Source organism: Bufo gargarizans, chromosome 3, assembly GCF_014858855.1.
Source record: "Bufo gargarizans isolate SCDJY-AF-19 chromosome 3, ASM1485885v1, whole genome shotgun sequence".
In the NCBI taxonomy this organism is placed as follows: Eukaryota; Metazoa; Chordata; class Amphibia; order Anura; family Bufonidae; genus Bufo; species Bufo gargarizans.
The window spans coordinates 552,822,774-552,945,658 of NC_058082.1; the positions used below are offsets into that span (position 1 = coordinate 552,822,774).

Consider the following 122,885-nt stretch of genomic DNA (forward strand, 5'->3'; position numbering starts at 1 on the left):
GTCCTCACACCCAGTATAAACATCATGTAACACACCAGAGCTGACGCCCAGTGTTAACACAGTGCACAAGACTTGGGATGATAGGACTCTGTGCTGCCTAAAGAGGGCGTGCCACCATGAAATGTTATGCAGTATAATTCAGCATGAACAACTGGCCACGTTTGTAATTTACTTCCTGTTGTTCCAGTTGTGAGATATATTCTTTATTATAATGGCGCCCCCTGGTGTTTGATCTGTTTAGTATTGTGCACATCGACCTTCTGAGGTGGTCACACATGCTCAGCTCCATTTTTCAACTGCCACCAGCCGAATCTACTGTTAGAAGCTGTGACAGTTACAGCGAGAGAGCTGTAGCAGAAAGGACATGCCTCCTGAGCTATTATAGGGAGAGAACTGCAATAAAAAGGACACTCCCCCTGAGCTGTGATAGGGAGACAGCTGCAGTAAAAAAGACACTCCCCTTAAGCTGTGATAGGGAGACAGCTGCAGTAAAAAAGACACTCCCCCTGAGCTGTGATAGGGAGACAGCTGCAGTATAAAAAGACACTCCCCCTGAGCTGTGATAGGGAGACAGCTGCAGTAAAATAGACACTCCCCCTGAGCTGTGATAGGGAGACAGCTGCAGTAAAAAAGACACTCCCCCTGAGCTGTGATAGGGAGACAGCTGCAGTAAAAAAGACACTCCCCCTGAGCTGTGATAGGGAGACAGCTGCAGTATAAAAAGACACTCCCCCTGAGCTGTAATAGGGAGACAGCTGCAGTAAACTAGACACTCCCCCTGAGCTGTGATAGGGAGACAGCTGCAGTAAAAAAGACACTCTCCCTGAGCTGTGATAGGGAGACAGCTGCAGTAAAAAAGACATTCCCCCTGAGCTGTTATAGGTAAACAGCTGCAGTAAAAAAGACACTCCCCTTAAGCTGTGATAGGGAGACAGCTGCAGTAAAAAAGACACTCTCCCTGAGCTGTGATAGGGAGACAGCTGCAGTAAAAAATACACTCCCCTTAAGCTGTGATAGGGAGACAGCTGCAGTATAAAAAGACACTCCCCTTAAGCTGTGATAGGGAGACAGCTGCAGTAAAAAAAAGACACTCCCCCTGAGCTGTGATAGGGAGACAGCTGCAGTAAAAAAGACTCTCCCCCTGAGCTGTGATAGGGAGACAGCTGCAGTAAAAAAGACACTCCCCCTGAGCTGTGATAGGGAGACAGCTGCAGTAAAAAATACACTCCCCTTAAGCTGTGATAGGGAGACAGCTGCAGTAAAAAAGACAATCCCCCTGAGCTGTGATAGGGAGACAGCTGCAGTAAAAAAAGACACTTCCCCTGAGCTGTGATAGGGAGACAGCTGCAGTAAAAAAGACACTCCCCTTAAGCTGTGATAGGGAGACAGCTGCAGTAAAATACACACTCCCCCTGAGCTGTGATAGGGAGACAGCTGCAGTAAAAAAGACACTCCCCCTAAGCTGTGATAGGGAGACAGCTGCAGTAAAATACACACTCCCCCTGAGCTGTGATAGGGAGACAGCTGCAGTAAAAAAGACAGCACCCCTGAGCTGTGATAGGGAGACAGCTGCAATAAAAAGACACTCCCCCTGAGCTGTGATAGGGAGACAGCTGCAGTTAAAAAGACACTCCCCTTAAGCTGTGATAGGGAGACAGCTGCAGTAAAAAAGTCACTCCCCCTGAGCTGTGATAGGGAGACAGCTGCATTAAAAAAAGACACTCCGCCTGAGCTGTGATAGGGAGACAGCTGCAGTAAAAACGACACTCCCCCTAAGCTGTAATAGGGAGACAGCTGCAGTAAAAAATACACTCCCCTTAAGCTGTGATAGGGAGACAGCTGCAGTATAAAAAGACACTCTCCTTATGCTGTGATAGGGAGACAGCTGCATTAAAAAAAGACACTCCCCCTGAGCTGTGATAGGGAGACAGCTGCAGTAAAAAAGACACTACCCCTGAGCTGTGATAGGGAGACAGCTGCAGTAAAAAAGACACTCCCCCTGAGCTGTGATAAGGAGACAGCTGCAGTAAAAAATACACTTCCCCTTAAGCTGTGATAGGGAGACAGCTGCAGTAAAAAAGACACTTCCCCTGAGCTGTGATAGGGAGACAGCTGCAGTAAAAAAAAACACTCCCCCTGAGCTGTGATAGGGAGACAGCTGCAGTAAAAAAAGACACTCCCCCTGAGCTGTGATAGGGAGACAGCTGCAGTAAAAAAAGACACTCCCCCTAAGCTGTGATAGGGAGACAGCTGCAGTAAAATAGACACTCCCCCTGAGCTGTCATAGGGAGACAGCTGCAGTAAAAAAAAAGACACTCCCCCCGAGCTGTGATAGGGAGACAGCTGCAGTAAAAAAGACACTCCCCCTAAGCTGTGATAGGGAGACAGCTGCAGTAAAAAAGACACTCCCCCTAAGCTGTTATAGGGAGACAGCTGCAGTAAAATAGACACTCCCCCTGAGCTGTGATAGGGAGACAGCTGCAGTAAAAAAAGACACCACCCCTGAGCTGTGATAGGGAGACAGCTGCAATAAAAAGACACTCCCCCTGAGCTGTGATAGGGAGACAGCTGCAGTAAAAAAGACACTCCCCCTGAGCTGTGATAGGGAGACAGCTGCAGTAAAAAAGACACTTCCCCTGAGCTGTGATAGGGAGACAGCTGCAGTAAAAAAGACACTCCCCTTAAGCTGTGATAGGGAGACAGCTGCAGTAAAAAAAACACTCCCCCTGAGCTGTGATAGGGAGACAGCTGCAGTAAAAAAAGACACTCCCCCTGAGCTGTGATAGGGAGAAAGCTGCAGTAAAAACGACACTCCCCCTAAGCTGTGATAGGGAGACAGCTGCAGTAAAAAATACACTCCCCTTAAGCTGTGATAGGGAGACAGCTGCAGTATAAAAAGACACTCCCCTTATGCTGTGATAGGGAGACAGCTGCAGTAAAAAAAGACACTCCCCCTGAGCTGTGATAGGGAGACAGCTGCAGTAAAAAAAGACACTCCCCCTGAGCTGTGATAGGGAGACAGCTGCAGTAAAAAAGACACTCCCCCTGAGCTTTGATAAGGAGACAGCTGCAGTAAAAAATACACTTCCCCTTAAGCTGTGATAGGGAGACAGCTGCAGTAAAAAAGACACTCCCCCTGAGCTGTGATAGGGAGACAGCTGCAGTAAAAACGACACTCCCCCTAATCTGTGATAGGGAGACAGCTGCAGTAAAAAATAAACTCCCCCTGAGCTGTGATAGGGAGACAGCTGCAGTAAAAAAAAGACACTCCCCCTGAGCTGTGATAGGGAGACAGCTGCAGTAAAAAATAAACTCCCCCTGAGCTGTGATAGGGAGACAGCTGCAGTAAAAAAAAAGACACTCCCCCTAAGCTGTGATAGGGAGACAGCTGCAGTAAAATAGACACTCCCCCTGAGCTGTGATAGGGAGACAGCTGCAGTAAAAAAAAAAGACACTCCCCCTGAGCTGTGATAGGGAGACAGCTGCAGTAAAAAAGACACTCCCCCTAAGCTGTGACAGGGAGACAGCTGTAGTAAAATAGACACTCCCCCTGAGCTGTCATAGGGAGACAGCTGCAGTAAAAAAAGACACTCCCCCTGAGCTGTGATAGGGAGACAGCTGCAGTAAAAAAGACACTCCCCCTAAGCTGTGATAGGGAGACAGCTGCAGTAAAATAGACACTCCCCCTGAGCTGTGATAGGGAGACAGCTGCAGTAAAAAAAGACACCACCCCTGAGCTGTGATAGGGAGACAGCTGCAATAAAAAGACACTCCCCCTGAGCTGTGATAGGGAGACAGCTGCAGTAAAATAGACACTCCCCCTGAGCTGTGATAGGGAGACAGCTGCAGTAAAAAAAGACACCACCCCTGAGCTGTGATAGGGAGACAGCTGCAATAAAAAGACACTCCCCCTGAGCTGTGATAGGGAGACAGCTGCAGTAAAAAAGACACTCCCCCTGAGCTGTGATAGGGAGACAGCTGCAGTAAAAAAGACACTTCCCCTGAGCTGTGATAGGGAGACAGCTGCAGTAAAAAAAAACACTCCCCCTGAGCTGTGATAGGGAGACAGCTGCAGTAAAAAAAGACACTCCCCCTGAGCTGTGATAGGGAGACAGCTGCAGTAAAAAAGACACTCCCCCTAAGCTGTGATAGGGAGACAGCTGCAGTAAAAAATACACTCCCCCTGAGCTGTGATAGGGAGACAGCTGCAGTAAAAAATACACTCCCCCTGAGCTGTGATAGGGAGACAGCTGCAGTAAAATAGACACTCCCCCTGAGCTGTGATAGGGAGACAGCTGCAGTAAAAAAAAGACACTCCCCCTGAGCTGTGATAGGGAGACAGCTGCAGTAAAAAAGACACTCCCCCTAAGCTGTGATAGGGAGACAGCTGCAGTAAAATAGACACTCCCCCTGAGCTGTGATAGGGAGACAGCTGCAATAAAAAAAGACACTCCCCCTGAGCTGTGATAGGGAGACAGCTGCAGCAGAAAACATATATCTCCTGAGCGGTGATAGGAGAGAGCTGCAGCAGAAGGGACACACACCCTGAGCTGTGATAAGGAAAGCAGCAGAAAGAACCCATCCCCCAGGCTTCCAGCCTTAAGAAAACTAAGCAGAGGAATTGGAGCAATGAACAGGGGTATCTCGGGCCTCATGTGAGGTACAGGGCTGTACTACTGTATATGATGTCTGCAAGGAGTGGACTCGAGGCCAGAGGAGGGTTAGGTCATTACTCTCTCCTCCTCTCTGGATAATTTTGGCGGACCTCTTTGTCCTGGGCCTTCTTGGTGGCAGAGGAAGGTTCTGTGGCCCTCATCCTCTGGTAGACATTTCGGTGCTGCTCTGTGTTCGGGGGCCACGCTCAGGCTTATTGGCTTCTGATATTGCTTTGAGGCTCATTTGATGCACAGCGAGGTCACAGATGGCGGTTGTTGTGGCTTGGCATTGATGGCACTATCGGACTTCCCTTGCCGCCAGGTCACCAGTTGTGGGCGTACGACTCCGTTGGTAAGTTACTGGTTTATTTGAATGTGTTCAATAAAATGCCCACCCATTAAAAGCTGTGGCCTGTCATTATTTAAAGGGGAAGGCATTGTGCCATGGTCTTTAATAAGCTACGGTCGTGGCCGGTGCCGTACGTCACAAGGGATGGCAGTGGAGCCCGTGAGTCGTGTCGGGTGATTGTAAATTCCTTCGATGTGTCTTTAAATCTTCTCAGGTCAGACAATAGAAGCATATACCCGCTCCCCGGTGTGTGCCCTCGCCCGGGTATATCCTTGTCCATTGTGTGCTGGACGCTGTCAGCCCCGCCGCCAACGTCCGGCCGCTGCCTGCACTCATATTTTCCAGACTGATTCTTCTGGTATTTGACCTTTTCAAGAATCCTTAAAACTGTCTCTTCTTTTACAGCCGGTGCTGCATCAGCAGACGCGTTTTATAACCTGAAATGGTCTCCAGTAATGAGATCGAACCTCCATGTACGAGAACAGAGGCTACAAGAAATGACGACACCGGCGAGGCATGAGGTGCTTGGTGGCTCATCACGCCAAGATATAGCTAAGACATGGTCCACACAGCTGCCGTGCCGAGCAGTCATTTACATACCGCCATTGCTGTTACTGCCGCCCATATGGCAACCAGGTGACAACCATATAGGAGAGTGGTCTGGTGGGGGCATCATGTAGCGGAAGGGACAGGTAAAATATGTAACCGTAGAGGCGTCTCTATAGGCGCCGCTTAGAATTAAAGAAGTTCTGCAGCAGCCGTGAAAACCCAGCTGGTCACATGATTGGTAGCACAGCTCATATATGGAGACTCACATGTAGAAACAGGCGGACAGGAACCCGAGGAGTGACAGACACAATGGCGCGGTAATGGGTTCCAGATGGTGCTGGCTGGGAGTAGTAGGCCGCCTCCTCATCAGTCTGCACGCCAACTCCCCAATATATCACTACTTGGCTGCAGCCATACCAGATGAGTGTGAAGTACAAGTCCAGACACAGGCAGCTGCCAGTAACGAGGGGCAATAAAACTGCAGTTAGCAGACAGAACATGTGTGAACGCCGCCTGCGTAGCCTGCAAGATGGCGGCCGGGGGCTAGCAATATCGTGCATGCAGGAGGTCTCCTAATATATTACATGGGCCTCAGAGACATGAAGAGCATTTACCCCAAGAATTACCCGGCAAACAGAATCTCTGAGCTGGGTGACAACCATAATGGTCACCATTACAACTTCCACCAGGTTGACTCCAGGTGTAGGCCCCCGTCAGTACTTTGGTCCCGTCTGTAAGAACATGCAGGTACAGAAATGCTGAGATGGTCCGAAGACCAGACGTTATTTGCCCCTCCAGTGGGCCGACAGAGGTGCCGCACTCCAGGTGCCGATGTGTTCCTAGTTATTCTGTTAAAGCAACTTATGTGCTGCCCCCTAATGTTTGTAAGGTGAGCAACTGGATGTGGGTGGAGTTACAGGGTGATTGACAGCTCTGCCCTCAGGTCTTGTTATGCCACAGTCCTGTACATGGAAATCACCACACACAGCAATACCCTGAGAGTAGTAGTACATGGGTCAATCAGCACCGCCGCCGGGATCGCAATATCCAACTCTAAGGTCTGGTCTTGGGTCTTCATTTGTTTGGAGGGTCTGGTCTGGGGTCTGTGTTTATTTAGTGAGTCTGGTCTGGGGTCTGTATTTTATTTAGAGGGTTTAGTCTGGGGTCTAAATTAGTTTAGAGGGTCTGGTCTGGGGTCTCTATTAGTTTAGAGGGTCTGGTCTGGGGTCTCTATTAGTTTAGAGGGTCTGGTCTGCGGTCTGTATTGATTTAGAGGGTCCAATCTGTGGTCTTTATTTATTTAGGGGTCTGGTCTGGGGTCTGTGTTTATTCAGTGAGTCTGGCCTGGGGTCTTTATTTGTTTAGGGGTCTGGTCTTGGTTCTGTATATATTTAGGGGGTCTGGTCTGGGGTCTGTATTAGTTTAGGGGTCTGGTCTAGGGTCTGTATTAGTTTAGGGGGTCGGGTCTGGGGGTCTATATTTATTTAGGCGTCTGGTCTGGGATCTGTATTTATTTAGATGGTCCGGTCTGGGGTCTGTATTTATTTAGTTGTCTCGTCTGGGGTCTGTATTTATTTAGAGGGTCCGGTCTGGGGTCTGTATTTATTTGGGGATTCAGTCTGGAATCTGTATTTATTTAGAGGGTCCGGACTGGGATCTGTATTTATTTAGGGGTCTGAGGTCTGTATTTATTAACTGGGTCTAGTTTGGGATCTGTGTTTATTTAGAGGGCGTAGTCTGGAGTCTATTTATTTAGGGGGTCTGGTCTGGGATCTGTATCTATTCAGTCAGTCCGGTCTGGAGTCTGTATTTATTTAAGGGTCTCATCTGGAGTCTGTATTTATTTAAGGGTCTCATCTGGAGTCTGTATTTATTTAGAGGGTCCGGTCTGGGATCTGTGTTTATTCAGTGAGTCTGGTCTGGGGTCTTTATTTATTTAGGGGTCTGGTCTGGGGTCTTTATTTATTTAGGGGTCTGGTCTGGGGTCTGTATTTATTTAGAGGGCGTAGTCTTGAGTGTATTTATTTAGGGGGTCTGGGGTCTGTGTTTATTCAGTGAGTCTGGTCTGGGGTCTTTATTTATTTAGGGGGTCTGGTCTGGGGTCTGTATTTACTTAGAGGGTCTGGTCTGCATATATTTAGGGTTCTGTTTTCTGATCTGGGGTCAGTATTTTTAAGAGGGCTTTGTCTGGGGTCTGAATTTATTATGTGGTGTTATGAGGGGGGTCATATGCACTAATGATTCAGACCCTATTGGTTGGGGGCATTCCCTATATCATTGGATTTATGGTTTAAAAATATGTTTTTCCGCTTTATCCACCACTTCTCGGAATCTACCTGATGTGTCTTTTAAAAAAACGTATGGAGCATGGTTTTGATGGATTCCGAGTTTGGGCTAGTGGAATTTTGACTGCTGCTTTGGATGTGACTGGAGTATATGTGTAGATGTCACCTGTACAGAGTGGGGCTCTGGGCAAACACTCAGACGATTAGAATCCGCGTTGCTTTTGCATCTCAGGAATTTGTGCAGTAAAACTCATTGCTTGGTTTATGCTCTAAATGGAGGCAGAAACGGATAAATCCAGGGGCACAACATGTTTATTTTCTCGCCCACCAAGCATTGCCCCTTCAAGCGGACAACACGTGTGCTCAGGCCAGTGACGGAGCCTGCACCATGCACTGCCACATAGAGGGGCTGCTGTGTGAGGTGCGGACAGGCTCTGCTGTGTACCCGAGGCCAAGTTACTCCTAATTATTACAGGCCGGGCGGCCGCTTCCCAGAATCCTCCTATTGGCAAGAAGAGAAGGAAAACACAGAATAAATTCAGTCATAAAATGAACATAAAATAAAAAAAATTCTGCAGCTGGGACTGAGGAGAGAAGATATAAAGGTGGGGGAGGGGAGGAAAGGGGGAGCAAGTAACGTCCAGGCCAGCGCAGGTAATAGGTGCTGTCGAGATTTGGATGAAGTCGTTATTGATGGACGCTGCGAAGTTACAGCTGATGTAGGGATGGTTACCCAAGATGTTCTATATAATGGTATTAATGCAGTGACCCGGCGGTCTCTGCTAACAGAGGGGTTAATGTGCTGTCAGTGTCCCACGGGCTGAGTATGGTAGAGAGGAAACCAGCCAGCCCCATGGCTCGGTTGCTATATGGTTACTGGGCATGGGCTGGTCCCACCCCTCCATTTCAGGAAGTCTGGAGTGAGCATTGTGTGGAGCTGGACAGTCTGCTAGAGAGAGAGAGCAGCAGACACAGCAAGCCGAAAATCAGCAGCCTGTGAGCTATGAACATCCTCTGAGAGAGAAACGAAACGTAAGGGAAGTTAGGGCGGCCATTACAAAGGGAGAGTGCTGGAAAAAACAAGCCAGTGAAAAGGTAGCACATCTATGCCTGATTTTGGACTTTACTGCATTGTGGTTTGGGTGATAAACTTCAGGTCCCCTGTCACATTTATAAGGGTTGTGCACTAATTTCCAGGCCTCTCAGACTGGCGGGACCCCCATTGGTGATGATACTTACCTGATCCCCAGAGATGGGTCCTGACTCATTTGCTCGCCGGCTTTCACTGCTTGTCTCGGGTCCCTCCATATAAACTTCCAGTTTGACACTGTTGCAGCCTGTCACTCGCCGCTGCGGTGATCTGCTCCTCTTGCATGAATCAACTCCCTATACACAACCTTGGGAAAACGATCTAAGCCACACGTGTGCGAGGAAAACAGTGCCTACTGATGGTGCATTAAAACAGATCATCTGTTACCTGTCCATGTGTGCCCCAACACTTGCATTGTGACCATATTGCATTGTCCACCTCTCCACATGGGGACTCTGCCTGCACCCCACAATACACCACCCGACCCAAAACCAGGCAGGAGCCCCAATATCAAGGTGTGTCCCAAGGGAAAGAGGGTGCGTCCTCCAATCACTGCACGGCCCAGGGAGCGCCAGTTTACGGGTCACCACCATCAATAACTACTACCTCCATCATTGCTACCACCACTTCTATATTTTACAGTACCCCAATCCCAGACCCGCTGCATTAGCTTTGCACTTTATGGCAGTTTTTTTTGTGTTATCTATCATGGCGGTTAATATCTCCCTGTACTTGGTATTATTCAGTTACTGTAAGGAGGCATTGTTACAGCACAGTATGGCAACATCATTTCTGCATTATTCTCTCTCAGTGACCACTTTCTTCTCTCCAGAGCTGAGGAACAGTGACCACCTTCTGCTCCCCAGAGCTGAGGAACAGTGACCATCTTCTGCTCCCCAGAGCTGAGGAACAGTGACCACCTTCTGCTCCCCAGAGCTGAGGAACAGTGACCACCTTCTCTCCAGAGCTGAGGAACGGTGACCACCTTCTGCTCCCCAGAGCTGAGGAACAGTAACCACCTTCTCTCCAGAGCTGAGGAACGGTGACCACCTTCTGCTCCCCAGAGCCGAGGAACAGTGACCACCTTCTCTCCAGAGCTGAGGAACGGTGACCATCTTCTTCTCTCCAGAGCTGTGGAACAGTGACTACCTCTCCCCAGAGCTGAGGAACGGTGACCACCTTCTCTCCAGAACTGAGGAACAGTGACCACATTCTTCTCTCCAGAGCTGGGGAACAGTGACCGCCTTCTTCTCTCCAGAGCTGGGGAACTGTGACCACCTTCTCTCTAAAGCTGAGGAACTGTGACCACCGTCTTCTCTCTAGAGCTGAGGAACAGTGACCACCTACTTCTCTCCAGAGTTGAAGAATAATGACTAACATCTTCTCTCCAGAGCTGATGAACAGTGACCACCTTTTGGTCTCCAGAGTTGAAGAACATTGACCATGCTCTTCTCTTCAGGGCTAGGTAGAAACAACCACCTTGTCTCCAAAACTGAGGAACAGAACAACTTCATCATTGTACTCTGTAGGGTGTGACCCTCATCTGTACGACTCATATGCTGCAATAAAGTCTGCTCTTCTGTAAATTGAGCACAGTTCAGGCCGGGTTCACCTCACGTTTTTTGTCTTATATGTAACATATATATATTGTAGGGTTTCGCTCTAGTAGACAGGATTCGGGGACGCAGTATAGAGGCAACAACAAGTTCTTTGGATCAAACAGTTCAGTGTTTTATTCACACTTTAGGCAAGCGACAAAGCAAGCAGTCACAATCAAACAAAAAGTCACCTTGCGGTGTTGGTGGTAATTCACACCATGCAGCAATTCTGCCTCAAAGAGTCCTTAACCATAGCAGCACCAAACTGTTTTCATGCCAAACAGGTAGCCAGCCTTCACCCAGACACAAGGCTCCCAGATCCCAACACAGAGACCTGGCTTCTGAGCCCAGCTGCCTATTTAAGGACAGCCAGGTGCTGCCAAAACCCGGGCGGCACTTAAAATCCGGTCCGGTATTTGACCTCACCTGGCTGTAAATCAGCCCAGCAGCACATGCTGGGAGGAAAATACCAGTTTTCACCGACAAAACCTCTCACTGTGTCACAAGATATATTGGAAAAAAAGGATGCAAAAGTGCAGTACACTACGCCTCTCCGTCCTGCAGAGTCCAGCAGGGTACACCATGTGGATATGTTAAACGCAGGACAGAACCGCAATGTGAAGCCGGACATAATCTGTTTGTGACTTGACCAATACCACGAGGCCAAGAACCCTGAGACGTTAGGGTCCGGCAGCGCTTGAACAGTGTTACCTTACATGATGGGGCCGCCTGCCTCCCAGGTCCTGGCTCCGTGCTCAGGGAGTTCCCAAAATCCACTGAATGATTCATGGAAGGAGCCTTTCCCCCAAGGACGATAAACAGGGAACCGATCCAAACAAGTCACGAACAGATCCTAAAACATGTATGCAAATCAGAAAGTGTGCAACCGCCAAACCATAGCAGTCCGTACATCATCCTCCTATATACAGTGATGTGGACCATGCCGGTATAACCTGGGCATCTCCTGTATATAATTATATATGTACAGCTGGTGTAAGTTATACATCTTCTTGTATATAGTGATATGGACCATGCTGGTATAACCTGGGCATCTCCTGTATATAATTATATATGTACAGCTGATATAAGTTATACATCTTCTTGTATATAGTGATATGGACCATGCTGGTATAACCTGGGCATCTCCTGTATATAATTATATATGTACAGCTGGTATAAGTTATACATCTTCTTGTATATAGTGATATGGACCATGCTGGTATAACCTGGGCATCTCCTGTATATAATTATATATGTACAGCTGGTATAAGTTATACATCTTCTTGTATACAGTGATATGGACCATGCTGGTATAACCTGGGCATCTCCTGTATATAATTATATATGTACAGCTGGTATAACCTGGGTATCTCCTGTATATAATTATATATGTACAGCTGGTATAACCTGGGTATCTCCTGTATATAATTATATATGTACAGCTGGTAGAAGTTATACATCGTCTTGTATATAGTGATATGGAGCATGCTGGTATAACCTGGGCATCTCCTGTATATAATTATATATGTACAGCTGGTATAAGTTATACATCTTCTTGTATATAGTGATATGGACCATGCTGGTATAACCTGGGCATCTCCTGTATATAATTATATATGTACAGCTGGTATAAGTTTTACATCTTCTTGTATATAGTGATATGGACTATGCTGGTATAACCTGGGTATCTCCTGTATATAATTATATATGTACAGCTGGTATAAGTTTTACATCTTCTTGTATATAGTGATATGGAGCATGCGGGTATAACCTGGGCATCTCCTGTATATAATTATATATGTACAGCTGGTATAAGTTATACATCTTCTTGTATATAGTGATATGGAGCATGCTGGTATAACCTGGGTATCTCCTGTATATAACTATATATGTACAGCTGGTATAACCTGGGTATCTCCTGTATATAATTATACATGTACGGCTGGTATAAGTTATACATCTTCTTGTATATAGTGATATGGACCATGCTGGTATAACCTGGGCATCTCCTGTATACAATTATATATGTACAGCTGGTATAAGTTATACATCTTCTTGTATATAGTGATATGGACCATGCTGGTATAACCTGGGCATCTCCTGTATATAATTATATATGTACAGCTGGTATAAGTTATACATCTTCTTGTATATAGTGATATGGAGCATGCTGGTATAACCTGGGTATCTCCTGTATATAACTATATATGTACAGCTGGTATATGTTATACATCTTCTTGTATACAGTGATATGGACCGTGCTGGTATAACCTGGGCATCTCCTGTATATAATTATATATGTGCAGCTGGTATAAGTTATACATCTTCTTGTATACAGTGATATGGACCGTGCTGGTATAACCTGGGTATCTCCTGTATATAATTCTATAAGTACAGCTGGTATAACCTGGGTATCTCCTGTATATAATTATACATGTACGGCTGGTATAAGTTATACATCTTCTTGTATATAGTGATATGGACCGTGCTGGTATAACCTGGGTATCTCCTGTATATAATTATACATGTACAGCTGGTATAAGTTATACATCTTCTTGTATATAGTGATATGGAGCATGCTGGTATAACCTGGGCATCTCCTGTATATAATTATACATGTACGGCTGGTATAAGTTATACATCTTCCTGTATACAGTGATATGGACCATGCTGCTATAACCTGGGAATTTCCATGCTGGTATAACCTGGGTATCTCCTGTATATAATTATATATGTAGAGCTGGTATAAGTTATACATCTTCTTGTATATAGTGATATGGAGCATGCTGGTATAACCTGGGCATCTCCTGTATATAATTATATATGTACAGCGGGTATAACCTGGGCATCTCCTGTATATAATTATATATGTACAGCTGGTATAAGTTATACATCTTCTTGTATACAGTGATATGGACCATGCTGGTATAACCTGGGCATCTCCTGTATATAATTATATATGTGCAGCTGGTATAAGTTATACATCTTCTTGTATATAGTGATATGGACCATGCTGGTATAACCTGGGCATCTCCTGTATATAATTATATAGGTACAGCTGGTATAAGTTAGGCTGGTTTCACACGGGCGTTGCGGAAAAATGTGCGGGTGCGTTGCGGAAACACCCGCGATTTTTCCGCGCGAGTGCAAAACATTGTCATGCGTTTTGCACTCGCGTGAGAAAAATCGCGCATGTTTGGTACCCAAACCCGAACTTCTTCACAGCAGTTCGGGCTTGGGATTGATGTTCTGAAGATTCTATTATTTTCCCTTATAACATGGTTATAAGGGAAAATAATAGCATTCTGAATACAGAATGCATAGTATAATAGGGCTGGAAGGGTTAAAAAAAAATAAAAACGTTAACTCACCTTATCCCCAAGATCGTGTAGTTCCCGGTCGGTCTCTTCTCTAGCTGTGGGCTTGGGCTGAATGACCTTTGGTGATGTCAGATCACATGCTCCAATCACATGGTCCATCACCATGGTGATGGAGCATGTGATCTGACATCACCAAAGGTCCTTTAGCCACAGCTAAAGAAGAGACCGACCGGGAACTAGGCGATCATGGGGATAAGGTGAGTTAACTTTTTTATTTTTTTTAACCCTCCCAGCACCATTATACTAAGCATTCTGTAGTCGGAATGCTATTATTTTCCCTTATAACCATGTTATAAGGGAAAATAATACAGTGAATAGACTGTCACCTAGAACCCATGCGTGAAAATCGCACCGCATCCGCACTTGCTTGCGGATGCTTGCGATTTTCACGCAACCCCATTCATTTCTATGGGGCCTGCGTTACGTGAAAAACGCAGAATATAGAACATGCTGCGATTTTCACGCAACGCATAAGTGATGCGTGAAAATCACCGCTCATGTGAACAGCCCCATAGAAATGAATGGGTCAGGATTCAGTGCGGGTGTAGTGCGTTCAACTCACGCATCGCACCCGCACGGAAATCTCGCCCGTGTGAAAGGGGCCTTATACATCTTCTTGTATATAGTGATGTGGACCATGCTGGTATAACCTGGGCATCTCCTGTATATAATTATATATGTACAGCTGGTATAAGTTATACATCTTCTTGTATATAGTGATATGGACCATGCTGGTATAACCTGGGCATCTCCTGTATATAATTATATATGTACAGCTGGTATAAGTTACACATCTTCTTGTATATAGTGATATGGAGCATGCTGGTATAACCTGGGCATCTCCTGTATATAATTATATATGTACAGCTGGTATAAGTTATACATCTTCTTGTATATAGTGATATGGACCATGCTGGTATAACCTGGGCATCTCCTGTATATAATTATATATGTACGGCTGGTATAGGTGATACATCTTGTATATAGTGATATGGACCATGCTGGTATAACCTGGGCATCTCCTGTATATAATTATATAGGTACAGCTGGTATAAGTTATACATCTTCTTGTATATAGTGATATGGACCATGCTGGTATAACCTGGGCATCTCCTGTATATAATTATATATGTACAGCTGGTATAAGTTATACATCTTCTTGTATATAGTGATATGGACCATGCTGGTATAACCTGGGCATCTCCTGTATATAATTATATATGTACAGCTGGTATAAGTTATACATCTTCTTGTATATAGTGATATGGACCATGCGGGTATAACCTGGGCATCCCTGTATATAATTATATATGTACAGCTGGTATAAGTTATACATCTTCTTGTATACAGTGATATGGACCGTGCTGGTATAACCTGGGCATCTCCTGTATATAATTATATATGTACAGCTGGTATAAGTTATACATCTTCTTGTATATAGTGATATGGACCATGCTGGTATAACCTGGGCATCTCCTGTATATAATTATATATGTACAGCTGGTATAAGTTACACATCTTCTTGTATATAGTAATATGGACCATGCGGGTATAACCTGGGTATCTCCTGTATATAATTATATATGTACAGCTGGTATAAGTTATACATCTTCTTGTATATAGTGATATGGACCATGCTGGTATAACCTGGGCATCTCCTGTATATAATTATATATGTACAGCTGGTATAAGTTACACATCTTCTTGTATATAGTAATATGGACCATGCTGGTATAACCTGGGCATCTCCTGTATATAAATTATACATGTACAGCTGGTATAGGTGATACATCTTCTTGTATATAGTGATATGGACCGTGCTGGTATAACCTGGGTATCTTTCATATAGAGGTATGTCGCCTGCCCGTTGTGTTCACTTTCGCTCGGTGATGATGGATCCGGTGACACTTCGCACCTCTATTACACAAACACGTGTTTCCCCGGAGTGCGTCCTGGCGTGTGAGTCGGACAGCTGCGGGGTATATTCACACAAACAACACTTAGTTGTGTCTTTGGAGGGGGGGGGGGGCACTGTTGTTCTTCACATCACAGGCAGAGCCAGAACTAAATAAACGGAGCCTTTGGCCGCCCCGGCCCGGCCCCCGCCATGTGTTTCCAATAAGAGCTCTTGGTATTTTTAGGTTGACTCACTGGGCTCGGACCCAGCGCGGGGAAGTGCGGGAGACGGGGCGCGGGGGGCCTGTAAACACACAGGTGTGAAGGATTCTCGTAAACCGCCGTTAACCCTTCACCAGCCTTCTCCTCCGGATTCCTGCCGCGATCCACATTATCAGGACCACATTAGGTAAATACCAGCCGACCATCTAATGTGTATGGGGGTCTGCGACCGCGCCCCGATGGGTGGCAACAGGTTGTACCGCCGGGGGGTTCCCTATAACAGAACCAAGGAGGGGCCCGGATGAAGAGTCACAGAGTTTCTGGCAGGTGTTGTGGGTGCTCCTAGGTGGGTTGGGGGTGGGGCTCGTCCAAGTTTAGCAACAGCGCCACTCCTGTCTATGGGTTGTGCCTGGTATTGCAGCCCGGCTGCACTTCAATGCTACAGACGACCTGTGGTCAGGGGTGGCGCTGCTTTTGGAAGAAATCCGCCATGTTTTTCTAATCTTAGGGATTCTCTGGGATTTTCCCCAGCATGAGATCGGCAGGGGCCTGACACCTGACAACCTTGCAGACCAGATGATGAAGGAAGCAGGAGAGCTCACCGCAGCTCTGGGGGACGCAGGGGATTTCTGGGAGGGTCTTCAGCCAGCAGCGGGACCCCCACCCTGCAGAATATTACAGGGGTCATGTTTGTACCCCCGCAAGTATGCTAAATACCTGACCTAACACTTCTCACAGCTGAGGGTTTGTTACATTTGTATCCAGTGAGCGAAAGTCTTCGCTGATACATTGTAACAAACCGTTGACGGATTGTCTAGACTGGATATAAATGCAACAAACCCCCAGCTGTGAGAGGTATTAGGTCCGCACAGCTTAGCAGCGTCGAAACGTACACAAGAACATCCCAGTTGACAGAAAGCAAGCAGAGATCTTGAAAAAGTGACGAATTGAAACACAAGAGTTGCAGAACTTTCCATTTATTTGACGAGGAAGATTTTTTGACGTAAGACTGGAGCGCCCCTTTAAGTAGGGTATATGGGGGCTGTACTGTGAGCGCTCCCCCAATATCCTGGTGGTCGGACAGGAGACGACATGGTCGTACGATGGTCCTTATCACTGGGTCTCCTCCGCCGTGGGTCGGACCGGCGTCTCCTGTGATATTTTTTGATTGGTTCATTCCCATAGATGAGTTTTTATTGCAGTCCGGCCGCCCCCCCCCCCCCCCTCCTCTCTAGAACACGGATGCTCTGGGTCCTCCGCGCCGGGTGCTGCGACGCTCTGCAGACTCTGGTCACCGCCCCAAGACCAGACAAGAATGGAAGCCACTGGAGCCCAAAAACATTCATGACTGGATCTGAAAGGATGATTGTGTGAGCGATGTAACAACTACAACTCTGATCATCCAGCTGAGACGGCATGGGGTCTCCCACTGATAGAAGCAGGGGCTCCGGCCAGCTCCTGTGAGGTCCAGGGGACACATGCTGCATAAGTCGTCACACCTGGCCCCAGTATAGGTGGTCGGAGCCAGGCCACAGAGCGGGCAGCTGCCAACAACTGGAGACTCCAGGGGGGCACAAACTTCTGCACTCCGGTGGCCGGGGCTGCGCCAAGACCGTAAAAATTCTATGCATGCCACGGGCTGGCATGTATAATCTGCAGCTCATTACTCAGCTATCCACAGATCTGCAGAGCATTGCTCTGCCTCTGCATATCTATGGCATGTACATGGTTTTATATTCTGCAGATTATTACTCTGGCAAGTTCTGCAGAGCATTGCTCTGACATGTACATATGGATGCATTCTGCAGATTATTACACCAGCGAGCTCTGCAGAGCATTGCTCTGACATGTACATATGGATGCATTCTGCAGATTATTACACCAGCGAGCTCTGCAGAGCATTGCACTGACATGTACATATGGATGCATTCTGCAGATTATTACACCAGCGAGCTCTGCAGAGCATTGCTCTGACATGTACATATGGATGCATTCTGCAGATTATTACACCAGCGAGTTCTGCAGAGCATTGCACTGACATGTACATATGGATGCATTCTGCAGATTATTACACCAGCGAGTTCTGCAGAGCATTGCTCTGACATGTACATATGGATGCATTCTGCAGCACCGGCTTTATTCTGACCCCTGACTTCCTGAACATCTGCAGGAGACTCTTGAGCTGCTATTAATTTCCTCGGAGATCTCGGTCCATACATCACAGCGCAGCGCCTGATAAGTTGCAGATCTAGAGGCCCAATTACACAGTATCATCCGCGGGTCATTAAGGGTCCCCCGGGCCCTAATGAGGCATTACATGGGGCCCTCGTATCAGTCCCTCATCAAAAAACATTGAGAAACTGATCTTCCGTCATCCACAGATGTTCCGCCTGTCTGGGGGTGTCAGATTCATGCTCTTCCTATATACAATATATAAGCTGTCCCCTAACTCTAGTTTATATGCACCTGTATTATACTCCAGAGCTGCACTCACTATTCTTCTAGATTATACAGGAAATAGCAAGCTTGTGCCAGAAATCCCCTAATAGTTCAAATATCAGATAATTGTACAAAGCAATCTAGGAGTAGACACTGAACAAGCAGGAGGGTAGTATAGATAAGTAATGTATGTACACAGTGACTGTGCCAGCAGAATAGTGAGGGCAGCTCTGGAGTATAGTACAGGATGTAACTCAGGATCAGTACAGGATAAGTAATGTATGTACACAGTGACTGCACCAGCAGAATAGTGAGTGCAGCTCTGGGGTATAATACAGGATGTAACTGAGGATCAGTACAGGATAAGTCATGTATGTACACAGTGACTGCACCAGCAGAATAGTGAGTGCAGCTCTGGAGTATAATACAGGATGTAACTCAGGATCAGTACAGGATAAGTAATGTATGTACACAGTGACTGCACCAGCAGAATAGTGAGTGCAGCTCTGGAGTATAATACAGGATGTAACTCAGGATCAGTACAGGATAAGTAATGTATGGACACAGTGACTCCACCAGCAGAATAGTGAGTGCAGCTCTGGAGGATAATACAGGGTGTAACTCAGGATCAGTACAGGATAAGTAATGTATGTACACAGTGACTGCACCAGCAGAATAGTGAGTGCAGCTCTGGAGTATAATACAGGATGTAACTCAGGATCAGTACAGGATAAGTAATGTATGTACACAGTGACTGCACCAGCAGAATAGTGAGTGCAGCTCTGGAGTATAATACTGGATGTAACTCAGGATCAGTACAGGATAAGTACTGTATGTACACAGTGACTGCACCAGCAGAATAGTGAGTGCAGCTCTGGAGGATAATACAGGGTGTAACTCAGGATCAGTACAGGATAAGTAATGTACATACACAGTGACTGCACCAGCAGAATAGTGAGTGCAGCTCTGGAGGATAATACAGGATGTAACTCAGGATCAGTACAGGATAAGTAATGTATGTACACAGTGACTGCACCAGCAGAATAGTGAGTGCAGCTCTGGAGAATAAATAGTTTAGGATCAGTACAGGATAAGTACTGTAATGTATGTACACAGTGAATATAGCTCAGGGAGGAGAGGGTTAATGTCCGGTGGTGCAGGGTGAGAGGTGCCAGGCTTCTCTTTGTGCCTCTGAACTGCTGAATAAACTGTGAGAGGCACATTCCAGGCCATCTCCCCGCTCACACTTAGCTTCCCTTACACCCAGGGATTAATCCATCTGGAGGAGTGGGCTGCCAGGGGTGGGGGGCAATGATCCTGCACTCCACTGAGCACTCAAGAGGGGCCATTCATGCTGCAGAATAGCCAGGGCACGCTCTGTCGCCTCGTCACAGCCAAATAAGCCCCAGGACACAGAACATCAAGAGCAGCGGCAACCGGGGGACCTGACACCCCAAAAAATTAAAGTGCACAACTAGTGACAAGTATATTTTATCCTGTGTGATACTGTCTGCTGAGCTGTGTATCTAATCCTGTCCTGTGTGATACTGTCTGCTGAGCTGTGTATCTAATCCTGTCCTGTGTGATACTGTCTGCTGAGCTGTGTATCTAATCCTATCCTGTGTGATACTGCCTGCTGAGCTGTGTATCTAATCCTGTCCTGTGTGATACTGTCTGCTGAGCTGTGTATCTAATCCTATCCTGTGTGATACTGCCTGCTGAGCTGTGTATCTAATCCTATCCTGTGTGATACTGTCTGCTGAGCTCTGTATCTAATCCTATCTTGTGTGATACTGCCTGCTGAGCTGTGTATCTAATCCTATCCTGTGTGATACTGTCTGCTGAGCTGTGTATCTAATCCTATCCTGTGTGATACTGCCTGCTGAGCTGTGTATCTAATCCTGTCCTGTGTGATACTGTCTGCTGAGCTGTGTATCTAATCCTATCCTGTGTGATACTGTCTGCATGAGCTGTGTATCTAATCCTATCCTGTGTGATACTGTCTGCTGAGCTGTGTATCTAATCCTATCCTGTGTGATACTGCCTGCTGAGCTGTGTATCTAATCCTATCCTGTGTGATACTGTCTGCTGAGCTGTGTATCTAATCCTATCCTGTGTGATACTGCCTGCTGAGCTGTGTATCTAATCCTATCCTGTGTGATACTGTCTGCTGAGCTGTGTATCTAATCCTATCCTGTGTGATACTGCCTGCTGAGCTGTGTATCTAATCCTATCCTGTGTGATACTGTCTGCTGAGCTGTGTATCTAATCCTATCCTGTGTGATACTGCTGCTGAGCTGTGTATCTAATCCTATCCTGTGTGATACTGTCTGCTGAGCTGTGTATCTAATCCTATCCTGTGTGATACTGTCTGCTGAGCTGTGTATCTAATCCTGTCCTGTGTGATACTGTCTGCTGAGCTGTGTATCAATCCTATCCTGTGTGATACTGCTGAGCTGTGTATCTAATCCTATCATGTGTGATACTGCCTGCTGAGCTGTGTATCTAATCCTATCCTGTGTGATACTGTCTGCTGAGCTGTGTATCTAATCCTATCCTGTGTGATACTGTCTGCTGAGCTGTGTATCTAATCCTATCCTGTGTGATACTGTCCTGCTGAGCTGTGTATCTAATCCTATCCTGTGTGATACTGTCTGCTGAGCTGTGTATCTAATCCTATCCTGTGTGATACTGTCTGCTGAGCTGTGTATCTAATCCTATCCTGTGTGATACTGTCTGCTGAGCTGTGTATCTAATCCTATCCTGTGTGATACTGTCTGCTGAGCTGTGTATCTAATCCTATCCTGTGTGATACTGTCTGCTGAGCTGTGTATCTAATCCTATCCTGTGTGATACTGTCTGCTGAGCTGTGTATCTAATCCTATCCTGTGTGATACTGTCTGCTGAGCTGTGTATCTAATCCTATCCTGTGTGATACTGTCTGCTGAGCTGTGTATCTAATCCTATCCTGTGTGATACTGTCTGCTGAGCTGTGTATCTAATCCTATCCTGTGTGATACTGTCTGCTGAGCTGTGTATCTAATCCTATCCTGTGTGATACTGTCTGCTGAGCTGTGTATCTAATCCTATCCTGTGTGATACTGTCTGCTGAGCTGTGTATCTAATCCTATCCTGTGTGATACTGTCTGCTGAGCTGTGTATCTAATCCTATCCTGTGTGATACTGTCTGCTGAGCTGTGTATCTAATCCTATCCTGTGTGATACTGTCTGCTGAGCTGTGTATCTAATCCTATCCTGTGTGATACTGTCTGCTGAGCTGTGTATCTAATCCTATCCTGTGTGATACTGTCTGCTGAGCTGTGTATCTAATCCTGTCCTGTGTGATACTGTCTGCTGAGCTGTGTATCTAATCCTGTCCTGTGTGATACTGTCTGCTGAGCTGTGTATCTAATCCTATCCTGTGTGATACTGTCTGCTGAGCTGTGTATCTAATCCTATCCTGTGTGATACTGTCTGCTGAGCTGTGTATCTAATCCTATCCTGTGTGATACTGTCTGCTGAGCTGTGTATCTAATCCTGTCCTGTGTGATACTGTCTGCTGAGCCGTGTATCTAATCCTATCCTGTGTGATACTGTCTGCTGAGCTGTGTATCTAATCCTATCCTGTGTGATACTGTCTGCTGAGCTGTGTATCTAATCCTCTCCTGTGTGATACTGTCTGCTGAGCTGTGTATCTAATCCTATCCTGTGTGATACTGTCTGCTGAGCTGTGTATCTAATCCTCTCCTGTGTGATACTGTCTGCTGAGCTGTGTATCTAATCCTATCCTGTGTGATACTGTCTGCTGAGCTGTGTATCTAATCCTATCCTGTGTGATACTGTCTGCTGAGCTGTGTATCTAATCCTCTCCTGTGTGATACTGTCTGCTGAGCTGTGTATCTAATCCTATCCTGTGTGATACTGTCTGCTGAGCTGTGTATCTAATCCTATCCTGTGTGATACTGTCTGCTGAGCTGTGTATCTAATCCTATCCTGTGTGATACTGTCTGCTGAGCTGTGTATCTAATCCTCTCCTGTGTGATACTGTCTGCTGAGCTGTGTATCTAATCCTATCCTGTGTGATACTGTCTGCTGAGCCGTGTATCTAATCCTATCCTGTGTGATACTGTCTGCTGAGCTGTGTATCTAATCCTCTCTTGTGTGATACTGTCTGCTGAGCTGTGTATCTAATCCTCTCTTGTGTGATACTGTGTCCTGAGCTGTGTATCTAATTTTGACATGTGATACTCTCTGCTGAGCTGTGTATCTAATCCTATCCTGTGTGATACTGTCTGCTGAGCTGTGTATCTAATCCTATCCTGTGTGATACTGTCTGCTGAGCTGTGTATCTAATCCTATCCTGTGTGATACTGTCTGCTGAGCTGTGTATCTAATCCTCTCCTGTGTGATACTATCTGCTGAGCCGTGTATCTAATCCTATCATGTGTGATTCTGTCTGCTGAGCTGTGTATCTAATCCTATCCTGAGTGATACTGTCTGCTGAGCTGTGTATCTAATCCTATCCTGTGTGATACTGTCTGCTGAGCTGTGTATCTAATCCTATCCTGTGTGATACTGTCTGCTGAGCTGTGTATCTAATCCTCTCCTGTGTGATACTATCTGCTGAGCTGTGTATCTAATCCTATCCTGTGTGATACTGTCTGCTGAGCTGTGTATCTAATCCTATCCTGTGTGATACTGCCTGAGCTGTGTATCTAATCCTATCCTGTGTGATACTGTCTGCTGAGCTGTGTATCTAATCCTCTCCTGTGTGATACTATCTGCTGAGCCGTGTATCTAATCCTATCCTGTGTGATACTGTCTGCTGAGCTGTGTATCTAATCCTCTCTTGTGTGATACTGTCTGCTGAGCTGTGTATCTAATCCTCTCTTGTGTGATACTGTGTCCTGAGCTGTGTATCTAATTTTGACATGTGATACTGTATCTAAGTTTGCAATGTCTCCCTCCATCCTGTAAGGTCCTCTGGGGGTCAGTATGGAATGAGGTCTGACCCCAGGGTAACATAAACTGTTAGCTCTTCTGACCCTGTTTGTTTTCCATCAGGTCCCTGGTGTCCTTGTGTTATTACAGCCATGTTATCGCTGTCCGTTATCAGTTGGGGGAGGGGGGGGGGGCGACCTGTTTGTTTTCACACCCCTCGGGTGTCACCACTTTGACAACAGAACAACATGTCACCTGGGTGGGCAGCCATGTACCCACAGCCGGGTGCCATATCATCAATATCCCCCAATCGTTTAGACGCCCTGCCACTACGTCCTACATAGACAGGCCTGGACATCCAGCTTTCCCAGAAACAGATAATTGACGATAATGGGAAGGATTCTTTAGTGCCAAGGTAGACGGGGTGAGAGTGTCTGTGACTCCCCCACCCGCAGGTTTTGGGTCAGTTCTGTTATTCCCCCAAAACGAATCTGGAACCAATCAGAAGGAACTAAGAGCTGCAAAGAAATGACGTAATGGGGTCCAGGAGCTCGTTACCAGCCTCTCTTTTCCTTCTTCCTCCGCCACCCTCCCCTCAGGAGCTGTCACCCTCACCTCCTCTGTAATAACGACCCTTCAAGTTAACCAGTGATAATTGGGGTAAGAACTGCAGAGCTGTGGTTCCGGACCGAAGGAGCTGGCGCTGAACACCTGTTCTCTGAATATCCAGCTACAATAGGAACAGAACTATAAAGCCGCAAACTTCACAAGAGCAGACAAAAACTGGCAGCAATCTAGTATACCGACATCGCAACCCAACATAAGAACGTTACTGGGAGAATCCAGTCACCAGTGATATGTACAGGACTAGTAATAACCTAATTATTGCTCCCATAATACCATATGTACAAGAATATAACTGCTATAATACTGCTCCTATGTACAAGAATAAAACTGCTATAATACTGCCTCCTATGTACAAGAATATAACTACTATAATACTGCCTCCTATGTACAAGAATATAACTACTATAATACTGCTCCTATGTACAAGAATATAACTACTATAATACTGCTCCTATGTACAAGAATATAACTACTATAATACTGCTCCTGTGTACAAGAATATAACTACTATAATACTGCCCCTATGCACAAGAATATAACTACTATAATACTGCTCCTATGTACAAGAATATAACTACTATAATACTGCTCCTATGTACAAGAATATAACTGCTATAATACTGCCTCCTATGTACAAGAATATAACTACTATAATACTGCCTCCTATGTACAAGAATATAACTACTATAATACTGCTCCTATGTACAAGAATATAACTACTATAATACTGCTCCTATGTACAAGAATATAACTACTATAATACTGCTCCTGTGTACAAGAATATAACTACTATAATACTGCCCCTATGCACAAGAATATAACTACTATAATACTGCTCCTATGTACAAGAATATAACTACTATAATACTGCCTCCTATGTACAAGAATATAACTACTATAATACTGCTCCTATGTACAGAATATAACTACTATAATACTGCTCCTGTGTACAAGAATATAACTACTATAATACTGCCTCCTATGTACAAGAATATAACTACTATAATACTGCCCCTATGTACAAGAATATAACTACTATAATACTGCTCCTATGTACAAGAATATAACTACTATAATACTGCTCCCTATGTACAAGAATATAACTACTATAATACTGCTCCTATGTACAAGAATATAACTACTATAATACTGCTCCCTATGTACAAGAATATAACTACTATAATACTGCTCCTATGTACAAGAATATAACTACTATAATACTGCTCCTATGTACAAGAATATAAATACTATAATACTGCTCCTATGTACAAGAATATAACTACTATAATACTGCTCCTATGTACAAGACTATAATACTATAATACTGCTCCTATGTACAAGAATATAACTACTATAATACTGCTCCTATGTACAAGAATATAACTACTATAATACTGATCCTATGTACAAGAATATAACTACTATAATACTGCTCCTATGTACAAGAATATAACTACTATAATACTGCTCCTATGTACAAGAATATAACTACTATAATACTGCTCCTATGTACAAGAATATAACTACTATAATACTGCTCCTATGTACAAGAATATAACTACTATAATACTGCTCCTATGTACAAGAATATAACTACTATAATACTGCCTCCTATGTACAAGAATATAACTACTATAATACTGCTCCTATGTACAAGAATATAACTACTATAATACTGCCTCCTATGTACAAGAATATAACTACTATAATACTGCTCCTATGTACAAATAATACTACTATAATACTGCCTCCTATGCAATATAACTACTATAATACTGCTCCTATGTACAAGAATATAACTACTATAATACTGCTCCTATGTACAAGAATATAACTACTATAATACTGCTCCTATGTACAAGAATATAACTACTATAATACTGCCTCCTATGTACAAGAATATAACTACTATAATACTGCTCCTATGTACAAGAATATAACTACTATAATACTGCTCCTATGTACAAGAATATAACTACTATAATACTGCTCCTATGTACAAGAATATACTACTATAATACTGCCTCCTATGTACAGAATATAACTACTATATACTGCTCCTATGTACAAGAATATAACTACTATAATACTGCTCCTATGTACAAGAATATAACTACTATAATACTGCCTCCTATGTACAAGAATATAACTACTATAATACTGCTCCTATGTACAAGAATATAACTACTATAATACTGCTCCTATGTACAAGACTATAACTACTATAATACTGCCTCCTATGTACAAGAATATAACTACTATAATACTGCTCCTATGTACAAGAATATAACTACTATAATACTGCTCCTATGTACAAGAATATAACTACTATAATACTGCTCCTATGTACAAGAATATAACTACTATAATACTGCCTCCTATGTACAAGAATATAACTACTATAATACTGCCTCCTATGTACAAGAATATAACTGCTATAATACTGCTCCTATGTACAAGAATATAACTACTATAATACTGCCCTATGTACAAGAATATAACTACTATAATACTGCCTCCTATGTACAAGAATATAACTACTATAATACTGCCTCCTATGTACAAGAATATAACTACTATAATACTGCTCCTATGTACAAGAATATAACTACTATAATACTGCTCCTATGTACAAGAATATAACTACTATAATACTGCCTCCTATGTACAAGAATATAACTACTATAATACTGCCTCCTATGTACAGGAATATAACTACTATAATACTGCCTCCTATGTACAAGAATATAACTACTATAATACTGCTCCTATGTACAAGAATATAACTACTATAATACTGCTCCTATGTACAAGGAATATAACTACTATAATACTGCTCCTATGTACAAGAATATAACTACTATAATACTGCTCCTATGTACAAGAATATAACTACTATAATACTGCTCCTATGTACAAGAATATAACTACTATAATACTGCTCCTATGTACAAGAATATAACTACTATAATACTGCCTCCTATGTACAAGAATATAACTACTATAATACTGCCTCCTATGTACAAGAATATACTACTATAATACTGCTCCTATATGCAGGAATATAACTACTATAATACTGCTCCTATGTACAAGAATATAACTACTATAATACTGCCTCCTATGTACAAGAATATAACTACTATAATACTGCCTCCTATGTACAAGAATATAACTGCTATAATACTGCTCCTATGTACAAGAATATAACTACTATAATACTGCTCCTATGTACAAGAATATAACTACTATAATACTGCTCCTATGTACAAGAATATAACTACTATAATACTGCCTCCTATGTACAAGAATATAACTACTATAATACTGCTCCTATGTACAGGAATATAACTACTATAATACTGCTCCTATGTGCAAGAATATAACTACTATAATACTGCTCCTATGTACAAGAATATAACTGCTATAATACTACTCCTATGTACAAGAATATAACTACAATAATACTGCCTCCTATGTACTGGAATATAACTACTATAATACTGCCTCCTATGTACAAGAATATAACTACTATAATACTGCTCCTATGTACAGGAATATAACTACTATAATACTGCTCCTATGTGCAAGAATATAACTACTATAATACTGCCTCCTATGTACAAGAATATAACTACTATAATACTGCTCCTAAGTACAAGAATATAACTACTATAATACTACTCCTATGTACAAGAATATAACTACAATAATACTGCCTCCTATGTACTGGAATATAACTACTATAATACTGCTCCTATGTACAAGAATATAACTACTATAATACTGCTCCTATGTACAGGAATATAACTACTATAATACTGCCTCCTATGTACTGGAATATAACTACTATAATACTGCCTCCTATGTACAAGAATATAACTACTATAATACTGCTCCTATGTACAGGAATATAACTACTATAATACTGCTCCTATGTGCAAGAATATAACTACTATAATACTGCCTCCTATGTACAAGAATATAACTACTATAATACTGCTCCTAAGTACAAGAATATAACTACTATAATACTACTCCTATGTACAAGAATATAACTACAATAATACTGCCTCCTATGTACTGGAATATAACTACTATAATACTGCTCCTATGTACAAGAATATAACTGCTATAATACTGCTCCTATGTACAGGAATATAACTACTATAATACTGCTCCTATGTAGAATATATGTATTTTATTGGGGGTCTCTGGGACATGTTACGGTCCGTGTGCCCTGACAGGGTTAACGGTATTGGTGGTAGATGGCGGCCTGGTATCTCACCCGCCAGCTGCTGGCAGTAGTCACCCTTGCAGGGCGGTGTAGGCGCCAATGCACATTGCTTCAATTTGTTGAGCATTCCTGAGATGTGAAGGAATGGGGGGTCAGCAGAGTTGTGCTCGTGCCCCTGACACCCTCAGCCCCTGGAACCTGCTGTGAAGTGATATTTATTACAGGGGCTTCTCGCCACATACTGAAATGTTTAAACCCGCCTGACTGCGGCCCTACAGGAAATCAGATTCAGGCCTGATGGAGAGAAGGGCCCCGCTGCTAATGTCCCCCGGCCCCATAAATCTCACTGCTGTGCAGGAAGGAGACAGAGCAGTCCCTGTTCATGAAATCCTAATGTATTCCTCACATCCCGCCCCAGAGCAGTCACCCTGACACCGCCACAGTAATGAGGGGGGCGCTAATATTTATTCAACCGGACACACTCAGTGACAAGAGGCATTCTGGGGCGGTAAGGGCTGTTCCCTACCAGGAAAGTTTGTCACCGTTCCATATGTGGTTTAAGCTTGTTAGATGCAGCAGGGCCGAGCTTGTTAGATGCAGCAGGGCCGAGCTTGTTAGATGCAGCAGGGCCGAGCTTGTTAGATGCAGCAGGGCCGAGCTTGTTAGATGCAGCAGGGCCGAGCTTGTTAGATGCAGCAGGGCCGAGCTTGTTAGATGCAGCAGGGCCGAGCTTGTTAGATGCAGCAGGGCCGAGCTTGTTAGATGCAGCAGGGCCGAGCTTGTTAGATGCAGCAGGGCCGAGCTTGTTAGATGCAGCAGGGCCGAGCTTGTTAGATGCAGCAGGGCCGAGCTTGTTAGATGCAGCAGGGCCGAGCTTGTTAGATGCAGCAGAGCCGAGCTTGTTAGATGCAGCAGGGCCGAGCTTGTTAGGTGCAGCAGGGCCGAGCTTGTTAGGTGCAGCAGGGCCGAGCTTGTTAGATGCAGCAGAGCCGAGCTTGTTAGATGAAGCAGGGCCGAGCTTGTTAGATGCAGCAGGGCCGAGCTTGTTAGATGCAGCAGGGCCGAGCTTGTTAGATGCAGCAGGGCCGAGCTTGTTAGATGCAGCAGGGCCGAGCTTGTTAGATACAGCAGGGCCGAGCTTGTTAGATGCAGCAGGGCCGAGCTTGTTAGATGCAGCAGGGCCGAGCTTGTTAGATGCAGCAGGGCCGAGCTTGTTAGATGCAGCAGGGCCGAGCTTGTTAGATGCAGCAGGGCCGAGCTTGTTAGATGCAGCAGGGCCGAGCTTGTTAGACGCAGCAGAGCCGAGCTTGTTAGATGCAGCAGGGCCGAGCTTGTTAGATGCAGCAGGGCCGAGCTTGTTAGATGCAGCAGGGCCGAGCTTGTTAGATGCAGCAGGGCCGAGCTTGTTAGACGCAGCAGGGCCGAGCTTGTTAGATACAGCAGGGCCGAGCTTGTTAGATGTAGCAGAGCCGAGCTTCTTAGGTGCAGCAGGGCCGAGCTTGTGAGATGCAGTAGTGCTGAGCTTGTTAGGTGCTGCAGAGCTATGCTTCTTCGGTACAGCAGTGCCGAGCTTGTTAGATAAAGCAAGGCTAAGCTTGTTAGATGTAGCAGAGCCGAGCTTGTTAGGTGCAGCAGGGCCGAGCTTGCAAGATGCAGCAGAGCTGAGCTTTGTTAGGTGCAGTAGTGCTGAGCTTGTTAGGTGCTGCAGAGCTGAGCTTCTTCGGTACAGCAGTGCCGAGCTTGTTAGATGCGGCAGAGCCGAGCTTGTGAGATGCAGTAGTGCTGAGCTTGTTAGGTGCGGCAGGGCTGAGCTTGTTAGGTGCAGCAGTGCTGAGCTATTTTGGTGCAGCAGAGCCGAGCTTGTTAAATTCAGCAGGGCCAAGCTTGTTAGATGCAGCAGGGCCGAGCTAGTTAGGTGCAGCAAGGATGAGCTTGTTAGATGTAGCAGGGCCGAGCTTGTTAGGTGCAGCAGAGCTGAGCTTGCAAGTTGCAGCAGAGCTGACCTTTGTTAGGTCCAGCAGGGCCAAGCTTGTGAGATGCAGTAGTGCTGAGCTTGTTAGGTGCAGCAGAGCTGAGTTTGTTAGGTGCAGCAGAGCTGAGCTTGTTAGATTCTGTAGAGCTGAGCTTATTAGATGCAGCAGAACTGAGTTTGTTAGATTCTGTAGAGCTGAGCTTATTAGATGCAGCAGAGCTGAGCTTGTTAGATTCTGTAGAGCTGAGCTTATTGGATGCAGCAGAGCTGAGCTTATTGGATGCAGCAGAGTTGAGCTTATTGGATGCAGCAGGGCCAACTTTGTGAGATTCTGCAGAGCTGATCTTGTTAGGTGCAGCAGGGCAGGTGCTTACTGTATATGTTGGGGTACAACTTGTGGTGAAGTCCTATTGTGTCCTGACATTGGACTGTAGCCGCATGTACCGACTGTTCACAGCACAGACACTACAAACCCAACTCTGCTACATCTGTTCACAATTCTCTGTGTGCCTATACTGCAATAATATTTCTTTAGTTCTATCTGCTTCTAGAAAAGCTGGGTGAAAGCCAATATTGCTGCCATTCCGACCTTCACCCAGCTTTCCCAGACCGCAGAACGACTAACCCTGAGGAGCAAACGTCGGGTGCACCTCTGCCGGAATGTGCATTCCACCGAGGCCTTCTCCACACAGCTGGGGGGCAGATGCCGGTGTCACAAGGGTTAAATGAGCGTGCCCAGATCTGTACCTGCCCCCCATCCCCCCATACATCACTGTCAGAGAGGCAAAAAGAGAGTTTGGTCTCTTGCTGGGCCCCAGTGACCATTGATATAGGGCCCCCCTCCGTGGGTGCGGTGAGAGCCCCTCAGCTCTGAATACCCCGCACCCCGGGGGGATCCGCTTTAACCAGCTGACTGATAACCGTATAAAATTGGTTTAGGAACTCTGAAGCGCCTCCATACCCCCCGCTCCGCGCCCTCCCCTCCCCCGCTCGGTCCTGCGCTCCGGCCTCATTCAGTCCGTAATTGATTATACGTGAAACTGTGACAGGAAATAAGACGAGATTAAATAGAGAAGAATCCCCTCCTGGGGTCTGCGAATGAGCCCCTCGCATTCAGCGCACCTTTAGATTAAAGCGTGAAGGGGCCGGCGAGGATTCCTGCGTCCCCCATCATCAGGGCCGCGGTGTTCCCACATCAATACACGCCCATCATTCATATCGCACTGGGCCATGAATTCTTTATCCGGGCCCCTCATCGCCCTCAGGGGGGCACATACATATTCTGTGCGCTCAGGCTCAGCCATAATAAATCAGACTACGAAGCACAAGCCTCAACGGCGGCGACCGCCGAGAGCGCGGCGAATATGGCGAAGGATCGTTATACCGAGGACGAGGTGGAGAGAATGGGAAACCACAGAGGAGCGGAATATCAGCGACAACAGGTCATCACCGCAGCGTCATATACACAGCTCACACCGAGAGCTGCAGACACGGGGGCCGCAAGGTGATGGCCCATCATTCCTGACTAGTGCCGCCATAACATCCACAGTGCCGCCATAACATCCACAGTGCCCATAACAGTGACATCCACAGTGCCCCCATAACAGTGCCATCCACAGTGCCCCCATAACAGTGCCATCCACAGTGCCCCCATAACAGTGACATCCACTGTGCCCCATAATAGTGACATCCACAGAGCCCCCCATAACAGTGACATCCACAGTGCCCCCATAACAGTGACATCCACAGTGCCCCATAACAGTGCCATCCACAGTGCCCCCATAACAGTGCCATCCACAGTGCCCCATAACAGTGTCATCCACAGTGCCCCCATAACAGTGACATCCACTGTGCCCCATAATAGTGACATCCACAGAGCGCCCCCATAACAGTGCCATCCACAGTGCCCCATAACAGTGACATCCACAGTGCCCCCATAACAGTGACATCCACTGTGCCCCATAATAGTGACATCCACAGTGCCTCCCCATAACAGTGACATCCACAGTGCCCCCATAACAGTGACATCCACAGTGCCCCCATAACAGTGACATCCACAGTGCCCCCATAACAGTGACATCCACAGAGCCCCCCCATAACAGTGACATCCACAGCGCCCCCATAACAGTGACATCCACAGTGCCCCATAACAGTGCCATCCACAGTGCCCCCATAACAGTGACAATAACCAAAGACAATTACCTCTCCCAACTGGTTCAGGACCCGACTAGAGGGACGGCCATACTGGACTTAGTATTAACCAATAGACCTGACAGAACAACAGACGTGCAGGTCGGGGGACACCGGGGAAATAGTGACCACAAAGTAATAACCTTCCAATTATCATTCAAAAGAGCGTTTCTTCAGGGAGGAACATAAATACCAAACTTCAAAAAAGCTAAATTTAGCCAACTAAGAGGGGCCATAGGTCTAACTAACTGGGACAAAGTCCTCAAAAATAAAAATACAGCCACAAAATGGGATATCCTAAAAGCATCCTAAAATCTCATTGTGAGAGGTACATACCGTATGGTAATAAAAGGTTAAGGAACAAGAAAAAAACAATGTGGATAAACAGAACTGTAAAGAAAGCAATAAATGACAAAAAGGAAGCATATAAAACACTAAAACAGGAGGGTAGCACGGAAGCACTGAAAAACTATAGGGACGAGGAGAAAGCAAAGCTGTTAAATATTTTCTCTCCAATGTATTCACTGAGGAAAATAAACTGTCAGATGAAATGCAGAATGTAAAAATAAATTCCCCATTAAAAGTGCCCAGTCTGACCCAGGAAGAAGTACAACAGCGACTTAAAAAGATTAAAATAGACAAATCGCCAGGACCAGATGGCATACACCCCCGTATCCTAAAGGAATTAAGTAATGTCATAGCCAAACCCTTATTTCTGATATTTACAGACTCTATACTGACAGGGAATGTCCCACAGGATTGGCGCATGGCAAATGTGGTGCCAATATTCAAAAAGGGTCCAAAAACAGAGCCTGGAAACTATAGTTTAACATCCGTCCTGGGTAAACTGTTTGAAGGTTTTCTGAGAGATGCTATCTTGGAGGACCTCAATGAAAATAAGCAAATAACGCCATATCAGCATGGCTTCATGAGGGATCTGTCATGTCAGACTAATGTAATCAGTTTCTATGAGGAGGTAAGTTCTAGACTTGACAGCGGCGAATCAATGGATGTCGTGTATCTGGACTTCTCCAAAGCATCTGACACTGAACCACATAAAAGGTTAGTATATAAAATGAGAATGCTCGGACTGGGAGAAAACGTCTGTGTGTGGGTAAGTAACTGGCTCAGTGATAGAAAACAGAGGGTGGTTATTAGCGGTACACACTCAGATTGGGTCACTAGTGGGGTACCTCAGGGGTCAGTATTGGAGGGGTCACTGTCACTAGTGGGGTACCTCAGGGGTCAGTACTGGAGGGGTCACTGTCACTAGTGGGGTACCTCAGGGGTCACTACTGGAGGGGTCACTGTCACTAGTGGGGTACCTCAGGGGTCAGTACTGGAGGGGTCACTGTCACCAGTGGGGTACCTTAGGGGTCAGTACTGGAGGGGTCACTGTTACTAGTGGGGTACCACAGGGGTCAGTACTGGAGGGGTCACTGTCACTAGTGGGGTACCTCAGGGGTCAGTACTAGAGGCATCACTGTCACTAGTGGGGTACCTCAGGGGTCACTACTGGACCCTATTCTCTTCAATATATGTATTAATGATCTTGTAGAAGGCTTGCATAGTAAAATATACATTTTTGCAGATGACACTAAATTGTGTAAAGTAATTAACACTAAAGAGGACAGTATACTGTATATATACTACAGAGGACAGTACACTGTATATATATACGACAGAGGACAGTATACTGTATATATATACACTACAGAGGACAGTATACTGTATATATACCACAGAGGACAGTATGCTGTATATATATATACTACAGAGGACAGTATACTGTATATATATACTACAGAGGACAGTATACTGTATATATACTACAGAGGACAGTATACTGTATATACACTACAGAGGACAGTATACTGTATATATACTACAGAGGACAGTATACTGTATATATACTACAGAGGACAGTATACTATATATATATACTACAGAGGACAGTATACTGTATATATACTACAGAGGACTGTATACTGCTACACAGGGATCTGGATAGATTGGAGTCTTGGGCAGAGAAGTGGCAGATGAGGTTTAACACTGACAAATGTAAGGTTATGCGCATGGGAAGGAATAATGCAAGTCATCCGTACATACTAAATGGTAAAAAACACTCGGTAACACTGACATGGAAAAGGATCTAGGAATTTTAATAAACAGCAAACTAAGCTGTAGAAACTAGTGTCAGGCAGCTGCTGCCAAGGCCAATAAGATAATGGGCTGCATCAAAAGGGGCATAGATGCCCGTGATGAGAAGATAGTGCTACCACTTTACAAATCGCTAGTCAGACCACACATGGAGGACTGTGTACAGTTCTGGGCTCCTGTGAACAAGGCAGACATAGCAGAGCTGGAGAGGGTCCAGAGGAGGGCAACTAAAGTAATAACTGGAATGGGGCAACTACAGGACCCTGAAAGATTATCAAAATTAGGGTTATTCACTTTAGAAAAGAGACGACTGAGAGGAGATCTAATAACTATGTATAAATATATCAGGGGTCAGTACAGAGATCACTCCCATCATCTATTTATCCCCAGGACTGTCACTGTGACGAGGGGACATCCTCTGCGTCTGGAGGAAAGAAGGTTTGTACACAAACATAGCAGAGGATTCTTTATGGTAAGAGCAGTGAGACTATGGACTCTATACTGTAAGAGCAGTGAGACTATGGACTCTATACTGTAAGAGCAGTGAGACTATGGACTCTTTACTGTAAGAGCAGTGAGACTATGGACTCTTTACGGTAAGAGCAGAGAGACTATGGACTCTTTACGGTAAGAGCAGTGAGACTATGGACTCTTTACTGTAAGAGCAGTGAGGCTATGGACTCTTTACGGTAAGAGCAGAGAGACTATGGACTCTTTACGGTAAGAGCAGTGAGACTATGGACTCTTTACGGTAAGAGCAGTGAGACTATGGACTCTTTACGGTAAGAGCAGTGAGACTATGGACTCTATACTGTAAGAGCAGTGAGACTGTGGACTCTTTACTGTAAGAGCAGTGAGACTATGGACTCTTTACGGTAAGAGCAGAGAGACTATGGACTCTTTACGGTAAGAGCAGTGAGACTATGGACTCTTTACTGTAAGAGCAGTGAGGCTATGGACTCTTTACGGTAAGAGCAGAGAGACTATGGACTCTTTACGGTAAGAGCAGTGAGACTATGGACTCTTTACGGTAAGAGCAGTGAGACTATGGACTCTTTACGGTAAGAGCAGTGAGACTATGGACTCTTTACGGTAAGAGCAGTGAGACTGTGGACTCTTTACTGTAAGAGCAGTGAGACTATGGACTCTTTACGGTAAGAGCAGTGAGACTATGAACTCTTTACTGTAAGAGCAGTGAGACTATGGACTCTTTACGGTAAGAGCAGTGAGACTGTGGACTCTTTACTGTAAGAGCAGTGAGACTATGGACTCTTTACGGTAAGAGCAGTGAGACTATGGACTCTTTACGGTAAGAGCAGTGAGACTATGGACTCTTTACTGTAAGAGCAGTGAGACTATGGACTCTTTACGGTAAGAGCAGTGAGACTATGGACTCTTTACGGTAAGAGCAGTGAGACTATGAACTCTTTACTGTAAGAGCAGTGAGACTATGGACTCTTTACGGTAAGAGCAGTGAGACTGTGGACTCTTTACTGTAAGAGCAGTGAGACTATGGACTCTTTACGGTAAGAGCAGTGAGACTATGGACTCTTTACGGTAAGAGCAGTGAGACTATGGACTCTTTACTGTAAGAACAGTGAGACTATGGACTCTTTACAGTAAGAGCAGTGAGACTATGGACTCTGTACTGTAAGAGCAGTGAGACTATGGACTCTATACTGTAAGAGCAGTGAGACTATGGACTCTATACTGTAAGAGCAGTGAGACTATGGACTCTTTACTGTAAGAGCAGTGAGACTATGGACTCTATACTGTAAGAGCAGTGAGACTATGGACTCTTTACTGTAAGAGCAGTGAGACTATGGACTCTGTACTGTAAGAGCAGTGAGACTATGGACTCTTTACTGTAAGAGCGGTGAGACTATGGACTCTTTACTGTAAGAGCAGTGAGACTATGGACTCTATACTGTAAGAGCAGTGACACTATGGACTCTTTACTGTAAAAGCAGTGAGACTATGGACTCTGTACTGTAAGAGCAGTGAGACTATGGACTCTTTACTGTAAGAGCGGTGAGACTATGGACTCTTTACTGTAAGAGCAGTGAGACTATGGACTCTGTACTGTAAGAGCAGTGAGACTATGGACTCTTTACTGTAAGAGCAGTGAGACTATGGACTCTGTACTGTAAGAGCAGTGAGACTATGGACTCTATACTGTAAGAGCAGTGAGACTATGGACTCTTTACTGTAAGAGCAGTGAGACTATGGACTCTTTACTGTAAGAGCAGCGAGACTATGGACTCTTTACGGTAAGAGCAGTGAGACTATGAAACTCTTTACTGTAAGAGCAGTGAGACTATGGACTCTATACTGTAAGAGCAGTGAGACTATGGACTCTTTACGGTAAGAGCAGTGAGACTATGGACTCTATACTGTAAGAGCAGTGAGACTATGGACTCTTTACTGTAAGAGCAGTGAGACTATGGACTCTATACTGTAAGAGCAGTGAGACTATGGACTCTTTACGGTAAGAGCAGTGAGACTATGGACTCTATACTGTAAGAGCAGTGAGACTATGGACTCTTTACGGTAAGAGCAGTGAGACTATGGACTCTATACTGTAAGAGCAGTGAGACCATGGACTCTTTACTGTAAGAGCAGTGAGACTATGGAGCTCTCTGCCTGAGGAGGTGGTGATGGTGCATTCACTATTCAGGAGGGGCCTGGATGTATTTCTGTAGTGTAATAATATTACAGGCTATAGCTACTAGAGAGGGGTCGTTGATCCAGGGAGTTATTCTGATGCCTGATTGGAGTCGGCAAGGAATTTTTTATTCCCCTAAGGCCTCATGCACACGACTGTGACGTTTTTTGCGGTCCGCAAACCGCGGATCCGCAAAAAGCTGAAGCCGCCCGTTTTGCCTTCCGCAATTTGCAGAACGGGCAGCGGCAATATGAATGCCTATTCTTGTCCGCAGAGCACGGACAAGAATAGGACATGTTATTTTTTTTTGCGGAGCCGTGGAACGGAGCCACGGATGCGGACAGCACACGAAGTGCTGTCCGCATCTTTTACGGCCCCATTGAAGCCAAAACGGCGGCTTGGATACGGACTCAAACAACGGCCGTGTGCACGAGGCCTAAAGTGGGAAAAATTGGCTTCTACCTCACAGTTTTTTTTGTTGCCTTCCTCTGGATCAACTTGCAGGATAACAGGGAGAACTGGATGGGCAAATGTCTTTTTTCGGCCTTATGTACTATGTTACTCTGTATCCACAGTGCCCCCATAACAGTGACATCCACAGTGCCCCCATAACAGTGACATCCACAGTGCCCCCATAACAGTGACATCCACAGTGCCCCCATAACAGTGACATCCACAGTGCCCCCATAACAGTGACATCCACAGTGCCCCCATAACAGTGACATCCACAGCGCCCCCATAACAGTAACATCCACAGTGCCCCCATAACAGTGACATCCACAGCAGCCCCATAACAGTGACATCCACAGCACCCCCATAACAGTGACATCCACAGCGCCCCCATAACAGTGACATCCATAGTGCCTCCATAACAGTGACATCCACAGTGCCCCCATAACAGTGACATCCACAGAGCCCCCATAACAGTGACATCCACAGTGCCCCCATAACAGTGACATCCACAGTGCCCCCATAACAGTGACATCCACAGTGCCCCTATAACAGTGACATCCACAGTGCCCCCATAACAGTGCCATCCACAGTGCCCCCATAACAGTGCCATCCACTGTGCCCCCATAACAGGGATATCCACAGTGCCCCCCCATAACAGTGACATCCACAGTGCCCCCATAACAGTGACATCCACAGACAACCATGTATTCTCCAGTCTTATAAAGGTCCTGGTAACTTTAATTATCCAATTCCAAATATATCCCAATAGCTAAAAACATTATTCACAAGAAGACCCCCCCTCCGCCCCCTTACCCCATCCAGTGCCCCCTTGCCCCCCTCCCTCAATGTGACTTTGTAATTATGTTTTCTGTTTTATTTTTAAAGTGCCCCCCACGTGTCCCCCTGGCCGGCCCGGAGGATTGTGGGTAATGTCCTGTGGGGGCCTCATTGCTTCCGATTAGTTACGGAGTGTCACATAGATTTATGTCTGAGGACTTGGCTCTAGGCCGCGGCTCAGGAGGAAGCAGTGCGACCTCCATCGCTTTCCCTCCTTTTTCCTCTGACAATCCCCAAAATATTTCCCCCCCCCACCGCCCCGGGGCTCGCACACACAGGCCTTGTATGTGAGCTTTGTATGGAGCCTTGAGAATCCCGGCAGTATGCTAATGAACGCGATTGTCTCCGTTTAATGATCTCCCCATTCACATTAACCCCTCCACGGCCGGAGAAGGGACCAGGATGGGGTCACATCTCAGGCCCGGGCGCTCTCGCAGCAGATTTCCAGTTCTGGAACTGGACCAGTAACGACGAACAGTATGGGGTGGGCGTACAGAGGTCTCGCCCCGACTTGCCGGGCGTAACCATGTGCAGATATCATAGCAGAATCATTCGGAATGCCGGCGACAAAAGGGTTAAATAAAGGCGAAAAATAATGAAAATAATAATGTTCCGTCAGAAACGTAAACATTCAGCAATTTTCAGTTCTTCCCCATTTTCCATATCTCTGCTTGCTGTCGTTAAATGGAAGAATTCATTGTTTACATCCAGAGGTTGAAAACCCGTACGGACTTATCACTTGTAAGAGCTGAAGTTTTGTTACAATTGTACAGCAACAAATAGTCAGGACTGCACAATGATACATTTTACCTGCGCTGACACATTGTAACAAATTCCCATAAAGATATGTGAGAATACTGTAAATGCAGTACCAGTCAGGACCAGCAGGGGGAGGCAAGACACGCGCTTCATCTGATATCTACCAATGAAAACTAACATACAGAAACAGAATGGCGCCACTTACAAGTCGGATCACATGACCCTTACATGACAACCAGGAAAATTCTAGAAATCACTTTTCAATACCTGCTGCCAAATAACAGAACGGATGTTTCTCTAGGGGGATCGGAAAGTCTCGACGTCCAGGGAATGAACCCCAACAATGGAATCCTCTGATTCGTCTTCCAGCAGCAGTCACTATGAGGAATTCTCACCCACTGCTGCCTGACCTGTGCCTGAACTTTGTATTGACCCTTCGCTACCTGCCCTGACCTTGGACTGTTTACCGTATAGCACATACTCTGCCAGACCTGACCTCAGCCTGTCCCTGACTACGATTTGGCCTGATCCCTCAGTTGGTCAGCTGTCAATCACACAGAGGCTACTCCAGAAGGTAGTGGTCAGGTGGTTCCCAGGCAACGAAGTCCAGATCCCTGTATAGGTGTTAAAGGGTGAGTACCAGTGGACCATCGGGAGAACGCCTCAGGTTGACACACTGGTTCCACACCCACCGCCGTAACAATTTGCTCAGGCCATGGAACCCACTGGCCCATCTGAGATGGGTCTTCCCAATGTTTACAAGAGACTGGCTAACCAGTGTGGTCATCAGGAGCACCTTCTGCATTACCTTAACAATATTTCAGCATGCCTGGACGCCTTGACCACTACCGCTTCAGTACCGCCACCCAAGTCACAGTGTCTGCACCATGACCTACGCCAGTCATGGCCTCTGGTGGTTCCAGCTTACATCTTCTGCTTTTGCCACTACAGGGAGTGCAGAATTATTAGGCAAATGAGTATTTTGACCATATCATCCTCTTTCTGCATGTTGTCTTACTCCAAGCTGTATAGGCTCGAAAGCCTACTACCAATTAAGCATATTAGGTGATGTGCATCTCTGTAATGAGAAGGGGTGTGGTCTAATGACATCAACACCCTATATCAGGTGTGCATAATTATTAGGCAACTTCCTTTCCTTTGGCAAAATGGGTCAAAAGAAGGACTTGACAGGCTCAGAAAAGTCAAAAATAGTGAGATATCTTGCAGAGGGATGCAGCACTCTTAAAATTGCAAAGCTTCTGAAGCGTGATCATCGAACAATCAAGCGTTTCATTCAAAATAGTCAACAGGGTCGCAAGAAGCGTGTGGAAAAACCAAGGCGCGAGAAAAGTCAAGCGTGCAGCTGCCAAGATGCCACTTGCCACCAGTTTGGCCATATTTCAGAGCTGCAACATCACTGGAGTGGCCAAAAGCACAAGGTGTGCAATACTCAGAGACATGGCCAAGGTAAGAAAGGCTGAAAGACGACCACCACTGAACAAGACACACAAGCTGAAACGTCAAGACTGGGCCAAGAAATATCTCAAGACTGATTTTTCTAAGGTTTTATGGACTGATGAAATGAGAGTGAGTCTTGATGGGCCAGATGGATGGGCCCGTGGCTGGATTGGTAAAGGGCAGAGAGCTCCAGTCCGACTCAGACGACAGCAAGGTGGAGGTGGAGTACTGGTTTGGGCTGGTATCATCAAAGATGAGCTTGTGGGGCCTTTTCGGGTTGAGGATGGAGTCAAGCTCAACTCCCAGTCCTACTGCCAGTTTCTGGAAGACACCTTCTTCAAGCAGTGGTACAGGAAGAAGTCTGCATCCTTCAAGAAAAACATGATTTTCATGCAGGACAATGCTCCATCACACGCGCCCAAGTACTCCACAGCGTGGCTGGCAAGAAAGGGTATAAAAGAAGAAAAACTAATGACATGGCCTCCTTGTTCACCTGATCTGAACCCCATTGAGAACCTGTGGTCCATCATCAAATGTGAGATTTACAAGGAGGGAAAACAGTCCACCTCTCTGAACAGTGTCTGGGAGGCTGTGGTTGCTGCTGCACGCAATGTTGATGGCGAACAGATCAAAACACTGACAGAATCCATGGATGGCGGCTTCTGAGTGTCCTTGCAAAGAAAGGTGGCTATATTGGTCACTGATTTGTTTTTGTTTTGTTTTTGAATGTCAGAAATGTATATTTGTGAATGTTGAGATGTTATATTGGTTTCACTGGTAAAAATAAATAATTGAAATGGGTATATATTTGTTTTTTGTTGCCTAATAATTATGCACAGTAATAGTCACCTGCGCACACAGATATCCCCCTAAAATAGCTAAAACTAAAAACAAACTAAAAACTACTTCCAAAAATATTCAGCTTTGATATTAATGAGTTTTTTGGGTTCATTGAGAACATGGTTGTTGTTCAATAATAAAATTAATCCTCAAAAATACAACTTGCCTAATAATTCTGCACTCCCTGTATATGAAGAGGACCCCTAGATATGCAGAGGTTTTCTGAACCAGTGTACCATACAATTCGAGTTACTTTAGGAGCTTCTTCACTGCAGTGAGGACTCCATCAAGGTGGTCTCACTGTGGGTCAATATGTCATCCAGTTCTGTACTCCCTCCATAGAATAATGAGGTCCTGGTAGCTTAATTCTGGGAGGGGTTGTGTGGGTTCCTTAAGAATGAGCTGGCTGGACAAGACATTCTGTCTACATTAGACGAAGTGATCACCCTGTCCAGCCGTATAGACCTCAGCTTCAGGGAACTTGAGAACTTCCAGACTGGCACCATCCTTTCAGAGCTCCTCCTCCCTCACTTCCTGCCGAAGAACCCATGCAGGTGGATAGAGTTAGACTGTCTAAGAAGGAGCGCCAACACATATGTAGTACTAATGACTGTGGTGGCAAGGGGCATTATGGCAGGTTGTGTCCACAGAAGGCAGGAAACTCCAGGGCCTATGGTCAACACAAGAGACAACTCTGCATGAGAGTACCTACTCTGCAAAACTGACTTTTCCTGGGATTATGCGGTAATGTCTGGTTTACTGAACAGGCCTTTCTGGGATCTGGCTCGGCATGTAACTATGCACCAGACTTTGGGGATCCAGCACCGCATATCGACCATACACCTGGAGAAACCTTTGGTGGTGACTGAAAGGATTTGGACCTTTCTGGACCTCTACGACAACCTTGGTTTGAGACACTGACGTCAGGAGAGATGTTTCTCAGTTGGCAATAATAGACACACACATCACTGAGAAACACTCTAATTTTATTATGCTATTGCTTGGCCTCATATAGGCAGCAGAAAAGTTTGTACAACAACAGCGTTAAACCAATCATAAATGATAAACATTGACGCCTATACAGATACCCTGGTATGTAATACGTCACATATAACAATGTACGTAGTTGTGCCGAATGACCCTGAGTGAATTAGAACATTTGTTCTAATTCTGGGAGATTCCCAGAATCTGTCCTGAGACAGATAAGTGAACCTAACTCACAGCGGGGAGGATGTGAAGTGCGTAGGTGAGATATTATAACAATTCTGTACATCATAGGGAAGACAACATGGAGTCACATTTGCCTTCAGTGACATCTGTTAAGAGGGCTCCACTCCTGGAGTCCATCCAAAATGGCACCATGCCCACAGATCTCCAGGTGGGGCTTTGCATTCTGAGAAGGTCTCCTTTTATGTCCTGCCCAAATCTCCCATCCCACTCTTGTTGGGGTTGCCCGTCTCTGCCTTCATGCCCCTGTGATCAACTGGGATAGTAGGGAGATCCTTCTTTGGTTCTCTTTGATATAGTTGGTCATGGCCCAAGTCTCAGGCAGTGACAGAGGGAAGACCTGGCCACGTGATGGAGTAGTTCCAGACAATAGGTCAATATGGCAGTTATAGGGGCGATGCAGTGTCTCAGCCTCCTTTATGTCAAAGACATCTGCATAGCTGGCTTAGGAGGGAGGCAGGCCTTGCGGGTTGGGTGGATCCTGGGGTCACTGGACTGGGAAGACAGTAGTCAAGCATTATGACTGGCATTGTAAGCCCCGAGGGATTTATCTGGAAGTTCTCCTCTCTAGCTGGAGCCTGCTTTTTCTTCATCAAGAAGAGGGACGGTTCTCTTCCACCATGTATTGACTATCAAAGCTTAAATTAAGGTCACGGTCAAGAACAAATACCCTCTGCTCCTAATTCCCAGACTTTTTGATAGACTATGAGGAGCCAGGATATCAGATCTCTGAGGGGCATATAACTTAATCAGTATTTGGGAGGTTGGTGAATGGAGGACTGCGTTTAATACCCCCGATGGCCACTATGAATATTTCGTAACACTCCAGCTGTCTTCCAGGAATTGATCAACAATATCTTCCGTGTCCTGCTGTATGCTTATGTTGTGGTTTATAGATGATATCTTGGTTTTCTTCTCAGATATGACATTTCATCGCAAACATGTCTATATTATCCTGCAGCTGCTCCAGGATAGTAGGTTATATGCTATGTTTAAAAAATGGCTGCTTGACTATATAATCTCTGACCACAACTTTCCAATTACTACAGGCAATTTATCCCGCACTTCTCCACTCTTACTCCCCCATCTCCACTACCGATAAAGGGGCAAATGCCAGGAGTAGATACCTGAGGCAGAATCTGCACTTCAGTCCCTCAAACAGGACTTCTCCTTAGCCTTGGTTCTGCATCGCTCTGGCAGTTCTTCTTTGAGGTGGAGGTGTCCTCCTCGGGAGCTGGAGCTGTCCTTTCTTAGAAAAGTTCATCTGATAAGATGGGTCGCCTGTGGCTTCTTCTAGAAGTCTTTCTTCCCTGTGGAGTGCAATTACTTTATCAGAGACAGAGAACCACTCGCCATTAAATAGGCTCTTGAGTGGAGACTTATTCTGGAAGGCGCCTGCCATCCAATAGTCATCCACATGGATCATAAAAACCTGCAGACAGCCAAACGTCTTTATCCTTGACAGGCCCGGCCCCGGTGGTCTTTGTTTTTTGCCCAGTTTAATTTAGCTCTTCATTTCCGTCCAGCTGAGAAGAATGTGAAGGCTGATGCCCTTTCCCATTCTTTCAATCCTGCTTATTGAGCAGAGGAGCCCCAGTACATCATTGACCTGGTCTGCATGATCTAACGTCACTCTGGTTCAGCTTAAGGCCATCCCATCGGGAAATACATACTGTATGCCCCCGTGGCAAAGACAAGGCAGGTTATGGCCTGGGGGCTTCACTCTAAGGTTGCTGATCACCCTGGCGGCTGACCACTAACCCGATATTACTGGTGGTCTACAATTTCTAAGGATGTCCAGGATGTTCTAAGGAGGTCCCAATGACCCGTGGCAACATATTCTTGTGAATTTCATCACTGATTTGGCTTCTTCCTCTGGATGCTGGATGATCTTGGTGGTGGCCAACCAGTTTTATAAAATAAAGCTTTTTATACCTGTCTGTTCTTTCTTCTGCGAGTCAACTGGCCAACTTATTACTGAAACATATTTTCCGATGTTGATGCTTCACATCGTGTCAGATCGAGGAGTGCAGTTCACTTCCAGGTTCTAGAGAGCTCTCTCTAAGCTGCTGGACATCAAATTGGACTTTTCTTCTGTTTATCATCTGCAGACCAATGTGCAGGTGGAACGCATCAATTAGGATTTGGTCAACAATTTGAGACACTTCACTTCTGCTCATCATGATGATTGGGTTACCTTGCTTCCCTGGGTAGAGTCTGTCTGGGTCAGTCTACCAAGAGTCCCCGTTTCTTCATAGTATATAGTCACCAATTACTGATTCCTCTTCCAGTAATGGTCTCCTTGAGGGTTCCAGAAGCTGATTTCTCTGTTAATATTATCGCCCAGATCTAGAATTAGGCCTCTTGCACATGAACGTTGTGTGCCCATGGCCGTATTGCACTTAAATGGGTCCGCAATCATGGAAATGCAGAATGGAAGCACGTGGTGTTTTTGTCCATGCCTCCGCACCGCAAAAAAATAGACCTTGTTCTATTTTTTTGCAGTGCAGATGAATCACGGACCCATTCAAGTTGAATGGGTCTCAATCCGTCCCGGCCGCCGCAAGGACATTGCCCGTGCATTGGGGACAGCAAATTGCGGTCCCCAATGCACGGAATGGATGCACAATGTTCGTGTGCAAGAGGCCTTAGACTGAAACTTTCCTACTACAGGTCTCTGCTCGTATGAAGAAGTTCGCTGATCGCAAGCACATGGCTACCCTTCAGTTTTCTCCAGGGACAAGGTCTGGCTTTCCACAAAGAACATCCGACTCAAAGTAACCTCGTACCAGTTGGTGCCCCATTTCATTGGTCCTTTCGAGGTGTTGAAACTACTGAATCCCATCTAAGTTATGTCTTCCTGCCTCTTTACGTATTCCTAACTCCTTTCATGTCTCCTTCCTAAAGCCAGTTATATTCACGCACTCTTCCAGAGGTTCTGTTCCTGCTTCTGCTCTGGTCAGCACGGAAAATGGGTATGAAGTCAAGTAATGTAATGTATGCACACAGTGACTCCACCAGCAGAATAGTGAGTGCAGCTCTGGAGTATAATACAGGATGTAACTCAGGATCAGTACAGGATAAGTAATGTATGTACACAGTGACTGCACCAGCAGAATAGTGAGTGCAGCTCTGGAGTATGATACAGGATGTAACTCAGGATCAGTACAGGATAAGTAATGTATGTACACAGTGACTCCACCAGCAGAATAGTGAGTGCAGCTCTGGAGTATAATACAGGATGTAACCCAGGATCAGTACAGGATAAGTAATGTATGTACACAGTGACTACGCCAGCAGAATAGTGAGTGCAGCTCTGGAGTATAATACAGGATGTAACTCAGGATCAGTAATGTATGTACACAGTGACTGCACCAGCAGAATAGTGAGTGCAGCTCTGGAGTTTAATACTGGATGTAACTCAGGATCAGTACAGGATAAGTAATGTATGTACACAGTGACTGCACCAGCAGAATAGTGAGTGCAGCTCTGGAGTTTAATACTGGATGTAACTCAGGATCAGTACAGGATAAGTAATGTATGTACACAGTGACTGCACCAGCAGAATAGTGAGTGCAGCTCTGGAGTATAATACAGGATGTAACTCAGAATCAGTACAGGATAAGTAATGTATGTACACAGTGACTGCACCAGCAGAATAGTGAGTGCAGCTCTGGAGTATAATACAGGATGTAACTCAGGATCAGTAATGTATGTACACAGTGACTGCACCAGCAGAATAGTGAGTGCAGCTCTGGAGTTTAATACTGGATGTAACTCAGGATCAGTACAGGATAAGTAATGTATGTACACAGTGACTGCACCAGCAGAATAGTGAGTGCAGCTCTGGAGTTTAATACTGGATGTAACTCAGGATCAGTACAGGATAAGTAATGTATGTACACAGTGACTGCACCAGCAGAATAGTGAGTGCAGCTCTGGAGTATAATACAGGATGTAACTCAGAATCAGTACAGGATAAGTAATGTATGTACACAGTGACTGCACCAGCAGAATAGTGAGTGCAGCTCTGGAGTATAATACAGGATGTAACTCAGGATCAGTAATGTATGTACACAGTGACTGCACCAGCAGAATAGTGAGTGCAGCTCTGGAGTATAATACAGGATGTAACTGAGGATCAGTACAGGATAAGTAATGTATGTACACAGTGACTGCACCAGCAGAATAGTGAGTGCAGCTCTGGAGTATAATACAGGATGTAACTCAGGATCAGTACAGGATAAGTAATGTATGTACACAGTGACTGCACCAGCAGAATAGTGAGTGCAGCTCTGGAGTATAATACAGGATGTAACTCAGGATCAGTACAGGATAAGTAATGTATGTACACAGTGACTGCACCAGCAGAATAGTGAGTGCAGCTCTGGAGTTTAATACTGGATGTAACTCAGGATCAGTACAGGATAAGTAATGTATGTACACAGTGACTGCACCGGCAGAATAGTGAGTGCAGCTCTGGAGTATAATACAGGATGTAACTCAGGATCAGTACAGGATAAGTAATGTATGTACACAGTGACTGCACCAGCAGAATAGTGAGTGCAGCTCTGGAGTATAATACAGGATGTAACTCAGGATCAGTACAGGATAAGTAATGTATGTACACAGTGACTGCACCAGCAGAATAGTGAGTGCAGCTCTGGAGTATAATACAGGATGTAACTCAGTATCAGTACAGGATAAGTAATGTATGTACACAGTGACTGCACCAGCAGAATAGTGAGTGCAGCTCTGGAGTATAATACAGGATGTGACTCAGGATCAGTACAGGATAAGTAATGTAATGTATGTACATAGTGCACACTGTGTGATTTAATATATATTGGCTGCACAAGCAGAAAATTTAAAGATAGATTACGAGAGCATTTAAATTATATCTGTAATCCATCAGCAACAGGTATATCAAATGCGGCCAAACATTTCATCAATGTGCATGGGCGTAGTGTAGACAATCTCAGTACATTTGCTTTTGAAAGAGTGACACTACCAAAAAGGGGTGGAAACATAAAACAAAAAATTCTCCTCAGAGAGGCATTCTGGATCTGGAGATTGAGCACAAGATACCCTCTGGGGCTCAATCTCAAAAGGGAACTAATGTATTTATATTGAAAGGGACGTGCAGCATATGTATGGTTTTGCTATTGTTTTTAGCCCAACATATATACCAATATATGTTTATTTTAACTCTAAAGGTTTATTATTTCCTTTCCTCTTGCAATGGTCTGTTCTCTCCTCACTAAAATACCATCATAAAAACAATACCAAAACTAGTAGGTTCTGGTGTTAGAACTGGAACCGCATGTGCGTCTGACGATATTCACATCATCCAATCATGCAGTGGGTTTTGCAGGGGAATGAGAATTTATTCTCTCCTGTCTGCATACCCCTGCATATCAGATGAACAAGAAATACATAAACATCATAGGCTGAACTAGAGCACTGATGTGGACACACATGCGGCTCTGGTTATCTGTATCTGTTGGTTTGCATTTTTCTAAAAAAAGCTTGGGGTACAAAAGGTTTATGTCCTAGAAATGAAAAAATGATGATACGAATAATATATAGGACTTTATATAACAACTTATTATATATCAGAAAAAATTTGGATAACTTGTATATCAGTCTATATAGTCCAATAACTCGTCCGTGATGTACATGTATAAAGTTGATAAATATACAGAACTACATAAAGGGATTTCCCTTTTGAAATAATACATGCTGGTCAAAGATAATTGCAAATTTATCTTATTGTTATAACAATCTTACTGTTATACTAGATTGACCAAAGAAATTGGGAATATAAACGCCAAATCTTTGGAAGTTAAAACTCAATCATATTAAAAACAAAAATTAAAAACAAAAATGAGATGGAACTGGCAATGACATTTGACCACCCTGTATAGTTATAGTTATGTATATGTCAACTTTGAATCTAATTCTTTTATATATATAATTGGGTGTATTTACACCTATTAAACCATCCATTACATGATATGGTGCACCACGGACTTGTTATATGGATCAGGCACTGAATGTATTACATCTGATAAATGTAGTCCCCCCCCTTTTTTTTCAGTCTAAAGATTGACCTCGGTTCACACAATGCGTTTTCCAAGTATAAGGAAGAAAACCAAATACTCTAATGTATTGGATGAACGAAAGAAAGGAGAAAAAAATTAAAAGAACAATGTATGGAACCAAACAGAGATGTGACACACATGTGATACAAATGGGACAATACAATACTATAAAATTCCTACTTTTGTGCGCTGTCTGTGATCTGGAGATTTTGTATCTATTTGTATCTCTGTCTTTTGAATATTAGATCTATTTATTCATGACTCACATGGAATCAGAATAGAATCTTATGTTAAATATGTCTGGAGGGACGACCTACAGAGGATTTTATATTAGTTTGTTTTATTTATGTACACATTCCTCTTTTCATGGAATACTATAGAGACTTGGATTGTTAACATGTGATTGGGTTTACACAGGTGTCTCCCATGGGCCCAGCCGATTCTACTGCCGGCCCTGTTCCACTATGCCCCTCCCTTATTAGGAGGGGATAGTGGCGGGCGGACAGTATTTGAGGCTTGGAGCATGGGGGACACCTAGGATCATGACTAAGAACTCAATAGTTCGAAACGCGTAGATCCGGGGTACCGGGGACCACCAGTGTTTGTCTTTGATTGCTGTATACACCTGACTTTTCTGTGGTGTTAATAAAGACCGGGATTTTCATACTATCCATCGCGGTGCTGGAGCATATCTTTCTATCTTCTTCCGCTTACAAGGGACTGGCTTGAGTCCGCCCCGTGCACCGCCGTGCAGGACAATGAGGTGAGCTGGCTACAACCTTTCTCTATATATGTACATAGTGACTCCACAGCATAATAGTGAGTGCAGCTCTGGAGTATAATATAGGATGTAACTCAGGATCAGTACAGGATAAGTAATGTATGTACACAGTGACTGCACCAGCAGAATAGTGAGTGCAGCTCTGGAGTATAATACAGGATGTAACTCAGGATCAGTACAGGATAAGTAATGTATGTACACAGTGACTGCACCAGCAGAATAGTGAGTGCAGCTCTGGAGTATAATACAGGATGTAACTCAGGATCAGTACAGGATAAGTAATGTATGTACACAGTGACTGCACCAGCAGAATAGTGAGTGCAGCTCTGGAGTATAATACAGGATGTAACTCAGGATCAGTACAGGATAAGTACTGTATGTACACAGTGACTGCACCAGCAGAATAGTGAGTGCAGCTCTGGAGTATAATACAGGATGTAACTCCGGATCAGTACAGGATAAGTAATGTATGTACACAGTGACTGCACCAGCAGAATAGTGGGTGCAGTTCTGGAGTATAATACAGGATGTAACTCGGGATCAGTACAGGATGAGTAATGTATGTACACAGTGATTGCACCAGCAGAATAGTGAGTGCAGCTCTGGAGTATAATACAGGATGTAACTCAGGATCAGTACAGGATAAGTAATGTATGTACACAGTGACTGCACCAGCAGAATAGTGAGTGCGGCTCTGGAGTTTAATACTGGATGTAACTCAGGATCAGTACAGGATAAGTAATGTATGTACACAGTGACTGCACCAGCAGAATAGTGAGTGCAGCTCTGGAGTATAATACAGGATGTAACTCAGGATCAGTACAGGATAAGTACTGTATGTACACAGTGACTGCACCAGCAGAATAGTGAGTGCAGCTCTGGAGTATAATACAGGATGTAACTCGGGATCAGTACAGGATGAGTAATGTATGTACACAGTGATTGCACCAGCAGAATAGTGAGTGCAGCTCTGGAGTATAATACAGGATGTAACTCAGGATCAGTACAGGATAAGTAATGTATGTACACAGTGACTGCACCAGCAGAATAGTGAGTGCGGCTCTGGAGTTTAATACTGGATGTAACTCAGGATCAGTACAGGATAAGTAATGTATGTACACAGTGACTGCACCAGCAGAATAGTGAGTGCAGCTCTGGAGTATAATACAGGATGTAACTCAGGATCAGTACAGGATAAGTACTGTATGTACACAGTGACTGCACCAGCAGAATAGTGAGTGCAGCTCTGGAGTATAATACAGGATGTAACTCCGGATCAGTACAGGATAAGTAATGTATGTACACAGTGACTGCACCAGCAGAATAGTGAGTGCAGCTCTGGAGTATAATACAGGATGTAACTCAGTATCAGTACAGGATAAGTAATGTATGTACACAGTGACTGCACCAGCAGAATAGTGAGTGCAGCTCTGGAGTAAAATGGTTGTGTGTATTTTGGGTGGAGTAATTGTTCTCTTCCTTAGTAACCTGTCTTGATGGATCTGGAGGTTTTCTGTCGGGCGCGGTATTATTCTGTGTGAGATACCGCCCTCTATGGGCTTGTTCACACGACCGTTAGAAGCCCGTGCCCGTGCTGTGGACCGCAATGCACGGGTGTAGCATACCAAACCACAGGGGAAAACACGTGAGGCTCACGGTGGGCCGATGGGTGCAATAGTTCATGTACTCGCAGTTATCAGATGCATCTCTGGGCCGGCGTACAGTGGATGGGAAGACAGCACGATATTCTGCGGGGGACTCTTGGTTGCAGGGAACACCAGCCAGATGTTGGTTGAGGTGCCCTTGATGGTAATTGATGTTAGGTGCTTTTGCGGCTGGGCCCCTGGTTCGTGACGCCAGCACCGTTAGGTGCAAATGATGGTAGTAGTAGTTGAAATGATTATATAAAATAAGGGAGACTAGAGCTTTTAACAAACTCTCAGTACTTTACTGTCACGGAAGGTGTTACAGAAAACTAGAAGACACAAATAAAGATCCGACTGACTTGATCCAAAACTAAGGAACATAAGGGTAAGCCCTGTAACAGCCCTAGCTCTCTCCCTTACTGCTCAGCCTATGCAAAAATCTCTATGGTAGATAATTGCATACCCTCGTGCCTTGACTGTATGACACCTGAACACCCTATAATAGTGAGGGGACACAACCACCGGCTCCCTACACTTAATACGGAGGGAGTCAGGGTCACCTGGGATCAAGCAAACAGGAAAACACTAATACATTAACAGACTTATCTGTAGAAGCATCAGTAGTAGCATCCAGCATGCACACAGTCCAGGAAGTTGTATAAACCGCAAAGTGATGCAGTATGGGAGGGGATTTAAAGGGATGCAATCAGTGCATGAGAGAGGGAAACGAGATGACAAAACGAAAGCAAAACAAAAGAACCTCAAGCAGGAGGTTCTGAAGAACGTCTGTCAGAGCTTCTCAGATGTCTGGCGGTGACATTTACTGAAGCTGATCCAAAGATCATCAAGGTATGTGACAGTCATTTACATCAAGGCACCTCTGTATTCTCTTCTAGGAATTCTATACTCAGACAAATGGCCTTTTTGTCTTTAATTAGTGCAGCTCCTGGCCGTTCTGTTTGATTCCCCTTAGGCCTCCTGCACACGAACGTGTGCTCCCCGTGGCCATGCTGCGGCCCGCATTTTGCACGAACACCGACCGTGGGGCATCCGCAGCGGATTGCGGACCCATTGACTTTAATGGGTCCGCAATCTGGCCGTTCCGTAAAAAGAAAAGACATGTTCTTTCTTTTTGCGAAATGGAAGTACGGGACAAAACCCCACGGAAGCAATCCATACTGCTTCCGTAGGGTTCCGTTCCGTTCTTCCGTTACGCACCATTCCGCATCTCCGGATTTGCGGACCCACTAAAGTGAATGGGTCCGCATCCATGATGCGGAATGCACACGGAATGGTGCCCGTGTATTGAGGATCTGCAAATGCGGTCCGCAATACGGCAACGGGCAGCACACGTCCGTGTGAACGAGCCCTATTAGTGCAGATAAGTCCTGGCCGTTTGGACATCTGTTTGATTCCCCTTAAAGTGGTGTTAGCTCGGTCTATTCAGCGGTGTAAATGCGGCACTTTGGGCGTGCAGGCGGGGTGCTGACAGCCCCATTCACCGCGCCCGCCTCATTATCTAGATCTCAGGCACCGGCCGCGTGAGAACGAAAAGCCCCTTTATTCTGTAATGAGCCCGAGGGAGAGACTGCCCCCCTCCCCAATTCACAGCCCTAATCAGGGTGTTAAAGCCAAGAGAAGGAAAGTGGGCCCTATAATTATAACACTCCACAAAATCCTGCCCCCCCCCCCCCCCATGTGTACTAGGACCATGTATTAGGGATGCAGGAATTTAAAGGGGGAATTTTCATCATTTTAGCTGTTATAAGATGTCAGGGCACAAGGATATACAGCATATGATAGAAGCAGGTGGTGTCACCATTATAGGGGCCTGACGGGCGTCACCCTGACATTGACTCCCCCGTCTGTCTCCAGATCTACATCACTGCCTGGTACCTGAACCATTGCACAGCCCCCTCCTCAGCTTGGTGTAAGGGGGACCTGTGTGTAGAGGCCTGACGGGCGTCACCCTGACATTGACTCCCCCGTCTGTCTCCAGATCTACATCACTGCCTGGTACCTGTACCATTGCACAGCCCCCTCCTCAGCTTGGTGTAAGGGGGACCTGTGTGTAGAGGCCGTGTTACCTGCCTGTCTCCAGCAGAGGGCGATGCGTTCAGTTAATTTGTTAAAGGGACAGCACATGAGTAAACGGTTCTTTGGATTTTCATTACGGTCTAACGCGTTCTCTACGTATCTGACGGCGGCAGAATACAGAAACCAAAGGAGCGGGAAACTGAACCACAACATGGCAGAACGATGACGCTGTCCCAGAGTCACGCCCGGTGATTGGCTGCAACGGTCATGTGTTGTCGACGAGATGTCATCGCTCCAGCCAGAAAAACAAGCCCGGCGGATAGAACCAGATCAGCGGCGCTGGATCTACTGCGCAAATAAGGTCACATTTATTATTTAGCCTATTTCTTCGACAAAAGTATGGCGATAAAGCATTACAAATTTTTGCACCAAAAATTGTGACAATTTGTGATTTTATGCTGCTCACTGCACTGAGGAAAAGTGGGTGGAAAAGTGATTAATAATAATACGTGGACTATAAAAATACTCCTCCTAATAAGTATACAAATATTCTGACACATCAGGGCAGTATTATAGTAGTTATATTCTTGTACATATGAGCAGTATTATAGTAGTTATATTCTTGTACATAGGAGCAGTATTATAGTAGTTATATTCTTGTACATAGGAGCAGTATTATAGTAGTTATATTCTTGTACATAGGAGGCAGTATTATAGTAGTTATATTCTTGTACATAGGAGCAGTATTATAGTAGTTATATTCTTGTACATAGGAGCAGTATTATAGTAGTTATATTCTTGTACATAGGAGCAGTATTATAGTAGTAATATTCTTGTACATAGGAGCAGTATTATAGTAGTTATATTCTTGTACATAGGAGGCAGTATTATAGTAGTTATATTCTTGTACATAGGAGCAGTATTATAGCAGTTATATTCTTGTACATAGGAGCAGTATTATACTAGTTATATTCTTGTACATAGGAGGCAGTATTATAGTAGTTATATTCTTGTACATAGGAGCAGTATTATAGTAGTTATATTCTTGTACATAGGAGCAGTATTATAGTAGGTATATTCCTGTACATAGGAGCAGTATTATAGTAGTTATATTCTTGTACATAGGAGGCAGTATCATAGTAGTTATATTCTTGTACATAGGAGCAGTATTATAGTAGTTATATTCTTGTACATAGGAGCAGTATTATAGTAGTTATATTCTTGTACATAGGAGCAGTATTATAGTAGTTATATTCTTGTACATAGGAGCAGTATTATAGTAGTTATATTCTTGTACATAGGAGCAGTATTATAGTAGTTATATTCTTGTACATAGGAGCAGTATTATAGTAGTTATATTTTTGTACATAGGAGCAGTATAATAGTAGTTATATTCTTGTACATAGGAGCAGTATTATAGTAGTTATATTCTTGTACATAGGAGCAGTATTATAGTAGTTATATTCTTGTACATAGGAGGCAGTATTATAGTAGTTATATTCTTGTACATAGGAGCAGTATTATAGTAGTTATATTCTTGTACATAGGAGGCAGTATTATAGTAGTTATATTCTTGCACATAGAAGCAGTATTATAGTAGTTATATTCTTGTACATAGGAGCAGTATTATAGTAGTTATATTCTTGTACATAGGAGGCAGTATCATAGTAGTTATATTCTTGTACATAGGAGCAGTATTATAGTAGTTATATTCTTGTACATAGGAGCAGTATTATAGTAGTTATATTTTTGTACATAGGAGCAGTATAATAGTAGTTATATTCTTGTACATAGGAGCAGTATTATAGTAGTTATATTCTTGTACATAGGAGGCAGTATTATAGTAGTTATATTCTTGTACATAGGGATCAGTATTATAGTAGTTATATTCTTGTACATAGGAGCAGTATTATAGTAGTTATATTTTTGTACATAGGAGCAGTATTATAGTAGTTATATTCTTGTACATAGGAGGCAGTATTATAGTAGTTGTATTCTTGTACATAGGAGCAGTATTATAGTAGTTATATTCTTGTACAGAGGAGCAGTATTATAGTAGTTATATTTTTGTACATAGGAGCAGTATTATAGTAGTTATATTCTTGTACATAGGAGGCAGTATTATAGTAGTTGTATTCTTGTACATAGGAGCAGTATTATAGTAGTTATATTCTTGTACATAGGAGCAGTATAATAGTAGTTATATTCTTGTACATAGAAGGCAGTATTATAGTAGTTGTATTCTTGTACATAGGAGCAGTATTATAGTAGTTATATTCTTGTACATAGGAGCAGTATTATAGTAGTTATATTCTTGTACATAGGAGGCAGTATTATAGCAGTTATATTCTTGTACATAGGAGCAGTATTATAGTAGTTATATTCTTGTACATAGGAGCAGTATTATAGTAGTTATATTCTTGTACATAGGAGGCAGTATTATAGTAGTTATATTCTTGTACATAGGAGCAGTATTATAGTAGTTATATTCTTGTACATAGGAGCAGTATTATAGTAGTTATATTCTTGTATAAAGGAGCAGTATTATAGCAGTTATATTCTTGTACATAGGAGCAGTATTATAGTAGTTATATTCTTGTATAAAGGAGCAGTATTATAGCAGTTATATTCTTGTACATAGGAGCAGTATTATAGCAGTTATATTCTTGTACATAGGAGCAGTATTATAGTAGTTATATTCTTGTACATAGGAGCAGTATTATAGTAGTTATATTCTTGTACATAGGAGCAGTATTATAGTAGTTATATTCTTGTATAAAGGAGCAGTATTATAGCAGTTATATTCTTGTACATAGGAGCAGTATTATAGTAGTTATATTCTTGTATAAAGGAGCAGTATTATAGCAGTTATATTCTTGTACATAGGAGCAGTATTATAGTAGTTATATTCTTGTATAAAGGAGCAGTATTATAGCAGTTATATTCTTGTACATAGGAGCAGTATTATAGCAGTTATATTCTTGTATAAAGGAGCAGTATTATAGCAGTTATATTCTTGTACATAGGGGGCAGTATTATAGTAGTTATATTCTTGTACATAGGAGCAGTATTATAGCAGTTATATTCTTGTACATAGGAGCAGTATTATAGTAGTTATATTCTTGTATAAAGGAGCAGTATTATAGCAGTTATATTCTTGTACATAGGAGCAGTATTATAGCAGTTATATTCTTGTACATAGGAGGCAGTATTATAGTAGTTATATTCTTGTACATAGGAGCAGTATTATAGTAGTTATATTCTTGTACATAGGAGCAGTATTATAGTAGTTATATTCTTGTACATAGGAGCAGTATTATAGTAGTTATATTCTTGTACATAGGAGCAGTATTATAGTAGTTATATTCTTGTACATAGGAGCAGTATTATAGTAGTTATATTCTTGTACATAGGAGCAGTATTATAGCAGTTATATTCTTGTACATAGGAGGCAGTATTATAGTAGTTATATTCTTGTACATAGGAGCAGCATTATAGTAGTTATATTCTTGTACATAGGAGCAGTATTATAGTAGTTATATTCTTGTACATAGGAGCAGTATTATAGTAGTTATATTCTTGTACATAGGAGCAGCACTATAGTAGTTATATTCTTGTACATATGAGGCAGTATTATAGTAGTTATATTCTTGTACATAGGGGCAGTATTATAGTAGTTATATTCTTGTACATAGGAGCAGTATTATAGTAGTTATATTCTTGTACATAGGAGCAGTATTATAGTAGTTATATTCTTGTACATAGGAGCAGTATTATAGTAGTTATATTCTTGTACATAGGAGCAGTATTATAGTAGTTATATTCTTGTACATAGGAGCAGTATTATAGTAGTTATATTGTAGTACAGTATTATATGTTGCTATGATATGAGACTTCTTTCCTCTGGGAGGGTGACTATCGCTGATGTTGCAGGAACCTGGCATCTTGTGTTCTTATATTGATGGATGTTGAGCGCTGGGCCATTATACGGGGTAAGGGGAGATTTGATTATATGGAAACATTTTTGTTGGCTGAGGACGATCCCTGAAGAGTCTTGGGGGGGGGGGGGGGCTCCACTTGAGTCGGTGTTTGCTCAGAGTATATTGAATCCAGCTTAGAGATGTAGTTAAGCAAACAGCTCTCCTGTAAAGGATCACTAATGTCCTGGAGGTCTCAGGATGGGGCCCCCTCCTCACTCACTCCAATTGCAGGATGGGGGGGGGGTCACTGTGTGCAACAAAAGGGAACCACATGGGGCTTATTGTTATACCAAATACTCAACTTAACTCCTTCTACAGCTGGGGCAGGAGCGGAACCGCTGCACATATCAACATATGGAAACTATTCACATCACTTATTACACCACTGACCTCTGAGATCTGCAGAACATTGCTTCATGCCCTCTATCCCAACAGGTCCATAGTGATATATCCTGCAGATTATTACACCACTGACCTCTCTAGAGAACTGCAGAACATCGCCCTGTGCTCTCTACCTTCTGACAGATACATAGTGATATATCCTGCAGATTATTACACCACTGACCTCTCTAGAGATCTGCAGAACATCGCCCTGTGCTCTCTACCTTCTGACAGATACATAGTGATATATCCTGCAGATTATTACACCACTGACCTCTCTAGAGAACTGCAGAACATCGCCCTGTGCTCTCTACCTTCTGACAGATACATAGTGATAGATCCTGCAGATTATTACACCACTGACCTCTCTAGAGAACTGCAGAACATCGCCCTGTGCTCTCTACCTTCTGACAGATACATAGTGATATATCCTGCAGATTATTACACCTCTGACCCCTCTAGAGATCTGCAGAACATTGCTCTGTCCTCTCTACCTCCTGACAGATACATAGTGATATATCATGCAGATTATTACTTGGTTGGTTCTCTGCAGAACATCGCTCTGTCCTCTCTACCTCCTGACAGATACATAGTGATATATAATGCAGATTATTACACCTCTGACCTCTCTAGAGATCTGCAGAACATTGCTTCATGCCCTCTATCCCAACAGATCCATAGTGATATATCCTGCAGATTATTACACCACTGACCTCTCTAGAGAACTGCAGAACATCGCCCTGTGCTCTCTACCTTCTGACAGATACATAGTGATATATCCTGCAGATTATTACACCACTGACCTCTCTAGAGATCTGCAGAACATCGCCCTGTGCTCTCTACCTTCTGACAGATACATAGTGATATATCCTGCAGATTATTACACCACTGACCTCTGAGATCTGCAGAACATTGCTTCATGCCCTCTATCCCAACAGATCCATAGTGATATATCCTGCAGATTATTACACCACTGACCTCTCTAGAGAACTGCAGAACATCGCCCTGTGCTCTCTACCTTCTGACAGATACATAGTGATATATCCTGCAGATTATTACACCTCTGACCCCTCTAGAGATCTGCAGAACATTGCTCTGTCCTCTCTACCTCCTGACAGATACATAGTGATATATCATGCAGATTATTACTTGGTTGGTTCTCTGCAGAACATCGCTCTGTCCTCTCTACCTCCTGACAGATACATAGTGATATATAATGCAGATTATTACACCTCTGACCTCTCTAGAGATCTGCAGAACATTGCTTCATGCCCTCTATCCCAACAGATCCATAGTGATATATCCTGCAGATTATTACACCACTGACCTCTCTAGAGAACTGCAGAACATCGCCCTGTGCTCTCTACCTTCTGACAGATACATAGTGATATATCCTGCAGATTATTACACCACTGACCTCTCTAGAGATCTGCAGAACATCGCCCTGTGCTCTCTACCTTCTGACAGATACATAGTGATATATCCTGCAGATTATTACACCACTGACCTCTTAGATCTGCAGAACATTGCTTCATGCCCTCTATCCCAACAGATCCATAGTGATATATCCTGCAGATTATTACACCACTGACCTCTCTAGAGAACTGCAGAACATCGCCCTGTGCTCTCTACCTTCTGACAGATACATAGTGATAGATCCTGCAGATTATTACACCAATGACTTCTCTAGAGATCTGCAGAACATTTCTCTGTCCTCCCTATGTCCTTACACATACATAGTAATATATCCTGCAGATTATTACACCACTGACCTCTCTAGAGATCTGCAGAACATCGCTCTGTCCTCTCTACTTCTTGACAAATAAATACTGATATATCCTGCAGATTATTACTTGGTTGGTTCTCTGCAGAACATTGCTCTGTCCTCTCTACCTCCTGACAGATACATAGTGATATATCCTGCAGATTATTACACCTCTGACCTCTCTAGAGATCTGCAGAACATTGCTCTGTCCTCACTACCTCCTGACAGATACATAGTGATATATCCTGCAGATTATTACACCTCTGACCTCTCTAGAGACCTGCAGAACATTGCTCTGTCCTCTCTACCTCCTGACAGATACATAGTGATATATCATGCAGATTATTACACCTCTGACCTCTCTAGAGATCTGCAGAACATCGCTCTGTCCTCACTACCTATTGACAGATAGATAGTGAGATATCCTGCAGATTATTACGTGGTTGCCTCTCTTCAGATCTGCAGCACATCGCTCTGTTGTTAGATTCCACCTTCCGCAGCTCATTCTGCAGGAGCCTCTTCTCCTCCGGCCGGCACGTCACTCGTCTCCTCTAATGATGTGGCCATAACCTGGTCAGAGCACTTGTCCTCCTCACCGCAGTAACCTCAACCACAGCGCAAATTACCCACTCGCCCCACGTCCCACCATCGAAGCCTCCACTACAGAAACGCTCTGTTCTCCGGGCAGCGGATCTCCTGCACGCAGAGCCTCCTACCCGCCGGCAGCAGAAGCCGTCCTCGTCATCAGGAAGGCAATGATCAGGAGCCAGGAAACATTCAGAAAGGTCATCACCCAGCTTTCCCAGACTCCGGAATGACAAGTCTATGCAGCAGCATGGGAGTGGGGATGAATCACTGGGCAGAGGTGTGATTCAGGAACCTAGGAGAACCAGGCGACAACCAATATGGCCGCCATTACCGCTCCCCCCACTCAGCTTTCCCGGGCCCCTGAATGCGAAATCTGCAAAGGTATAAAGCAACATATGGAGCTGCAATAAAAAAGAGCTGCAACTTTCTAACATACAAATCGTTTTATTTTCAAGATCTCTGCTTGCCCTGAATGAATGGGAACATTCTTGCATTTACAGCCAGAGACTGAGAACCTATCCAGACCCAGTACTTTTCACAGCTGGGGGTTCGCTACAATGTATCCAGTCTAGACAATCCCCTGAGAGCTCCACAGCTTGGGCTTCAGACTGATACATTTTACCTGCACTGATACATTGGAACGAACTATCAGAAGCAGCGCCAATCTATATGTGGGTGAGAAATATATATGTTTTCTCCCAATTTCAGCTATGTCATGTTCCATAGACGTGCGCAGCCACGCAGGATCAGTGGTCCCACCGGCCAGACCACCACAATGGGGCATACGTGGCACCCTGTCTCATCCCTATGAGGCACCCACATTCAGCTTTTGCCAGGAAAGCTCCCAATGTCCACAGGGGTCTATAAGTCACATTGGGGCCTTTAGACCTCCGAATATCAGTATACCCCTAAAAAAGTGAGAATTATGGTAAATTGCTTAGTAGACAATGTAAAAAAATGAACATAAACGTATTGGATTTTTTTACAATGTGACTCTATGGGTGACGGACGGGGCTGTCTGGCATCTGTTTAAGGGCACCTTCACACGCGGCAGATTTTGTTGCAGAAAATCGGTTCTATTCATCTGAATGAGGTTACTTTAGATCTATTCAACTCCATTCAGACGAATAGAACCGAATCTGCCGTGCGTGAATACGCCCTAATATATACTTCCCGGAGTATACGTTAGACGCAGGCCATAGGACTGTGCTGCCTCAGAAAGGCTGGGGCGCCACCTGCTGTCTGACAGGCAGAATGACAGGTTGCACTAAATTCTCCCCAACCGCGCGTTTACAGCGAAATCAGGACATCCGATCCCAATTAAAACCACAGATTTTTTATTAAATCCCTTTGCCGCCACGGCGCATGTAGAAGCCCTTGGTGGTGAAAGGGTTAAAGCAGCTCCAAACCAAAGGAGTGTGGGGGGGGGGGGGGGGGGGGTGCTCCACAGCAGTAAAATCACAGGATTAACACAACCTCAACCCAAACATTTCCCTATGAGGAAAACAGCCACGACTTCTGGCAGGAACACACCGGACAGGACCTGAGTTTTCGGAGCACGTTCAGACATCATGGTCAGACCAGGGCGCCTGCGCTGTGGGCAGCGGGTGAGTGCGCAGGAGGCAGAATGCTCCCTCCTTTCCTGCTGAGCAGTACAATCTCCTCTTTCAGGCTCTCAATCTCCTCGACTTGCATCTCGGCCAGCCCGAGGAGCTTCTGCCTCTCCTGGATGTCGGCTTTCCGCGGACCCTGGAATTCTTCGCCCTGAGCAGTGACATCAGAGAGTCCGAATTTAGGAGACATGATCATAACATAGCGGCGTAGAAGGTGCAAAGGTAGTCGATGCACCCAGGCCCTGGGACCAAAGGCCACCAGTATTAACCCCTTCCCGGGACCTTACATACATGAAGGTCATCCTTCCATGCAATACACATACATAACCGTGATGGCACAGGCTTAGAACCGCAGGACGGCTAACCCTTATATCTAAGAGCAGCTGCCAAGGAATATAAAAAGGTGAAATAAATTTGGTTTGGCTTTGCAGGGTCCATCATCTATCCCATGCCTGCTGCCTGGTCTGTCATCTGTGTGACCACCAAAGTCCAGCACCTAGTACCAATTACATTATATACAGCCTGATGAGAGGTGTATAATGAGCCTCAGTCCTTCTGCGAGGACTATGTGATCACGTGACAAAAAGAGCAGCCCCATGAGAGCCAATATGGCTGACAATAGCCGCTACATCATGTCCTGGAACCTGCCTACTGAGGTGACAAGAGGGAGAGCCTTCAGAGGGTCTTCAGTTTGGGCAGGAGGACGCTGTAAGATGTAGAGAACCCAGAGGAGAAGGAGAGCTTTGGTTCTTCCTTAAGACTTACCACCACAGTTTGCCGGGCGTCCAGTTTGGCCTCTATGGTCTTCTTCTCCGTCAGCAGCTCGTTCAGCCTCCCCATCTTCTTTGTCTGCTCCCGAGTGATTTCCATCAGGCTTCGTTTGGTCTCCATGACTTGGATCTGAGCAGAAGAACACGGTGAGAAGATGCTCCGTGATATAAGAATTCATAGCTTTCTGTGTGTACGATGCACCCACTATGCTTCCGTATTTCAGTGCATTGTGACTTTACCATTAACCCATTACACCCAGAGGTAGGGCGCTAACGTGGCGGGTCTCGGGGCCTTGAGTAGGCCAGGACATTCCTGAGTCTAACCACTCAGGTGCCGCAGTTGCTATTGACTGTGGCATCTGAAGAGTTAAATGGCTGGGATCGGAGATATCAGTTGTGTTCCGCACCATACATTCCTCGTACACTTGTGGCGTGCAGAGATACATCAAGGTAAACAAAGGGGTTAAATTAGGAAAAATTAGGAATTTGTCTCTAGTAACGACCTGACATTTAACCCCTTAAAGGGGTTCTTCAGGAATTGAAAAAATGAAAATACTTGAATATTATTTTATAATAAATATATTCACAAATACCTTTCATTACTTAGAATGGCTTGTTTTGTCTGGGGAGCAATCAGTAGGAGAAATAAAATGGCCGCCGTCCTATTACTACACATAAAACCTGCCCTAATCACACAGGAGGACAAGTTACTTCACCTCGATGAGCCATAGCGCTGCCTCATCCTCCTCTCTGCTCTGCATGATCCTGAATACAGGTGAATCTCTGTGGGAATGGAGATGATGAGGAGACATGAGAGGAGGTGGGGACGTGGCTAATGAGCAGCAGCACTTGTTTACAGTCTCCATTACCGCAGCCTGTCCTGTCCGTCCTCTCTGTACTTCATGTCTCCTCATGAACTAAATTCCCCAGAGATTCAGCTAAAGTTCTTCTCATCTGTATTCAGGATCCTAATCCCTGACAAGTAGGAAGCTCTTGTAAAGTAACTTGTCCTCACATGTGTGATCAGGACAGGTTTTGTGTGAACTAATGGGATGGCGGCCATTTTGTTTCCCCTGATGATTTACTCCACAGACAAAACGAGCCATTATAACTATTGAAAGTTTTTTGAGAATATATTTATAATAAAGTAATATTTAAGTATTTTCATTTTCTTAATTCCCGGAGAACCCCTTTAAGGACACAGCATTCTTTCTTTTTTATCTCTGCATTTCTAAAGCTAGAACATTTCAATTTTTCGGTCAACGAGAGCTGTTTTTTTGCAGGCGTTGACGTCTTTATTGTCACCATTTTGGGGAACGTACTTGTTTTTAATTACTTTTTGTGCCTATTCTTATTTGCAAGGTGAGATTTAAAAATAATACAATGCCGATACAGTTTTTAGATTGTTTTGAGGTTCACTAGCTCCTATCTTGGTTGTATGTTACTGCTGACATCTGCCTCTGATGGTATGGGTCCATGTCACCCCCATGCCATACAAATGTTGGCACTGCGAGGGAACTACCACCTGCGGTGTGGTGCATCATCAGGAATGAGAAAATCACTAATATCTCCTCTTCCTGTGCTGAGATCTGATCCCTTGACCCAAAGACTGAGGCTGGGTCCACACTAGATCTCTGTGACCACACCAAACCTGAAGGAAATGAGAAGAGGACAGGCTCTGGGCAGTGCAGCCTTGGGCTCGTCCTCACCTCCCACTGAGCGATCTCGCGGTCCATCTCTTCTTGCCTCTGTGCGGACTTCATCTTCAGCTCCTCCAGGTTGGTGTTCACAGACAGGGTCTGCAGAGCCTCCAGGTCGACCAGTCGGCCGAACTTCATCATCATCTGCTGGCGACACTTCTCCTCCAGACCTGGTGTAAAGTCACACCATATTATGCCCATATAAAACATAAGTGTGACCAGTCGGGGAAGCCCGAGGTGGCGGCTCGCTGGTTACTCACTCTGTATCTTGGCCTCCGTCTCTTTCCTTTCTCGGATGAGTTGCTTGTGCTGCTCCTTGGCCTTTTTATACAGTTCTCGCTGCTCCACCTTCTCCATCTGTAGCTCCCTGATCCGATGCTGCAGACTCTCCAGGGAATTGTTGGTGAAGACGAGGGCCTGAGATAAGTCACTGGGAATCTCTCCATTAATGATGTAATCAACCTGCAGAAGGTAAATCACTGCTCACCCCAAATATATACTGTAGGTACAATCCACAGAGCACATATAGATTTACATAGGACACAGAGGCGGGAGTGGGCAACCAGGCTGCTGTGTGCTAGGCATACTATAGTGTCCAGCTGGTACATGTAGTGCAGTGTCCAGCAGGTATGTGTAGGGCAGTGTCCGGCGGGTGTGTGTAGTGTCCAGCAGGTGCACATAGTGCAGTGTCCAGAAGGTACATGTAGTACAGTGTCCAGCAGTTACATGTAGTGTCCAGCAGGTGCACATAGTGGGGTGTCCAGAAGGTACATGTAGTGTCCAGCAGATACGCGTCGTGTCCATTAGGTAAGTATAATGTCTAGCAGGCAAGTACAGTGTAGTGTCCAGCAGGTACATGTAAGTGTAGTGTCCATCAGGTAGGTGTAGTGTAGTGTCCATCAGGTAGGTGTAGTGTAGTCTCCAGCAGATAAGTATAATGTCTAGCAGGTAAGTACAGTGTAGTGTCCAGCAGGTACATGTAATGTAGTCTCCATCAGGTAGGTGTAGTGTAGTGTCCAGCAGGTACGTGTAGTGTCCAGCAGGTACGTGTAGTGTCCAGCAGGTACGTGTAGTGTCCAGCAGGTAAGTATAGTGTCCAGCAGGTAAGTATAGTGTCCAGCAGGTGTGTGCGGTGTCCAACAGGTACATGTAGTGTCCAGCAGGTACATGTAGTGTCCAGCAGGTAAGTATAGTGTGCAGCAGGTACATGTAGTATCCAGCAGGTGTGTGCGGTGTCCAGCAGGTACATGTAGTGTCCAGCAGGTACATGTAGTGTCCAGCAGGTAAGTATAGTGTCCAGCAGGTACATGTAGTGTCCAGCAGGTAATTATAGTGTCCAGCAGGTACATGTAATGTAGTCTCCATCAGGTAGGTGTAGTGTAGTGTCCAGCAGGTATGTGTAGTGTCCAGCAGGTACGTGTAGTGTCCAGCAGGTACATGTAGTGTCCAGCAGGTAAGTATAGTGTCCAGCAGGTACGTGCAGTGTAGTGTCCAGCAGGTGTGTGCAATGTCTTCTCCAGCAGGTACGTGTAGTGTAGAGTCGGTCAGGTACGTGTAGTGTAGAGTCTGTCAGGTACGTGTAGTGTCCAGCAGGTACGTATAGTGTGCAGCAGGTACATGTAGTATCCAGCAGGTGTGTGCGGTGTCCAACAGGTACGTGTGGTGTCCATCAGGTAGGTGTAGTGTAGTGTCCATCAGGTAGGTGTAGTGTAGTGTCCATCAGGTAGGTGTAGTGTAGTGTCCGGCAGGTACGTGTAGTGTCCGGCAGGTACTTGTAGTGTAGTCTCCAGCAGGTAAGTATAATGTCTAGCAGGTAACTACAGTGTAGTGTCCAGCAGGTACATGTCATCTAGTGTCCAGCAGGTACAGGTAATGTAGTCTCCATCAGGTAGGTGTAGTGTAGTGTCCAGCAGGTATGTGTAGTGTCCAGCAGGTACTTGTAGTGTCCGACAGGTACTTGTAGTGTCCGACAGGTACTTGTAGTGTCCGACAGGTACTTGTAGTGTCGAGCAGGTGTGTGCAGTGTCCAGCAGGTACATGTAGTGTCCATCAGGTGCGTGCGGTGTCCAACAGGTACGTGCGGTGTCCGACAGGTACGTGTGGTGTCCGACAGGTACGTGTGGTGTCCGACAGGTACGTGTGGTGTCCGACAGGTACGTGTGGTGTCCGACAGGTACGTGTGGTGTCCGACAGGTACGTGTGGTGTCCGACAGGTACGTGTGGTGTCCGACAGGTACTTGTAGTGCCCGACAGGTACTTGTAGTGTCCAGCAGGTGCGTGCGGTGTCCAACAGGTACGTGTAGTGTCCAACAGGTACGTGTAGTGTCCAGCAGGTACGTGTAGTGTAGTGTCCAGCAGGTACGTGTAGTGTAGTGTCCATCAGGTAGGTGTAGTGTAGTGTCCATCAGGTAGGTGTAGTGTCCAGCAGGTACGTGTAGTGTAGTCTCCAGCAGGTAAGTATAATGTCTAGCAGGTAACTACAGTGTAGTGTCCAGCAGGTACATGTCATCTAGTGTCCAGCAGGTACAGGTAATGTAGTCTCCATCAGGTAGGTGTAGTGTAGTGTCCAGCAGGTATGTGTAGTGTCCAGCAGGTACTTGTAGTGTCCGACAGGTACTTGTAGTGTCCGACAGGTACTTGTAGTGTCCGACAGGTACTTGTAGTGTCGAGCAGGTGTGTGCAGTGTCCAGCAGGTACATGTAGTGTCCAGCAGGTGCGTGCGGTGTCCGACAGGTACGTGTGGTGTCCGACAGGTACGTGTGGTGTCCGACAGGTACGTGTGGTGTCCGACAGGTACTTGTAGTGCCCGACAGGTACTTGTAGTGCCCGACAGGTACTTGTAGTGTCCAGCAGGTGCGTGCGGTGTCCAACAGGTACGTGTAGTGTCCAGCAGGTACGTGTAGTGTAGTGCCCATCAGGTAGGTGTAGTGTAGTGTCCATCAGGTAGGTGTAGTGTAGTGTCCATCAGGTAGGTGTAGTGTCCAGCAGGTACGTGTAGTGTAGTCTCCAGCAGGTAAGTATAATGTCTAGCAGGTAAGTACAGTGTAGTGTCCAGCAGGTACATGTCATCTAGTGTCCAGCAGGTACATGTAATGTAGTCTCCATCAGGTAGGTGTAGTGTAGTGTCCAGCAGGTATGTTTAGTGTCCAGCAGGTATGTGTAGTGTCCAGCAGGTATGTGTAGTGTCCAGCAGGTACATGTAATGTAGTCTCCATCAGGTAGGTGTAGTGTAGTGTCCAGCAGGTATGTTTAGTGTCCAGCAGGTATGTTTAGTGTCCAGCAGGTATGTTTAGTGTCCAGCAGGTATGTGTAGTGTCCAGCAGGTATGTGTAGTGTCCAGCAGGTACATGTAGTGTCCAGCAGGTACAGGTAGTGTCCAGCAGGATAAGTGTAGTGTCCAGCAGGTACGTGTAGTGTAGAGTCGGTCAGGTACGTGTAGTGTAGAGTCTGTCAGGTACGTGTAGTGTCCAGCAGGTAAATATAGTCTAGGGTCCAGCAGGTACATGTAATGTAGTCTCCATCAGGTAGGTGTAGTGTAGTGTCCAGCAGGTATGTTTAGTGTCCAGCAGGTATGTGTAGTGTCCAGCAGGTATGTGTAGTGTCCAGCAGGTACATGTAATGTAGTCTCCATCAGGTAGGTGTAGTGTAGTGTCCAGCAGGTATGTTTAGTGTCCAGCAGGTATGTTTAGTGTACGGCAGGTATGTTTAGTGTCCAGCAGGTATGTTTAGTGTCCAGCAGGTATGTGTAGTGTCCAGCAGGTACATGTAGTGTCCAGCAGGTACAGGTAGTGTCCAGCAGGATAAGTGTAGTGTCCAGCAGGTACGTGTAGTGTAGAGTCGGTCAGGTACGTGTAGTGTAGAGTCTGGCAGGTACATGTAGTGTCCAGCAGGTAAATATAGTCTAGGGTCCAGCAGGTACGCATAGTGTCGTGTCCAGCAGGTACGTATAGTGTGCAGCAGATGTGTGTAGTGTCCGGCAGGTACGTGTAGTGTAGTGTCCGACAGGTACATGTAGTGTCCAGCAGGTGTGTGCGGTGTCCAACAGGTATGTGTAGTGTCCGACAGGTACGTGTAGTGTCCGACAGGTACGTGTAGTGTCGAGCAGGTGTGTGCAGGGTCCAGCAGGTACATGTAGTGTCCAGCAGGTGTGTGCGGTGTCCAGCAGGTACATGTAGTGTCCAGCAGGTGTGTACGGTGTCCAACAGGTACGTCTAGTGTCCGACAGGTAAGTGTAGTGTCCCACAGATACGTGTAGTGTCCGACAGGTACTTGTAGTGTCCGGCAGGTGTGTGTAGTGTCGAGCAGGTGTGTGTGGTGTCCAGCAGGTACATGTAGTGTCCAGCAGGTGTGTGCGGTGTCCAACAGGTACGTCTAGTGTCCGACAGGTACTTGTAGTGTCCGACAGGTACTTGTAGTGTCCGACAGGTACGTGTAGTGTCCGACAGGTACGTGTAGTGTCCGACAGGTACGTGTAGTGTCCGACAGGTACGTGTAGTGTCCGACAGGTACGTGTAGTGTCCGACAGGTACGTGTAGTGTCCGACAGGTACGTGTAGTGTCCGACAGGTACTTGTAGTGTCCGACAGGTACTTGTAGTGTCCGACAGGTACTTGTAGTGTCCGACAGGTACTTGTGGTGTCCAGCAGGTGCGTGCGGTGTCCAACAGGTACGTGTAGTGTCCGGCAGGTGCGTGTAGTGTCCGCCAGGTACGTGTAGTATCCTTAGGTGAGTGTGGTGTCTGGCAGGTGAGTGTGGTGTCCGGCAGGTACGCGTAGTGTCCGGAAGGTACGTGTAGTGTCCGGCAGGTACGTGTAGTGTCTGGCAGGTACGTGTAGTGTCCGGCAGGTACGTGTACTGTCCGGCAGGTGAGTGTGGTGTCCGGAAGGTACGTGTACTGTCCAGCAGGTGTGTGTGGTGTCAATCTCTGTACATTACCTGGTGGAGCTTCAGAGGTACCACCACGTACAGCTCATTGAGCTTCTGCTGCTTCTCGCGCTGGAACGCTTCTAGTTCGGCCTCCGCTGTCATCAGGTTCACTTCCACTATCTTAACCTGCCAGATGTAAAATCCATCACAGAAGGTCACTTCTTCCATCCTTATATATGAGAACCAATGGCGCATTACATCAGACGAAACCTAATTATCTTGTACTGGTCAAGAGTTCCATCATACAGTCCTGATCAAAAGTTTAAGACCACTTGAAAAATGGCAAAAAATCCTATTCATCATGGCTGGATCTTAACAAGGTTCCAAGTAGAGCTTCAACGTGCAACAAGAAGAAATGGGAGTGAGACAAGACATTTTTTGAGCTTTCAGTTTAATGAAAACAACGAATAAACTGAAACAGGCTGTTTTTCAGCTGATCCAAAGTTTAGGACCACACCTAAAAAAAAAACTAACCCCCCCAAAACAGAAATCAAACTTCCAAACATGAGCTCAGTAATGAGTACGGTAGCTCCGCCGTTATGGTTTCGGCATGCTTGATGCAAGCGTTTCCATGAGGTGAGTGGGAACATTTCTCCAAGTGGTGAAGACGGCCGCACGAAGGCCATCTACTGTCTGGAACTGTTGTCTATTTTTGTAAACTTCCCTTGCCATCCATCCCCAAAGGTTCTCCATTGGATTTAGATCAGGGGAACACGCAGGATGGGCCAAAAGAGTGATGTTATTCTCCTGGAAGAAGTCCCTTGTCCTGCGGGCATTGTGTACTGTAGCGTTGTCCTGTTACCACACAGACGAGGGCCCTCAGTCAGGAGGAATGCTCTCTGCAACATCTGGACATAGCCAGCGGCCGTTTGACGCCCCTGCACTTCCTGAAGCTCCATTGTTCCACTGAAGGAAAAAGCACCCCAGACCATTATGGCGCCCCCTCCACTGTGGCGCGTAGAAAACATCTCAGGTGGGATCTGCTGGTCAAGCCAGTAACGTTGGAAACCATCAGGACCATCAAGATTAAATTTTTTCTCATCAGAGAATAAAACTTTCTTCCACCTTTGAATGTCCCATGTTTCTCTCTTGCAAAGTCCAAACGAGCAGTTCTGTGGCGTTCAAGGAGACGAGGTCTTTGAAGACGTTTTTTGTTTTTGAGGCCCTTCAGTCTCAGATGCCGTCTGATGGTTATGGGGCTGCAGTCAGCACCAGTAAGGGCCTTAATTTGGGTCGAAGATCGTCCAGTGTCTTGACGGACAGCCAATTGGATCCTCCGGCTCAGTGCTGATGAAATTTTTTTGGGTCTTCCACTTGACTTTTTGGTTCCATAACCCTCAGGATCATTTAAGAAATTCCAAATGACTGTCTTACTGCGTCCCACCTCAGCAGCGATGGCGCGCTGTGAGAGACCCTGCTTATGCAGCTGAACAACCCGACCACGTTCAAAAAGGGAGAGTTTTTTTGCCTTTGCCATCACAATGTGTGACTACCTGACAGACAATGAATCCACATCTCTGCACAGATTTGGCCTTTTAAAGGCATCTGGTCCTAAAATGTGGATCAGCTGAAAAACAGCCTGTTTCAGTTTATTCGTTGTTTTCATTAAATTGAATGCTCAAAAAATGTTTTGTCTCGCTCCCATTTCTTCTTGTTGCATGTTGAAGCTCCACTTGGAACCTTGTTAAGATCCAACAATGTAAAATAGGATTTTTTGCCATTTTTCAAGTGGCCTTAAACTTTTGATCAGGACTGTATCTTATCCTCCACTCACACCCAGAGCTGCAGCAAAACTGCTGGATGCTATTTGGAGTAAGTGTTCTGTAGCATCACCCTGCCCTCACAGAAAACAACAGGCCAACATCAGAAAACCCCTGAGGAGTCACCTTCTTGGCTAGCGCATCAGATTCCTTCTTCAGGTTGTCCACCATCTTCTTCTCTTCCACCAGCGCCTCCTCAATGTCCAGTCTCTTCTCTCTCAGTTGCAGGACGTTGTCAAACAATTCGGGGTCACAGTCTGCGAGGGAATGAAAAAAAGGTGACACAACCTTACCAGGTCCCACTGGATGATGTAGATCTCTGGCTGTCACCCAATGCTTGTCTGGGCTGTGGCTCATGGTGACAACTCACACGGGAGACTAGTTGTCACCACAGTGTCATCTCTAACCAATTTTCATTCCAGGTATTGAGCTCCTTCAAATGGCAAATGTACAAATGAGACAATACTCACTGTCCGGGCAAACAGAGTCATCGAAAACGCCTTCTTCAGACTCTGACTCCTCATCGTCACTTTCATACGTGGACTCTTCATCTGAATCTTCATCGCTGTCCTCATCTTCCTCTGGAAAATAAATAATGCTGAAATCCCGATCATGATCATTCCTGAAACACCATAAACCACCCTAGACCACCAGGGATACTAATCTGACCCTTAACTTACCCTAGACCACCAGGGATAATAATCTGACCCTTAACTTACCCTAGACCACTAGGGATACTAATCAGATCTTTAACTTACCCTAGACCACCAGGGATACTAATCTGACCCTTAACTTACCCTAGACCACCAGGGATAATAATCTGACCCTTAACTTACCCTAGACCACTAGGGATACTAATCAGATCTTTAACTTACCCTAGACCACCAGGGATACTAATCTGATCCTTAACTTACCCTAGACCACCAGGGATACTAATCTGACCCTTAACTTACCCTAGACCACCAGGGATAATAATCTGACCCTTAACTTACCCTAGACCACTAGGGATACTAATCAGATCTTTAACTTACCCTAGACCACCAGGGATACTAATCTGATCCTTAACTTACCCTAGACCACCAGGGATACTAATCTGACCCTTAACTTACCCTAGACCACCAGGGATACTAATCTGACCCTTAACTTACCCTAGACCACTAGGGATACTAATCAGATCTTTAACTTACCCTAGACCACCAGGGATACTAATCTGATCCTAAACTTACCCTAGACCACCAGGGATACTAATCTGACCCTTAACTTACTCTAGACCACCAGGGATAATAATCTGACCCTTAACTTACCCTAGACCACTAGGGATACTAATCAGATCTTTAACTTACCCTAGACCACCAGGGATACTAATCTGATCCTAAACTTACCCTAGACCACCAGGGATACTAATCTGACCCTTAACTTACCCTAGACCACCAGGGATACTAATCTGATCATTAACTTACCCTAGACCACCAGGGATACTAATCTGATCATTAACTTACCCTAGACCACCAGGGATACTAATCTGACCCTTAACTTACCCTAGACCACCAGGGATACTAATCTGATCCTTAACTTACCCTAGACCACCAGGGATACTAATCTGACCCTTAACTTACCCTAGACCACCAGGGATACTAATCTGATCATTAACTTACCCTAGACCACCAGGGATACTAATCTGACCCTTAACTTACCCTAGACCACCAGGGATACTAATCTGACCCTTAACTTACCCTAGACCACCAGGGATACTAATCTGATCCTTAACTTACGCTAGACCACCAGGGATACTAATCTGATCCTAAGAGGGTTTTCTGAGATAACTGATTGTAGAGGTCCAACATCCAGGACCCCTGCCAATCAGTTGTTTGAGAAGGCAGCGGTGCTCACAGTAGCGTCGCAGCCTTCTCGTAGTTTAGCCTAGGCCATGTGATGGCTAACCTCTGGCACTCCAGCTATGTCGAAACTATGACTCCTAGCATGCTCCATTCATTTCTATGGAGTTCTGAGAAGAGCCAAGCAGGTGTGCATCTTGGGAGTCGTAGTTTTACCAGAGCTGGAGTGCCGGAGGATAGCCATCCCAGGCCTAGGCGCAGCTCGGCCCCACTGAAGTGAATACGGCTTAGTTGGATACCAAGCGCGGCCAGTATACAATGTACAATGTGCTTGGTGAGCACAGGGAAGGCCGTGGCACTACTGTGAGCACCAGTGCCATCTTAAACAGCTATAGGGGGGTCCCGGGTGTCAGACCCCCACTGATCAGACACTGATGGCTTATCCAGAGAATAGCTCATCAGTAAATGTTAGTTTATACTTTATACTGAAATGTGAGTTACACTTTAACCCACTCTAGACCACCAGGGATATTAAACTGAATACTTAACTCGAGCAAGAAGAACTCACACAGGACAACCTGGGATACTAACTTATTATCCAACCTGTAGTTAATGATAACCTATGCGCTAGATAGGTCACCAACATCAGACTGGATGGGCGTCCGACACCCGGCGCTGCCGATGTAACGAACAGGGGAAGGCGTCAGAAGCAGAAAGTCCTGTCCGCTGTGCACTGGCAGTGCCAGCACACTCCGGCTCCGCAGTCATTCACTTGAACCCCTCAACTCAACCTAGACCGAGAGCATTAAACTAAATGCTTAACTCCCCCTAGACCACCAGGAATATAAAGCTGGAGTGAAGGAGTGTGGACCCGTGTGTGGCCAGCCTCCATTCATTTATATGGGAGGGCTGAACATAGCCGAGCGTTGTGCTCGGCTATTTTCGGAAGTCCCATCGAAATAATTGGGAAGCGCGCCACAGAAGGGCAGCCACTGTTCTATCCACTTCTATAGGGCTGACGGCAATAGCCAAGACAGCCCTCACCTATTTTCGGCAGTCCCATAGAAATGTATGGAGCAGCCGCGCATGTGGGGTCTGCTCCCCCTCACTTTGTGGGCTCCATCTTAGATATATGTCACTAATGTCTGAGATGGGCCAACCCCTTTAAATTCACTGTATGACAACATTATTTATGAGTACTCTATGGTGGTAATAGTTATGTGTACAGTATGATAGTAGTACTGAATGGTGGTATTAGCTATGTGTACAGTATGATAGTAGTACTGAATGGTGGCAATAGCTATGTATACAGTATGATAGTAGTACTGAATGGTGGTATTAGCTATGTGTACAGTATAATAGTACTGAATGGTGGTATTAGCTATGTGTACAGTATGATAGTAGTACTGAATGGTGGTATTAGCTATGTGTACAGTATAATAGTACTGAATGGTGGTATTAGCTATGTGTACAGTATGATAGTAGTACTGAATGGTGGTATTAGCTATGTGTACAGTATGATAGTAGTACTGAATGGTGGTATTAGCTATGTGTACAGTATGATAGTACTGAATGGTGGTATTAGCTATGTATACAGTATGATAGTAGTACTGAATTGTGGTATTAGCTATGTGTACAGTATGACACTAGTACTGAATGGTGGTATTAGCTATGTGTACAGTATGATAGTAGTACTGAATGGTGGTATTAGCTATGTGTACAGTATGACACTAGTACTGAATGGTGGTATTAGCTATGTATACAGTATGATAGTAGTACTGAATGGTGGTATTAGCTATGTGTACAGTATGATAGTAGTACTGAATGGTGGTATTAGTTATGTATACAGTATGATAGTAGTACTGAATGGTGGTATTAGCTATGTGTACAGTATGATAATAGTACTGAATGGTGGTATTAGCTATGTGTACAGTATGATAGTACTGAATGGTGGTTTTAGCTATGTATACAGTATGATAGTAGTACTGAATGGTGGTATTAGCTATGTGTACAGTATGATAGTAGTACTGAATGGTGGTATTAGCTATGTGTACAGTATGATAGTAGTACTGAATGGTGGTATTAGCTATGTGTACAGTATGATAGTAGTACTGAATGGTGGTATTAGCTATGTGTACAGTATGATAGTACTGAATGGTGGTATTAGCTATGTGTACAGTATGATAGTAGTACTGAATGGTGGTATTAGCTATGTGTACAGTATGATAGTAGTACTGAATGGTGGTATTAGCTATGTGTACAGTATGATAGTAGTACTGAATGGTGGCAATAGCTATGTATACAGTATGATAGTAGTACTGAATGGTGGTATTAGCTATGTATACAGTATGATAGTAGTACTGAATGGTGGCAATAGCTATGTATACAGTATGATAGTAGTACTGAATGGTGGTATTAGCTATGTGTACAGTATAATAGTACTGAATGGTGGTATTAGCTATGTGTACAGTATGATAGTAGTACTGAATGGTGGTATTAGCTATGTGTACAGTATAATAGTACTGAATGGTGGTATTAGCTATGTGTACAGTATGATAGTAGTACTGAATGGTGGTATTAGCTATGTGTACAGTATGATAGTAGTACTGAATGGTGGTATTAGCTATGTGTACAGTATGATAGTACTGAATGGTGGTATTAGCTATGTATACAGTATGATAGTAGTACTGAATTGTGGTATTAGCTATGTGTACAGTATGACACTAGTACTGAATGGTGGTATTAGCTATGTATACAGTATGATAGTAGTACTGAATGGTGGTATTAGCTATGTATACAGTATGATAGTAGTACTGAATGGTGGTATTAGTTATGTATACAGTATGATAGTAGTACTGAATGGTGGTATTAGCTATGTGTACAGTATGATAATAGTACTGAATGGTGGTATTAGCTATGTGTACAGTATGATAGTACTGAATGGTGGTTTTAGCTATGTATACAGTATGATAGTAGTACTGAATGGTGGTATTAGCTATGTGTACAGTATGATAGTAGTACTGAATGGTGGTATTAGCTATGTGTACAGTATGATAGTAGTACTGAATGGTGGTATTAGCTATGTGTACAGTATGATAGTAGTACTGAATGGTGGTATTAGCTATGTGTACAGTATGATAGTACTGAATGGTGGTATTAGCTATGTGTACAGTATGATAGTAGTACTGAATGGTGGTATTAGCTATGTATACAGTATGATAGTAGTAATGAATGGTGGTATTAGCTATGTATACAGTATGATAGTAGTAATGAATGGTGGTATTAGCTATGTGTACAGTATGATAGTACTGAATGGTGGTATTAGCTATGTGTACAGTATGATAGTACTGAATGGTGGTATTAGCTATGTGTACAGTATGATAGTAGTACTGAATTGTGGTATTAGCTATGTGTACAGTATGATAGTAGTACTGAATGGTGGTATTAGCTATGTGTACAGTATGATAGTAGTACTGAATGGTGGTATTAGCTATGTGTACAGTATGATAGTAGTACTGAATTGTGGTATTAGCTATGTGTACAGTATGATAGTAGTACTGAATGGTGGTATTAGCTATGTGTACAGTATGATAGTAGTACTGAATGGTGGTATTAGCTATGTGTACAGTATGATAGTAGTACTGAATGGTGGTATTAGCTATGTGTACAGTATGATAGTAGTACTGAATGGTGGCAATAGTTATGTGTACAGTATGATAGTAGTACTGAATGGTGGTATTAGCTATGTGTACAGTATGATAGTACTGAATGGTGGTATTAGCTATGTATACAGTATGATAGTAGTAATGAATGGTGGTATTAGCTATGTATACAGTATGATAGTAGTAATGAATGGTGGTATTAGCTATGTGTACAGTATGATAGTACTGAATGGTGGTATTAGCTATGTGTACAGTATGATAGTACTGAATGGTGGTATTAGCTATGTGTACAGTATGATAGTAGTACTGAATTGTGGTATTAGCTATGTATACAGTATGATAGTAGTACTGAATTGTGGTATTAGCTATGTGTACAGTATGATAGTAGTACTGAATGGTGGTATTAGCTATGTGTACAGTATGATAGTAGTACTGAATGGTGGTATTAGCTATGTGTACAGTATGATAGTAGTACTGAATTGTGGTATTAGCTATGTGTACAGTATGATAGTAGTACTGAATGGTGGTATTAGCTATGTGTACAGTATGATAGTAGTACTGAATGGTGGTATTAGCTATGTGTACAGTATGATAGTAGTACTGAATGGTGGTATTAGCTATGTGTACAGTATGATAGTAGTACTGAATGGTGGCAATAGTTATGTGTACAGTATGATAGTAGTACTGAATGGTGGTATTAGCTATGTGTACAGTATGATAGTACTGAATGGTGGTATTAGCTATGTGTACAGTATGATAGTAGTACTGAATGGTGGTATTAGCTATGTGTACAGTATGATAGGAGTACTGAATGGTGGTATTAGCTATGTGTACAGTATGACTTCATTATTTATGAGTGATGCATGGATACATTAGTTATGTGCATGGTATGACAGCATTATTTATGAGTACCGTTTGGTAGTATAAGTAATGAGCATTATACAGCAGCATTATTCATAAGTATATGGTGGAATTAGTTATTTGCATGTTATGACAACAATATTCATGAATACTGTGTTGTGGCGTTCAATATGTGTGCAGTATGACAGTGTCATTCGGAAGTACTGTATGGTGGTATTATTTATGTGCACAGCATGATAGCATTAATCATGAGTATGAATTATTGGTATTGGTTGTGTGTAAAGTATGATAGCATTATTTATGAGTATTGTTTGTTGGTATTATTTTTGTACAGTATGGCCACGTACACGGTGTGCAGCGTTACATTTCACCATTCTGCTTTCCAGTGGTCCTGACCCTTTCACAATCACATAGGGCTAGGTTCACATACGCATTGCTCTGGTAGGATAGTCTACCGAATTTCCCCATATCTGGCACAGCTGGATACTGCTGTGCACCGCCAGGTCCTATTGACTAGAACGGGATCTGCCCGCTCTTCAGCATAAACGCCAGCTGGTTAAAAAGTACTGCACATAGTATTTTTTGACCAGCCGCCAGATCCCCGATAAGATCCCATTACAGTCAATGGGTTCGGCGGTGCACAGCAGCATCATCAACAGATTACCAACGTTCACAACGCATATGTGAGTCGACCCTAAGAGAAAAAAACACCAACCTTGGTCTCCGCGCACTTCCTTCTTCTTCGCCCGCTTGATCTTCTTCTTAAATACTTTGGTGAGAAATGTGGCAAATTTGTTGCCCTCTCCCAGGGAGGTCTGGAAGGTGGCGTGCAGAGCCTTCTCCTTCTCCTGCAGCTTCAGGACTTCCGTTCTCTTGGCCTCCAACTGTTGCATAAAATCCTCAGACTTCCTCTACAGCGAAGGACATGAAACAGTATCTCCGATGTTTGGATGCGCGCGCCATGAACCCCCCCCCCCTGGCCGTGACCTTCATAGACATACCTTTATCTCATCCAGCTCCGCGATTCGGTCACTGACTTTCTCCTGCAAGATGTCTTCTCGCTTCTCAAACTCCTTCAGCAGGAGAAGTTCCTCGAAAAGAGTGATGTGCCTCAGGTCAGCCATCTTCATCTGGACATCCAGCTCCAACTTCTTGTGCCGTACAATGCGGAGCTCAGCGTCAAAGTCGCCGGCCAGCTTCTTCATCTGGAACACAGGAGAAGGGAGGTTAGGCTGAGGGTTTCCATCTGGACCGTGGCCCAATGAGGAAGTCCTAAAATGTGACTATTATGTATGCAAACTCAACATGGAAGTGGCGCTATATATGCGCTGTATCAACCAACATATGGCAGTGTCTTGTAATGGGGGAGCCAAGGCATCTGCTCCTCGACATGGGAGAACTCGCTGTAATAGAAAGCACGGAGCATTTCTGACCACAATCCCCAATTATCTGGAGTAAAGTGTCCGTAAATAGGATTTTACATATAGAATAAATCCGCAACAAAGTCCCTGTGTACGTAGATGACCTAACGTTTCTTTCAGCTTGTACTCCAGCCATGCAATCAGAACTCTGTAGCTTCGGAGCTGAAATCACCCAGCCTCCCCTGCTTGTTCAGCGCTTGCATATTGCTCGCTCTAGGGACTTGCAACCTACGTCGTCTCATCTTTATATCAGGATCTATACTTTATAGCGAAAGGAGTTGTCTGAGATTTCGATATTGACGGCGTAACCGCAGAATGGGTCATCGATATCGGATTGGTGGGGGCCCGACTCCCGGCGCCACTGCCAATCAGCCAATGATGTCATGTTCATCAGTCACAACCTCTGAGACCCATACAGATCAGCATTGTGAACAGGTCTCAGCTCAAGCCGCAGAATCAGGTGTAGTGGAATCCAGTGGCTAGAATATAGGTATGTACTGTACCTGTGAGTCAGGGATGCTCAGCTGTTGTAAAACTACAACTCCCACAATGCCCTGCTGTAGGCTGTCCGAGAATGCTGGGAGTTGTACTTTTGCAACAGGTGGAGGGCCGCAGGTTGAGCATGCCTGCTGTAAGTGGACTGCTGGGTTAAAGGGGGTCTGTCACCACTATATGACCTTATACAGCGCTTACATGGTCCTGTAGCACACCTAGAGGTGGGTTGGACGGCTCAGCGGTAACGTCAATCAGTATATAGTGCATAGAACCGCGGCACTCGAGTTCAAGTGAATAGTTATTTATTTATCCCATCCAGAAAATTAGGCTAAGGCCTGGATGGGATAAATAAATAACTATTCACTTAAACTCGAGTGCCGCGGTTCTATGTACTATATACTGTAGCACAGCTTTACCTGATTCTAATGGTACCTTCGTAATTTTCTTTTGACTTGCACAAGCAGGAAAAATGCTGTTTAATCCATATGCAAACGAGCACTGGCAAGTGCCCAGGGCGGCGTTCCCTGTGTAAGTGCCCAGGGCGGCGCTCCCTGTGTAGGAGCCCAGGGCGGCGTTCCCTGTGTAAGTGCCCGGGGCGGCGTTCCCTGTGTAAGTGCCCAGGGCGGCGCTCCCTGTGTAGGAGCCCAGGGCGGCGTTCCCTGTGTAAGTGCCCAGGGCGGCGTTCCCTGTGTAGGAGCCCAGGGCGTCATTCCCTGTGTAGGAGCCCAGGCTGCTCTGCCTTCTTTTTACTTTACTCCTCCACAGCGTATTCCTTTGGCCACCCTCCAGCCCGGGGCATGTGCACTACGTGAAGCAATGCCGTGCCCAATGTGCACAGGGAACGCCGCCCTGGGCACTTGCACAGGGAACGCCGCCCTGGGCTCTTGCACAGGGAACGCCGCCCTGGGCACTTGCACAGGGAACGCCGCCCTGGGCACTTGCACAGGGAACGCCGCCCTGGGCACTTGCACAGGGAACGCCGCCCTGGGCACTTGCACAGGGAACGCCGCCCTGGGCACTTAAACAGGGAACGCCGCCCTGGGCACTTACACAGGAAACGCCGCCCTGGGCTCCTACACAGGGAACGGCGCCCTGGGCACTTACACAGGGAACGGCGCCCTGGGCACTTACACAGGGAACGCCGCCCTGGGCACTTAAACAGGGAATGCCGCCCTGGGCACTTACACAGGGAATGCCGCCCTGGGCACTTGCGAGTGCTCGTTTGCATATGGATTAAAAAGCGTTTTTCCTGCTTGTGTAAGTCTTACGAAAATAACGAAGGTACCATTAGACTCAGGTATGGGTGTGCTATAGGACCATGTAAGGGCTGTATAAGGTCATATAGTGGTGACAGACCCCCTTTAAATATGGGCTCTTGCAATTACTCTCTGGTGTAAAAACCATTGGCGGATAAAAGTGACCTCCATGGGAGAGGAGTAGGCACAGTGGGTCCATAATGAGGTGGTGGGTGCACTGCTTTCCGTGCAGCGAGGCAGGTTATACTAGATACAATTCCCACCATTACTCCTGTCATGTCTTCTTCTCCTCCCCCTGACTGTTACCTGTTTGATGAGGTTGTCCTGCATGTATAAATTCCAAATTTCCTCTCTCTGCACGGCCTCTTTCTCCAGGTCAGACAGCTCCATCCTTTGTAGATGGCGTCTTTGGGAAGATGCGATGCGACACGATCTCACAGTGCTTGTGGTAGATGGTCTAGAACGGGACTCGGATTGCTTTGCTGTGGTTTGCTGTTTTTGTCCGAAACCGAATCCACCAAAACCTCCTTCCTGCATTGCTGGTGGTGCCTGCACCCGGTTGTCTTGCTCCTGCTGGAACCTGCGGAGAGTCTCGCTGTCGTACTGGAATTTCTTCTCCGGCGTCTCGTCGGGGAGCAGTGAAGGCACTCTCGGGATGTGGAGGTGTTTGGAGGAGTCCAGTGCTTCCTGGATGACTCTTACCTCGCGTACAATATTCTTCATCTTCTCTATGGTTTCTAGCTTGAGATCACGGAGCGCCATGATGGAACGGTTCATGGATGACTTCTGCTCATGTATCTTTATGAAGAAACACAAGGCATGGTTTTATGGAGGGTATCTCCTGTACTGCAATCAATAACACATCAATACTCTGATGATGATGAAGGATAAATCACTGACTACCAGCGTCAGGGGTCCTCAGCCTCCATTATCACATATCATTGGCACGTCTGTCCTATAGATAAAGTGTCACCCAGCTTCATAGGTTTGCTCCACATACACACGTACCATGCTTTCTAACATTGCCAGTTCAGATCTCTTTCTTTCGGCATTTATTCGCAGGTGCTCGGGGACAGTGTAATCCTTTGCTGTTTTCAGTTTGAAGTCCCCCATGTTCTCCTTGGCATTTGTAATGGCCAAAACATCTGCTGGGTCCTCATAGTCCTCACTGGGCTTAGTTTTGTACCTGGGAACGTATGGCAGGAAGATTGGTATAAAGCAAAGTATTAAGCATTATGTGCAGTGTTCCTGGATATGAAGTACTCAGCAGCGTGTGCAGTGCTCCTGGATATGAAGCACTCAGCAGTATGTGCAGTGTTCCTGGATATGAAGTACTCAGCAGTGTGTGCAGTGCTCCTGGATATGAAGCACTCAGCAGTATGTGCAGTGCTCCTGGATATGAATTACTCAGCAGTGTGTGCAGTGTTCCTGGATTTGAAGCACTCAGCAGTGTGTGCAGTGTTCCTGGATATGAAGCACTCAGCAGTGTGTGCAGTGTTCCTGGATATGAAGTACTCAGCAGTGTGTGCAGTGCTCCTGGATATGAAGCACTCAGCAGTGTGCGCAGTGCTCCTGGATATGAAGCACTCAGCAGTGTGTGCAGTGTTCCTGGATATGAAGCACTCAGCAGTGTGTGCAGTGTTCCTGGATATGAAGCACTCAGCAGTGTGTGCAGTGCTCCTGGATATGAAGTACTCAGCAGTGTGTGCAGTGCTCCTGGATATGAAGCACTCAGCAGTATGTGCAGTGTTCCTGGATATGAAGCACTCAGCAGTGTGTGCAGTGTTCCTGGATATGAAGCACTCAGCAGTGTGTGCAGTGCTCCTGGATATGAAGTACTCAGCAGTGTGTGCAGTTTTCCTGGATATGAAGCACTCAGCAGTGTGTGCAGTGTTTCTGGGTATGAAGTACTCAGCAGTGTGTGCAGTTTTCCTGGATATGAAGCACTCAGCAGTGTGTGCAGTGTTTCTGGGTATGAAGTACTCAGCAGTGTGTGCAGTGTTCCTGGATATGAAGCACTCAGCAGTGTGTGCAGTGTTCCTGGATATGAAGTACTCAGCAGTGTGTGCAGTGTTCCTGGACATGAAGTACTCAGCAGTGTGTGCAGTGTTCCTGGATATAAAGCACTCAGCAGTGTGTGCAGTGTTCCTGGGTATGAAGTACTCAGCAGGGTGTGCAGTGTTCCTGGATATGAAGTACTCAGCAGTGTGTGCAGTGTTCCTGGATATGAAGCACTCAGCAGTGTGTGCAGTGCTCTTGGATATGAAGCACTCAGCAGTGTGTGCAGTGTTCCTGGGTATGAAGTACTCAGCAGGGTGTGCAGTGTTCCTGGATATGAAGTACTCAGCAGTGTGTGCAGTGCTCTTGGATATGAAGCACTCAGCAGTATGTGCAGTGCTCCTGGATATGAAGCACTCAGCAGTGTGTGCAGTGTTCCTGGATTTGAAGCACTCAGCAGTGTGTGCAGTTTTCCTGGATATGAAGCACTCAGCAGTGTGTGCAGTGTTTCTGGGTATGAAGTACTCAGCAGTGTGTGCAGTGTTCCTGGATATGAAGTACTCAGCAGTGTGTGCAGTGTTCCTGGGTATGAAGTACTCAGCAGTGTGTGCAGTGTTCCTGGATATGAAGCACTCAGCAGTGTGCGCAGTGCTCCTGGATATGAAGCACTCAGCAGTATGTGCAGTGTTCCTGGATATGAAGCAGTGTGTGCAGTGTTTCTGGGTATGAAGTACTCAGCAGTGTGTGCAGTTTTCCTGGATATGAAGCACTCAGCAGTGTGTGCAGTGTTTCTGGGTATGAAGTACTCAGCAGTGTGTGCAGTGTTCCTGGATATGAAGCACTCAGCAGTGTGTGCAGTGTTCCTGGATATGAAGTACTCAGCAGTGTGTGCAGTGCTCCTGGATATGAAGTACTCAGCAGTGTGTGCAGTGTTCCTGGATATGAAGCACTCAGCAGTGTGTGCAGTGTTCCTGGATATGAAGTACTCAGCAGTATGTGCAGTGCTCCTGGATATGAAGTACTCAGCAGTGTGTGCAGTGTTCCTGGATATGAAGCACTCAGCAGTGTGTGCAGTGTTCCTGGATATGAAGTACTCAGCAGTATGTGCAGTGTTCCTGGATATGAAGCACTCAGCAGTGTGCGCAGTGCTCCTGGATATGAAGTACTCAGCAGTGTGTGCCGTGTTTCTGGATATGAAGCACTCAGCAGTGTGTGCAGTGTTCCTGGATATGAAGTACTCCGCAGTGTGTGCAGTGTTCCTGGATATTAGCTTTACAACTTACAGCTGGTCCCATTCCTGTTTCCTCTGTGAGATTTTGGATTTTGCCTTTTCTGCCTTCTCGATGATGTTCCTGATTCGTTCCATGCGTCCCTCCATGCGTCTTCCCGCCCAGTGATGTCTGTGCTTCTGCTCCTGCGTCACAGCACTAAGGTCCACTCCTCCTGTACAGGGAGTGCAGAATTATTAGGCAAGTTGTATTTTTGAGGATTAATTTTATTATTGAACAACAACCATGTTCTCAATGAACCCAAAAAACTCATTAATATCAAAGCTGAATATTTTTGGAAGTAGTTTTTAGTTTGTTTTTAGTTTTAGCTATTTTAGGGAGATATCTGTGTGTGCAGGTGACTATTACTGTGCATAATTATTAGGCAACTTAACAAAAAACAAATATATACCCATTTCAATTATTTATTTTTACCAGTGAAACCAATATAACATCTCAACATTCACAAATATACATTTCTGACATTCAAAAACAAAACAAAAACAAATAAGTGACCAATATAGCCACCTTTCTTTGCAAGGACACTCAGAAGCCGCCATCCATGGATTCTGTCAGTGTTTTGATCTGTTCACCATCAACATTGCGTGCAGCAGCAACCACAGCCTCCCAGACACTGTTCAGAGAGGTGTACTGTTTTCCCTCCTTGTAAATCTCACATTTGATGATGGACTACAGGTTCTCAATGGGGTTCAGATCAGGTGAACAAGGAGGCCATGTCATTAGATTTTCTTCTTTTATACCCTTTCTTGCCAGCCACGCTGTGGAGTACTTGGACGCGTGTGATGGAGCATTGTCCTGCATGAAAATCATGTTTTTCTTACCTTGCAGACTTCTTCCTGTACCACTGCTTGCAGAAGGTGTCTTCCAGAAACTGGCAGTAGGACTGGGAGTTGAGCTTGACTCCATCCTCAACCCAAAAAGGCCCCACAAGCTCATCTTTGATGATACCAGCCCAAACCAGTACTCCACCTCCACCTTGCTGGCGTCTGAGTCGGACTGGAGCTCTCTGCCCTTTACCAATCCAGCCATCTGGCCCATCAAGACTCACTCTCATTTCATCAGTCCATAAAGCCTTAGAAAAATCAGTCTTGAGATATTTCTTGGCCCAGTCTTGACGTTTCAGCTTGTGTGTCTTGTTCAGTGGTGGTCGTCTTTCAGCCTTTCTTACCTTGGCCATGTCTCTGAGTATTGCACACCTTGTGCTTTTGGGCACTCCAGTGATGTTGCAGCTCTGAAATATGGCCAAACTGGTGGCAAGTGGCATCTTGGCAGCTGCACGCTTGACTTTTCTCAGTTCATGGGCAGTTATTTTGCGCCTTGGTTTTTCCACACGCTTCTTGCGACCCTGTTGACTATTTTGAATGAAACGCTTGATTGTTCGATGATCGCGCTTCAGAAGCTTTGCAATGTTAAGAGTGCTGCATCCCTCTGCAAGATATCTCACTATTTTTGACTTTTCTGAGCCTGTCAAGTCCTTCTTTTGACCCATTTTGCCAAAGGAAAGGAAGTTGCCTAATAATTATGCACACCTGATATAGGGTGTTGATGTCATTAGACCACACCCCTTCTCATTACAGAGATGCACATCACCTAATATGCTTAATTGGTAGTAGGCTTTCGAGCCTATACAGCTTGGAGTAAGACAACATGCAGAAAGAGGATGATGTGGTCAAAATACTCATTTGCCTAATAATTCTGCACGTAGTGTAGTGGCTGCCACAAGATGTGACAGTAAAGGATGCAAACACTGTATAAAGCATTGTAGTCCTAGAAATAGTCCTATAGTCCTCCAGTAATCTCCTCTATGGTAACCTACCTGAGAGCAGGTCATCCCCAGTAATCTCCTCTATGGTAACCTACCTGAGAGCAGGTCATCCCCAGTAATCTCCTCTATGGTAACCTAACTGAGATCAGGTCATCCCCAGTAATCTCCTCTATGGTAACCTACCTGAGATCAGGTCATCCCCAGTAATCTCCTCTATGGTAACCTACCTGAGAGCAGGTGACCCCCAGTAATCTCCTCTATGGTAACCTACCTGAGATCAGGTCATCCCCAGTAATCTCCTCTATGGTAACCTACGTGAGATCAGGTCATCCCCAGTAATCTCCTCTATGGTAACCTACCTGTTATCAGGTCATCCCTAGTAATCTCCTCTATGGTAACCTACCTGAGAGCAGGTCACCCCCAGTAATCTCCTCTATGGTAACCTACCTGAGAGCAGGTCATCCCCAGTAATCTCCTCTATGGTAACCTACCTAAGAGCAGGTCACCCCCCGTAATCTCCTCTATGGTAACCTACCTGAGATCAGGTCATCCCCAGTAATCTCCTCTATGGTAACCTACCTGAGATCAGGTCATCCCCAGTAATCTCCTCTATGGTAACCTACCTGTTATCAGGTCATCCCTAGTAATCTCCTCTATGGTAACCTACCTGAGAGCAGGTCACCCCCAGTAATCCCCTCTATGGGAACCTACCTGAGATCAGGTCATCCCCACTAATCACCCTTTACGGTGAGAGCAGATTATCCCCAGTTCTCCTCTGTGGTCACCTACCTGAGAGCAAATCATCGTTAGTAATCTCCTCTATGGTGACCTACCTGAGAGCAGATCAGACCTACATGGTACCCCCAGACTTCCTACATGGTAACCTACCTGTGTAGTCTTCTATAATCCCTTCCATCTTATCCTGCAGATGCCAGCTCCCCCACCTACATGCTATGGATGGCACTTACCTGACTCTCGAGTCTCTTTCCCAACACCAGGCTCTTTCTGATACAGATCGTAGCGCGTCATCCTCCTCTTCAAAATCATCCCCTTCACTTTAAAGTACTTCTCTGGGAGAGACAGGAGCCGGTATGTGGACACTTGGTGCTCGGTGTTGATTGCGCGGACGATCACCGTATCAAACTCCACCTTATCCCGGAATCTGGTCAGTAAATGTCCAAAGTTACACAATTATTCTTTTTTTTATTCTCTCATTGATATCATAGGAAAAATGAAGTAACTTGGTTTAGATGTTTGCTACTGTTTTGTTCCACAGCACCTCTCCAGACAATGTGTCTCCATGGTAACAAACTCTGTGTAGCATCTGTCGACTATTTCTGGTCGTTCCATAGACAGGAACGGAGCGGTGACCACCATGCTTGCGCGGTCCACTCCTCCATTTTTATGGCACTTATGAAAACCGCTCGACTGTTTACGGCACTCCCATAAAAATCAATGAAGGGCGGCAGCGCATGTGCGGTATGCCCTTAGGTGTGGGTTCCAGAGGTGGGAGCCGCACCTATCTGACATTGGTGGCATATTAATGCTTGAGGTGAGACAACCCCTTTAAGAGTAAGCTTCACACGTACCGAGCCTGCAGCTTCTTCAGTCCGATGTTGTGCTTCTCCTGTTCCCAGGCCAGCTCCTTCAGCACGGTGCGGATCCTCTCTGACGTCTGACGTTCCATTTCTTCTCGGATCCTATGGTCCATCTCAAACTCCTGGGAGGAGGAACAATGTGTTGTAGACCTTTCAGAATTCCATCAAACCACAGCATTTAGGTCATGTCTGTGTCTGACATCAGAAGACTGGGAGGGACCTGGTCCCACCTCAGAGACGTCAGCGACCCTTTCAGGATTCTGATTCTGGATTATCAGATTGTGTGGACTGTTATGAAAAACTATGAAGGATTAAAATTCGGGATATTAAAAGGGTTATCCCATCTTAGACAATGGGGGCATAGCGCTAGGATATGCCCCCATTGTCTGATAGGTGTGGGTCCTACCTCTGGGACCCGCCCCTACAAGGAGAACAGAGCGGAGAAAGTTGAGGAGGGTGCACTGCGCATGCGCAGCCGCCCTCCATTCATTTCTATGGAGCCGCCAAAAATAGCCGAGCGCTGGCTTGGCTATTTCCGTCGGCTCCATAGAAATGAATGGGAGCGGTGGCTGCGCATGCGCAGTGAGCTCCCATTGCTTTTAATGGTAGAGTCCTCCAGCCACAACTCCCCCCGGCTCCATTCTCCATGTAGGTGCAGGTCTCAGAGGTAGGACCCACACCTATCAGACAATGGGGGCATATCCTAGCTGTAGCTAGGATTCACTTTCAGTTTCCTGCCCTCGCCCTGTATCTAGGCACCCTGGCAATGTGTTTTGTTGGCACTTCCCCTTGCACCCAGCACCTGGGGCACCCTGGCAATGTGTTTTGTAGGCACTTCCCCTTGCACCCAGCACCTGGGGCACCCTAGCAATGTGTTTTGTTGGCATTTCCCCTTACACCCAGCACCTGGGGCACCCTAGCAATGTGTTTTGTTGGCACTTCCCCTTGCACCCAGCACCTGGGGCACCCTGGCAATGCGTTTTGTTGGCACTTCCCCTTGCACCCAGCACCTGGGGCACCCTGGCAATGTGTTTTGTTGGCACTTCCCCTTGCACCCAGCACCTGGGGCACCCTGGCAATGTGTTTTGTTGGCACTTTCCCTTGCACCCAGCACCTGGGGCACCCTGGCAATGTTTTCTGTTGGCACTCCCCCTGGCACCAGGGGCACCCTGGTAGTCCCACTAGACATGCACCGTACCGTCTCTTCCTGCCTGTCTGGAGCTGAGCTTGTACATCAGCACAGGAGGTCTGGACCGTTGGGTGGTGGCGTGGGTAATAAACATATTGTGGGGCGACACGTGGAGGGGTGATCCTCGCTACGTACCACTCTGCTGAGCTGCATGTGATGTGGTAGCTCCACGTTCTTCTTCAGGAGCTGCCTGAACTCTTTCCTCAGCACCTCGAGCTCCCGTCTCCTGCCGGCCTTCTTACTTTCCGCTTGCTTCAGGAGAAGGTCGTGCTGTCGCTTCTGTTTAGCGTTCTCTATGCTAAAATAAATCACGTCAATTCCGATACATCCAAGTCATCAAGGCTCTATATGTCTCTAATGGGGTTCCTCAGGATCATGACCTTGCACCTCCAAAATCTAATGAATGGGGTTTTTCTAATCAGCCGGTTGACCAATCAAACTGCAAGTTGTCCATTCATTACAATGGGGGAGTCAGCAGTCACAACCATCTTTTTGATAACCCAAGAACATTAGGTTTGTGGGGGGCATCAGAACCCACTGGGTTTATGTGACTGCAGGCAAAGATTCGTCCATGCCGACATCACGTACTGCAGAGACCGGTTATTAACATGCAACGCGGCTGGATTTTGGAGGGGGATAACAATGCGTGTCATAATGGAGGGGTCTGCAGTATTATATAATCCATTGCTTTGGACTCTACCTGTAAGCATCTGGGTCCTCAATATCCTCCGCAGGCTTCTCTTTATCCAGGCTGAGCTGCAATATAAAAAAGATCCGAGGCTCGGTGAGTACGTGTGATTTGTAAAATCCCCAGTAAATACGAGTTCCTGACTGAAGCAGCTAAATATTTACCGGACATTAGTTATATCTGTTTCTTGGAAAGCTGAGTCCCAAGCAATATGGCGGCCACACAGCAGTCACAGGTGTAATAATAGGGTGCCAGGTTATGACACGGAAAAGAAACAGAAACACTCGAAACATTCAAACGCAATGGCACCTACCCTAGGAGAAGGCACTTTAGCTTTCTTCACTTTCAGGTCTCGCTCAATGTCCTCCATGGAGAGGAGGCTGAAGGTGAAGATGTTGCCGTCAGCTCCACAGGTCACGAGATACTGGTTATCAAAGCTGGAGCTGATGGCTTGGATGGCTCCATACTGGTTATCATGGACCCCAAGAGACCAGTAACTGCTCATGGAATCGAGTAAAGGATCGTTGGGCTGGAGAGGGTAGACCCGGACGGCTCCATCCTGCATCCCACAGAACAACAGCTGCTTGTTGGAGCTATGGATAAGAAGGAAAGAACATCCTCAGTATTAGATAATTGGCGGGTCCTGCTGGTTCCATGGGGTTCCTTTGTGGTAAAACCCTTTGGATTAGACAGCTTGATCTGTAGGGAAATAGAAGAAGGTTCTCTACCTGAAGTGGATTTTGTGGATGGGATTGTTGCTGGTGTCATTGATTGGCAGAGCGCGCACTGGTTCATCCTTCCTCAGTGCTGGATCCTCAGGTTGTCCATTGGTGTCGGAAAACGTACAGAGGTAGAGGAACCCCGAGTCGTAGCCGTCCTGATGGAGAGGAGGAAAGGAGAACATATATCGGGCATCAGTGTTCTGAATGAACGGGTGGCATATGGATGTGTGAGAATTTGGTTATATATCCTGAAGGGTGATGATGGTGGAACACGTGACACATACCAGGGATAACCAGAATTTCCCAGGACTGGCATAGAAACCACACAGGATGGGACTGGGTTCTTCTGGAACATACAGCTCTGGCAGCTTCTCCTCTTCAGTACCTGGCTGCAGGTCGTCCTCTGACAGCTCCACTCCCCGCTCCTTCTGTTCTTCTATCCAGGCTTCCCGTTCCTTCTGTTTCTGCTCTTGGTTCTTCCGTATGCGTTCCAGCTGCTCCTCCCTCTGCAAAGCAGATAAGATCTTTATCATGATTATTAAAGGGGTATTCCCAATTTAGAAAGTGACGGCATATGGCAGGGATGCCCAACCCGCAGCCCTGCAGCTGTTGCAAAACTACAACTCCCAGCATGCCCGGACAGCCTACAGCAAGGCATGATGGGAGTTGTAGTTTTACAACAGCTGGAGGGCCTCAGGTTGAGCATCCCTGGCATATGGCATTCACTATACAAGGCTCCCAATGATTCTGAGAATAAAGAAGGGGAGAAAAGCTGGTTTAGCGCCATATCCCTGTCACTGTTTGTCCTGCACATTTGCGCCCCAGTATCTGCTGTGCGGCGAACTGAAGCAAAGCTCCAATCAAGTGAATGGGACTTTGCTTTGCGCTATGAAGGGGCGAACTGGGAACTTAAAGTGACCATTTTGTAGTCGGGTACAATTTGATGGAGGGCAGGGCCAGCAATACTATATTGCAGCCCATTATACCGCCCCAACAGAGCATCACAAAATACTGCCCCATGAGCACAAAATACACCCCCAAAAATGTCCACTGGCAGGCTGTGAGGAGGGCTCAGGTGGCCCCTTGGGCATCGCCACCCACTGGAAAATTTCCCTGTAAGGTCTATAGCCAATCCACCCCTGGATGTAATGCCATATGTGCTTCAGACCCTTCACACCCAATACCAGTGGGGGCCTGGATATTGGATCCTAATGATATGTCATAGGTCAATATCCCTTTGAGGGACGACGACCTCTGTCACATGGTGTGTGAAACTCCATATTGCAATGTCCTCCAAATATTACCCTTCATTACTACATTTGTCTTGGAAGTCAATGTGACTGTAGCAAAGTTACGACTGTCTACTATATAGGCCTTCTACCGTGCTGGCCATAAATATTCACAATCAAAGGCGCCAATACTTTTTAGGACTGTCCTAGAAGAAGTATAGATGGAGCCGGACAGACAGATGGGCTCCGCGGCCCGGATGTAATGTGTATGTCCCTGGAGCTCAGGGCTGTGTTTTACCTCCATCTTGGACTTGATGCTGCTGAACCTGAAGTAACTCAGAGGAAGATGGGAGATTTCATAACTGGTGACAGGATCCGATTTCTCAGCTGCAGGGGCCGCGATCTGGACGGCAAATCCATTCTCACAGAGAACGAGCAGCGTGCTCTGCTCCTGCAAAAAGATACCCGAAACTTACTGAGCAGTGAGGAATTGCACATCCTGACATGTACGTATGATATATCGGCCGGCCGTGTTTGGCTGGTGCTTCTCTCTTAGGGGTATTCCCATCTGGGACACTGCTGGCATATCGCCAGGATATTCCATTAATGTCGGATAGTTGCGGGTCCCACCTGCTATTTAGAGAACCAGACCCCCCTAGAAGTGAAGGACAGCATGCGCGGCGTGCTCTCCATTCATTGCTATGGAAATTCCAAATATAGCCAAGCGCTGGCTCAGCTATTTCTTGCAGGAGTCCCATAGTGATGAATGGAGAGAGCAAAAGTGCGGCCGCCTCTCCATCCACGGCTAGGGGACTGGCAAAAATAAAGAAATGGCTGAGCCAGCATTTGGCCATTCTCATAGTGGTGAATGGAGGGTGGCTGTTTGTCCGTGGGTTCACTTTAGGGGGCCTGTTCTGGATCTAGGAGTGGGTTTCAGAGGTGGGACACTGATGGGATTACCCCTTAAGAGCAGCTCAGGCTTAAACTGCTATAGGATTGGGTTTGTACAGATCTCTACAGCGAGAACGAAGGGGCAGCCTCATGAGAGGGGACATCCCAATTCATGGCAGAATGTGCGGCTACTCACATGTGAGGGGGGAGACCAGTGTAACTCCCTGACGGGTCCTGGAAGACGTACAAATCCAATGGGTTCATAGGTGTCTCCGACGGCAAAGAAGAAGACGGTTCTGTCCATACTCTGCAAGGTAGTAAAGATAGCCATTTTTGTTATTGCAGTCACATCTTCCTATTCACCCGGATCCGAGCGGCAGGAGGACTTATACTCCAGTCACACACAGAACTTACCTTCCTGTAAGATGGTGGACCTCACACCTGACCGCTGCTGGACTTAGTGACTGTACCGATGGGGCGTATTGTGGGGGATGCGTTACTTAATATGCACACTAGAGCCGCCACATCTCCCACAATGCAGCGCAGCAGAGACATTAAAGGATCTTAGATAAAGTGTTCGGTGCCAGATCTTACCCCAGTGGCGAGGATCTCTCCGTTGCGCTCGTATGCCAAAGCGGTGACGGGAGCGTTGTGCGGTTTGAAGGCTTGTCGCAGGTTTACTGCAGCATCGTTGGTGCCGCTTCGTCCCGTCATAAGCCTCATGCCTGTGGCATTGTAAACCTCTAGGATACGGACAACGCCGTCTTCAAATCCCGCTGCAAACAAGCCGCCTTTTGGATTAACCTGCAGGACAGAGGAGAGTGGATCACGTCATCGTCTGCGGGACTAATCTGAGAGCCAGGGTTCACCGTATTTATGTATGAGAATAACATTAATGAGAGAGGGTCGAAACACCGCCGTGTGGGGGATCCCAGTGACATGAGGGCTGAGAAAACCGTTATAATCACTAAAATAACATTGGATGGAAGGTAATGTACCACGTAGAAGGAACTGACCATGCGAGGAGCCCACGTGAGCGCGGTGCCGCCTTGTTTAAACGTCATGTCCACCAGAGGAACCTTCCCCACAAAGTCATAGATCCTCAGCGATCCTGAAACAGAAAGCGCAGCGCTGAACCTTGCTTCTGGAGGAAACAATGAACGGATCGCCCGGACGGAAATAACCCACCGGGGTGAGATTTAGGTTCTTCTACACCCCCAAACCCTGGATCCCATCCTCCACTGTTTCACCTCTGCTCCACGACAAACAAGCCATGCCACCTTGATCCAGCTGGGAGTTGGCAGAGAAACTGCATTGTCTGCTGGCACAGGGCCCACCTCCACTAACACCTTACCAAACTAACACGTCTCCTTTACGGGGTCTGCCCGTGAACAACATTTATCGAGGATCCACAGCACAGGTGATAAAGGTATGATCGCTGGGGGTCCGAACGATCATGAGAATGGGGATGCCCGAGTCCCCTGTGTGAACCGAGCAGTTGTGTCCATTCACTGTCTACGGGACTGCTAAATACAGCGCTCAGTATCGACGTCAGTCCCATAGAAGTGAATGGAGCCGCACTCTACTGCTCCACTCGGGCCCAGTGATCGGACTCCCAGCAGTCATACACCATATGGTTCTTTGGATATGTGATAATGGTGGGTATGGGCCAAGCCCTTGAAAATGCACCTTTTGGCAGGATCAACCCTATTAAATCAAGCATGCTGTCGGGTGGGGTTGATTCTTCTGATTGCAATGATATCTTACCAGGCAGTGTAGGGTTAAACCTGCTGACTTGTGCTCTTTTTTTTATTGTAATTTTTAAATACAGTACATATAAATAAAAGATATAACAAATACAAGTCGTAAAGCAAAAAAATAAATAAAAAATAAAATATATATATATATAAATATAACTTAACATTAATATTAAGACACAGGTGTAACATATGCGCACGGCCAACCATAGCAAGGAGATCAATAGCCCTAAGAGACACATCGGTAACATGGAAAGAGATCCGAAAAATACACAAACTACCGTATCTCTTATCCAAACACGTGTCGCTGTGGAACCACATAGAATTTACTGCTGGAAAAGACAGCGCATTATTCAAAGAATAAAGAGAAAATGGAATGCACACAGCGGGTCAACTAATGCATGAATCTGATAAAAAAAAAATAATAAATGAAATATAACCTAAAAAAATAGCCAGCTCCGCACAAATCTCCTCTCCAATCTGGATGAAGAAGCTGCAGAAAAAACATTTAATCTTTTATTGAAAACACCTCAAAATCTATCAATTTCAAACCTATAAAAAAAAAAAAAAACTTACAACATTTCTATTCACAGGCGCATATCCCCTGGGCCCTTCAGCTTTCAGATCAAAGCATTAAAATAAAAAAATATTAGAAGGACGGTCAAAAGTCATAAAATGTGCGCACAGCGAAAGATGGACAGAAACCTTCTTCAAAATAATACACGAAGGATATCTAGGATTCATCATCCCAAAAAATGATAAAAATCCCCCAAAAATAAACAAACTCCTCAAACACAGAGCTACGGCACGGATTGTGGACGTGTAACCACCTTCCAAACTTCTGGCAGAACGTCCAACATTACATAGAAGCGCTGGAGAATAATGAGGCCCCTAGAGCCAATGTCATATAGATTTCATTACAGGGAACAAGACGGGAAAAATCCAACATCACAAATCCCACAAAATAATCCGCGCCGTACTATTAGTAGCCAAAAGATGGATACAGCGGAGAACCCCGCAACTACAGAGGGGACATCCCAAATGAAATACATGATGTGTATGGAGAGGATACGTTAAATAACAAAGAAAAAAAACCACATCATTTCTTTAAAACTTTTATTGAAACCCACGGGCAACCTCCCGAAATAGAAATTCTGATGACTCCAATCCAACACACAGGACGGTACAATGTGGAAAAATAAAAAAACTCCCTCGGGAAATAAATGTATAAAACATTTATAAAATACGTGCGCATATGTTACACCTGTGTCTTAATATTAATGTTAAGTTATATATTTATATATATTTTTTGTTTTATGACTTGTATTTGTTATACCTTTTATTTATATGTACTGTGATAAAAAATTACAATAAAAAGATTATAAAAAAAAAAAAAACACATATGCGCACGTATTTTATAAATGTTTTATACATTTATTTCCCGAGGGAGTTTTTTTATTTTTCCACATTGTACCGTCCTGTGTGTTGGATTGGAGTCATCAGAATTTCTATTTCGGGAGGTTGCCAGTGGGTTTCAATAAAAGTTTTAAAGAAATTATGTTTTTTCTTTGTTATTTAACGTATCCTCTCCATACACATTTGGGATGTCCCCTCTGTAGTTGCGGGGTTCTCCGCTGTATCCATCTTTTGGCTACTAAAAGTACGGCGCAGATTATTTGTGGGATTTGTGATGTTGGATTTTTCCCGTCTTGTTCCCTGTAATGAAATCTATATGATATCGGCTCTAGGGGCCTCATTATTCTCCAGCGCTTCTATGTAATGTTGGACGTTCTGCCAGAAGTTTGGAAGGTGGTTACACGTCCACAATCCGTGCCGTAGCTCTGTCTTTGAGGAGTTTGTTATTCTTTTTGGGATGATGAATCTTAGATATCCTTCGTGTATTATTTTGAAGAAGGTTTCTGTCCATCTTTCGCTGTGCGCACATTTTATGACTTTTGACCGTCCTTCTAATATTTTTTTATTTTAATGCTTTGATCTGAAAGCTGAAGGGCCCAGGTCTTAAAAAGATTTTGGATATGCGCCTGTGAATAGAAATGTTGTAAGTTTTTTTTATAGCTTTTGAGGTGTTTTCAATAAAAGATGAAATGTTGTTTCTGCAGCTTCTTTTCCTAGCTTGGAGAAGAGAGGAGATTTGTGCGTCGGCGAGGAGCTGGCTATTGCGTAGGCGAGGAGCTGGCTATTGCGTAGGCGAGGAGCTGGCTATTGCGTAGGCGAGGAGCTGGCTATTGCGTAGGCGAGGAGCTGGCTATTGCGTAGGCGAGGAGCTGGCTATTGCGTAGGCGAGGAGCTGGCTATTGAGTAGGCGAGGGGCTGGCTATTGCGTAGGCGAGGAGCTGGCTATTGAGTAGGCGAGGGGCTGGCTATTGCGTCGGCGAGGAGCTGGCTATTGCGTAGGCGAGGAGCTGGCTATTGGGTAGGCGAGGAGCTGGCTATTGGGTAGGCGAGGAGCTGGCTATTGCGTAGGCGAGGAGCTGGCTATTTTTTAGGTGAGGCGCTGGCTATTTGTTAGGCGAGGAGCTGGCTATTGCGTAGGCGAGGAGCTGGCTATTGCGTAGGCGAGGAGCTGGCTATTGCGTAGGCGAGGAGCTGGCTATTGCGTAGGCGAGGAGCTGGCTATTGCGTAGGCGAGGAGCTGGCTATTGCGTAGGCGAGGAGCTGGCTATTGCGTAGGCGAGGAGCTGGCTATTGCGTAGGCGAGGAGCTGGCTATTGCGTAGGCGAGGAGCTGGCTATTGCGTAGGCGAGGAGCTGGCTATTGCGTAGGCGAGGAGCTGGCTATTGCGTAGGCGAGGAGCTGGCTATTGCGTAGGCGAGGAGCTGGCTATTGTTTAGGCGAGGAGCTGGCTATTGCGTAGGCGAGGAGCTGGCTATTGCGTAGGCGAGGAGCTGGCTATTTTTTAGGTGAGGCGCTGGCTATTTGTTAGGTGAGGAGCTGGCTATTGCGTAGGCGAGGAGCTGGCTATTGCGTAGGCGAGGAGCTGGCTATTGCGTAGGCGAGGAGCTGGCTATTGCGTAGGCGAGGAGCTGGCTATAGCGTAGGCGAGGAGCTGGCTATTTGTTAGGTGAGGAGCTGGCTATTGCGTAGGCGAGGAGCTGGCTATTGCGTAGGCGAGGAGCTGGCTATTGCGTAGGCGAGGAGCTGGCTATTGCGTAGGCGAGGAGCTGGCTATTGCGTAGGCGAGGAGCTGGCTATTGCGTAGGCGAGGAGCTGGCTATTGCGTAGGCGAGGAGCTGGCTATTGCGTAGGCGAGGAGCTGGCTATTGCGTAGGCGAGGAGCTGGCTATTGCGTAGGCGAGGAGCTGGCTATAGCGTAGGCGAGGAGCTGGCTATTTGTTAGGTGAGGAGCTGGCTATTGCGTAGGCGAGGAGCTGGCTATTGCGTAGGCGATGAGCTGGCTATTGCGTAGGCGAGGAGCTGGCTATTGCGTAGGCGAGGAGCTGGCTATTGCGTAGGCGAGGAGCTGGCTATTTGTTAGGTGAGGAGCTGGCTATTGCGTAGGCGAGGAGCTGGCTATTTGTTAGGCGAGGAGCTGGCTATTGCGTAGGCAAGGAGCTGGCTATTGCGTCGGCGAGGAGCTGGCTATTGCGTAGGCGAGGAGCTGGCTATTGCGTAGGCGAGGAGCTGGCTATTGCGTAGGCGAGGAGCTGGCTATTGCGTAGGCGAGGAGCTGGCTATTTGTTAGGTGAGGAGCTGGCTATTGCGTAGGCGAGGAGCTGGCTATTGCGTAGGCGAGGAGCTGGCTATTTTTAGGTGAGGCGCTGGCTATTTTAGGAGGCTGGATTGCGTAGGCGAGGAGCTGGCTATTGCGTAGGCGAGGAGCTGGCTATTGCGTAGGCGAGGAGCTGGCTATTGCGTAGGCGAGGAGCTGGCTATTGCGTAGGCGAGGAGCTGGCTATTGCGTAGGCGAGGAGCTGGCTATTGCGTAGGCGAGGAGCTGGCTATTGCGTAGGCGAGGAGCTGGCTATTGCGTAGGCGAGGAGCTGGCTATTGCGTAGGCGAGGAGCTGGCTATTGCGTAGGCGAGGAGCTGGCTATTGCGTAGGCGAGGAGCTGGCTATTGCGTAGGCGAGGAGCTGGCTATTGCGTAGGCGAGGAGCTGGCTATTGCGTAGGCGAGGAGCTGGCTATTGCGTAGGCGAGGAGCTGGCTATTGCGTAGGCGAGGAGCTGGCTATTGCGTAGGCGAGGAGCTGGCTATTGCGTAGGCGAGGAGCTGGCTATTGTTTAGGCGAGGAGCTGGCTATTGCGTAGGCGAGGAGCTGGCTATTGCGTAGGCGAGGAGCTGGCTATTGCGTAGGCGAGGCGCTGGCTATTGGTTAGGTGAGGAGCTGGCTATTGCGTAGGCGAGGAGCTGGCTATTGCGTAGGCGAGGAGCTGGCTATTGCGTAGGCGAGGAGCTGGCTATTGCGTAGGCGAGGAGCTGGCTATAGCGTAGGCGAGGAGCTGGCTATTGCGTTAGGCGAGGAGCTGGCTATTGCGTAGGCGAGGAGCTGGCTATTGCGTAGGCGAGGAGCTGGCTATTGCGTAGGCGAGGAGCTGGCTATTGCGTAGGCGAGGAGCTGGCTATTGCGTAGGCGAGGAGCTGGCTATTGCGTAGGCGAGGAGCTGGCTATTGCGTAGGCGAGGAGCTGGCTATTGCGTAGGCGAGGAGCTGGCTATTGCGTAGGCGAGGAGCTGGCTATAGCGTAGGCGAGGAGCTGGCTATTTGTTAGGTGAGGAGCTGGCTATTGCGTAGGCGAGGAGCTGGCTATTGCGTAGGCGATGAGCTGGCTATTGCGTAGGCGAGGAGCTGGCTATTGCGTAGGCGAGGAGCTGGCTATTGCGTAGGCGAGGAGCTGGCTATTTGTTAGGTGAGGAGCTGGCTATTGCGTAGGCGAGGAGCTGGCTATTTGTTAGGCGAGGAGCTGGCTATTGCGTAGGCAAGGAGCTGGCTATTGCGTAGGCGAGGAGCTGGCTATTGCGTAGGCGAGGAGCTGGCTATTGCGTAGGCGAGGAGCTGGCTATTGCGTAGGCGAGGAGCTGGCTATTGCGTAGGCGAGGAGCTGGCTATTTGTTAGGTGAGGAGCTGGCTATTGCGTAGGCGAGGAGCTGGCTATTGCGTAGGCGAGGAGCTGGCTATTTTTTAGGTGAGGCGCTGGCTATTTGTTAGGTGAGGAGCTGGCTATTGCGTAGGCGAGGCGCTGGCTTTTGCGTAGGCGAGGAGCTGGCTATTTGTTAGGTGAGGAGCTGGCTATTGCGTAGGCGAGGAGCTGGCTATTTGTTAGGCGAGGAGCTGGCTATTTGTTAGGCGAGGAGCTGGCTATTGCGTAGACGAGGAGCTGGCTATTGCGTCGGCGAGGAGCTGGCTATTGCGTAGGCGAGGAGCTGGCTATTGCGTAGGCGAGGAGCTGGCTATTGCGTAGGCGAGGAGCTGGCTATTGCGTAGGCGAGGAGCTGGCTATTTGTTAGGTGAGGAGCTGGCTATTGCGTAGGCGAGGAGCTGGCTATTGCGTAGGCGAGGAGCTGGCTATTTTTTAGGTGAGGCGCTGGCTATTTGTTAGGGAGGAGCTGGCTATTGCGTAGGCGAGGAGCTGGCTATTGCGTAGGCGAGGAGCTGGCTATTGCGTAGGCGAGGAGCTGGCTATTGCGTAGGCGAGGCGCTGGCTATTGCGTAGGCGAGGAGCTGGCTATTGCGTAGGCGAGGAGCTGGCTATTGCGTAGGCGAGGAGCTGGCTATTGCGTAGGCGAGGAGCTGGCTATTGCGTAGGCGAGGAGCTGGCTATTGCGTAGGCGAGGAGCTGGCTATTTGTTAGGTGAGGAGCTGGCTATTGCGTAGGCGAGGAGCTGGCTATTGCGTAGGCGAGGAGCTGGCTATTTTTAGGTGAGGCGCTGGCTATTTGTTAGGTGAGGAGCTGGCTATTGCGTAGGCGAGGCGCTGGCTTTTGCGTAGGCGAGGAGCTGGCTATTTGTTAGGTGAGGAGCTGGCTATTGCGTAGGCGAGGAGCTGGCTATTTGTTAGGCGAGGAGCTGGCTATTTGTTAGGCGAGGAGCTGGCTATTGCGTAGGCGAGGAGCTGGCTATTGCGTAGGCGAGGAGCTGGCTATTGCGTAGGCGAGGAGCTGGCTATTGCGTAGGCGAGGAGCTGGCTATTGCGTAGGCGAGGAGCTGGCTATTGCGTAGGCGAGGAGCTGGCTATTGTTTAGGCGAGGAGCTGGCTATTGCGTAGGCGAGGAGCTGGCTATTGCGTAGGCGAGGAGCTGGCTATTTTTTAGGTGAGGCGCTGGCTATTTGTTAGGTGAGGAGCTGGCTATTGCGTAGGCGAGGAGCTGGCTATTGCGTAGGCGAGGAGCTGGCTATTGCGTAGGCGAGGAGCTGGCTATTGCGTAGGCGAGGAGCTGGCTATAGCGTAGGCGAGGAGCTGGCTATTTGTTAGGTGAGGAGCTGGCTATTGCGTAGGCGAGGAGCTGGCTATTGCGTAGGCGATGAGCTGGCTATTGCGTAGGCGAGGAGCTGGCTATTGCGTAGGCGAGGAGCTGGCTATTGCGTAGGCGAGGAGCTGGCTATTTGTTAGGTGAGGAGCTGGCTATTGCGTAGGCGAGGAGCTGGCTATTTGTTAGGCGAGGAGCTGGCTATTGCGTAGGCAAGGAGCTGGCTATTGCGTCGGCGAGGAGCTGGCTATTGCGTAGGCGAGGAGCTGGCTATTGCGTAGGCGAGGAGCTGGCTATTGCGTAGGCGAGGAGCTGGCTATTGCGTAGGCGAGGAGCTGGCTATTGCGTAGGCGAGGAGCTGGCTATTGCGTAGGCGAGGAGCTGGCTATTTGTTAGGTGAGGAGCTGGCTATTGCGTAGGCGAGGAGCTGGCTATTGCGTAGGCGAGGAGCTGGCTATTTTTTAGGTGAGGCGCTGGCTATTTGTTAGGTGAGGAGCTGGCTATTGCGTAGGCGAGGCGCTGGCTTTTGCGTAGGCGAGGAGCTGGCTATTTGTTAGGTGAGGAGCTGGCTATTGCGTAGGCGAGGAGCTGGCTATTTGTTAGGCGAGGAGCTGGCTATTTGTTAGGCGAGGAGCTGGCTATTGCGTAGACGAGGAGCTGGCTATTGCGTCGGCGAGGAGCTGGCTATTGCGTAGGCGAGGAGCTGGCTATTGCGTAGGCGAGGAGCTGGCTATTGCGTAGGCGAGGAGCTGGCTATTGCGTAGGCGAGGAGCTGGCTATTTGTTAGGTGAGGAGCTGGCTATTGCGTAGGCGAGGAGCTGGCTATTGCGTAGGCGAGGAGCTGGCTATTTTTTAGGTGAGGCGCTGGCTATTTGTTAGGGAGGAGCTGGCTATTGCGTAGGCGAGGAGCTGGCTATTGCGTAGGCGAGGAGCTGGCTATTGCGTAGGCGAGGAGCTGGCTATTGCGTAGGCGAGGCGCTGGCTATTGCGTAGGCGAGGCGCTGGCTATTGCGTAGGCGAGGAGCTGGCTATTGCGTAGGCGAGGAGCTGGCTATTGCGTAGGCGAGGAGCTGGCTATTGCGTAGGCGAGGAGCTGGCTATTGCGTAGGCGAGGAGCTGGCTATTGCGTAGGCGAGGAGCTGGCTATTTGTTAGGTGAGGAGCTGGCTATTGCGTAGGCGAGGAGCTGGCTATTGCGTAGGCGAGGAGCTGGCTATTTTTTAGGTGAGGCGCTGGCTATTTGTTAGGTGAGGAGCTGGCTATTGCGTAGGCGAGGCGCTGGCTTTTGCGTAGGCGAGGAGCTGGCTATTTGTTAGGTGAGGAGCTGGCTATTGCGTAGGCGAGGAGCTGGCTATTTGTTAGGCGAGGAGCTGGCTATTTGTTAGGTGAGGAGCTGGCTATTGCGTAGACGAGGAGCTGGCTATTGCGTCGGCGAGGAGCTGGCTATTGCGTAGGCGAGGAGCTGGCTATTGCGTAGGCGAGGAGCTGGCTATTGCGTAGGCGAGGAGCTGGCTATTGCGTAGGCGAGGAGCTGGCTATTTGTTAGGTGAGGAGCTGGCTATTGCGTAGGCGAGGAGCTGGCTATTGCGTAGGCGAGGAGCTGGCTATTTTTTAGGTGAGGCGCTGGCTATTTGTTAGGTGAGGAGCTGGCTATTGCGTAGGCGAGGAGCTGGCTATTGCGTAGGCGAGGAGCTGGCTATTGCGTAGGCGAGGAGCTGGCTATTGCGTAGGCGAGGCACTGGCTATTGCGTAGGCGAGGCGCTGGCTATTGCGTAGGCGAGGAGCTGGCTATTGCGTAGGCGAGGAGCTGGCTATTGCGTAGGCGAGGAGCTGGCTATTTGTTAGGTGAGGAGCTGGCTATTGCGTAGGCGAGGAGCTGGCTATTGCGTAGGCGAGGAGCTGGCTATTGTGTAGGCGAGGAGCTGGCTATTGCGTAGGCGAGGAGCTGGCTATTGCGTAGGCGAGGAGCTGGCTATTTTTTAGGTGAGGCGCTGGCTATTTGTTAGGTGAGGAGCTGGCTATTGCGTAGGCGAGGAGCTGGCTATTGCGTAGGCGAGGAGCTGGCTATTGCGTAGGCGAGGAGCTGGCTATTTGTTAGGTGAGGAGCTGGCTATTGCGTAGGCGAGGCGCTGGCTATTGCGTAGGTGAGGAGCTGGCTATTGCGTCGGCGAGGAGCTGGCTATTGCGTAGGCGAGGAGCTGGCTATTGCGTAGGCGAGGCGCTGGCTATTGCGTAGGCGAGGCGCTGGCTATTGCGTAGGCGAGGAGCTGGCTATTGCGTAGGCGAGGCGCTGGCTATTGCGTAGGCGAGGAGCTGGCTATTGCGTCGGCGAGGAGCTGGCTATTGCGTCGGCGAGGAGCTGGCTATTGCGTAGGCGAGGAGCTGGCTATTGCGTAGGCGAGGAGCTGGCTATTGCGTCGGCGAGGAGCTGGCTATTGCGTAGGCGAGGAGCTGGCTATTGCGTCGGCGAGGAGCTGGCTATTGCGTAGGCGAGGAGCTGGCTATTGCGTAGGCGAGGAGCTGGCTATTGCGTAGGCGAGGCGCTGGTTATTGCGTAGGCGAGGAGCTGGCTATTGCGTAGGAGAGGAGCTGGCTATTTGTTAGGTGAGGAGCTGGCTATTGCGTCGGCGAGGAGCTGGCTATTGCGTAGACGAGGAGCTGGCTATTTGTTAGGTGAGGAGCTGGCTATTGCGTAGGCGAGGAGCTGGCTATTTGTTAGGTGAGGAGCTGGCTATTGCGTAGGCGAGGAGCTGGCTATTGCGTAGGCGAGGAGCTGGCTATTGCGTCGGCGAGGAGCTGGCTATTGCGTAGACGAGGAGCTGGCTATTTGTTAGGTGAGGAGCTGGCTATTGCGTAGGCGAGGAGCTGGCTATTTGTTAGGTGAGGAGCTGGCTATTGCGTAGGCGAGGAGCTGGCTATTGCGTAGGCGAGGAGCTGGCTATTGCGTCGGCGAGGAGCTGGCTATTTGTTAGGTTAGATTTCATTATCAGGTGCGGAACTATTAGCAGCTACAGAGTTGATCAGAGATAGTGGGACTCTCAGGGGAGTAACCCGGAGCTTCAGGCCCCCCTAGATATGCAGAATTATTTACAGCGGTGGTCTCTTTATATGCTGCAGAGGGACGTATTAACCCCTTCAAGGCTCTGAAGTCTCGGTTCAGCTATAAAGCCTGCATCCTCTATAGTAGCAGAACTTTTTGGCTATTACAGAATTCACTGCAAATCCACATTCCTGAAGGAAGAAAGCTGTTTGGTAGTGTCTGCCCTGTAAGTCGGTGTCCCTACTATGCATACTTTTCCCAGCGAGCATTGCCTGTAAGACCCTCCTCAAGGAAAACCCGTCCCTTCCCAAATCTGCAAGTGACCGGCTTCACCAATGTGAATTCAGCCTGATGGTAACACCAGTTCCTGCTCATGTTGGTCATGGAAGAGTGGCGCCCCATGGTTGCCTCTTACTCCCCTGTAGCGTACCATGCACTGGGTGCAGGTCGGCGGGGGAATGGCATATATCTAGGAAAGGAACGCACTAGCTAAACAAGGCAAACTGTGGGCGACGGTGGGAACAGACCTCTCACATACTGACCATAATACGATCTACCCGGAAGCCTATGTGTGTGACAGCAGGAACTTACGGTCCAGGGACGTCGTGGCCATGAGGCATGTTGAAGGAGACACGTCCAGAGCATTGATCTTGCCGGAGTGAAAGGAGAAGAGGCATTCTGGGTCTTGTGTCTAGAGAAATAAGAATGGCAGCCATTGGAATTGCAGCGCTGACCCTGGTGTGGTGGTCTTCTTCCGCTCCCACAGTGATAGTAGTTGGGTGTACCACCTTGTATATTGGTCTGCAGTACGGCTATTATATAACTAATTGTAGCGATTACAGTAATGAATATAACTTACTATATTGGAAAAGGACAGATCCAGCCTCCATATCCCTCCACTGGCGTCCTGCAAACCAAAGGCAAGCACAGAAAATGAGAACAAATATTAACCGGCAAAAACGTCCACCAGAGACATACGGACCCGCATTCATCAACTGCGCGATGACTGCCATACAGCACCGTCCTAAAGGGAATTGTTAGCACAGTACCTCACAAGCTGTGGTAGTCGGGCCCCATTTACAGGGCCCCTGCGCTACTGCAGAGGCTAACGATATGTGCTAACAGGTCTTGTGGAGTCATTAGGACCGCGGTCAACACCTGCACTGAGTGTGATTTTTCTGGGCACAGGGACTGATATGAGTGACTACAATATGCGTACAGGTCTGCAGAATATGTCGGCGCAATACAAACGACAGGAAATTAAAGAGAATCACATTCATTTCATAAAATGTAATTTCTTTCTTGTCCTCCGTAATCCCTTCCCACCATGGGACATACCCGTACACTGCTGCCATTGATAGCGTGGGCAAATCACTTGCAGGACACCTTGCTGTAACAGCTAGAATGCCAATCCGGGATGTTGTAACCCCTTAGATGCTGCATTCAATGCTGTGCACTGCATCTAAGTGGTTAGTCAATGGTGGGCTGCCGTCCGGTCTTCATGGCAGCCGAGGCCTTATAAAGGCCCCCATGTCTGCCATTTTTGCCTGGGACCAGGAGCATATTATTACACAATACAGAAGCTGCGCATTCCTGCTGGGTGCTGTAGAAGCAATCACGTGAGCCTTATGGCGAGACAAAAAAAAAATCATGCAAAGAGAAGATCAATAAAGTGTATGGAAATATAAGAATCTAAAGTAAAAAAAATGCTTTTTTATGTGAAAAAAAATACTAAAAACTCATTTGGCATTAGAGCATCCATATCAACCTTAAAGGGGTATTCCCATCTCAGACAATAGGGGCATATCGCTAGGATATGCCACCAGTGTCTGATAGGTGCGGGACCCACCGCTGGGACCCACCGCTACAACATGAATGAAGTGGGGAGCGCTGCGGCTGGAGGACCCCGGATTTCCCGGGGTCCGTCCACCACCAAGCACTGCTCCCGTAGAAGTGAATGGGAGCACACCGCGCATGCGCGGCCCATGCTCCCATTAATTTCTATGGGGCAGACGGCAATAGCCGAGCCAGCGCTCTGCTATTTTCAGCTGCCCCATAGAAATTAATGGAGGGCGGCTGCACATGCGCCGTGCGCCCACCGTTCATTTCCCGGCTCCGTTCTTATTGTAGGTGGGACCCGCACCTATCAGACAATGGGGGAATATCCTAGCAATATGCCGCCATTGTCTGAGATGGGAATTCCCCTTTAACTGTAAGCATATAAAAAACAATGAGGTTGTGATCACGGCTTTCCACTCTTTTTATATTGATGGCCTATCCCCAGGGTAGACCATCAATACCTGATCTGCGGGGTTCCAACACCTCACACATTTACTGATCCACTGCACAATGGACGTGTAGTTCCAGCTCCATCCTGTGGACAGGCCATCGATATAAAAGGAATGAACAACCTCTTTAATCGATGCTACAGCGACCCAGTATCCCGCAGCCAGGTTGGCCAATCGATGTGGTAGCATATCTGACTGCTGTCTGGGCAGAAGCAACAAGTGTAGCATGAGCCTGGCCTACCTGAGCAAACCACACTGGGGAGTCACCCTCCATGGTCTTCACCATATACCGCAGGTTTACGTTCTTCCCAACCAGAAGCTCATTCATGGGCTCCATCTCCAAAAGGCCGGTGTCATCCACAGAGTCTGCAGTGTCTACTGTCTCGAAATCCCAAACCTGAAGGAAAGAGATATGAAGCGGAAATATACGTAGACAATCTTAAAAGTCCCCCATTATAGTCAGATATATATCATAAACTTACCCTGACAAAACCATCAGCACCAATGGTGATAAGTTCTCCTTCATCCAGGACGAACTGGTTAATGGGTCCGTTATGACACACTCTTCGTCCTCTTCTACATATCTCCACCTTGATGAGACCGCCTTCCCAGAGAAGCATGTTGCCCCATTCTGACCCCGATATCACCTGCAGTGAAAATGTGGCCCCCTTACTAGTGCCCACTGCGGTGCCCAATATTTCACCAAGCATAGTGTAATGTGAAAGGTTCTCTAATTTACCTTTCCATCCGGCAACTCGACATATCCTTCTATGTCTGTTAGGGCAGTCTTTCCAAATCTTCCTAGTTCTCCTTGCAATTTCAAACCGGTGAATGTGCGGGCCATCTTCCAGAACCTACACAAGGAGCAAGGTAGACACCAGTCACTATTGCAGATGTTCTATATGACTTGTGGAGATGCAATATACAGAAGGTCAAGTTGTGCGTCACCTGAGGTGCCCCGTCCCGCAGGTAGTAAGCTGCTCCTCATTTTCTGGTGAGAAGGTGACTTGAAACACATCTTGGGAAAATGCCTTGGACCTCAGCATAATCTTTTCCTGCTTCCAGTCCCAGATAGTCATCATATAATCAGGGCTGCTGCCCACACTGGCAAGAAGTGTTCCAGACAGATTGAAGTCTATGAAGGCATAGGCTTCCTCTGTGCCCCCTGAACGAGAGAGAAACAAGATCACTGACTCTGAAGGGTCAAGTTTGTTGATTTTTATGATTAAGCCTTAGCGTAGGTCTCACCTCTGAGGATCCGATAGGGTTTCAGAGATGGGAATTCATACAGGATAATATTCGGTTTGTGTCCCTTTTCTGCTACTGCAAAATAGCTCCTGCTTGGATGGACCTAGAGGTGAAGTAGAGCTTAACATCTGAACAGAATCCTAAGTGTGTGACACCAGAAACCTACAGCCAGGGATGCAGTTTCCTATTTACTTTGCATTTGTTAAATTTCGGCATTCAGTTGGTGCCCATGGCGGTACCTACAAAGTGCTGTGAAACTCTACATTATGCCTATAATCGCCTAGGATGACAGAAAAGAAGAAGGACAGGAAAACTCACCGCGACAGCTCCAATCCCCTGACCACTGCTGCTCCTCAGATATTGTTGCTCTTGAGTCTTAAGTCCTAGGATGATGACCATGGCCCCAGCTACATATAGCAAGGTCTGGTCATCCAGCAAGTGAAGGTTTGCCCGTTTAGTACAGTCATAGCCAAAAGAATGCCTGAGAAATATTAAGGAACCAGCAACTAATTCACTGCTCTAGTACTCCCTGGTGGTTGTATCATCTATGGTGCTTTGGAGGTTTTTCAGATTTTTCTCTACAGTTTCCATCCCTTTACCCACCTGATGATTCAAATGGAATCTGTCACCACATACCTCCACAGAAATCCAAATGAAATGTCAGCTGTGTGCTCGTCTTCTCACTGAAACGCTCTTTCCCCATCCCAATAGGTGTCTGCATTCCAGAGAAAGTCATGCAAAAGACCTGCTTGGTACAACGAGAGTGGCACTTCTGCATCTTGTGGCACTTCTGCATCTTGTGGCACTTCTGCATCTTGTGGCACTTCTGCATCTTGTGGCACTTCTGCATCTTGTGGCACCGAAAGCTCCTTCAGCTGTAGGCGGTGACAGGGCCAGGCAGGGGAGATGTAACCGTGCCTGGCCTCACGTTCTCCTGTGTGAACCGTCGCATCGGGAATCAGCACAGACCTGAAGCTTCCAAGGACAGAAGTCGTCTTGAAATCTAAGTGTTATGCAGCCCTCGAAAGCATCAGGGCTATGCTGCACGTGACCCCATTCCTGAAGTGCTAAAACACGCATGAGAAGGCAGGGTCGGAATACATTACATCTCTCCTGCCGGGGCCTGTCGCACGAAGCCGGGATGGGGGGAGGTCCCCAATTAAAAGGAAGAAAAACTTTTGGTGCAATTAGGTGCAACGGTAACGCCCTCGTTTCACCAAGCAGGCCATTTGTATATACTAAAGCATGAATTTCTCTGAACGTATCAGGATGGAGGAAACAGCATTTCAAACAACAGATAAGCGCACACCTGACATTTCATTTGGATCACTATGGAGGTATGCAGCGACAGATTCCCTTTAGAATTAATTTTTGGCCCTCTGTCGGTGCCCATTGCGGTGCCTAAAAAGTGTTCAGTGTGAATTTATAGATAATTCTTATTATTTCTTATGGAGCATGGCCCGAGGATTTTAGATACTGGAAGAAGGATACAGAAGGTGAAGGACTCTGCTGGGGATCCCGGAGTCAGGAGAGATGTATGGCTGGGAGCAGATACTGTCATAGTCATAGAAAAAGTCATCTGGGATCTTCTCGGCCTCTTCCACTTCTTCTTCATCACCTTCTGCAAAAGAAGATTCCATAGCATGACTGTCAAAGATAAGCGTCTCAAGGGCACCTGGTGCTCCTTATCCTCTTCTCTATCATAATAATATGCTGACCGTGCAGCATCCAATAAGGGATTTGGTATAACACCCATTAGCTGAGCGTTTGATGGCTATTAAATATTTAGGGTGGAGGTATAGGAAACGCTGTCTCTGTACTGACCCTCCGTGGATGACGCGTCTTGCTTCTCCTCTGCAGGATGCGGGGCCTCAGCAGCGGCACCTTCTGTGCTCTCATCTGAAGGGCTGGCCACGGCTAGAGGGAAATGCAGAAATGGCCATCATGCAAAATCTAATCCTACACTGTTATACAAGAACGTGAAACATTTTATACAGATTTTACCTTCCGTGGCCTCAGCTGGACGCACATCAGTGGATCTCATCTCCGGTTCTTTATCTCCTATGTCTTCTGGTGGTGGGATCTCTCTTACTGAAACCCCTTCACCCCCTGCTTCAGGATGTTCTCCCACTGCACTGACTTCTGCAGGCAGGAAAATAAAAACGGCAAAGTACAGGTGTCATAAATGTGTATCCATATCCATAGAGCAATACAACAGCGCCCTCCGCAGACAGCTAATGTGTAGACAAACACAGGAAAATATTGTGTGAATCTCCGCTTTTGTCATAATTTCCAGATCAAATATTCTGCACTGACTCATTTCCTTGTTTGGCTGTACCGCGGCTAGGGCTTTGATTTGCCGTTACAGAGCTCCAAATCTTCTGCATTGCCATATGATGAAATTCCAGCAGCCACAACTAGAGGGAGCTCAGGAGTGGCATTAGTGAGGTCAGTATGCAAGATGCTGCTGAGCTCCCCCTAGTGGTGGCTGCAGGTTATCTGAATTGTACTATTCATCTATATGTCTGCAGAGGATTGGTTATTAGAAACACCACGGATGAGGGCGCACCTGAACATTATACTGTCCAAATGAATCTAAAGGAATCAGGCAATAATTGCCATCAGGAAACAGGCCGAGGTCAGGGCAGGCAGAGTACATGCAAATCTGTCAAATTAGTCTGAGGTCAGAGCAGGCAGCAAAGGGTCAATATGGTAAACAGGCTGAGGTCAGGAAGTGGAGGGTCAGAATCGGTAAACTGGCAGAGGTCAGTACACAAGCAGAACAGCAGACCTTAACTTGGTACTAGAACGTTAGAAAACCTAAAGCTCAGGCACCCTCCACTAGGGGAAGAGAATAGAGAAGGACGGCGCCCCCTGTGTGTGAACCGTTTTTCGGAGAGTGCCCCTAATTGTCAGGGATCGTAACTCACCAGATCAGGTTGTGCCAGGCACGTATGTAGAATAGCTTGTGTGGTAACGAAGCAGCTCCCTTCTGCCGCAGGCACCCAGAATAGGTCCCGATGATCAGAGATAAGTTTAGGGAAAAAATGGCAGTACGACCGGGGCGCTAAGATTTAACCACACTTTATTTTAGTATAAAAGATCACAGCCTGAAGAAGCCGACGGAGCGTCGGTGAAACGCGTAGCTGAGACCCGATCACTTTGTTTATGTCTAGTTTTATACTAAAATAAAATGTGGTTAAATCTTAGCGCCCCGGTCGTACTGCCATTTTCTTCCCCAAACTTATCTCCACTAGGGGAAGGTGTCCAGCCATTGCTGGGGGTAAACTAGGATCTGCACCGACCCTTTTAAAGCCAGAGCGGAGAGTACAGGGAAGGGCCTCTAGCATAACAGACACCTACCTTTCATATTTTCTGGAGGAGCTGGATCATTTGGGCCATCAAACGTGTCCACGGTGGATTCTGTGGATTCCACTGCAGCATCAGTTCCGTCCTCCCCTGCTTTATCTCCGTCCTCCTCTGCTTTAGCTCCGTCCTCCTCTGCTTTAGCTCCGTCCTCCTCTGCTTTAGCTCCGTCCTCCTCTGCTTTAGCTCCGTCCTCCCCTGCTTTAGCTCCGTCCTCCCCTGCTTTAGCTCCGTCCTCCCCTGCTTTAGCTCCGTCCTCCCCTGCTTTAGCTCCGTCCTCCTCTGCTTTAGCTCCGTCCTCCTCTGCTTTAGCTCCGTCCTCCCCTGCTTTAGCTCCGTCCTCCCCTGCTTTAGCTCCGTCATCCCCTGCTTTAGCTCCGTCATCCCCTGCTTTAGCTCCGTCCTCCCCTGCTTTAGCTCCGTCCTCCCCTGCTTTAGCTCCGTCCTCCCCTGCTTTAGCTCCGTCCTCCCCTGCTTTAGCTCCGTCCTCCCCTGCTTTAGCTCCGTCCTCCCCTGCTTTAGCTCCGTCCTCCTCTGCTTTAGCTCCGTCCTCCTCTGCTTTAGCTCCGTCCTCCCCTGCTTTAGCTCCGTCCTCCCCTGCTTTAGCTCCGTCCTCCCCTGCTTTAGCTCCGTCATCCCCTGCTTTAGCTCCGTCCTCCCCTGCTTTAGCTCCGTCCTCCCCTGCTTTAGCTCCGTCCTCCCCTGCTTTAGCTCCGTCCTCCCCTGCTTTAGCTCCGTCCTCCCCTGCTTTAGCTCCGTCCTCCCCTGCTTTAGCTCCGTCCTCCCTTGCTTTAGCTCCGTCCTCCCCTGCTTTACCTCCGTCCTCCCCTGCTTTACCTCCGTCCTCCCCTGCTTTACCTCCGTCCTCCCCTGCTTTACCTCCGTCCTCCCCTGCTTTAGCTCCGTCCTCCCCTGCTTTAGCTCCGTCCTCCTCTGCTTTAGCTCCGTCCTCCCCTGCTTTAGCTCCGTCCTCCCCTGCTTTAGCTCCGTCCTCCCCTGCTTTAGCTCCGTCCTCCCCTGCTTTAGCTCCGTCCTCCCCTGCTTTAGCTCTGTCCTCCCCTGCTTTAGCTCCGTCCTCCCCTGCTTTAGCTCCGTCCTCCCCTGCTTTAGCTCCGTCCTCCTCTGCTTTAGCTCCGTCCTCCTCTGCTTTAGCTACGTCCTCCCTTGCTTTAGCTACGTCCTCCCCTGCTTTAGCTCCGTCCTCCTCTGCTTTAGCTCCGTCCTCCTCTGCTTTAGCTCCGTCCTCCCTTGCTTTAGCTCCGTCCTCCCCTGCTTTAGCTCCGTCCTCCTCTGCTTTAGCTCCGTCCTCCTCTGCTTTAGCTCCGTCCTCCCTTGCTTTACCTCCGTCCTCCCCTGCTTTACCTCCGTCCTCCCCTGCTTTAGCTCCGTCTTCCTCTGCTTTAGCTCCGTCCTCCTCTGCTTTAGCTCCGTCCTCCCCTGCTTTAGCTCCGTCCTCCCCTGCTTTAGCTCCGTCATCCCCTGCTTTAGCTCCGTCATCCCCTGCTTTAGCTCCGTCCTCCCCTGCTTTAGCTCCGTCCTCCCCTGCTTTACCTCCGTCCTCCCCTGCTTTACCTCCGTCCTCCCCTGCTTTACCTCCGTCCTCCCCTGCTTTAGCTCCGTCCTCCCCTGCTTTAGCTCCGTCCTCCTCTGCTTTAGCTCCGTCCTCCCCTGCTTTAGCTCCGTCCTCCCCTGCTTTAGCTCCGTCCTCCCCTGCTTTAGCTCCGTCCTCCCCTGCTTTAGCTCCGTCCTCCCCTGCTTTAGCTCTGTCCTCCCCTGCTTTAGCTCCGTCCTCCCCTGCTTTAGCTCCGTCCTCCCCTGCTTTAGCTCCGTCCTCCTCTGCTTTAGCTCCGTCCTCCTCTGCTTTAGCTACGTCCTCCCTTGCTTTAGCTACGTCCTCCCCTGCTTTAGCTCCGTCCTCCTCTGCTTTAGCTCCGTCCTCCTCTGCTTTAGCTCCGTCCTCCCTTGCTTTAGCTCCGTCCTCCCCTGCTTTAGCTCCGTCCTCCTCTGCTTTAGCTCCGTCCTCCTCTGCTTTAGCTCCGTCCTCCCTTGCTTTACCTCCGTCCTCCCCTGCTTTACCTCCGTCCTCCCCTGCTTTAGCTCCGTCTTCCTCTGCTTTAGCTCCGTCCTCCTCTGCTTTAGCTCCGTCCTCCTCTGCTTTAGCTCCGTCCTCCTCTGCTTTAGCTCCGTCCTCCCCTGCTTTAGCTCCGTCCTCCTCTGCTTTAGCTCCGTCCTCCCCTTCTTTAGCTCCGTCCTCCTCTGCTTTAGCTCCGTCCTCCCCTTCTTTAGCTCCGTCCTCCCCTTCTTTAGCTCCGTCCTCCCCTGCTTTAGCTCCGTCCTCCTCTGCTTTAGCTCCGTCCTCCTCTGCTTTAGCTCCGTCCTCCTCAGCTTTATCTCCATCATCCTCAGCTTTAACACCGTCCTCCTCAGCATCAGCTCCGTCTCTGGTGCCAGGACGCTCCTGTGCACGCCGTGTAAGATCCTCAGACTCCCCGCCTTTTCCTCCACCAATACTTCTAGGTGAGGTATGAGCTCCTGTGCTGTGCTGCTCATCCTTCGAGATCTGGTCATTGGGGGGTTCAGGTAATATGGGGCGCTCGTCTGTGGCAGAGGCTGAGTTATTATCGGTGACATCCTCTAGGACAGTATCCTGGGTAGAGGGATCCGGTCCATCCCTCTCTGGTGGTAAATGTGTGGACGTCGTAATCATGTTCTCATGTTCTGCACGTGGATCATCAAGTACTGGTCCAGCTGTGAAATACAAAGACCACATGATCAATGAGCACCCCAAGAGTTACTATCCTGTACCCCAAGTGTCAGCGTCATTATCCTGTACCCCAAGTGTCAGTGTCATTACCCTGTACCCCAAGTGTCAGTGTCATTCTCCTGTACCCCAAGTGTCAGCGTCATTATCCTGTACCCCAAGAGTTACTATCCTGTACCCCAAGTGTCAGTGTTATTATCCTGTACCCCGAGTGTCAGCGTCTTTATCCTGTACCCCAAGTGTCAGTGTCATTATCCTGTACCCCAAGCGTCAGTAACATTATCCTGTACCCCGAGTGTCAGCGTCATTATCCTGTACCCCAAGTGTCAGCGTCACTATCCTGTACCCCAAGCGTCAGTGTCATTATCCTGTACCCCAAGCGTCAGTGTCATTATCCTGTACCCCAAGTGTCAGCATCACTATCCTGTACCCCAAGTGTCAGTGTCATTATCCTGTACCCCAAGCGTCAGTAACATTATCCTGTACCCCGAGTGTCAGTGTCATTATCCTGTACCCCGAGTGTCAGCGTCACTATCCTGTACCCCGAGTGTCAGCGTCACTATCCTGTACCCCGAGTGTCAGTGTCATTATCCTGTACCCCAAGTGTCAGTGTCATTATCCTGTACCCCGAGTGTCAGTGTCATTATCCTGTACCCCGAGTGTCAGTGTCATTATCCTGTACCCCAAGCGTCAGTGTCATTATCCTGTACCCCGAGTGTCAGCGTCATTATCCTGTACCCCAAGTGTCAGTGTCATTATCCTGTACCCCGAGTGTCAGCGTCATTATCCTGTACCCCAAGTGTCAGTGTCATTATCCTGTACCCCAAGTGTCAGTGTCATTATCCTGTACCCCAAGCGTCAGTGTCATTATCCTGTACCCCAAGTGTCAGTGTCATTATCCTGTACCCCAAGTGTCAGCGTCACTATCCTGTACCCCAAGCGTCAGTGTCATTATCCTGTACCCCGAGTGTCAGCGTCATTATCCTGTACCCCAAGTGTCAGTGTGTCATTATCCTGTACCCCAAGTGTCAGTGTCATTATCCTGTACCCCAAGCGTCAGTGTCATTATCCTGTACCCCAAGTGTCAGCGTCACTATCCTGTACCCCAAGTGTCAGTGTCATTATCCTGTACCCCGAGTGTCAGTGTCATTATCCTGTACCCGAAGCATCAGTGTCATTATCCTGTACCCCAAGTGTCAGTGTCATTATCCTGTACCCCGAGTGTCAGTGTCATTATCCTGTACCCCGAGTGTCAGTGTCATTATCCTGTACCCCAAGCGTCAGTGTCATTATCCTGTACCCCAAGCGTCAGTGTCATTATCCTGTACCCCGAGTGTCAGCGTCATTATCCTGTACCCCAAGTGTCAGTGTGTCATTATCCTGTACCCCAAGTGTCAGTGTCATTATCCTGTACCCCAAGCGTCAGTGTCATTATCCTGTACCCCAAGCGTCAGTGTCATTATCCTGTACCCCAAGTGTCAGCGTCACTATCCTGTACCCCAAGCGTCAGTGTCATTATCCTGTACCCCGAGTGTCAGCGTCATTATCCTGTACCCCAAGTGTCAGTGTGTCATTATCCTGTACCCCAAGTGTCAGTGTCATTATCCTGTACCCCAAGCGTCAGTGTCATTATCCTGTACCCCAAGTGTCAGCGTCACTATCCTGTACCCCAAGTGTCAGTGTCATTATCCTGTACCCCGAGTGTCAGTGTCATTATCCTGTACCCCAAGTGTCAGTGTCATTATCCTGTACCCCGAGTGTCAGTGTCATTATCCTGTACCCCGAGTGTCAGTGTCATTATCCTGTACCCCAAGTGTCAGTGTGTCATTATCCTGTACCCCAAGTGTCATTATCCTGTACCCCAAGTGTCAAGGTCATTATCCTCTACCCCAAGTGTCAGCGTCATTATCCTGTACCCCAAGTGTCAACGTCATTATCCTGTACCCCAAGCGTCAGTGTCATTATCCTGTACCCCGAGTGTCAGTGTCATTATCCTGTACCCCGAGTGTCAGTGTCATTATCCTGTACCCCAAGTGTCAGTGTGTCATTATCCTGTACCCCAAGTGTCATTATCCTGTACCCCAAGTGTCAAGGTCATTATCCTCTACCCCAAGTGTCAGCGTCATTATCCTGTACCCCAAGTGTCAACGTCATTATCCTGTACCCCAAGTGTCATTATCCTGTACCCAAGTGTCATTATCCTGTACCCCAAGTATCAGTGTCATTATCCTGTACCCCAAGTATCAGTGTCATTATCCTGTACCCCAAGTGTCAGTGTCATTATCCTGTGCCCCAAGTGTCAGTGTCATTATCCTGTACCCCAAGCATCAGTGTCATTATCCTGTACCCCAAGTGTCAGTGTCATTATCCTGTACCCCGAGTGTCAGTGTCATTATCTTGTACCCCGAGTGTCAGTGTCATTTTCCTGTATCCCAAGAGTCAGCGTCATTATCCTGCACCCCAAAAGTCAGCGTCATTATCCTGTACCCCAAGTGTCAACGTCATTATCCTGTACCCCAAGCGTCAGTGTCATTATCCTGTACCCCAAGCGTCAGTGTCATTATCCTGTACCCCAAGCATCAGTGTCATTATCCTGTACCCCAAGCGTCAGTGTCATTATCCTGTACCCCAAGCGTCAGTGTCATTATCCTGTACCCCGAGTGTCAGTGTGTCATTATCCTGTACCCCCAGTGTCAGTGTCATTATCCTGTACCCCGAGTGTCAGTGTCATTATCCTGTACCCCGAGTGTCAGTGTCATTATCCTGTACCCCGAGTGTCAGTGTCATTATCCTGTACCCCGAGTGTCAGTGTCATTATCCTGTACCCCGAGTGTCAGTGTCATTATCCTGTACCCCAAGTGTCAGTGTCATTATCCTGTACCCCGAGTGTCAGTGTCATTATCTTGTACCCCGAGTGTCAGTGTCATTATCCTGTACCCCAAGTGTCAGCGTCATTATCCTGTACCCCAAGTGTCAACGTCATTATCCTGTACCCCAAGCGTCAGTGTCATTATCCTGTACCCCGAGTGTCAGCGTCATTATCCTGTACCCCAAGTGTCAGTGTCATTATCCTGTACCCCGAGTGTCAGTGTCATTATCTTGTACCCCGAGTGTCAGTGTCATTATCCTGTACCCCAAGAGTCAGCGTCATTATCCTGTACCCCAAGTGTCAGTGTCATTATCCTGTACCCCAAGTGTCAGTGTCATTATCCTGTACCCCGAGTGTCAGTGTCATTATCCTGTACCCCGAGTGTCAGCGTCATTATCCTGTACCCCAAGTGTCAGTGTCATTATCCTGTACCCCAAGTGTCAGCGTCATTATCCTGTACCCCAAGTGTCAGCGTCATTATCCTGTACCCCGAGTGTCAGTGTCATTATCCTGTACCCCAAGTGTCAGCGTCATTATCCTGTACCCCAAGTGTCAGTGTCCTGTGCCCAGTCTGGGAATAACTATATAAGCAGTTTCCTATCCTCAGACATCAGGTCGGGGAGGTGCGGGCACACGTGTCTCCTGTGAATGGCGTCTCTCATCCTGATGTCTTTGTTCCCTGCAGATTTTGGTGATATTTCTTCACGCTGATATTCGGTATAATACTCACCGCTCGTCCCCTGGTCACCCGCCGTCGGTCCTGTGTTCCCGTCATTTACGGCTCGCTCTGATCGCTCGCTCTCCAGACCTGTCCGTCCCTCCTGGTCTTCAGCTGCGTCCATATCTAAGTACGGAGAGAGTAAGATGGCTGCTGAACTGGTTACACGTTTCAGGAATAAGTTCCCCTTCCTCACATCATCCAGACGACGGTCTAAATGAAGGGGATACATTCCCGAAACGCGTAAACCATAAATGATTTATCGGAGCGATCATCTGCAGCTGTAACAAAAAAACGGTGCAGGTTTTTAATAACCGCTAACGTCCATTCATGACGGGTAAAGCCGCAGTGCGTGCATCCATAACTTCACTGCGTCCGCCATTTCAAGGTCGCCACCAGAAACTGCGTTCCGTTACATGGCGAGTTTTATGGGAAAATAATGACTTACTGGACATGAAAACCGCGTCACAATCAGTAGTATCGGACCGGGCAAGGAGCAGCTAAAAACAAGTGTCCAGACGACACAGCGACACCACAAGGCACACATACATGTTACATACATGGAGCTGGAGTGCCCCTTCTGCCCACTTTACCTGGCCCCTCTGCGTCCTCAGTGTCCGCCATCTTTGTTGCCACGGTTGCTAGGATATCAGGCACCCGGCGTCTCCTAATCACTTTGGCAACACTACCACGTGACCGAGAGAGGCACAGGCCGACTAACCACGCCCCCAAGCTTTCCTAGTATTGGACGGCTGATTAGTCAGGGGGCGGGGCGGTCCTAGAAGTACACTTACAGGCGTTTGCCGCTAGAGGTCACTGTGGAAATACCGCGCGGCTAGAATATCCGCGTAACACTACATTTCCCGGCATTCGTAGCGAGTGGCCTGCGGTTCCCAGCATTCCCGGCTGCGCCTGCGCGGTAGAGCTGTGTCCTGGTTGTCTTGTGTAGCACGTGAGTAGCAGAGCTCCCGGGATACGCATTATATATGTGCTGTTATATGGGGAGGGGGCGGGTGATACACTGCGGGGGTAGTCACCGACATTGAGAGAGAGGAGGGGGGGGGGGGTAAACTTATAACCATATATATGGAGCCAACATGTCAATTAACCCCTTAGTGACCTCCTGGTTAGGGAGTTAACGACCAAGGTTTTTTTTTTGGGGGGGGGGGTTCTCATTTTTTTTTCGTTACTGATTAACGTTTAATAACCCTTTCTATGGGGGAAAAAATAGCAATACCGCCGCTACGTTTTTACGTTCTAAATTTTGCGGTGTTCATTTTTTCAGCATAAATAACACGATAACTTCACTCTTTAGGTCGGGATGATTACAGCGATACCGGATATGTAGAGTCTTTGTAGGTTTTACTATTTTTGCACAATAAATTTCTATATATTTTTTTTAATTATTTATTTTTTCAAGTTTTTGCATTTTGAGGAATGGAATTGCGATATAGTGTCGGCGAAATGCGGAAAGCACATTGCTGGTGTCAGTGTTTCACGGATCTGCAAAACACGCACATACGTGTGAATGGACCCTTAGGCAGGGGTTCTAATGTTAGGGCTGATAAATGTACAGTCTATGAATAAGGCCTCTTTCACACGACCATATGGCTTTTTCAGTATTTTGTGGTCCATTTTTCACGGATCCGTTGTTCGTTCTTTTTTATTTTTTTTTTTTATTTCGTTCCAAATGGCATATACAGTATACAGTAATTATATAGAAAAAATTGGGCTGGGCATAACATTTTCAATGGATGGTTCTGCAAAACCGGAACAGACACATTCCGTATGTGTTATGTTGTTTTTTTTTGCAGAACTATTGTAATGAATGGTTCGTATACGGAACGCAAATTACGGCCCGCAAACGGGGGGAAAAAAAAACGGTCGTGTGAAAGAGGCCTAAAGCCTCATCATAGTATAATGAGAGATTCTGCAACTTCTGGGTATACTTCTCAATATCTCTGCTTGTTGACAGTGAATTGGAATGATCTTGTTTTGTTTTTTGGCGTCATGTGACCCGAGCGGCTGCGCTGTACACTGCACTGACGGCGAGCTGCCTGCAGCAGTGACATTGTAGAAGGGCAACACCTGATTTATGGGGACAGTAAGTAACGGGGGAGGGGGAGTCAGGCCGACGTGATATGAGGTGGCAACCACGAGGCATTGGAGGCACAGGTTTTAGTCGGCCACTTCCTCGTATGATGGGAGTAGTCCAGGCGCACAGTACAACTTCCCCTATTACACGAGATGCTGGCAGTACGGGAAGCTCTGAACGCAGCAAACAGTCCTCCCCCAGAGTCGTTACAGTGTATCAGTGCAGGTACAATGAGCAGCCACAGGATTGGATGCAATTGTAACAACCCTTCAGCGGTGAGACGTTCTGTACCCTCCGGGCCTGTGTGATGTGATGCCGTCGGTGCAGTTCCCTCTTCTCACCACTAGGGTTGTTTGCCGCCTGTTTTATATCTGATGACTTATGACTTTGCGCTGTTTTTCTCGTAGTCTCCGCGCACAGTCCCGTCATGTCCACTTTGGCCGCTGCGAGCTGTGATTCGGCCCCTGCGAGTGCAGAGACGCAGGAGAAGAAGCCGTTAAAGCCGTGCTGTGCCTGTCCGGAGACCAAGAAAGTGCGGGACACCTGGTGAGTGTGCGGCGGGAGGCCCCCTCCGCCATAATACACCCACAAGGTCCGATCGCCACGGGGCTCCTTTAGTGAGACATTGTATGAGCAGTGGGGGTCCGAACCCTGGAAAACCCGGCGGTGTTTGTGCTTCTTTGGGTGCAGTGCACCAGCCGGGCGCATTGGTCTATGGGTGGTCATGTCTGCAACCCTTTAAAGGGGTTCTCCAGGACTTGTCCTCAGGATAGGTCATCGGTATCTGATTGGTTGGGTCTGACTCCCGGCACCCCCACCAATCAGCTGTTTGAGGAGCTCCGGTTAGCGCCGCCCATTGGATAGTGGCCATGCTTAGTACTGCAGCCGAGGCCCATCCACTGAGGTGCACCTAGGCCAGTGATGGCTAACCTCCGGCTGTGGTGAAACTACAACTCCCAACATGCTCCATTCATTCCTATGGAGCCAAGCAAGTGTGCATCTTGGGAGTTGTAGTTTTACCACAGCTGGCGTGCCGGAGGTCAGCCATCACTGGCCTAGGCCATGTGACCGATGAACGTGACGTCATTGGACTAGGAAGAGCCGCAACGTCTTCAAACAGCTGATCGGCGCTGATGCCGGGAGCGGCAGACGCTGTAAAGAATCAGCGCCGCTCCGAAAGGAAACTCCGCTGCTGCTCCCCTCCCCCGCAGGCGACAAGTCGTCCAGCACCAGTGTAATAATAAATTGTTTTTTCTTCTCCCCAGCATCATCGAGAAGGGAGAGGAGCACTGCCAGGATCTGATAGAGGCCCACAAAGAGTGCATGAGGGCCCTCGGCTTCAAAGTGTGACCCCCCCTACCCGTCTGGGAGGTCTGGAGTGTATGGTAAGGCCGCGTTCACACACCGCACTGATTCCGCATGCCATGCAGTGGAGAACCCGACACGTATTTCCGCAGCTGAAACGTGGAGCTGATCTACAGATTTCTGCTGTGGAAATGTCAGATTTGAAGCGGCGTTACACAGAGTGACCAGCAGGGGCAGCGTACATGTCACGTGTATACCATCAGTAACGCCATGCCGCCTTCTTTCAGGGTGTGTTGTGTGTGCTGCTTGGAGACCTTAACTTATTTCTTGGTGTGAGGCTGTCGCTGGAGGAGGAACGGAATGCAGATTTCGGGGACGCGTTGATCAGATCTTCCTGCTGGTTTAATCATTAAAGTTTATTTTTGGAATCTAATAAAAATGCTGTGAGACTCTCCATCGTCTGTCGTGTCTGCGGGGTCGTCCACATCGCTCCTGGACTTGGGGCACTTTCACGCTAGCGTTATTCTTTTCCGGCATTGAATTCAGTCGTAGGGGCTCTATACCGGAAAAGAACTGATCAGTTTTATCCCCATGCATTCTGAATGGAGAGCGATCCGCTCAGGACGTCTTCAGTTCAGTCTTTTTGACTTTTCAGGACGGTGATAATACTGCAGCATGCTACGGTTTTATCTCTGTCCAAAATTCAGGAACACTTGCCGGATCCGGCATTTTTTCCCCCCATTGACATGCATTAATGCTGGATCTGGCCCCGAGTGTTCCGGAAAAACAGATCCGGCATTGCGGTCTGCACATGCTCATGTGAAAAAAAATGAATAACAAATGCTGAATCCGTTTTTCCAGAGAGCCGGATCCAGCATTTCAATGCATTTGTCATACGGATCCGTTTGACAAACGCCATCAATTTGCATGCGTTTTGACAGATCGGAACTGCCTGCCGGATTCCTCTGCCGCAAGTGTGAAAGTACCCTTACTCAATCCTGTGCTGTATTATACTCCAGTCACATCCAAAGCTGTGATCACAGTTCTGCGGATTTCCTTTTGGCAGAGAAAGGTGAGATCCTTCAGTCTGAGCTTACTCTGTAGACATATCGGGCGTCATACAGGTGCTTCCACCTGGCTCCATCATAAGTCTGTCGAGCTGCTGCAGCAGCCATGCTTTGTGTGTTTTTCATTTTCCAAGATCTCTGCTTGCTGTACTAGTCTGTTGTGAAAAATCACAATGTGTCAGAAGTCTGATGTGCATGCCTTATACCACACGTATTGAGGGTTTCAGGGTGCTGCCATGCTCAGTATTTTTGGGGGCCTTTTTTTAAAAAAAAAATCTTGGAAAAAAACAAAACTTAATATTTTTTTTTTATTGGGTGGGGTTTTTAAGTCACATGTTTTACTTGTGGATTTTATCCCCATAGAGAAATGTAAGGAAAAACTCCACAACCAGAGGATGCAGCGATTTAAAAATAACGCCTAGGGACCAAAACCCCCACTGTTCACAGCACCTTTTATAGTTTCATATTGGCCACTATGTAACATCCGGCTGCAGCATTTCTTGGTTTAAAAACAAACGCCAAATGAACCGCTTTCCACACTCTAAGCCCCCCCCCCCCGCCCCCACCTTTAGTCTAACCCTCACCTATTTCATTTACAATCCTTAGGCCGCTTGCAGACGAGCGTGTCCTAATGCGTCCCGGTGCATTGCGGCAAACCGGGTGTAATGCGTTTTGCGCGCGCGTGATAAAAAACTGAATGGTACTCAGACCTGAACTTCTTCACGGAAGTTCAGGTTTGGGTTCGGAGTTGTGTAGATTGTATTATTTCTGTTATAAGGGAAAATAATAGCATTCTGAATACAGAATGCAAAGTACAATAGGGATGGAGGGGTTAAAAAAAATAATTAAAGGGACTCTGTCACCAGTTTCTAACCCCCACTTTTATAACTATGGTTCTCTCTATTGTCCCCTTCTCATTACAAAGCTGCTGTTAGAAGTAAAATCCGCCGTGTAGTTTTCATATAAATCACTTTTATCTAACCTGTCAATCTTCAGTATAAGGTGCCCAGGGCGTTTCTGTTGTTCTGAATGTGCCGGTTTTCGCCGCCGCCGTTGGTGCCCAGCTCCTCCCATGTTCTTTTCTGCGCCACCTCGATGTTATGCAATCCTCCTCCGGCTCTCGTCAGTGCCCCCTCCTCCTTTGCAAAGATCTCGCGCGTGCGCACAGGCCTGTGCCTGATGCGGACGTTTAGTTTCTGCCTCGTGGAGCGTACTGCGCATGCGCGCGATCCGGCCATGCGATCGCGCGCGCACGTGCGCGAATGTGCGCTCGCTTAGTTCAGCCTCCTCATAAGACGAGCAGTGCCGCCAGCCACTCAGCTTCCGAATGAATGAATGGCCGGATCGCGCGCATGCGCAGTACGCTCCACGAGGCAGAAACTAAACGTCCGCACGGGCGCATCAGGCACAGGCCTGTGCGCACGCGCGAGATCTTTGCAAAGGAGGAGGGGGCACTGACGAGAGCCGGAGGAGGATTGCATAACATCGAGGTGGCGCAGAAAAGAACATGGGAGGAGCTGGGCACCAACGGCGGCGGCGAAAACCGGCACATTCAGAACAACAGAAACGCCCTGGGCACCTTATACTGAAGATTGACAGGTTAGATAAAAGTGATTTATATGAAAACTACACGGCGGATTTTACTTCTAACAGCAGCTTTGTAATGAGAAGGGGACAATAGAGAGAACCATAGTTATAAAAGTGGGGGTTAGAAACTGGTGACAGAGTCCCTTTAAACTCACCTTAATCCACTTGTTCGTGCAGCCGGCATCTCTTCTGTCTTGTTCTTTGAGGAATAGGACCTGTGGTGACGTCACTGCGCTCATCACATGGTCCATCACCATGGTAAAAGATCATGTGATGAGCGTAGTGACGTCATCAAAGGTCCTATTCCTCACAAAAGAAGACCGAAGGAGATGCCGGCTGCGCGAACAAGTGGATTAAGGTGAGTTAATATTTTTTTTTTTAACCCCTCCAGTGCTATTGTTATAAGGGACAATTAATAATGATCGGGTCCCCATTCCGATCGTCACCTAGCAACCGTGCGTGAAAATTGCACCGCATCCGCGCTTGCGATTTTCAGGCAACCCTATTCATTTCTATGGGGCCTGCGTTACGTGAAAAACGCACAGAGGAGCTTGCTGCGATTTTCACGCAACGCACAAGTGA

General features: G+C 46.7%; 4 protein-coding genes across 5 annotated transcripts; 2 read left to right on the forward strand and 2 right to left on the reverse strand.

Annotated features, from left to right (window-relative positions):
• Nucleotides 1-60,625: 60,625 nt before the first annotated feature.
• On the reverse strand, nt 60,626-110,252 carry CFAP44 (cilia and flagella associated protein 44). Its single transcript, XM_044287389.1, has 35 exons — nt 109,899-110,252; nt 108,540-108,677; nt 108,360-108,452; nt 108,027-108,156; nt 106,854-107,016; nt 106,536-106,638; nt 106,236-106,452; nt 106,027-106,141; nt 105,770-105,934; nt 105,529-105,684; nt 103,859-103,906; nt 103,591-103,690; nt 92,795-92,889; nt 92,373-92,582; nt 91,975-92,085; nt 91,186-91,338; nt 89,943-90,164; nt 89,665-89,813; nt 89,250-89,529; nt 88,949-89,004; nt 88,384-88,546; nt 87,051-87,181; nt 86,430-86,623; nt 83,691-83,850; nt 81,418-81,595; nt 80,716-81,207; nt 78,239-78,442; nt 77,953-78,148; nt 71,350-71,460; nt 71,006-71,136; nt 69,129-69,245; nt 64,455-64,656; nt 64,204-64,364; nt 62,490-62,624; nt 60,626-61,875 (listed from the first exon to the last, which is right to left on the reverse strand). Exons 1-35 carry the CDS (start codon nt 109,903-109,905, stop codon nt 61,687-61,689), a joined length of 5,475 nt encoding a protein of 1,824 aa, XP_044143324.1. The 5' UTR covers nt 109,906-110,252; the 3' UTR covers nt 60,626-61,686.
• On the forward strand, nt 110,216-110,696 carry LOC122931816 (DNA-directed RNA polymerase II subunit RPB1-like; the record flags this gene model as incomplete). The annotated part of the gene is made up of 2 exons (XM_044285872.1): nt 110,216-110,632; nt 110,676-110,696. Coding segments are annotated over 2 exons (438 nt in total), but the record flags the coding sequence as incomplete, so codon positions are not given.
• LOC122931817 (uncharacterized protein DDB_G0290685-like) lies at nt 110,693-117,230 on the reverse strand. The gene is made up of 5 exons (XM_044285873.1): nt 117,078-117,230; nt 116,843-116,987; nt 116,262-116,375; nt 110,760-112,649; nt 110,693-110,703 (listed from the first exon to the last, which is right to left on the reverse strand). The coding sequence occupies exons 1-5, from the start codon at nt 117,228-117,230 to the stop codon at nt 110,693-110,695; spliced, it is 2,313 nt and encodes a 770-aa protein (XP_044141808.1).
• Nucleotides 117,129-120,103, forward strand: LOC122932785 (cytochrome c oxidase copper chaperone). 2 transcript variants are annotated; one of them, XM_044287392.1, is made up of 4 exons: nt 117,129-117,201; nt 118,752-118,890; nt 119,610-119,729; nt 119,937-120,103. In XM_044287392.1, the coding sequence occupies exons 2-3, from the start codon at nt 118,772-118,774 to the stop codon at nt 119,692-119,694; spliced, it is 204 nt and encodes a 67-aa protein (XP_044143327.1). In that variant the 5' UTR covers nt 117,129-117,201; nt 118,752-118,771; the 3' UTR covers nt 119,695-119,729; nt 119,937-120,103. The 2 variants fall into 2 exon arrangements, with proteins under 2 accessions (XP_044143327.1, XP_044143326.1); XM_044287391.1 differs by lacking the exon at nt 117,129-117,201 and adding an exon at nt 118,379-118,569.
• The last annotated feature ends 2,782 nt before the right edge of the window (nt 120,104-122,885 follow it).

What these genes read in the sequence shown, in the direction of transcription:
- CFAP44 (XM_044287389.1), bottom strand. An exon ending in GAGGACCCAGATGCTTACAG is followed by an intron (nt 88,547 to 88,948) that starts GTAGAGTCCAAA and finishes GATTTATTTTAG; the next exon opens with CATAGAGAACGCTAAACAGA. An exon ending in CGGAGCTGGATGAGATAAAG is followed by an intron (nt 78,149 to 78,238) that starts GTATGTCTATGA and finishes CCTTCGCTGTAG; the next exon opens with AGGAAGTCTGAGGATTTTAT.
- LOC122931817 (XM_044285873.1), bottom strand. Translation starts at nt 117,230, where the DNA reads ATGCGTATCCCGGGAGCTCTGCTACTCACGTGCTACACAAGACAACCA. An exon ending in TGAGGACGCAGAGGGGCCAG is followed by an intron (nt 116,376 to 116,842) that starts GTAAAGTGGGCA and finishes CTCCGTACTTAG; the next exon opens with ATATGGACGCAGCTGAAGAC. An exon ending in GGGTGACCAGGGGACGAGCG is followed by an intron (nt 112,650 to 116,261) that starts GTGAGTATTATA and finishes TGTATTTCACAG; the next exon opens with CTGGACCAGTACTTGATGAT.
- LOC122932785 (XM_044287391.1), top strand. Translation starts at nt 118,497, where the DNA reads ATGCTGGCAGTACGGGAAGCTCTGAACGCAGCAAACAGTCCTCCCCCA. An exon ending in GTTACAGTGTATCAGTGCAG is followed by an intron (nt 118,570 to 118,751) that starts GTACAATGAGCA and finishes TTTTTCTCGTAG; the next exon opens with TCTCCGCGCACAGTCCCGTC. An exon ending in AAGAAAGTGCGGGACACCTG is followed by an intron (nt 118,891 to 119,609) that starts GTGAGTGTGCGG and finishes TCTTCTCCCCAG; the next exon opens with CATCATCGAGAAGGGAGAGG.